Source organism: Sus scrofa, chromosome 10 (assembly GCF_054392235.1).
Source record: "Sus scrofa isolate SSC_HxYL_T2T_F1_AM1 chromosome 10, Sscrofa_HxYL_maternal_Yorkshire_Landrace_v2.0, whole genome shotgun sequence".
NCBI classification, from domain to species: Eukaryota; Metazoa; Chordata; class Mammalia; order Artiodactyla; family Suidae; genus Sus; species Sus scrofa.
Window position 1 is genome coordinate 28,571,058 of NC_139392.1, and position 144,179 is coordinate 28,715,236.

Here is a 144,179-nt window from a genome sequence, read left to right on the forward strand (position 1 = left end):
CAGCTGGTCTTTCCCTCTCTTTCTTTGTTGTTTCAGGTGCAACCCTGATCATGCAGAACCCAGAGTCCTACAAGGCAGGGAGAGCAGAGCACGACGATGCGTGGACAATGGAAAGGTGTGACAACGCATTCTGGGGAGGGGAAAAGTGTTAACCTTGGGATTCACTCTCAGATTTTGGAATAGAGAAAATACTCTTGCCACCCAATTCTGCAGCACCACATCTTCCTTCTGTGGACAAAGAAATGTTTCTCTTGGCCTTTGCCGAAAAATCTGCACGTTCATGCCTTCTCTCATGTTTCCTATCTCTGCCTTCCATACTTGGGTATGCCATTCTTTATCCTCCCAAGGGATCCATTAACAAAAAACACACTTGCTTTGCAATCAAAGTGTACTTTATTAAAATTACTTTTACAGTTTTTATCTGTGTCTCATTCGGTGTCACTCTACATGTTTTAAAAATACCAACTCCAGGCATGGGATATAAAGAAACATGTCAGAGACATGAGGAGGGAAAAGGTGAGATATGGATGTTCCAGCAGCCAGGGTCTGGGCATGCAAGGCTCGGCCAACCATGTCATCCTGAAAGAGGGAGCGTGACAGAGTTCCCATGGTCAAAGGTACAAACCGACATGAGGCCACAGAATCCTTGGAAAGAAACTGGCTTGAGGGCAGTTGGTCAGGACTAAATCCACAGTCCCCTTCTTCAGTCAGGACTGATGCGGGTGACAGGACAGGGGGTGGACACTAGGGTGACTGCCTGACTCCAGTGCATTAAGTTCTACCTCTGCTTAAGGGGGCTTTCCTATACCTGTGTTTATTTTATCGAAAACTAGTTTTAAAAAAAGCAAATGGATAGGTAACAATTATTTAATACACAATCTTACATTCTACCAAAATCTTATATACCAAGTAGTAAACATGTATCAGAACTTAATACTAAATCTAGACAATAAAGAACTAAGCTTATACTAAAGTTGGCTCGTAATAGATGAAGAGTGAGGTCAATCTTGTATCCTGGTCAAGATGGAAACTTTTGGACTCTTCCAGTCCCAGGCTGAGGCTTCAAGGTGTCCCAGAGGAGTCTGCAACACAAACACAGGGATGCCATCACCGAGGAGGTGCAGAGTCAGATGGAAGGAGGGCTCCCCTGGGTGGATGTGTGGGTCCGTCAGGCTCCTCAGGGCCTGGAACTCCCCAGGGCTCAGATCCCCGTGGCACTGCCGTCTATGCTGTGCTTAGCTGAGGAGGTTTTCTGTTAGCAAAGAGGGAATACAATTGTCCTCCAGGAGTGAGTTCCCTGTGCATTGGGCTGGGCAGCCTTCAAGGGACTGATCCCTGCACAGTGAAACAGATGCAGCGGAAAGGGGAGGCTCCAGGAGACAAGGATGTAGTCCCTCCCAGTGGGGCCCTGGGAGGAGCAGGACATCTGATAACCCAAGGGAAGGGGTAACCAGCCCCTGCAGCCCATGCTTTATACCACTAACCATGAGACCTGCGTGGCAGAAATGGACAGAGGCCTGAAGACCTCCTTTTACCCTGAGAATGCTTTCTACCTCCTGGCCATTCTCGCTTGTGCTTTTCAAGGGGGGGGAAGAAGTGGAGAAATCAGTCTTCCTGTATTCAGACTATACTACAAAGCTACAGTCATTCAACTCTATGATCCTGGCGAAAAAGCAGCAACACTGATCAGTCAGAAAGCCCAGAAATAAACCCAAGCACCAAGGGTCAACTGCTCTATGGCAAAGGAGGCAAGAACATACACTGGAGGAAAGACATTGTCTTCCATCAGTAGGTACCTGTCCGGGAAAACCGGACAGGTACCTGTCAAAAGTGCAGTGAGAACATTCACTAACACCATACACAGAAATAAACTCCAAATGGCTGGGCGACCTCCATGTAAGGCCAGATACTAGAAAACCCCTAGAGAACAACAGGCAGAATGCTCTTGGACATAAATCGCATCAAGATCTTGTTTGATATGCCTCCTAGAATAATGACAATAAAAACACAACTAAATCAGTAGGAACTAATTAAGCTCAAAAGCGTTTGCACAGCAAAGGAGACCTTTTTTTAAAAAAGAAAAACTCCACAGAATGGGAGAGAATATTTGTTTTTTTTTTTTTATTTTCCCACTGTACAGCAAGGGGGTCAGGTTATCCTTACATATATACATTGCAATTACAGTTTTTCCCCCACCCTTTCTTCTGTTGCAACATGAGTATCTAGACATAGTTCTCAATGCTATTCAGCAGGATCTCCTTGTAAATCTATTCTAGGAGAGAATATTTGTACATGATTCACCCACCAATGGCTTTACCTTCAAAATAGAGAAACAACACATACAACTCATCCACCACCACAAAAACCAAACAACTCAATGCAAAAAGAGCCGGAAGACCTAAAGAGACATTTCTCCAGATGAGGCTTAGGGATGGCCAATAGGCACATGAAGAGATGCTCAACCTTGCTTGGTACGAGGGGACTACACATCAAAACTGCAGCGAGGGACCACCCCACACCTGTTAGAATGGCCGTCATTAAGTTGATAGATAACAAATGCTGGAGGGGGTGTGGAGAAAGGGGAACCCTCCTACACTGTTGGTGGCAGTGGAAATCAGTGTGACCACTCTGGAAAAGAGTATGGGGGTTCCTCAGAAAACTCACTACAGTACTACCCTATATGATCCAGCGATCCCACACCTGGGCATCTACCCAGACAAAACTTTCACTCAAAAAGACACATGCTCCTGTGGAGTTCCCATCGTGGCTCAGTGGTTAACGAATCCAACTAGGAAACATGAGGTTGCGGGTTCAATCCCTGGCCTTGCTCAGTGGGTTAAGGATCCGGCGTTGCCATGAGCTGTGGTGTAGTTTGCAGACACAGCTCGGATCCTGCATTGCTGTGGCTGTGGTGTAGGCCAGCAGCTCCAGCTCCGATTTGACCCCTAGCCTGGGAACCTCCATATTCCACGGGAGCGGCCCAAGAAATGGTAAAAACCCAAAAAAATGAAAAACAAAAAAAACCCCAAACCCCCCTCAAAAAACACATGCCCCTGTATGTTCATGGCACAATTCACAAGAGCCAAGGCATGGAAGCAATCTAAATGTCCACCAACAGATGGATGGATGAAGACGATGGGGTACACATATACAATGTCGTACCACTCAGCTGTGTACAAGAAAGAAACAATGCCACTGGCAGCAACAGCGATGCCACTAAAGTTATCATGGTATGTGGCACAAGTCAGAAAGACAATGACAAATACCACATGACATCACTTCCATGCAGAAGCCAAGATAGGGCACAAAGGAACATATCTCCAGAACAGAAACAGACTCACAGATCTAGAGGACAGACGTGTGGGGAGCCAAGGGGGAGGGGAGAGGAAGTGGGATGGACTGGGAATTTGGGGTTGGTCGATGCAAACGCTTACATTTAGGATGGATAAGCAATGAGGCCCTACGCTGTAGCACAGGGAACTGTATTCAGTCTCTTTGGAGAGAACACAATGGAACATAAGAAGAGAAAAATAATGTATAAATAGGTGTGACTGGGTCCCTTCGCTGTACAGCAGAAATAGGTACAAAAATACCTCACTTCTTCAAAAAATACTTCATGTATATATATAGGAGTCACACTCAGCCATAAGAAAGAATGAAGCCATGCAATTTGCAGCAACATGGACAGACCTAGAGATTATCATACTACGTGAAGTAAGTTAGACAAAGATGAAAGTTCTAACACTTCTATGCTGAATCTGAAACATGACTACAATCCAGCTTTTTTACAAAACTGAAACAACGCACAGACATGGGAAGCAAACTTCCATTAGCAAAGGGGAAAGGGAAAGGAAGGGAAGGGATCAATTGGGAGTGTGAGATTAATAGAGAAGCAACAAGGATTCACTGTGTAGCACATGGAACTCTATGCAATATCTTCTCATAACCTGTAAAGAAAAAGAATTTGAAGCTGTACACCTGAAACTAACACAATACAGTAAATAATCTATAGCAAAAGAAATTCAATAAATATTTTTCAGTATTAAGAGTTTCAAAAAATCATGAAGATGTGGTAGTAGAAATATAAATTTATCTTTTTATTCTATTGCTGCATGAAAAGTATATAGAAGAAAGGTATTCTCTTTTTCTTTTTTCAGCCACACCTGCAGCATATGGACGTTCATGGGCTAGGGGTCAGGGACAAGCTGCCTCTGCAGGCCTAAAACAGATGCCACAAGGTGGGATTTGAATCGCCTTTGCAATGTATGCCACAGCTTGCAGCAATGCCAGATTCTTCAACTGACTGAGCGAGGCCAGGGATTGAACCTGCATCTTCATGGACACCATGTCGTGTTTTTAACCCACTGAGCCACAGCAGGAACTCTGAGAAGACAATGCTTTTGAAAGTGTACTAAAACAAGTTACATTCATGTTATTAGATGACACAGTGAAAAGTCACTGAAAGGAATACAACAAATTTGAATCCTAGCCTTTCACTTTTCCCAAGAGAAGACAGAACTGAATTGCCTCAGGGGTTGCTGCATTTGAACTTGTCATCTATGTCAAAGAATTTACAGAAGTTCCAACCTCAGTTTGAGAATGGGTGGCATGGGATGGCCCAGGCCATCCCTGGGCCTTACAGAGACTGAGGGAAGACCCAGACCCTGGAAATTCCCACTCAGGTTGGGATCCTGCCATGTCTTCTGTGTGATGCCAGGAGCACTAAGCATCCACAAGGATGCAGGGCTGGGCCAGGTGAGCCACTCTTCGTACATGAGCACTGAGGGATAGATGCCTTCATCTTGATTGTTTTCTGGAGCCCCGACATGAGGGAGGCCTTAGAGAGGCTGACACAAACTCAGAGGGAAAGGACCCTGTGTCACTTCTCTCAGGCTGAGATTGGTTCAGTACAGACCCGATGTGAATGCTCACCACCTGCCACCATTTGGCCTGAGCCTCGGGGACCTGGGAGGGAGGAGACCAGGGCCAGGCTAGGAAGGGACACAGGGTCAACATGACTGGGATTTGGGGATCAGGGGATAGCAGTCTGATGGGAAGAGGGGGATCCAACAGGAGCTGTGACCACCTGGTCCTGCTGCCAGAGGCTCTGTCTGGGACATGGTCAATCCCAGGAGATGAGGTCACAGGGCCAGGAGAGAAAGGGTCTGAAGCAAGGCCAGCAGCTCCTTCACACAGTCCCCCAAATTCCTGCTGGCCAGGGGTGGTCTCTTTGGGCAGCTGGACATGGACCTCTCCCAGAGGGGAGGAGAGTCATGACAGCAGCCTGGGGTCAGCTGTGCAGGTGGACAGGACTCAAGGGTACTGGATCCTATGCAGCAACCCCAGATGACTTCTCCTTTATTTTATTTTATACTATTTTTGTCTTTTTCTTTATTCTAGGGCAACTCTGACAGGATATGGAGGTTCCCAGGCTAGGGACAAAATGGGAGCTGCACCTGCCAGTCGAAACCACAGCCACGAAATACAGGATGCAAGCTGTATCTGCGACAAACACCATAGCTCACAAAAATGCTGGATATTTAAGACACCGAGTGAGGCAAGGGATCGAACCCGCAATCTCATGGTTCCTAGTTGGATTCCTTAACCACTGGAACTCCAAGTATGCCTCCTTTAACTCATCCAACTCTGCGAACATCCCTTCCCTCAGGACACACCGTGAGGACACAATAGGACAGGGAGGCCAGAAATCCCAAACATGCAGAGCCAGAGAGCTGCCTTCTCACCCACCACCTGACACTCACTCGACCAACTTGGTCTCCAGGGTCAAGGTGCCACCACTTCAGGTGCCACCACTTCAGGTCCCTCAAGGCCAATAAAGGAAACCAAGTCAACAGCTCTTGTGCACTGGGCCCTCACGGTGCCAATCACAAAGCAAACTTGCACAACGGGCAGAGACCAAAGCAGGAAGGAGCAGCTTTGGGAGGGAAAATCGATTCTCCCTCTCAAAGAAAAGGAGAGAGGAATACAAACACAGCACAACAAAGACCAGGGACCCAAGTCTTCTTCGTGGTATCCATTTCACAGGGGAAAACACCACAGCAGAGTGCCACTCATTAGGCCACCCACCCACCCACCCGCCAAGTCCTATCCCCCACTTCCTCCCTCTCCCGGCAGCAGGCGGAACCCAGGTGCTCCCAGGAACCCTCTCCCACTGGATCCCAGCTGCGTGCTCTTCCCTACCTGCAGCCTCCTCATCCTGGCGGCTGCTCAGGCTCTCCACCACTGAGTCTGTAGAAACACACCATCAGGGGAATCAAGGAGTTAGAAAGAGTGGCCCTCCCGTTTCTCCGGCTTCCCTGAGGTGACTACGGGTACAGAGCATCACCCTGGTTTTTCCTCCAGGTGCCCAGACCTTCCCTCTGCTCCATGGACTGAGACCCTTCCACACAAGGTGAGCACAGATGCCAACATTCAGGCATCTCATATCTGCTCCCTCTCCTTATTAAAGTAGGCGGTGAACATCTTTACATCAATTTCTTTCTGTTTTTAAGTTTCAGACTCACCTGCCCCACACTCCAAGCAGCAGGCGTCACCCAAGTGTCCCGGGATCCCTCTCCCATTGGCTCCTACCTGAGAGCTGTTCTTACCTGTATCACTTTCATCATGGTTGCTGTCACTCAGACTCTCCATGAAACATACTGCAGAGACACAGACATAAGGAATCAAGGTGTTAGAGCCTGTCCCCCACACGTATCCCCTACTTAGGGTTGTTTGCGGCCACACAGCACCACCCTGGCTTGTCCTCCGTGTGCTCAGAACTTCCCTCTGCTCTACGGCCTCAGAAGCTTCCATAAAACATTGGCCACAGTGGCAAACCTTCAGAGATCGTGGGCTGCTGAGGGATGGAGCCTTACACATCTCCCTTCTACGAGTCCATCTGGAGGCCTCAGCTCCAGGGTGACACACCTGAAATTCCAGCTGCATGGACACACTTGTGTGGTGGCCCCTGGGAGTGAACCATAGGCTGCTTTATTCTGTTCACTGCAAGAGGCAGACCTAACTACTGACTGAACTCAATTAAGCAGAAATGGCTCCTTCTGGCCAGTGGCTGGCACACTGTGGACAGCAGCTCTACAGAAGCACTGAGGAGAAAGGGACCACTGCCCGTGAGGTTCACCTCCAAAACATATATAAAGAAAACTCATACACCTCCACAACAACAACAGCAAAGAAACCACCCAGGAGTTCCCGTCAGGGCACAGCGGAAACGAATCCGACTAGGAACCACGAGCTTGCGGGGTTGATCCCTGGCCTCGCTGAGGGGGTTAAGGATCCAGCGTTGCCGAGAGCTCTGGTGTCGGTCGCAGATACGGGTGGAGAAAAGGCTCCCCCGCCCCAGCATTGCCGATGCGAACGTACACTGGTACAACCACTATGGAAGACACCATGGAGGGTCCTGCGAAAACTGAACACAGCAGGGCATGCGACCTAGCAAGCCGAGCACCCTGGGAAATATCAGGACAAATGTATCCAGGAAAAAGACATATGCCCCTCTATGTTTATGGCAGCACTGTTCACAACAGCCAAGACAGGGAAGCCACCTCATGTCCACAGACAGATGAATGGCTCATGACGATGTGGTCCACATAGCTGATGGAATTCACGACTCAGCCAGAAAATCGAAGAAGAAACCAATGCCACTCAAAACAATAGGGATGGATCGGGAGATTCTCGTGCAAAGTGAAGTACGTGACAAAGAGAAAGACGGATACCACCTGATCTCACTTAGAGGTGGAATCTAAAGCACGGCACAAAGGAACCTGTCCACAGAACCCACGGATGCAGAGAACAGACTTGTGGTTGTGAAGGGCACGGACTGGGAGTTTGGGGGCAGTTGATGCCAACTACGGCATTGAGAATGGAGAGACAACAAGGTCCTCCTGTTGCAGCACACGGAGAACGAGATCCAATCTCCTGTAATCGACCTGATCTCAGACGGCAATAATATCAAAAAAGGAACATACGTTAATGGACACACACGACTGGGGAACGTTGCTCCACAGCAGAGAGTGAAACAACACTGTACCTCCATTAAAATAGAAACAAACAGAAAGGACAGTGTCTAACAATCCACTGAATGGAAAGACAACCTACAGAAGAGGATATTTGTAAATCTTGTATTTGAAACAGGGGCTCATATTTGGAATATATGGGAAACAACTACAAATCAATTGAATCAAAAGGCAAATGCCTCAGTTGTAGATGAGTGGAAGCCTGGGAGAGACCCACCGTCCAAGAAGACCACAGAGAGCAGCACACAGAGGGCATGTTTCCCAAAGTCGCCTATCACAATGGAAAGGCAAAGCAAAGGCACCACGAGGTATCACCTCCCACCTGGTAGGACACGGAGTGTTTTCAAACCTGAACAGATGTTTGGGAAGATGTGACTGCCTGGGACTTCTGGACACTGTAGCAGGGAATGTCAACGGGGCCAGCCAGGACGGGAAACACCACGGCAGGACCCTGCAATCCCACTGCTGCATGGACATGTAAAGGAAGATCCATCAGTGTCGGGTAAAGAGACCTGCCATCCCAGGATCACGGCAGCGCCATACACAAGAGCCCAACAGAAACAGAGCCCCAGTGTCCACGGGCACACAGACTGAGAAAGACAACGGGGTGGATACAGACCATAGCAAGGTATTCCGTTGTCACAGAAGAAGGAAACCCTACCCATTGCAGCAATGCACAGAGAACTCCAGGACATTATTGACTGATTCACTTTTGGGCTTGAGGGCTGCCCCCGCAGCAGATGGAAATTCCCAGGCGAGGCGGCAAATCAGAGCTGTGGCCACCGGCCGACACCACAGCCACAGCCAAGCTGGATACCAGCCGCGTCTGGGACCTCTGCCGCAGCTCACCGCAATGCGGGATTCTTCACCCACTGAGCAAGGCCAAGGGTCGAACCCGTGTCCTCATAGGTACTGGTCAGGTTCATGAGCTCTGAGCCTCAACAGGAACTCGCTGGAGGACATCACTTCAAGTGAAGCCAGTCAGACACAGAAGGACAAAGACTCTCTGATGTCATGCACATGAGGTGTCTGAAAGACCACTCCTGAGCAGAGGCTGGAAGGGTGGCTGCCCCGAGTGGGCAGGAGGTGCGGGGGGAGCACAGCGTTCACAACACTCCTCGGGACACTTACAACCTCAAGAGGCTCGAGTTCATGGCACATGTTTGAAACAACAGCATGAAAGTCTGCACCAAGCAGAGGGGGAAGAAAAGAGGAAACGAAAGACCAACAGAGGAAGGAAAGCCTTTTCCCCAAACCTTGCTCCCAGCGGGTGCAGGGAGAATGAAGGAATGGACAGTTAGCCTGCGGTCATCATGAGACTGTTCAACGAGAAACTGGACAGCTATGTGGTGCTAAGGCACAAGTGACTCCCCACAAAACACACCCACTCACACTGGTTCACAATCACACCAACAGGCCCTCACACGCACACCCCCCAATGTTCCCGGACACCTACCCCCACCATACAAAGAGCCTCCTTTCCTCCAGGGACCCGAGGACTTGGGATGGCCCTTTTGTGGGAAGTCAGTCTCTTTCACCCCATCCTTCACCCCCTTTCCCAGGAGGAACCCAGAATCAGGGTGTCTCTGCAACCAAAGGGGCAGGAAAGCACCCCCCGCCCTTCCTCAACACCTGGACTTCTCCTCAGCAGAGCCGGGTTCCAGAATACTTACGGCTTTCATCGTCCATCCCGTCCACCTGTGATGAGAGAAAAGAAAACACTGTGAGTGTCACAGCATCCTCTGCACTGTGGCCACAGGTCTTCCTGTGGTTGCGGACCGCAGGCACACAGACAGAAGGCAGAGTTGAGTCTGTTTCCCCAAAAGAAGACAGCAAAGACACCTGTGGAAAAGGCACCAGCTTTTCATGGAAGACCTCCCAAGTCCACGTTCATTTAAAAAACATTCAGGCTTCTTTGGAGTTCCCGTCGTGGCGCAGTGGTTAACGAATCCGACCAGGAACCATGAGGTTGCGGGTTCGATCCCTGGCCTTGCTCAGTGGGTTAAGGATCCGGCATTGCCGTGAGCTGAGGTGTAGGTTGCAGACGTTGCTCGGATCCCGCGTTGCTGTGGCTCTGGCGCAGGCCGGTGGCTACAGCTCTGGTTTGACCCTGAGCCTGGGAACCTCCATATGCCACAGGAGTGGCCCTAGAAAAGGCAAAAAGACAACAAAACAAAACATTCAGGCTTCTTCAAAGACAAATGCTCCCTATGTACACTTGGGAACTGATGTGGTCCCTTTTGCCAATGCCCCTTGGAAGGAGTTATTGGTTGGTACCAAACTTTGACTCAACATTCCTCCACAGAGGAATGTGCATATATCCTCTATAATGGACTTGCTCAGATTTCCTTTTCTGAAGTAGGCACATCCAAGAAGAAAGGAGGCACCTTTTTAAATCTCCGATCAAGAAAGGTGAGCTTACCTTGGGGGCAAGCTGGTCTTCCTGCTCAACCAGGTCGCTGGCTGGGGACTCCTCGTCATTTTCAAGGGATGGGCCTGCCTCCTCCTCTGCCTCGTCAATGCAGGCAGCCTCCTCCTGCACCTTCTCAGTTCCCGGCCCCACCTCCTCCTCATTTGCCCCAGCCAGGGCCTCTTCCTCCGTCTTCTCACTCCCGCCGGCCTCCACAACATCATCGAGGGTTGCTAGGGGGACACACAGTCACTGTCAGCAAGGCGGTGGTGCTGCTCGGGAGGTACTCTGGGCACCTCACCTGACTGGACATGGGCTGAGAGTCAAGGGGTGGGGGTGGGATGAAGCACGGATGGAGCTTCTCTTGGCCCATCCTCCCGGGTAAACGTTTTGAAGGACGGCAGAGAGCACCTTGAAAGACCTGAGAAAGGGAGCCTCTGCCTCTCTTGCTAAAGGGAACCTCTCCGTGGCATATTCTCCATCTGAGAAATGGCCAACACGAGCATGCAGGCTCTGCTGCCATGACAGAGTCTCGTGAATCCTCCTGCCCATTTTCCTCTCCAGCCACATTCCTCCATCTTCTGAAATGGCAGGAGATCTTTTCAGCTTCCCTACTCTTCCCACAGGGTGCTCCTGTGTTCACACGCCATCCTCTGGGATGTTTCGCCTCTTTTCTTTTCTTAGATACATAATGCTTCTCTTTGGAATACTTTGGCAATAGGAAACTCACGGGGAGAGCAGGCCTTCCCAATGCTATGTACTTTGCACCACTGTCCATAACAACTTTTCTCATCATAACTCATAGGACCTCTGCACCCATTCAGGAATGACTCCCCCTTCAGCCCTGCTGCCAGGTCTTGGCCATTTCTACTTTCCATCTCTGACACTCTGCCGAGTCTGGTTACCGCCTATATGTTGAGTTGCACGATATTTCCTTCTCTGTGCTGCCTGATTTCTCTATTTTTTTTTTCTATTGATACTTGTTGCTTTTTAGGGCCACACACATGCCATATGGAGGTTCCCAGGCTAGGGGTCTAATAGGAGCCGTAGCTGCCATTTTATGTCAGAGCCACAGCAAGGCAGGATCCCAGCTGCATCTGCCACCTACACCACAGCTCACGGCATTACTGGATCCTTAACTCACTGAGTGAGGCCAGCGATCGAACCCGCAATCTCATGGTTCCTAGTTGGATTCCTTAACCACTGGAACTCCAAGTATGCCTCCTTTAACTCATCCAACTCTGCGAACATCCCTTCCCTCAGGACACACCGTGAGGACACAATAGGACAGGGAGGCCAGAAATCCCAAACATGCAGAGCCAGAGAGCTGCCTTCTCACCCACCACCTGACACTCACTCGACCAACTTGGTCTCCAGGGTCAAGGTGCCACCACTTCAGGTGCCACCACTTCAGGTCCCTCAAGGCCAATAAAGGAAACCAAGTCAACAGCTCTTGTGCACTGGGCCCTCACGGTGCCAATCACAAAGCAAACTTGCACAACGGGCAGAGACCAAAGCAGGAAGGAGCAGCTTTGGGAGGGAAAATCGATTCTCCCTCTCAAAGAAAAGGAGAGAGGAATACAAACACAGCACAACAAAGACCAGGGACCCAAGTCTTCTTCGTGGTATCCATTTCACAGGGGAAAACACCACAGCAGAGTGCCACTCATTAGGCCACCCACCCACCCACCCGCCAAGTCCTATCCCCCACTTCCTCCCTCTCCCGGCAGCAGGCGGAACCCAGGTGCTCCCAGGAACCCTCTCCCACTGGATCCCAGCTGCGTGCTCTTCCCTACCTGCAGCCTCCTCATCCTGGCGGCTGCTCAGGCTCTCCACCACTGAGTCTGTAGAAACACACCATCAGGGGAATCAAGGAGTTAGAAAGAGTGGCCCTCCCGTTTCTCCGGCTTCCCTGAGGTGACTACGGGTACAGAGCATCACCCTGGTTTTTCCTCCAGGTGCCCAGACCTTCCCTCTGCTCCATGGACTGAGACCCTTCCACACAAGGTGAGCACAGATGCCAACATTCAGGCATCTCATATCTGCTCCCTCTCCTTATTAAAGTAGGCGGTGAACATCTTTACATCAATTTCTTTCTGTTTTTAAGTTTCAGACTCACCTGCCCCACACTCCAAGCAGCAGGCGTCACCCAAGTGTCCCGGGATCCCTCTCCCATTGGCTCCTACCTGAGAGCTGTTCTTACCTGTATCACTTTCATCATGGTTGCTGTCACTCAGACTCTCCATGAAACATACTGCAGAGACACAGACATAAGGAATCAAGGTGTTAGAGCCTGTCCCCCACACGTATCCCCTACTTAGGGTTGTTTGCGGCCACACAGCACCACCCTGGCTTGTCCTCCGTGTGCTCAGAACTTCCCTCTGCTCTACGGCCTCAGAAGCTTCCATAAAACATTGGCCACAGTGGCAAACCTTCAGAGATCGTGGGCTGCTGAGGGATGGAGCCTTACACATCTCCCTTCTACGAGTCCATCTGGAGGCCTCAGCTCCAGGGTGACACACCTGAAATTCCAGCTGCATGGACACACTTGTGTGGTGGCCCCTGGGAGTGAACCATAGGCTGCTTTATTCTGTTCACTGCAAGAGGCAGACCTAACTACTGACTGAACTCAATTAAGCAGAAATGGCTCCTTCTGGCCAGTGGCTGGCACACTGTGGACAGCAGCTCTACAGAAGCACTGAGGAGAAAGGGACCACTGCCCGTGAGGTTCACCTCCAAAACATATATAAAGAAAACTCATACACCTCCACAACAACAACAGCAAAGAAACCACCCAGGAGTTCCCGTCAGGGCACAGCGGAAACGAATCCGACTAGGAACCACGAGCTTGCGGGGTTGATCCCTGGCCTCGCTGAGGGGGTTAAGGATCCAGCGTTGCCGAGAGCTCTGGTGTCGGTCGCAGATACGGGTGGAGAAAAGGCTCCCCCGCCCCAGCATTGCCGATGCGAACGTACACTGGTACAACCACTATGGAAGACACCATGGAGGGTCCTGCGAAAACTGAACACAGCAGGGCATGCGACCTAGCAAGCCGAGCACCCTGGGAAATATCAGGACAAATGTATCCAGGAAAAAGACATATGCCCCTCTATGTTTATGGCAGCACTGTTCACAACAGCCAAGACAGGGAAGCCACCTCATGTCCACAGACAGATGAATGGCTCATGACGATGTGGTCCACATAGATGATGGAATTCACGACTCAGCCAGAAAATCGAAGAAGAAACCAATGCCACTCAAAACAATAGGGATGGATCGGGAGATTCTCGTGCAAAGTGAAGTACGTGACAAAGAGAAAGACGGATACCACCTGATCTCACTTAGAGGTGGAATCTAAAGCACGGCACAAAGGAACCTGTCCACAGAACCCACGGACGCAGAGAACAGACTTGTGGTTGTGAAGGGCACGGACTGGGAGTTTGGGGGCAGTTGATGCCAACTACGGCATTGAGAATGGAGAGACAACAAGGTCCTCCTGTTGCAGCACACGGAGAACGAGATCCAATCTCCTGTAATCGACCTGATCTCAGACGGCAATAATATCAAAAAAGGAACATACGTTAATGGACACACACGACTGGGGAACGTTGCTCCACAGCAGAGAGTGAAACAACACTGTACCTCCATTAAAATAGAAACAAACAGAAAGGACAGTGTCTAACAATCCACTGAATGGAAAGACAACCTACAGAAGAGGATATTTGTAAATCTTGTATTTGAAACAGGGGCTCATATTTGGAATATATGGGAAACAACTACAAATCAATTGAATCAAAAGGCAAATGCCTCAGTTGTAGATGAGTGGAAGCCTGGGAGAGACCCACCGTCCAAGAAGACCACAGAGAGCAGCACACAGAGGGCATGTTTCCCAAAGTCGCCTATCACAATGGAAAGGCAAAGCAAAGGCACCACGAGGTATCACCTCCCACCTGGTAGGACACGGAGTGTTTTCAAACCTGAACAGATGTTTGGGAAGATGTGACTGCCTGGGACTTCTGGACACTGTAGCAGGGAATGTCAACGGGGCCAGCCAGGACGGGAAACACCACGGCAGGACCCTGCAATCCCACTGCTGCATGGACATGTAAAGGAAGATCCATCAGTGTCGGGTAAAGAGACCTGCCATCCCAGGATCACGGCAGCGCCATACACAAGAGCCCAACAGAAACAGAGCCCCAGTGTCCACGGGCACACAGACTGAGAAAGACAACGGGGTGGATACAGACCATAGCAAGGTATTCCGTTGTCACAGAAGAAGGAAACCCTACCCATTGCAGCAATGCACAGAGAACTCCAGGACATTATTGACTGATTCACTTTTGGGCTTGAGGGCTGCCCCCGCAGCAGATGGAAATTCCCAGGCGAGGCGGCAAATCAGAGCTGTGGCCACCGGCCGACACCACAGCCACAGCCAAGCTGGATACCAGCCGCGTCTGGGACCTCTGCCGCAGCTCACCGCAATGCGGGATTCTTCACCCACTGAGCAAGGCCAAGGGTCGAACCCGTGTCCTCATAGGTACTGGTCAGGTTCATGAGCTCTGAGCCTCAACAGGAACTCGCTGGAGGACATCACTTCAAGTGAAGCCAGTCAGACACAGAAGGACAAAGACTCTCTGATGTCATGCACATGAGGTGTCTGAAAGACCACTCCTGAGCAGAGGCTGGAAGGGTGGCTGCCCCGAGTGGGCAGGAGGTGCGGGGGGAGCACAGCGTTCACAACACTCCTCGGGACACTTACAACCTCAAGAGGCTCGAGTTCATGGCACATGTTTGAAACAACAGCATGAAAGTCTGCACCAAGCAGAGGGGGAAGAAAAGAGGAAACGAAAGACCAACAGAGGAAGGAAAGCCTTTTCCCCAAACCTTGCTCCCAGCGGGTGCAGGGAGAATGAGGGAATGGACAGTTAGCCTGTGGTCATCATGAGACTGTTCAACGAGAAACTGGACAGCTATGTGGTGCTAAGGCACAAGTGACTCCCCACAAAACACACCCACTCACACTGGTTCACAATCACACCAACAGGCCCTCACACGCACACCCCCCAATGTTCCCGGACACCTACCCCCACCATACAAAGAGCCTCCTTTCCTCCAGGGACCCGAGGACTTGGGATGGCCCTTTTGTGGGAAGTCAGTCTCTTTCACCCCATCCTTCACCCCCTTTCCCAGGAGGAACCCAGAATCAGGGTGTCTCTGCAACCAAAGGGGCAGGAAAGCACCCCCCGCCCTTCCTCAACACCTGGACTTCTCCTCAGCAGAGCCGGGTTCCAGAATACTTACGGCTTTCATCGTCCATCCCGTCCACCTGTGATGAGAGAAAAGAAAACACTGTGAGTGTCACAGCATCCTCTGCACTGTGGCCACAGGTCTTCCTGTGGTTGCGGACCGCAGGCACACAGACAGAAGGCAGAGTTGAGTCTGTTTCCCCAAAAGAAGACAGCAAAGACACCTGTGGAAAAGGCACCAGCTTTTCATGGAAGACCTCCCAAGTCCACGTTCATTTAAAAAACATTCAGGCTTCTTTGGAGTTCCCGTCGTGGCGCAGTGGTTAACGAATCCGACCAGGAACCATGAGGTTGCGGGTTCGATCCCTGGCCTTGCTCAGTGGGTTAAGGATCCGGCATTGCCGTGAGCTGAGGTGTAGGTTGCAGACGTTGCTCGGATCCCGCGTTGCTGTGGCTCTGGCGCAGGCCGGTGGCTACAGCTCTGGTTTGACCCTGAGCCTGGGAACCTCCATATGCCACAGGAGTGGCCCTAGAAAAGGCAAAAAGACAACAAAACAAAACATTCAGGCTTCTTCAAAGACAAATGCTCCCTATGTACACTTGGGAACTGATGTGGTCCCTTTTGCCAATGCCCCTTGGAAGGAGTTATTGGTTGGTACCAAACTTTGACTCAACATTCCTCCACAGAGGAATGTGCATATATCCTCTATAATGGACTTGCTCAGATTTCCTTTTCTGAAGTAGGCACATCCAAGAAGAAAGGAGGCACCTTTTTAAATCTCCGATCAAGAAAGGTGAGCTTACCTTGGGGGCAAGCTGGTCTTCCTGCTCAACCAGGTCGCTGGCTGGGGACTCCTCGTCATTTTCAAGGGATGGGCCTGCCTCCTCCTCTGCCTCGTCAATGCAGGCAGCCTCCTCCTGCACCTTCTCAGTTCCCGGCCCCACCTCCTCCTCATTTGCCCCAGCCAGGGCCTCTTCCTCCGTCTTCTCACTCCCGCCGGCCTCCACAACATCATCGAGGGTTGCTAGGGGGACACACAGTCACTGTCAGCAAGGCGGTGGTGCTGCTCGGGAGGTACTCTGGGCACCTCACCTGACTGGACATGGGCTGAGAGTCAAGGGGTGGGGGTGGGATGAAGCACGGATGGAGCTTCTCTTGGCCCATCCTCCCGGGTAAACGTTTTGAAGGACGGCAGAGAGCACCTTGAAAGACCTGAGAAAGGGAGCCTCTGCCTCTCTTGCTAAAGGGAACCTCTCCGTGGCATATTCTCCATCTGAGAAATGGCCAACACGAGCATGCAGGCTCTGCTGCCATGACAGAGTCTCGTGAATCCTCCTGCCCATTTTCCTCTCCAGCCACATTCCTCCATCTTCTGAAATGGCAGGAGATCTTTTCAGCTTCCCTACTCTTCCCACAGGGTGCTCCTGTGTTCACACGCCATCCTCTGGGATGTTTCGCCTCTTTTCTTTTCTTAGATACATAATGCTTCTCTTTGGAATACTTTGGCAATAGGAAACTCACGGGGAGAGCAGGCCTTCCCAATGCTATGTACTTTGCACCACTGTCCATAACAACTTTTCTCATCATAACTCATAGGACCTCTGCACCCATTCAGGAATGACTCCCCCTTCAGCCCTGCTGCCAGGTCTTGGCCATTTCTACTTTCCATCTCTGACACTCTGCCGAGTCTGGTTACCGCCTATATGTTGAGTTGCACGATATTTCCTTCTCTGTGCTGCCTGATTTCTCTATTTTTTTTTTCTATTGATACTTGTTGCTTTTTAGGGCCACACACATGCCATATGGAGGTTCCCAGGCTAGGGGTCTAATAGGAGCCGTAGCTGCCATTTTATGTCAGAGCCACAGCAAGGCAGGATCCCAGCTGCATCTGCCACCTACACCACAGCTCACGGCATTACTGGATCCTTAACTCACTGAGTGAGGCCAGCGATCGAACCCGCAATCTCATGGTTCCTAGTTGGATTCCTTAACCACTGGAACTCCAAGTATGCCTCCTTTAACTCATCCAACTCTGCGAACATCCCTTCCCTCAGGACACACCGTGAGGACACAATAGGACAGGGAGGCCAGAAATCCCAAACATGCAGAGCCAGAGAGCTGCCTTCTCACCCACCACCTGACACTCACTCGACCAACTTGGTCTCCAGGGTCAAGGTGCCACCACTTCAGGTGCCACCACTTCAGGTCCCTCAAGGCCAATAAAGGAAACCAAGTCAACAGCTCTTGTGCACTGGGCCCTCACGGTGCCAATCACAAAGCAAACTTGCACAACGGGCAGAGACCAAAGCAGGAAGGAGCAGCTTTGGGAGGGAAAATCGATTCTCCCTCTCAAAGAAAAGGAGAGAGGAATACAAACACAGCACAACAAAGACCAGGGACCCAAGTCTTCTTCGTGGTATCCATTTCACAGGGGAAAACACCACAGCAGAGTGCCACTCATTAGGCCACCCACCCACCCACCCGCCAAGTCCTATCCCCCACTTCCTCCCTCTCCCGGCAGCAGGCGGAACCCAGGTGCTCCCAGGAACCCTCTCCCACTGGATCCCAGCTGCGTGCTCTTCCCTACCTGCAGCCTCCTCATCCTGGCGGCTGCTCAGGCTCTCCACCACTGAGTCTGTAGAAACACACCATCAGGGGAATCAAGGAGTTAGAAAGAGTGGCCCTCCCGTTTCTCCGGCTTCCCTGAGGTGACTACGGGTACAGAGCATCACCCTGGTTTTTCCTCCAGGTGCCCAGACCTTCCCTCTGCTCCATGGACTGAGACCCTTCCACACAAGGTGAGCACAGATGCCAACATTCAGGCATCTCATATCTGCTCCCTCTCCTTATTAAAGTAGGCGGTGAACATCTTTACATCAATTTCTTTCTGTTTTTAAGCTTCAGACTCACCTGCCCCACACTCCAAGCAGCAGGCGTCACCCAAGTGTCCCGGGATCCCTCTCCCATTGGCTCCTACCTGAGAGCTGTTCTTACCTGTATCACTTTCATCATGGTTGCTGTCACTCAGACTCTCCATGAAACATACTGCAGAGACACAGACATAAGGAATCAAGGTGTTAGAGCCTGTCCCCCACACGTATCCCCTACTTAGGGTTGTTTGCGGCCACACAGCACCACCCTGGCTTGTCCTCCGTGTGCTCAGAACTTCCCTCTGCTCTACGGCCTCAGAAGCTTCCATAAAACATTGGCCACAGTGGCAAACCTTCAGAGATCGTGGGCTGCTGAGGGATGGAGCCTTACACATCTCCCTTCTACGAGTCCATCTGGAGGCCTCAGCTCCAGGGTGACACACCTGAAATTCCAGCTGCATGGACACACTTGTGTGGTGGCCCCTGGGAGTGAACCATAGGCTGCTTTATTCTGTTCACTGCAAGAGGCAGACCTAACTACTGACTGAACTCAATTAAGCAGAAATGGCTCCTTCTGGCCAGTGGCTGGCACACTGTGGACAGCAGCTCTACAGAAGCACTGAGGAGAAAGGGACCACTGCCCGTGAGGTTCACCTCCAAAACATATATAAAGAAAACTCATACACCTCCACAACAACAACAGCAAAGAAACCACCCAGGAGTTCCCGTCAGGGCACAGCGGAAACGAATCCGACTAGGAACCACGAGCTTGCGGGGTTGATCCCTGGCCTCGCTGAGGGGGTTAAGGATCCAGCGTTGCCGAGAGCTCTGGTGTCGGTCGCAGATACGGGTGGAGAAAAGGCTCCCCCGCCCCAGCATTGCCGATGCGAACGTACACTGGTACAACCACTATGGAAGACACCATGGAGGGTCCTGCGAAAACTGAACACAGCAGGGCATGCGACCTAGCAAGCCGAGCACCCTGGGAAATATCAGGACAAATGTATCCAGGAAAAAGACATATGCCCCTCTATGTTTATGGCAGCACTGTTCACAACAGCCAAGACAGGGAAGCCACCTCATGTCCACAGACAGATGAATGGCTCATGACGATGTGGTCCACATAGATGATGGAATTCACGACTCAGCCAGAAAATCGAAGAAGAAACCAATGCCACTCAAAACAATAGGGATGGATCGGGAGATTCTCGTGCAAAGTGAAGTACGTGACAAAGAGAAAGACGGATACCACCTGATCTCACTTAGAGGTGGAATCTAAAGCACGGCACAAAGGAACCTGTCCACAGAACCCACGGACGCAGAGAACAGACTTGTGGTTGTGAAGGGCACGGACTGGGAGTTTGGGGGCAGTTGATGCCAACTACGGCATTGAGAATGGAGAGACAACAAGGTCCTCCTGTTGCAGCACACGGAGAACGAGATCCAATCTCCTGTAATCGACCTGATCTCAGACGGCAATAATATCAAAAAAGGAACATACGTTAATGGACACACACGACTGGGGAACGTTGCTCCACAGCAGAGAGTGAAACAACACTGTACCTCCATTAAAATAGAAACAAACAGAAAGGACAGTGTCTAACAATCCACTGAATGGAAAGACAACCTACAGAAGAGGATATTTGTAAATCTTGTATTTGAAACAGGGGCTCATATTTGGAATATATGGGAAACAACTACAAATCAATTGAATCAAAAGGCAAATGCCTCAGTTGTAGATGAGTGGAAGCCTGGGAGAGACCCACCGTCCAAGAAGACCACAGAGAGCAGCACACAGAGGGCATGTTTCCCAAAGTCGCCTATCACAATGGAAAGGCAAAGCAAAGGCACCACGAGGTATCACCTCCCACCTGGTAGGACACGGAGTGTTTTCAAACCTGAACAGATGTTTGGGAAGATGTGACTGCCTGGGACTTCTGGACACTGTAGCAGGGAATGTCAACGGGGCCAGCCAGGACGGGAAACACCACGGCAGGACCCTGCAATCCCACTGCTGCATGGACATGTAAAGGAAGATCCATCAGTGTCGGGTAAAGAGACCTGCCATCCCAGGATCACGGCAGCGCCATACACAAGAGCCCAACAGAAACAGAGCCCCAGTGTCCACGGGCACACAGACTGAGAAAGACAACGGGGTGGATACAGACCATAGCAAGGTATTCCGTTGTCACAGAAGAAGGAAACCCTACCCATTGCAGCAATGCACAGAGAACTCCAGGACATTATTGACTGATTCACTTTTGGGCTTGAGGGCTGCCCCCGCAGCAGATGGAAATTCCCAGGCGAGGCGGCAAATCAGAGCTGTGGCCACCGGCCGACACCACAGCCACAGCCAAGCTGGATACCAGCCGCGTCTGGGACCTCTGCCGCAGCTCACCGCAATGCGGGATTCTTCACCCACTGAGCAAGGCCAAGGGTCGAACCCGTGTCCTCATAGGTACTGGTCAGGTTCATGAGCTCTGAGCCTCAACAGGAACTCGCTGGAGGACATCACTTCAAGTGAAGCCAGTCAGACACAGAAGGACAAAGACTCTCTGATGTCATGCACATGAGGTGTCTGAAAGACCACTCCTGAGCAGAGGCTGGAAGGGTGGCTGCCCCGAGTGGGCAGGAGGTGCGGGGGGAGCACAGCGTTCACAACACTCCTCGGGACACTTACAACCTCAAGAGGCTCGAGTTCACGGCACATGTTTGAAACAACAGCATGAAAGTCTGCACCAAGCAGAGGGGGAAGAAAAGAGGAAACGAAAGACCAACAGAGGAAGGAAAGCCTTTTCCCCAAACCTTGCTCCCAGCGGGTGCAGGGAGAATGAGGGAATGGACAGTTAGCCTGCGGTCATCATGAGACTGTTCAACGAGAAACTGGACAGCTATGTGGTGCTAAGGCACAAGTGACTCCCCACAAAACACACCCACTCACACTGGTTCACAATCACACCAACAGGCCCTCACACGCACACCCCCCAATGTTCCCGGACACCTACCCCCACCATACAAAGAGCCTCCTTTCCTCCAGGGACCCGAGGACTTGGGATGGCCCTTTTGTGGGAAGTCAGTCTCTTTCACCCCATCCTTCACCCCCTTTCCCAGGAGGAACCCAGAATCAGGGTGTCTCTGCAACCAAAGGGGCAGGAAAGCACCCCCCGCCCTTCCTCAACACCTGGACTTCTCCTCAGCAGAGCCGGGTTCCAGAATACTTACGGCTTTCATCGTCCATCCCGTCCACCTGTGATGAGAGAAAAGAAAACACTGTGAGTGTCACAGCATCCTCTGCACTGTGGCCACAGGTCTTCCTGTGGTTGCGGACCGCAGGCACACAGACAGAAGGCAGAGTTGAGTCTGTTTCCCCAAAAGAAGACAGCAAAGACACCTGTGGAAAAGGCACCAGCTTTTCATGGAAGACCTCCCAAGTCCACGTTCATTTAAAAAACATTCAGGCTTCTTTGGAGTTCCCGTCGTGGCGCAGTGGTTAACGAATCCGACCAGGAACCATGAGGTTGCGGGTTCGATCCCTGGCCTTGCTCAGTGGGTTAAGGATCCGGCATTGCCGTGAGCTGAGGTGTAGGTTGCAGACGTTGCTCGGATCCCGCGTTGCTGTGGCTCTGGCGCAGGCCGGTGGCTACAGCTCTGGTTTGACCCTGAGCCTGGGAACCTCCATATGCCACAGGAGTGGCCCTAGAAAAGGCAAAAAGACAACAAAACAAAACATTCAGGCTTCTTCAAAGACAAATGCTCCCTATGTACACTTGGGAACTGATGTGGTCCCTTTTGCCAATGCCCCTTGGAAGGAGTTATTGGTTGGTACCAAACTTTGACTCAACATTCCTCCACAGAGGAATGTGCATATATCCTCTATAATGGACTTGCTCAGATTTCCTTTTCTGAAGTAGGCACATCCAAGAAGAAAGGAGGCACCTTTTTAAATCTCCGATCAAGAAAGGTGAGCTTACCTTGGGGGCAAGCTGGTCTTCCTGCTCAACCAGGTCGCTGGCTGGGGACTCCTCGTCATTTTCAAGGGATGGGCCTGCCTCCTCCTCTGCCTCGTCAATGCAGGCAGCCTCCTCCTGCACCTTCTCAGTTCCCGGCCCCACCTCCTCCTCATTTGCCCCAGCCAGGGCCTCTTCCTCCGTCTTCTCACTCCCGCCGGCCTCCACAACATCATCGAGGGTTGCTAGGGGGACACACAGTCACTGTCAGCAAGGCGGTGGTGCTGCTCGGGAGGTACTCTGGGCACCTCACCTGACTGGACATGGGCTGAGAGTCAAGGGGTGGGGGTGGGATGAAGCACGGATGGAGCTTCTCTTGGCCCATCCTCCCGGGTAAACGTTTTGAAGGACGGCAGAGAGCACCTTGAAAGACCTGAGAAAGGGAGCCTCTGCCTCTCTTGCTAAAGGGAACCTCTCCGTGGCATATTCTCCATCTGAGAAATGGCCAACACGAGCATGCAGGCTCTGCTGCCATGACAGAGTCTCGTGAATCCTCCTGCCCATTTTCCTCTCCAGCCACATTCCTCCATCTTCTGAAATGGCAGGAGATCTTTTCAGCTTCCCTACTCTTCCCACAGGGTGCTCCTGTGTTCACACGCCATCCTCTGGGATGTTTCGCCTCTTTTCTTTTCTTAGATACATAATGCTTCTCTTTGGAATACTTTGGCAATAGGAAACTCACGGGGAGAGCAGGCCTTCCCAATGCTATGTACTTTGCACCACTGTCCATAACAACTTTTCTCATCATAACTCATAGGACCTCTGCACCCATTCAGGAATGACTCCCCCTTCAGCCCTGCTGCCAGGTCTTGGCCATTTCTACTTTCCATCTCTGACACTCTGCCGAGTCTGGTTACCGCCTATATGTTGAGTTGCACGATATTTCCTTCTCTGTGCTGCCTGATTTCTCTATTTTTTTTTTCTATTGATACTTGTTGCTTTTTAGGGCCACACACATGCCATATGGAGGTTCCCAGGCTAGGGGTCTAATAGGAGCCGTAGCTGCCATTTTATGTCAGAGCCACAGCAAGGCAGGATCCCAGCTGCATCTGCCACCTACACCACAGCTCACGGCATTACTGGATCCTTAACTCACTGAGTGAGGCCAGCGATCGAACCCGCAATCTCATGGTTCCTAGTTGGATTCCTTAACCACTGGAACTCCAAGTATGCCTCCTTTAACTCATCCAACTCTGCGAACATCCCTTCCCTCAGGACACACCGTGAGGACACAATAGGACAGGGAGGCCAGAAATCCCAAACATGCAGAGCCAGAGAGCTGCCTTCTCACCCACCACCTGACACTCACTCGACCAACTTGGTCTCCAGGGTCAAGGTGCCACCACTTCAGGTGCCACCACTTCAGGTCCCTCAAGGCCAATAAAGGAAACCAAGTCAACAGCTCTTGTGCACTGGGCCCTCACGGTGCCAATCACAAAGCAAACTTGCACAACGGGCAGAGACCAAAGCAGGAAGGAGCAGCTTTGGGAGGGAAAATCGATTCTCCCTCTCAAAGAAAAGGAGAGAGGAATACAAACACAGCACAACAAAGACCAGGGACCCAAGTCTTCTTCGTGGTATCCATTTCACAGGGGAAAACACCACAGCAGAGTGCCACTCATTAGGCCACCCACCCACCCACCCGCCAAGTCCTATCCCCCACTTCCTCCCTCTCCCGGCAGCAGGCGGAACCCAGGTGCTCCCAGGAACCCTCTCCCACTGGATCCCAGCTGCGTGCTCTTCCCTACCTGCAGCCTCCTCATCCTGGCGGCTGCTCAGGCTCTCCACCACTGAGTCTGTAGAAACACACCATCAGGGGAATCAAGGAGTTAGAAAGAGTGGCCCTCCCGTTTCTCCGGCTTCCCTGAGGTGACTACGGGTACAGAGCATCACCCTGGTTTTTCCTCCAGGTGCCCAGACCTTCCCTCTGCTCCATGGACTGAGACCCTTCCACACAAGGTGAGCACAGATGCCAACATTCAGGCATCTCATATCTGCTCCCTCTCCTTATTAAAGTAGGCGGTGAACATCTTTACATCAATTTCTTTCTGTTTTTAAGTTTCAGACTCACCTGCCCCACACTCCAAGCAGCAGGCGTCACCCAAGTGTCCCGGGATCCCTCTCCCATTGGCTCCTACCTGAGAGCTGTTCTTACCTGTATCACTTTCATCATGGTTGCTGTCACTCAGACTCTCCATGAAACATACTGCAGAGACACAGACATAAGGAATCAAGGTGTTAGAGCCTGTCCCCCACACGTATCCCCTACTTAGGGTTGTTTGCGGCCACACAGCACCACCCTGGCTTGTCCTCCGTGTGCTCAGAACTTCCCTCTGCTCTACGGCCTCAGAAGCTTCCATAAAACATTGGCCACAGTGGCAAACCTTCAGAGATCGTGGGCTGCTGAGGGATGGAGCCTTACACATCTCCCTTCTACGAGTCCATCTGGAGGCCTCAGCTCCAGGGTGACACACCTGAAATTCCAGCTGCATGGACACACTTGTGTGGTGGCCCCTGGGAGTGAACCATAGGCTGCTTTATTCTGTTCACTGCAAGAGGCAGACCTAACTACTGACTGAACTCAATTAAGCAGAAATGGCTCCTTCTGGCCAGTGGCTGGCACACTGTGGACAGCAGCTCTACAGAAGCACTGAGGAGAAAGGGACCACTGCCCGTGAGGTTCACCTCCAAAACATATATAAAGAAAACTCATACACCTCCACAACAACAACAGCAAAGAAACCACCCAGGAGTTCCCGTCAGGGCACAGCGGAAACGAATCCGACTAGGAACCACGAGCTTGCGGGGTTGATCCCTGGCCTCGCTGAGGGGGTTAAGGATCCAGCGTTGCCGAGAGCTCTGGTGTCGGTCGCAGATACGGGTGGAGAAAGGGCTCCCCCGCCCCAGCATTGCCGATGCGAACGTACACTGGTACAACCACTATGGAAGACACCATGGAGGGTCCTGCGAAAACTGAACACAGCAGGGCATGCGACCTAGCAAGCCGAGCACCCTGGGAAATATCAGGACAAATGTATCCAGGAAAAAGACATATGCCCCTCTATGTTTATGGCAGCACTGTTCACAACAGCCAAGACAGGGAAGCCACCTCATGTCCACAGACAGATGAATGGCTCATGACGATGTGGTCCACATAGATGATGGAATTCACGACTCAGCCAGAAAATCGAAGAAGAAACCAATGCCACTCAAAACAATAGGGATGGATCGGGAGATTCTCGTGCAAAGTGAAGTACGTGACAAAGAGAAAGACGGATACCACCTGATCTCACTTAGAGGTGGAATCTAAAGCACGGCACAAAGGAACCTGTCCACAGAACCCACGGACGCAGAGAACAGACTTGTGGTTGTGAAGGGCACGGACTGGGAGTTTGGGGGCAGTTGATGCCAACTACGGCATTGAGAATGGAGAGACAACAAGGTCCTCCTGTTGCAGCACACGGAGAACGAGATCCAATCTCCTGTAATCGACCTGATCTCAGACGGCAATAATATCAAAAAAGGAACATACGTTAATGGACACACACGACTGGGGAACGTTGCTCCACAGCAGAGAGTGAAACAACACTGTACCTCCATTAAAATAGAAACAAACAGAAAGGACAGTGTCTAACAATCCACTGAATGGAAAGACAACCTACAGAAGAGGATATTTGTAAATCTTGTATTTGAAACAGGGGCTCATATTTGGAATATATGGGAAACAACTACAAATCAATTGAATCAAAAGGCAAATGCCTCAGTTGTAGATGAGTGGAAGCCTGGGAGAGACCCACCGTCCAAGAAGACCACAGAGAGCAGCACACAGAGGGCATGTTTCCCAAAGTCGCCTATCACAATGGAAAGGCAAAGCAAAGGCACCACGAGGTATCACCTCCCACCTGGTAGGACACGGAGTGTTTTCAAACCTGAACAGATGTTTGGGAAGATGTGACTGCCTGGGACTTCTGGACACTGTAGCAGGGAATGTCAACGGGGCCAGCCAGGACGGGAAACACCACGGCAGGACCCTGCAATCCCACTGCTGCATGGACATGTAAAGGAAGATCCATCAGTGTCGGGTAAAGAGACCTGCCATCCCAGGATCACGGCAGCGCCATACACAAGAGCCCAACAGAAACAGAGCCCCAGTGTCCACGGGCACACAGACTGAGAAAGACAACGGGGTGGATACAGACCATAGCAAGGTATTCCGTTGTCACAGAAGAAGGAAACCCTACCCATTGCAGCAATGCACAGAGAACTCCAGGACATTATTGACTGATTCACTTTTGGGCTTGAGGGCTGCCCCCGCAGCAGATGGAAATTCCCAGGCGAGGCGGCAAATCAGAGCTGTGGCCACCGGCCGACACCACAGCCACAGCCAAGCTGGATACCAGCCGCGTCTGGGACCTCTGCCGCAGCTCACCGCAATGCGGGATTCTTCACCCACTGAGCAAGGCCAAGGGTCGAACCCGTGTCCTCATAGGTACTGGTCAGGTTCATGAGCTCTGAGCCTCAACAGGAACTCGCTGGAGGACATCACTTCAAGTGAAGCCAGTCAGACACAGAAGGACAAAGACTCTCTGATGTCATGCACATGAGGTGTCTGAAAGACCACTCCTGAGCAGAGGCTGGAAGGGTGGCTGCCCCGAGTGGGCAGGAGGTGCGGGGGGAGCACAGCGTTCACAACACTCCTCGGGACACTTACAACCTCAAGAGGCTCGAGTTCACGGCACATGTTTGAAACAACAGCATGAAAGTCTGCACCAAGCAGAGGGGGAAGAAAAGAGGAAACGAAAGACCAACAGAGGAAGGAAAGCCTTTTCCCCAAACCTTGCTCCCAGCGGGTGCAGGGAGAATGAGGGAATGGACAGTTAGCCTGCGGTCATCATGAGACTGTTCAACGAGAAACTGGACAGCTATGTGGTGCTAAGGCACAAGTGACTCCCCACAAAACACACCCACTCACACTGGTTCACAATCACACCAACAGGCCCTCACACGCACACCCCCCAATGTTCCCGGACACCTACCCCCACCATACAAAGAGCCTCCTTTCCTCCAGGGACCCGAGGACTTGGGATGGCCCTTTTGTGGGAAGTCAGTCTCTTTCACCCCATCCTTCACCCCCTTTCCCAGGAGGAACCCAGAATCAGGGTGTCTCTGCAACCAAAGGGGCAGGAAAGCACCCCCCGCCCTTCCTCAACACCTGGACTTCTCCTCAGCAGAGCCGGGTTCCAGAATACTTACGGCTTTCATCGTCCATCCCGTCCACCTGTGATGAGAGAAAAGAAAACACTGTGAGTGTCACAGCATCCTCTGCACTGTGGCCACAGGTCTTCCTGTGGTTGCGGACCGCAGGCACACAGACAGAAGGCAGAGTTGAGTCTGTTTCCCCAAAAGAAGACAGCAAAGACACCTGTGGAAAAGGCACCAGCTTTTCATGGAAGACCTCCCAAGTCCACGTTCATTTAAAAAACATTCAGGCTTCTTTGGAGTTCCCGTCGTGGCGCAGTGGTTAACGAATCCGACCAGGAACCATGAGGTTGCGGGTTCGATCCCTGGCCTTGCTCAGTGGGTTAAGGATCCGGCATTGCCGTGAGCTGAGGTGTAGGTTGCAGACGTTGCTCGGATCCCGCGTTGCTGTGGCTCTGGCGCAGGCCGGTGGCTACAGCTCTGGTTTGACCCTGAGCCTGGGAACCTCCATATGCCACAGGAGTGGCCCTAGAAAAGGCAAAAAGACAACAAAACAAAACATTCAGGCTTCTTCAAAGACAAATGCTCCCTATGTACACTTGGGAACTGATGTGGTCCCTTTTGCCAATGCCCCTTGGAAGGAGTTATTGGTTGGTACCAAACTTTGACTCAACATTCCTCCACAGAGGAATGTGCATATATCCTCTATAATGGACTTGCTCAGATTTCCTTTTCTGAAGTAGGCACATCCAAGAAGAAAGGAGGCACCTTTTTAAATCTCCGATCAAGAAAGGTGAGCTTACCTTGGGGGCAAGCTGGTCTTCCTGCTCAACCAGGTCGCTGGCTGGGGACTCCTCGTCATTTTCAAGGGATGGGCCTGCCTCCTCCTCTGCCTCGTCAATGCAGGCAGCCTCCTCCTGCACCTTCTCAGTTCCCGGCCCCACCTCCTCCTCATTTGCCCCAGCCAGGGCCTCTTCCTCCGTCTTCTCACTCCCGCCGGCCTCCACAACATCATCGAGGGTTGCTAGGGGGACACACAGTCACTGTCAGCAAGGCGGTGGTGCTGCTCGGGAGGTACTCTGGGCACCTCACCTGACTGGACATGGGCTGAGAGTCAAGGGGTGGGGGTGGGATGAAGCATGGATGGAGCTTCTCTTGGCCCATCCTCCCGGGTAAACGTTTTGAAGGACGGCAGAGAGCACCTTGAAAGACCTGAGAAAGGGAGCCTCTGCCTCTCTTGCTAAAGGGAACCTCTCCGTGGCATATTCTCCATCTGAGAAATGGCCAACACGAGCATGCAGGCTCTGCTGCCATGACAGAGTCTCGTGAATCCTCCTGCCCATTTTCCTCTCCAGCCACATTCCTCCATCTTCTGAAATGGCAGGAGATCATTTCAGCTTCCCTACTCTTCCCACAGGGTGCTCCTGTGTTCACACGCCATCCTCTGGGATGTTTCGCCTCTTTTCTTTTCTTAGATACATAATGCTTCTCTTTGGAATACTTTGGCAATAGGAAACTCACGGGGAGAGCAGGCCTTCCCAATGCTATGTACTTTGCACCACTGTCCATAACAACTTTTCTCATCATAACTCATAGGACCTCTGCACCCATTCAGGAATGACTCCCCCTTCAGCCCTGCTGCCAGGTCTTGGCCATTTCTACTTTCCATCTCTGACACTCTGCCGAGTCTGGTTACCGCCTATATGTTGAGTTGCACGATATTTCCTTCTCTGTGCTGCCTGATTTCTCTATTTTTTTTTTCTATTGATACTTGTTGCTTCTTAGGACCACACGCATGGCATATGGAGGTTCCCAGGCTAGGGGTCTAATAGGAGCCGTAGCTGCCATTTTATGTCAGAGCCACAGCAAGGCAGGATCCCAGCTGCATCTGCCACCTACACCACAGCTCACGGCATCACCAGATCCTTATCCCCCTGATTGTGGCCAGGGGTCAAACTCACAATCTCATGCTTCCTAATCGGTTTCACTGCTGGCACGCCATGATGGGAACTCCTCAGTTTTGGTCAAACAGTACTTAGTTTTTTTTTTTTTGGATCATCCTCTTGGTATCCTATTTAAAATTTTACTTTTGTTTCCGGTAGAATACTGTTCTCTTCTGTTCACATATCGCATTTGATCTCTCTCCTGATCTCTTGTCATTTGTGATTGGTTTCATCTCTTTGCTGTTGGGAATAACGTCCTTCTACAGATGGGAGTGTACACGTTCTCTATGGTAACATACTGGGGCCTCCAAATATTTTGCATGTGTCCAACCTCAACTACTGGCACAGCCCAAAAACTGAATGTGAATGTAAATGGGGAACTTTTCATTAATTAAAATTATAGGAATCTTTTGCTGCTCAGTGTACCATGAGTTCCCCATTCAGTGCTGGACGTTGTCATTGGTGGAAATTGGAGGAATGGGTTAGAGGAGCTTTCTGTAATATCCACCATTTCTTGTTAATATAATCTTGTTCTAAATCATTTCTAGTATTGTTTTCAAATTGGGAAATGTGGTTCCATGCAGGGATCTATTACAACTGGAAATGTTAAATATCAGCAAATGTCATAAAATGAGTGAGGTCACCTTTGCTATTAACCAGGAACCAAATGTCGATTTTAAATGAATCATTATTTCCATAGTTGGGAAATTACCAACTGAGTTATTCAATTTGTTTTTTGCTTTTTTTGTCATTTTGCCTTTTCTAGGCCTGCTTCCCTCAGCATATGGAGATTCCCAGGATACGGGTCTAATCAGAGTTGTAGTGGCCTACAGTGACCACTGCCACTGCAACTCAGGATCCGAGCCACATCTTCAACCTACACCATGGCTCACGGCAACCCTGGATCCTTAACCCACTGAGCAAGGCCAGAGATCAAACTCACAACCTCATGGTTCCTAGTCGGATTTATTAACCACTGCGCCACGATGGGAACTCCGAGTTAGTTCGTTTGAATTTGCATCATGGAATAAAAGAAAGATGTGGCGTAGCATTTGTAGAGTTTGTTCTGAAATTTGGAACACGGAATGAACTAGAATCATTGTTCAGGCCTGGATGTATTGAGTCAGGTTCCACAGTACCTTCATCTGGCTCATTGGCAGGGTGCACCCTGTTGTGTGGCCACCATGGGATTATTCCAGCCAAGGTGGTAAAGAACAAAATTGCCCTCAGACTCCTGAAGCAAGATCCTAGGTTTCCAAAGCAAGATTCTGGAAAATACATGACAACAGAGAGAACGAGTGACATCCTGATTGCAGAAGATAACAGGGAAATGACTAATAATTGACTCCCAGGCCAAGCCCTCAAAGCCCATAACACCCGGCCGCCCAGAAGAGCCTTCAGAATCCAAGTTCTACTTAGAAAGATCTTGCTCTTTGGGGTGCACTTCAAAACATTACCTCCCCACACAGGTTTCGTGTGAAAATGCCTCTGGGTAGCGGAGACAACCTAGATAATGACCATGCAGAATGGTCTGATGTCAATCCCATTGGTTGACTGATTGATTGTCACCACTCCCAGGGGATGCAGTGGTTCCCAACCCAGGCACTTGATTCTGCACCACGGAAGGGATCGAACACTCGATCTTTAGCCTCTAGGACACTAGGGAACTCCTCACATCCCCTGTAGAAGAAACACATGCCACAAAAGGAGATGTAGATCTGTCTGTGCCTCAGTTCCCTGTTCTGGGCATCCAACTCTGGGAACGCCCCTTCCCTCAGGACACACCGTGAGGACACAATAGGACAGGGAGGTCAGAAATCCCGAACATGCAGAGCCAGAGAGCTGCCTTCTCACCCACCACCTGACACTCACTCAACCAACTTGGTCTCCAGGGTCAAGGGCCTAGGAGAGCTTTGGGTGCCACCACTTCAGGTCCCTCAAGGCCAATAAAGGAAACCAAGTCAACAGCCCTTGTGCACTGGGCCCTCACGGTGCCAATCACAAAGCAAACTTGCACAACGGGCAGAGACCAAAGCAGGAAGGAGCAGCTTTGGGAAGGAAAATCGATTCTCCCTCTCAAAGAAAAGGAGAGAGGAATACAAACACAGCACAACAAAGACCAGGGACCCAAGTCTTCTTCGTGGTATCCATTTCACAGGGGAAAACACCACAGCAGAGTGCCACTCATTAGGCCACCCACCCACCCACCCGCCAAGTCCTATCCCCCACTTCCTCCCTCTCCCGGCAGCAGGCGGAACCCAGGTGCTCCCAGGAACCCTCTCCCACTGGATCCCAGCTGCGTGCTCTTCCCTACCTGCAGCCTCCTCATCCTGGCGGCTGCTCATGCTCTCCACCACTGACTCTGTAGAAATACACCACGCGGGGAATTGAGTTAGAAAGAGTGACCCTCCCATTCCTCCTGCTTCCCTGAGGTGACTGCAGGTTACAGAGCATCACCCTGGGTTTTCCTCCAGGCGCCCAGACCTTCCCTCTGCTCCATGGACTGAGACCCTTCCACACAAGGTGAGCACAGATGCCAACATTCGAAGGACAGCAACGTGCTGAAGGAATGACCTTTCAACTTCTTCCTTCTATGGCCCTTTATAGCTCCTACCTCTAAACTGACACACCTGAAATTCCACCTCTACACACACTGAAAAGGGGATAGCTGAGTAAGCAATTGAACGGTGCTGTGTTTTATATGAATGGATTGCACTATTTATTACAGAATTCCATGAAGTATAAAGAGGTGATCTGCCAGTGACTGCCACATCAGGCATCGTGTTCAGGGTGGAGATTCAAAGATGAGCAAGATATGACCTCCCCTCCCCGGACATGCTTTACTGCAGACCAGTTGGCTGGTCTGACCTGATCATTCATCTGTATGTATCTCCTGTGCTCATGAACCTGTGCCAGGAATTCTGGGAGGCCCTGCAGACCCCCAAAGAGAGATGGCAACGGTGACATTCTAGACCGATTCCTAGCAGAACCCACGGGTAAGCAGAGGTGCTGTGTATGGCCCACAACACCTGTGCTGCCATAATCAGAGCTCAGTGCAGAGGCAGTGAGGGACACGCCAATGTTTTCACGAGCCCGTCCTTCTCATGGTGCTGCTGGAGTAGCTGGAAAGCAGGCTCAGGGCTCTAAGAAAGGAAACAACTTTTACACTGAAAACTACAAAACATTGCTGAAAGAATTGAATAAGTCACAAAGAATTCAAATGACATTCCATGTTCACAGAGGGGAAGGAGGAGTGCCCATTGTGGCTCATCAGGAATGAACCCAACTAATATCCATGATGAAGCAGGTTCAATCCCTGGCTTCACTCAGTGGGTTAAGGGTCCAGTGTTGATTTGAGCTGTGGTGTAGGTCACAGACGTGTGTTGTAGGTGTGGATGTGGCTCTGGTGTAGTTTGGCATAAATAGCTCAGATTTGACCCCTCACCTGGGAACTTCATTATGTCATGAGCAAGGCCTGAAAAATACAGAAAAATAAAAAAAATAGATTGGAAGACGGAATATCATTGACATTTCATACTACATGAAAAAACAGCAGGTACACTACAACACATATCAAAATCTCAATATCATTTCTTTTGGTCTTTTTAGGGCCTCGCTTGAGGCATTTGGAGGTTCCTAGGCTAGGAGCTGAATCAGAGCTACAGCTGCTTGCCTATGCTACAGCAACAGCAACTTGGGATCTGAGCCATGTCTGCAACCTACACCGTGGCTCAGGGAAAAGTCAGATCCTTAACCCACTGAGCAAGGCCAAGGGTCGAACCCGTGTCCTCATAGGTACTGGTCAGGTTCATGAGCTCTGAGCCTCAACAGGAACTCGCTGGAGGACATCACTTCAAGTGAAGCCAGTCAGACACAGAAGGACAAAGACTCTCTGATGTCATGCACATGAGGTGTCTGAAAGACCACTCCTGAGCAGAGGCTGGAAGGGTGGCTGCCCCGAGTGGGCAGGAGGTGCGGGGGGAGCACAGCGTTCACAACACTCCTCGGGACACTTACAACCTCAAGAGGCTCGAGTTCACGGCACATGTTTGAAACAACAGCATGAAAGTCTGCACCAAGCAGAGGGGGAAGAAAAGAGGAAACGAAAGACCAACAGAGGAAGGAAAGCCTTTTCCCCAAACCTTGCTCCCAGCGGGTGCAGGGAGAATGAGGGAATGGACAGTTAGCCTGCGGTCATCATGAGACTGTTCAACGAGAAACTGGACAGCTATGTGGTGCTAAGGCACAAGTGACTCCCCACAAAACACACCCACTCACACTGGTTCACAATCACACCAACAGGCCCTCACACGCACACCCCCCAATGTTCCCGGACACCTACCCCCACCATACAAAGAGCCTCCTTTCCTCCAGGGACCCGAGGACTTGGGATGGCCCTTTTGTGGGAAGTCAGTCTCTTTCACCCCATCCTTCACCCCCTTTCCCAGGAGGAACCCAGAATCAGGGTGTCTCTGCAACCAAAGGGGAAGGAAAGCACCCCCCGCCCTTCCTCAACACCTGGACTTCTCCTCAGCAGAGCCGGGTTCCAGAATACTTACGGCTTTCATCATCCATCCCGTCCACCTGTGATGAGAGAAAAGAAAACACTGTGAGTGTCACAGCATCCTCCCCACTGTGGCCACAGGTCTTCCTGTTGTTGCGGACCGCAGGCACACAGACAGAAGGCAGAGTTGAGTCTGTTTCCCCAAAAGAAGACAGCAAAGACACCTTTGGAAAAGGCACCAGCTTTTCAAGGAAGATCTCTCAAGGCCATGTTCATTTAAGAAAATTTTGGTCTTCTTCAAAGAAAAATGCTCCCTACCATACACTGCAGAACTGATAGGGTCACTTTTGCCAATGCCCCTTGCAAGGAGTTATTGGTTGGTACCAAACTTTGACTCAACATCCCTTCAAAGAGGAATCTGCATATATCCTCTATAATGGACTTCCTCCGATTTCCATTTCTGAAGTAGGCACATCCAAGAAGAAAGGAGGCACCTTTTTAAATCTCAGATCATGAAAAGTGAGCTTACCTTGGGGGCAGTCTGGGCTTCTTGCTCGGCCCTGTCGCTGGCTGGGGACTCCTCCTCGTTATTTCCACTTGTTGTGGCCTCCTCCTCCACCTTGTTATTGGGCGAGCCTTCCTCCTCCTCATTTTCCCCGGCTGGGGCCTCCTCTTCGGTCTTCTCACTCCCACTGGCCTCCACAACATTGTCGTGTGTTTCTAGGGGGACACACAGTCACTGTCAGCAAGGCAGTGATGCTGATCAGGAGGTACTCTGGGTGCCACACCTGACTGGACATGGGCTGGGAGTCAAGGGGTGGGGGTGGGATGAAGCATGGATGGAGCTTCTCTTGGCCCATCCTCCCGGGTAAACGTTTTGAAGGACGGCAGAGAGCACCTTGAAAGACCTGAGAAAGGGAGCCTCTGCCTCTCTTGCTAAAGGGAACCTCTCCGTGGCATATTCTCCATCTGAGAAATGGCCAACACGAGCATGCAGGCTCTGCTGCCATGACAGAGTCTCGTGAATCCTCCTGCCCATTTTCCTCTCCAGCCACATTCCTCCATCTTCTGAAATGGCAGGAGATCATTTCAGCTTCCCTACTCTTCCCACAGGGTGCTCCTGTGTTCACACGCCATCCTCTGGGATGTTTCGCCTCTTTTCTTTTCTTAGATACATAATGCTTCTCTTTGGAATACTTTGGCAATTGGAAATTCAGGGGTCGGGCATGCCTTCACAAGCCATGTACTTTGCACCACTGTCCGTAACAACCTTTCTCATCATAACTTATAGGACCTCTGCACCCATTCAGCAATGACTCCCCCTTCAGCCCTGTTGCCAAGTCTTAGCCCTCTCTACTTTCCACCTTTGACAATCTGCCTAATCTACTTACCGCCTATATGTTGAATTGTTCAATATTTCTTTTCCTGTGTCTGTCTGACTTCACTATTGTTAAAAGTGTGTTTCATTTTGGATCATCCATGTAGCAACATATTTAACATAATTACAATTTTTTCTCCAGTAGAATTTTATTCCTATGTGGATTCATACTGCCTTTGGTTTATCCACGGATCTCTTGTTAACATTTGGGATTGGTTTCATTGAATGACTACCTGCATAAGCTTGAGTCTTGGGGCTGGTTGGATCAAAAGAGGGGGTTTGAATAGCTCCACAGCAAGAGAGTATGGAAGAACATCATGGGAAGGAAGCTTTCCAGGTCATGTAGCGTCTCTCTCATCATCTCCTCTCATCCCCAAGTTGGCCCGGTTGCAGGCGAAGGGGGTGCAACCCAGAGAGTGTAAGCCTGATTTGACAGTAGAGGGCATTGAACTTTAGACTAACTTGCCAAGAATCACGGCAATGTTGAAGGATGGATGTGGGCCAAGAATGTAGTTGGTTCCTTGAGGACAGAAATCCCTGAACCCTGAAGGCCGGACACCTGCTCAGGGCCAAGACCATGCCCTGGACCCTTGAATCAAGAGATCTTCTCACTCTCCCACAAGTCCTCCCATCCCAAGGTTTTAGTGGGCAAGCTCTGATGCCTTCCCTGCAGGAGATGCTGAACCAAGACATCAGTCCAAACCCTTATCCAGCCCTTTGTCTCCATGCTTTAATCCCTGATCTGAATCCAACATTTTCCTCCAAACAAAGCCCCTCTGAAGGACCGAGGCTTTGCCCTGGCTCCGTGGATACTCCAACCCAGGCATTCTCCCCCAAATCTTCATGTCATCCACTGCATCACATTACACTTTCATGACAACCAGCTGACAACCTCCAGCGACTAGGGGTCTGTTTCACTCCCAAGATGGCTCAGAGCTTAGAACAGTCTCGACTGAATGCCAAGAATGAGCTTCCCTTCAGCTAATCATGCCTGGATAAGAGGTTCCTGGGAATTCACTCGGGAGAAGACCATCTGGGCCAGTGCTCTGACTGTCAATGTCTCACACAATTTTCTTTAAAAAATTGTTGTGATGAAAATACTGTTGACTGACAATGTTGTACCCCTTGCTGCTGTACAGCAATAGGAGTCTGAGCTCCTCCTCTGCAGCCTGGACCAAGGTCTGGCTGAGAATGAGCAGGAGCTCAAGTCATTCTTCACCCAAACCCAATCTGTACCCTGGAAACTCCTCATCCTTCTTCAGACCCTGCAGTGGCAGGGATAGTCTTCTATCCTCTAAAAGGGACCCTTTAGAGACTCTCAGCTTGAAGACCTGACCCTAAGTCTCCCTCTGTGGATCACCAGTCGGACCCTCCTTCCCTCAGTTACCAAATGGTCACCCCACGAACCTACCAGCACTGTGTGTTCTCAGCACACTACCAGCGAATAGCCAACTACCCAGGGAGCTTATCATCATCAACCCATGGAAATCCTACTTGAAAATCCAAGTTTCACTCCTTACAATCAATTTCTACATTTAAAATGCAATTATTGGGAGTTCCCGTTGTTGAGCAGTGGTTAACGAATCCAAATAGGAACCATGAGGTTGCAGGTTCGGTCCCTGCCCTTGCTCAGTGGGTTAAAGATCCGGCATTGCTCTGAGCTGTGGTGTAGGTTGCAGATATGGATTGGATCCCGAGTTGCTGTGGCTCTGGTGTAGGCTGGCGGCTACAGCTCCGATTCGACCCCTAGCCTGGGAACCTCCATATGCCGTGGCAGCAGCCCAAGAAATAGCAAAAGGGACAAAAAAAAATTGCAATTATGTGGCTTCAGACGTTGATATGTGCATTCAGAAGAGTGGAGCTATAAATGCCCATTTCCATCATGTGTATTGAAGAATGGAATCAGGGTCCCTCTGCACTGAATAAAGGCAGAGTAGGGTATTACCAGGGTTAGTGTGATGGGAGAAGGTTTGTACATGGGAAATAGGAAGGAGTATTGTATAAATTAAGAAAAAAATTGAGGCGCCCAACCAGGAAGAAATAATTAAAAATCTTAAGAGTAATACAAAATGGCTGTATAAGAGATTTACATCTCTGTACACAAATTGAAGTGGTGGAAATGAAAAAAAAAAATCAGAGAACATTTTCCATCAGGGTAAACTATGCCATCTGATGGAACAGCCTTTAGATCAGTATCAACATACCTCCCCAACAACAGCTCAGGTTGCCCATCGTCCAACTCTTGAGGGGTGAAGGGGAGAGCCTCCCAGTTGTGGCCCAACACACACCTCTCCACTCACAGAGTGGCAGTTGGACCGCAGGACCCCGTGGGTATCATCCTATTGCTGTGGCAACCAGTCAAGGCCTGGAACTTTCAGAGGGAAGGCAACTCTGCCCCCTCTGGGCCCACCTGCTCTGTCTAGACTAATGTGTCTTTCTACGGACAGGGATGGCAGTGCAGGGTCAACATGTTGTCTCAAAAAATGCATCCCAGAACCACACAGTGTTACTCTCTGCTTGAGAACACAAGACAGGTGAGAGAAAAAGACCCACATTCCAAATAGACCAGATACAGACAATAATTAAAGAGTGAGGAAGAACCAAACAGGAGAAGGCCTTTCCATGGGAAGGGGGCTTTATGGCTCAGGGAGAATGTCTCCTGTCACGTTCCCTGATCTGCACATCATGCCACTTTAGAGGAAGAGGGTTCAAAACAGGGGCTCGAACCCCTATCTTCCAGTGGACAGCACTGAAACTTAGAGCATCTTCTCAAGAGTCGCGCCAATCATGTGTGAGCAGATCTGGGACAAGAGTGCAGTTGGTTCCCTCAGGTCACACATCCCCCTGAACCACTGAAGCCTGCTTGGCGCTGAGATCATGCCCTGGACTCTTGCTTGAATCCAGAACTCCACTTTCTCTCTCTCTCTCTCTCTCTCTCTGTTGAATCCTGCTGCCCCCAAGATGTCCTGGGGTGATCCTGGAGAACATATCAGAGCCAGGAGAGCAGTCCAATTCTTTACCCAACATTTTGCCTCTATCTTCTGACCCACAACCCAAAATACAAACATTCATCCAAAAAGAGCTCCTCTGGAGGACTAGACAAACCCCAACTCGGCCCATCTTCCCCCAATCTTCCCTTGGCAGCCCTTCACAGTGACCAGCTGACCACCTCATGTGAACAGCGGTCTGCTTGGATCCCCAATTTGACTCAGGGATCAAAACACCTTCAAGTTCACATGACGGCTCTAGCAAGAATCAGCTTTCCTGCGGCAGACCACACCTGGATGATCAAGTCCTGTGGACTCACTGGGGAGGTGGCCATCCGGATGAGTGCCTGCTGGGGGGCGGGGTTAGGAAAGGAAATCTGTGACTCTCCAGGTCTCACTGACGTTGCATCAGAGCACCAGTCTGAGCAACCTTGACGAAGGTCTGGCTGACAATGGGCCAGAGTGCAAGTCTTCTGTCACCCAAACCCACTCTATACTCTGGACACTCCTCATCCTTCTCTAGACCTGAGAGTGGCAGGGACAGTGCTCCTCCTAGAGAGACCCCCTCCAGACCTCAGCTTGAAGACCCCACCCTGGGTCTCTCTGAGGATCACCAGAGAGACCTTCCTTCCTTTCCTTACCCAATGTTCACCCCACTAACCTGCTGGCACTGGCCCTTGTCACCACACTACCAGCTAACACCCAAAGAGCCAGTGGGCTAGTCCTCATCAACCCGGGGAAATCCAACCTGAAAAATCCCCGTTTCTTGCTCCATCGAAATTCCTCTGCCTTTGGACTGCTAGCATGTGCATTAAGACATCGACATGTACACTGAGAAGAGTGGCGCTGTAACGTCCCTCTTTTGAATGTCTACTGCAGGGCTGACAGCGAGGGCCTCGTGCTTCGAAAAAGGCAGAGGGGCATGTTTGCCGTCTCTGTGCTCTGGGAGAACGTGTTTCAAACTGCCACGAGACACGAGTCTTTTCTCACATTTAGGAAAATACTTGAGGCAGTTGGCTCACTCGGAGCATTAAGATATACCTTAGTCATACAGCAAGCCTGTATAACAGACCTATGGCTTGAGAGACTGATGAGACTGGTGGCAATGGAGATAAAGATGGAGATAATATGTTTAGTCAAAATGAACCACCCATCTGAGGAAACAGCCTTTAGAACAGTAGCAACATACCTCCGCAACAACAGCTAAGGTTGCCCATCGTCTGACACTTGAGCAGTGAAGGGGAGAGCCTCCCAGCTGTGGCCAACACACACGTCTCTTCTCACAGACTGGCAGTTGAACCACAAGGCTCCGTGGGCAGCATTCCATTGCCGTGGAAACTGGTCAGAGGCCTGGAACTTTCAGAGGGAAGGCAACTCTGCCCCCTCTGGGTCCACCTGCTCTATATAGCCTAGTGGCCGTTTCCCTGGACAGGGTCAACATTTTATTTCAAAAACTGCATCCTACAATCAAACAGTATTACTCTCTGTTTTGAAAAGACATTACTGGAGAGAAAAAGACCTCCCCAAATATAATGGGTCTTCAACGTTTAGGGGAATTGCAAAATCCTACCATGGTGAGATTTAAAAGGGCTCCCATTTTTTGATGGAAATACCATTTCCACTCATTTCTGGTAGTTGAGGCACCAGACATTTTTACACTCCATAGGTAACATTTGTCCAGAAGAAAAGGAGTAGTTATAGAAATTAAATTGTAAAATGCCACACACTAAGCATATGTTCATCAAGTTGCAAAAGTCTTCACTCAATGACCGTGTGTAGAATTTTTCTCTGGATGCAACAATCTGTACACTTCATTATCTTTCCACTGGTTCTTCATTAACAGTGTCCCTGTCATTGTATACGTACAAAACTTACTATGCCTTGAACAGTTAGGAAACAAGGACTCACCCTACTTTCAACAGTGGGTTGCCTTAAAACACATATCTCATAATTTTCTAAGCAACAAACTTTAGCTAACTCAAAGTTCTAGGATGAAATGTATTCTTCTCAAAATTCAACCCCTCATCACACCAGTGCCTGGGACAGTGTCATGAAATCTGGCTCGAGAGCAAACTGAGCACCAGCCCACATGGAACATGAGACAATTCCTGGAGAAAACTGAGAGCACTGCAATATTTCAAGCCAAGCAGGGAGGGTGTAAGGTATGGGAGGCTGTGAGAGACAACTCTGCCATGGCTGATTCCCCCCAAGTATCTAAAATTGAGAGACCAAATGCATCGCTCTTCTGATAGGACAACAAGGGAGATGGGAGTCCTCTTTTCCTCCCTGTATCTATGAGTCTGTTACTCTTTGGTGTGTTTGATCATTGGTTTTGGGTATTAGACTGCACAAATCAGGGACATCACATAGTATCCTGATTTGTCTGACTGTGGCCTTCAGCATAATACTTTCTAGGCTCACCCAAGGTGCAGCAAATGGCAAGAGGCCACTCTCTTTTCTGGCCGAATACCACTGCACTGCATATGGACACCACATCTTCTTGACTCATCCCTCAGTGGACACAGGCTGCTGCCATGACCTGGCTGGTCTACACATTATCACTCGCTGTTGTGAAAAGAAGTTATGTGAGAGAAAAAGTCTAAGGGACACTTCAGTGGACAGAGCTGCTCCTATCTTTTCAAATTAGGATGTTCGTTTTCATCAGAAGCCCTAGCAATGGATTTGCTGAATCTTATGAGAGTTTTGGTTCCGTTTTTTTTGGATGAAATTCCACAATTAAGATACACTACTGAGGTTCTCATCAAACAATACATCCTACCTCATTTTACCTCATGTGGTAGTTCATGGCGGTATTCCTTTTCTTTTCTTTACTACTGGATTCTATACAGGTAGAAAAATTCTCAGGGAACATGTTTTTAAACATGACCCTTAGGCATACTTTGCTGTAAGTAGGAATGAATTCTTCAAAGGGACACATATTTAACTTAAATTTATTTAAAAAGCAAACTTCAGGAGTTCCCGTCATGGCTCAGTGGTTAACAAATCCGACTAGGAACCATGAGGTTGTGGGTATGGTCCCTGGCCTTGCTCAGTGGGTTAATGATCTGGCGTTGTCATGAGCTGTGGTGTAGGTTGCAGATGTGCCTCGGATCCCGTGCTGCTGTGGCTCTGGCGTAGGCCAGGGGCTACAGCTCTGATGAGACCCCTAGCCTGTGAACCTCCATATGCTGTGGGAGTGGCCCAAAGAAATAGCATAAAGACAAAAAAAGAAATCCTACTTTTCACCTTCATATTCAGTCCCACAGAGGAAAACATGAACACACAGCCCCCTGACTCTCTGAGAAAAGGAAGCTGACCTGCTCAGCACTGGAGCTCATTCGCGGGTGCATCTCCATGGCTAGGAGGGAAATGGGCTCTGAGAAACAGCCTCCCCTTCCTGCTGACTGAGAGGAACCCCATTCCCACACTTCTGCTTGGCAAGGGCTGGTGTGTGTATAAGTATGGCAGTTGTGGACATGCTGCTCAGCTGTGGCTGTAGCAACACTGTCTGAAGCAAGGGAAAGGGAAGAAAGCAACCCAGAGAGGCTGCAAAGCCTTCCTGAGGACCAGGGCCCTAGATCGCCCCCCTTAGTCCACATGGGAGAAAAGCCAGCTCTGGAACAATGGAGGAACTATGTTCGAAATTAAACATCAGGACACAAGGGCTTTCAAGCAGAGAGAACATGAAAAAATCAGGGCTTCGCACCCACCGCAGCTAGGCACCTTGTGTCCCAGACCGGTGCTTCCCCACTTCCCAGCAAAGAGAATCACAGCTGGGCCCCCACCACAACAGGAGGGTTCACACAGACCACAGAGGAGACACTCCTTGAGTGCCTGGCTCTTGTGGCCAAGTGGGATGGCGCCTCTGGGCCCTACAGGACAGCTCCCAAGTATATCCTCTCCTTCAAGACTGGGAGAGATGGCAAATGGACCTAATGCATGGAAACACACACAGAAAATTAGGCAAAATGAAACACAGGGATATCTTTCTAAAAAAAAAACAAAACAAACACAAGGCAAAATCACAGAATAAGAACAAAATGAAGTGGAAATAAGCCATCGACCTGAGAAAGAGTCAGAAGTCATGGACATAAAGATGCTTACTGAACTCAGAAGAAGGAATGAACACAAAGAGATCTTCAATGAAGAGACAGGAAGCAGAGGAAAGAACCAAAGAGAAGTTATTAATGAACTGAAAAACACACTCGAGGGCTTTGACAGCAGACTGGATGAAGGAGAATTAATCAGAGACCTGCCTGACAAAACAATGGAACTCAATCAGATAGAGAGGCAAAATGAAAAAAGAATTTTTAAAAAATTAGGCTACTTTAAAGGACCTATGGGATACCATCAAGCAGAATAACATTTGCATTACAGGGGTGGTTCCAGAAGAAGAGAAAGAGAACAGAACAGAAAAATTAATGGAAGAAATAATGCCTAAAATCTTCCATCATCTGGGAAGGGAAACAGAACTTGCTTGGCTGTGGTGTAGGCCTGCAGCTCTAGCTCTGATTAGACCCCTAACCTGGGAACCTCTGTATGATGTGGGTGCATTCCTAAAACTAAAACCGAAAAACAAAAAGGGTAAAAACCATATGATTATTTCCATAGATGCAAAGAAACCCATGAGATAAACTTCTACATCCACTTATGTTAAAGTCTCAACAAAGCAAGTATAAAGGGAATGGACCTCAACTTAATAAAGGCCATCAACTGCAAACCTACAGCTAACATTCCACTCAACTGTGACAAGCTGAACGCTTTTTCTCCTCTAAGATGATGAACAAGAGAAGGATGCCCACTCTTGCCCCTTTTATTCCACATAGGATTTGAAGTCCTACTAACAATTAGACAAGAAAAAGAAATAAAAGGAATCTGAATCATAAATGAAAAAAGTAAAAGTGTCCTTTTTGCCGATTACATGATACTATAATAGAAAATCCTACATACTCTAGCAAAAAACTGTTTGAATGAATACATTCAGTTATGTTTCAGTTTACATAATCAACGTACATATCAGTGGCATTTCTATACAATAATAACAAAACATCAAAAAGAGAAACAGGCGTTTCTGTCATGGTTCAATGGTTAAAAAACACAACAGTACCCATGAGGACACAGGTTCAATCCCTGGCCTTGCTCAGTGGGTGAAGGATCCTGTGTTGCCTTGAGCTGTGGTGTAGTTGCAGATGCAGCTCAGACCCCATGTGGCTGTGGTGTAGGCTGGTAGCTACAGCTCTGATTCAACCCCTAACCTGGAAACTTGTACATGCTGCAAGTGCAGCCCTAAAAACAAACAAAACAAAACAAAACCCCAAGAAGAGAAACAGACACGGAGTTCCTGTTGTGGCTCAGTGGTTAACGCATCTGACTAGGGACCATGCTGTTGTGGGTTCGATCCCTAGCCTCGCTCAGTGGGTTGAGGATCCTGAATTGCTGTGGCTCTGGTGTAGGCCCACAGCTACAGCTCTGATTAGACCCCTAGCCTGGGAACCTCCACAGAACAGATAAAAAGACAAAAAAAAAAAAAAAGAAAGAAAGAAATAGACAAGATGGCAGAGTAGGAGGACTCAAGCTCCCCTCCTCTCATGAAAACACCAAAATTACAACTATGTGCTGAATGACCATCAACAAAATAGACTGGAAACTACCAAGAACAAGATATCCTACACCCAAAGGCAATAAGGAGCCACACTGAGACAGCAGGAGGTGCTCATTCATGGTAGAAGTAATCCCATACCCCCTGCATGGGCAGCCCACAAACTGGAAAAGAACTCTATTTCAGAGGCTTTCCCACAGGAGACTTCTGAACCCCACAGCAGGTGCCTAAGCCAGGGAGTCTGGCACGGGAAGGAGGAGCCTCTGGGACACATGACATTGAAGGCCAGTGAGGCTTGTGTGCAAGAGCTCCACAGGACTGGGGGAGACAGAAACTCCACTCCTGGAGGGTGCACACAGGCTTTCATGTGCACTGGGTCCCAGGGCTAAGCAGGCACTCAAGAAGAATCTGGGTCAGAATGACCTGGCCAATCATGGAGGGTCTCCTGGGAAAGGAGGGGGTGACTGGGAAACACTGTAGGGCAGGACAGTCTAGGCAGAGGTCCCAGGAATAGTTGTTGGCATGAGCTCCCCTGGAGGTGGCCCTTTTGGAACAATCTGGTCCCACAAGTTAGGGCTGAGAAGCCCCAGGCCAAACAACAAACAGGCTGGGAACACAGACCCACTGATCAACAAACAGGTACCTAAAGTGCTCCACATCACACCCACAGACAAAGGTCCACCCCCTAGAGGGACAAGGCTCAGCTCCACCTACCAGTGGGCAGGCACCTGTCCCTCCCATCAGGAAGCTGGCCATAAACGCCTCTATTTTACCTACAAGAAGGCAGACACTAGAAGCAAGACAGGCTACACACCTCTAACCTACAAAAAGGAGATCATGCAAAAAGCATACAAAATGAGAAGGCAGAGAAATATGAACCAGATGAAGGAACAAGACAACCCCCACACCCACCTCCATGCAAAATGACTTTAGAATAATGATTGTGAAGAGGATCCAAGAGCTCAGACAAAAACTGGAGGCAAAGATCAACACATTACAAGAAAGACTAAACAAAGACATAGAAGATTTAAAACAGAAACAAACCAAAAAATCGTATTTATGATTGCATCAAAAATAAAGTACCTAGGAGTTCCCGTCAAGGCCCAGTGGTTAAGGAATCTGACTAGGAACCATGAGGTTGCAGGTTTGGTCCCTGCCCTTGCTCAGTGGGTTAACGATCTGGCGTTGCCATGAGCTGTGGTGTAGATTGCAGCCGCGGCTCAAATCCCGCATTGCTGTGGCTCTGGCATAGGCCGGTGGCTACAGTTCCGATTCGACCCCTAGCCTGGGAACCTCCATATGCCGTGGGAGCCGCCCAAAGAGATAGCAAAAAAAAAAATAATAATAATAAAATAAAATAAATAAATAAATAGATAAAAATAAATAAAACGAAAGTAAAAGAAAAAACTAAAGTACCTAGAGATAAATTTAACCAGGCAAGGTAAAGACTTGTACACTCTAAACTATATGCTGTTGAGGAAAGAAATTAAAGGCACAAATTAATGGAAAGATATTTCATGTTTATGAGTGAATTCACATCATTCAAATGTCCAGATTACCAAAAGCAACAGAGACTCAATGCACTCTCCACCAAAATCCCAACTGCACATTGCACAGACCTAGGAGAAACCCTTCTAAAATTTGTATGGAACCACAATAGATCCCCATCAGCTACAACCATCTTGAGAAAGAGCAGCAAAGCTGGAAGGATTACATTTCCTGATTTCAAACTACACTACAAAGCTATAGATAGCAAAACAGATCAGGACTGGCACAAAAACAAAACAGACAGACCAGTGAAACAACACTGACAGCCCAGAAGGAAAACCAACACAGACACAGACAAGTCATTTCCAACAAAGGACCACAGAGCATACAATGGACAAGGGACAGTTTCTTCAATCAATGGTGCTGGAAGAACTGCACAGGCACATGCAAGGAATGGAACGAGACCCCTACCTTACAACACATCCCCAAATTAAAATGGACTAAAGACTCAAATGGAAGAAATGAAACCATACAATGTCTAGGAGAAAACATAGGTGGTAAGCACATGGACATCTGTCTGCTTACACTTGGCTCTGACCTCAAAGGCAAGTGATAGAAAGGGAAAATTAAACCAGCGGAATGGAGTTCCCATTGTGGCGCAGTGGTTAACGGATCTGACTAGGAACCATGAGGTCGTGGGTTTGATCCCTGGCCTTGCTCAGTGGGTTAAGGATCTGGCGTTGCTGTGAGCTGTGGTGTAGGTCGCAGACACGGCTCAGATCTGGCATTGCTGTGGCTGTGGTGTGGGCCAGCGGCTAGAGCTCCGATTCAACCCCTAGCCTGGGAACTTCCATATGCCCCAAGAGCGGCCCAAGAACGTGGCAAAAATACAAAAAATCTGCTATTGTTACTACGGTGCCATGGGGCGCTGCTGGTTCCGTCCCTTACCTGGGAACTTCTGTGTGCCTTGGGTGTGGCACAAAACAAACAAAAAACAAACAAACAAAAAACTGGGGCAGAGGATCTGAATAGACATTTTCCAAAGAAAACAGAAAATGGCCAACAGGCTTATGACAAGAGGTTAAACCACACTAATGGAACTACAAACCAAAACCACAATAATGTTTCAACCTCATCCCTTAGAGAATGGTTATTATAAACACACACACACACAAGCAATAAATGTTGGAGAGCATGTGGAGAAAAAGGAACATTACTGGTGCAGCCACAGTGGAAAACAGCATGAGATTGCTCAAAAAATTAAAATCAGAACTACAGTGTGACCCAGCAATTCCACTTCTGGCAATTTATCGAAAACACTCGCTTGATGATCATACGCACCTCTATTTCATCACAACAGAGTTACAATCACCAGGACAAGAAAACAACCCAAGCATCTACAGAAGGATGAGCCAAGAAAGATGTGGTATATATCCATCTGCATTTCAGGGAAACATGGAATACTTTTGAGTAGGTCTCAAATATTGCATGAGGCATCCGTATACTTAAAATATATCTGTTGTTTATCTGAAATGCCAATGTAACTGGGCCTATCTTGTTCTTCTCTCTTAAACCTGGGGACAGTCCAATGAACGTGAATGAGAATGGTCAGGGCAGAGATCATCACAGGGTGTCTGGGCTGCTGTGAGGAAAGACTTCAGAGAGCTGGGAAGACAACTGAGTCTTAAGCCGAGAACTCTGTGGGCTCTTCCACTCCTTGCAGAAATTCACAACACACCATCATTACTTGTGACTTACCTTTTGGATGGATCCATGTTTTGTCTGCAGAATAGATCCTAGGTTGCTTGAAGACAGGAACGAGGTGTGTGTTCCCCACTCCACCTAGGACCAACAGGCACACCAAAGGCATGTTAGTAAATCACCGCAGGAACTGAGTCAAAGGGTTTTATCTTCCCAAAGAGTAAAACCATTCTGTTTGGGAAATCACTGTTAACGGCTATTTTCTTTCTTTCAACAATGCAGCCAAGAATCCAGTCTGGAGTTTTTGCAGGCAAATTAGTAATACAGACATGCATTGTCTGTGGTGCAGTAAGTGTCCATGGTAGTGATGTCATGGGCACATTTCAGGTTTTTGAAAGTTGGATGTAGGAGATGGGATTAAGATGGCGGAAGAGGACTGGAGCTCAACTTCTCTCCTAAAAACAACAGAAGTCACGACTAAAGGCTGAGCAATCTTCACCCAAATGGACCAGAAACCTTCAAAAAGACATCCTACTCCGGAAGAGAAAGAGGAGGCCACATCAAGAGGTAGGAGGGATGATTTTGTGATACAAAGAACCCCATACCTCCCAGGTGGGAAGCCCCCCAGACTGGAAACTAACTGGTTCACAGAGACCTACAGGAGTGAGAGTTCTGAGCCCCACATCAAATCCTCACATGCAGGGATCTGGCACTGGGAGAAAGAGCCCCAGAGCATCTGGCATTGAAGGCCAGTGGGGCATGTGTGCAGGAACTCCACGGGACTGGGGGAAAAGGAGACCCCACTCTTAAAAGGCGCACACAGACTTTCACGTGCACCGAGTCCCAGGGCAAAGCAAAGTCTCCATAGGAATCTGGTCAAAACTGAATGCAGTTCTTGGAGAACATCCTGGGAAAACAGGGGTGAATGTGGCTTGTTGCGAGGGAGGGACATTGGGAACAAAGCTCTCAGGAATATTCAGCAGCATGCCTTTCTCTGGAGGGTGGCCATTTTGGCAAAATCTGGCCCCACCAGTCAGTGCTGAGAAGCCCCAGGGCAAACAGCAATCCAGGTAGGATCACAGCCCCATCCCTCAGTAAACAAGCTGCCTAAAGAACCCTCAGGCACACAGACACCTCTAATCCCATCCAGAGACAAAGCCCCACCCACTAGAGGGAGGAGAATCAGAATCAGCCCCACGAACCGGTGGGCAGGCATCAGCCCTTCCCATCAGGAAGCCTACAGCAAGGCTCCATACCAACCTCAGCCACAAGGGGGGCAGACACCAGAAGGAACAGAGGCTACAATTCTATTCCCTGTCAAAAGGTCACTGCACCAAAAACCTATAAAAATGAAAAGACAGAGAACTATAACTCTGATGAGGGAGAAAGGAAAACCCCCAGAATATCAGCTAAGTGATGAGGAGAGTCTCAGCCTCTAGGAAAAAACTTTAGACTGTTGATGCTGAAGATGATGCAAGACATTGGAAATAAACTGGAGGCAAAGATGGGTAGTTAACAGGAAACACTGAGCAAAGAGATACAAGATATAAAACTCAAACAAGAAGAGATGCAAAATACAACAACTGAAATAAAAAATTCACGAGGAGCAGCTAACAGCAGGATACAGGAGGCAGAAGAATGAATAAACGAGGTGGAGGACAGATTAGTAGAAATTATGGGGGAGAGAGGACAAGATGGCAGAGGAGTAGGGGGACACGCTCACCCTTTCCCACAAACACAACAAAAAAAGCACATCTACAGAATAAATGACTTGCACAGAACAGCAACCAATCGCTGGCAGAGGAACCTAAACTCCAGTAACGGCAAGAAGTTCGTGACATTACTGGGCAGATCGGGAGAAAAGAGGAGAGTGAGAGAAGGTGAATCCGAGCGGGATGGGCGCTCCCGAAAGGGAACTGAGGAGGAGAAAGGGATCCCGCACGCTGGAAAGTCACCTCCACGGGGGGAAGATCAAACGAACCAGAGAAATCTCCAGATGCAGAGAAGAGAATAGCAGTAAGTTGGAGTACGGAAAAACCCATCAAGAACCCAACGGACAATCTGAACTATGGGCACAGTCACCAAAAATTGAGATGCCTGGGTGGGGGCTGGGCACCAAGACCTCGGCTCCAGAGGTTAGTCCCAGGGCTGGGGGGGCAGGGCGGAGCGGAAACTGCTTGGAAGTCTAGAAACTTTTTGACCGGGCAGAGACTGCCTGGGAGACTAGAAAACAAAACTGTGGCAGAGGGAGGGAGCAATACTCTAGGGGCGGGGAAGTGGAAAGCTGCATCAGAGGGAACCTGGGAGAAGAGCCTGGTCTGCGCCCGTGCTGGGGAGGGGAGAAAAGAAGGGGTGGGTCCCCATAGAATACCCCCCACACCACAGCAAGCTTACAGGCCCACTAGCTAGCAGAAAGCTGCGCTTCCCAGTGCTTCCCCCCCACCCCCACCACCCCCTATGCTCTCGCTGGACCTGGGGCTACCTGCCATCCAGGAGGGCTGGCCTCAACAATTGCCTGAAGCCTACCACCACAGGGGCTGTCCCTGCACAGGCCTGCTTGCCCTTTGGAGGGGCTACACTTCCGCAGAGCAGCACCAATCACCACCAGCCCCCGAGAAAAGGCCTGCAGCCCAGAAAAGCTAGAACAAGCCTAGCCAGGCTGTGAATAAGTCTGCCTAATTCTCAGATGGTTTTTCTGAGACGGGCTGCCCTGGGGAGGAGCCTCTTGGATTTCCAGCGGCCCTGCTACCCGCCCAAGGCCCCAGGGGGTGCCAAGCTCTAGAGGATCAGCTGCATACCATCACCAGCCCTCAGAAAATATTCCACGGCAGTGACAAGGCAAACACTGCCCGGCCACTGAGGGTACAACTCCACCAGGAAAAAGAAAACAACAAGCAAGATGAAGAAGCTGAGAAACCACCCCCAGTCAAACCAACAGGAGAACTCACCTCAAACAGTCAACAATGAAACAGATCTCTGCAGACTGACAGACCTGGAGTTCAAAAGAGAAATAGGGAAAATACTGAAGGAATTAAGAGAAGATATGAACAGTAACGCAGATACCCTCAGAAAGGAACTAGAAAATATAAGGAGGAGCCATGAGAAACTAGAACATTCATTTGCAGAGACGCAAACTGAACTAATGGCAGTAAAAACCAGAATGAATAATGCAGAAGAACAAATCAGTGATATGGAAGATAGAATAATGGAAATCACTCAATCCGGTCAACAGACAGAAAACCGAATCAAAAAACTGGAAAGCAATATAAGAGACCTATGGGATAATAGAAAGCTGGCCAATCTACGCATAATAGGAATTCCAGAAGGAGTAGAAAATGATAAGGGGATGGAAAATATATTTGAAGAAATTATCGATGGAAACTTCCCAAATCTAAAGGATACTGGGTCCAAGATACAAGAAGCACAGAGGGCCCCAAACAAACTGAACCCAAACAGACCCACACCAACACACATCATAATAAAGATGGCAAAAGTTAGTGATAAAGAGAGGATCCTAAAGGCAGCAAGAGAAAAACAGAATGTTACCCACAAGGGAACCCCCATAAGAATATCAGCTGATATCTCTACAGAAACACTACAGGCCAGGAGGGAATGGCAAGAGATATTTAAAGTGCTAAAAGGAAAAAATATGCAATCTAGAATACTCTATCCAGCAAGAATATCATTTAAAATAGAAGGGGAAATAAAAATTTTTCCCAACAAACGAAAACTTAAAGAATACAGCAACACAAAACCCAGGTTAAAGGAAATTTTGAAAGAGCTTCTCTAAACCAAAAAGAAAGGAAGGAAAGGGAAGAAAAAAGAAGAGAAAAAAAAAAGAAGAAGAGAAAGAACTAGGACTGAGGAAAACGCAATCAGAGAGCCGTCACTCAAATAAGGCAGCATACAGATTATATAAGAAAAAAGAAAGCTTTATAGTTCTATGCCAAACTTCACAAAGAAAATATGTGTCATTGTGTGGCACATATTATATGGTAACAGTACTCACGTACCTTTCTGTAAATTTGGGAGAAGTAAGCTATGGAAATGTAGTTGTGTCATTTGTGAACAATGAAATTATAATTAAAAAATACATTCCTATTTTCCATCCAAAGTTTATTTATATTTCATTGGCTAATTCTAAACTTGGCGTGTAAGCTGTTCCAGGGTGAAACAGAAAAACGTAATGAAAGATGAGCCCAAGTCTCACAAAAATAGAAGAGTTTTACTTGATAACATTCCAAAAGATATGAATTCTAATTTGGTTTAGTATTGCAACCACTGTCCAAATCAAATAGTAGTAGTCCAAGACCTCTATGAAGTGCATTTATTAAAAACTGAATGTTAGTGTATTATTACTCTGAAGTTGTGACAACCCATTATCCTTGGAAGTCACTGAAACATGCATCAAAGATACAAACAGGCTTCTTAGAAGAAGGAGTTAAGGCATTTTTGGCTGAACACTCAGCACAGAAGATATTTCCACATTGTCTGCAGTGATGCTGTAAACAACAACAACAAAAAAAAAACATTTTCAAGCATAAAAACTATACCAAAATTATGAGACTACAAGAATAGGCCAACTGCACTTTGAAAGTATACTATTTCAAGGTTTATTTAATAACAAATCTCAATGCTGATTTAATCCTTTGATTAATTTGAATGCTTACTAGTTATATACTACACTAAAAATTTCAATATGAGATTGATCTTAGAATTTTCAAAAAACCATGCGAGGTATTTTTAAAGTGTTAATAAAACAGTCCTATCAGGTGAAAAACTATTTCTACTTGCCAAATATTTCAGGCATCATTTCTACAATCAGAATATAAATTTGAAACATCACATGATGGTATTATTTAAAATGATTTTTTTAATCTCTGCTTTTTCTTCCTTTAAAATAACTCAATGATGATAAAATGTATGAGTTTAATAATGATGCTGTGGTTCAGAAAATGATTATTCTAGAAAGTGAATCAGTAGGAAGGCAACAAATGAATTTAAAGTTAAAATATATGCTAATCAGAAACTAGACTGCATAAATTTAATTGTTCTACGTAGTTATAAGTTAAAGTTAATAAATGGCAAAACTTTTAAAGTCTATCAAATGCAGGACAATTCTGATGGTTAAAACAGTCAACTGTGGAATAAAATCCCATCTCACTGTGACTGAAAAGCCTTTCCCACAGGTGCTTCAGCTCTGTACTTCATTGTCGTTAGCCCACTTTCTATTCAGTGTTTGTGTAGGTCTGATCTATTTTAAAAAGTTTCAGCACATTATAATATTCCACACTTTTAAGAATGATTGGTGCCCAAGTTTTCAAATGGATAACATTTTGAAAATCAGAAATAATTTGGTCATCTTCCATTATCAAAAAGTGCTACAATCTTAAGTCTGAATGACAATAAAGCAAAGCAAATTTTATCTCTCAAAAGCACTGGAAATTTCTAACCTTTGGTAATTTCCCATTTATTCTAACCCTAGGGAGCAATCCTTCCTTGAGACTCCAAGCATATATATTCAGATCACTTCTTTAACACACAGCAACTCATTCATGCCTTTGTGTTCTTGACTTCTCCTAATACTGACAATTCATGAATGACATGTCTCTATAATCCTTGGAATCCCTGAAGTCTTTAAATCTTGTATTTAATTACCTATAACACCTACAATATTATTACACAGACAGCAGCCATTTAAAAGTATGTATATATGAGATTTTTTAATGTTCAAAATATGCTTTTTACTAAGAGGTAAATTCTAGACTAAAAAACTGCTGCACATCACCAGGCGACTTACCTGAAGGGACTGATTCTCTTTGCCCAGCTCCTGCACTGCTGCAGTTTTATTATCCAGCTTTCTTTGCAACTCTAGTACTTTGGTTTGAAGCTTTTCTATTTTACCTTCTCCTTTAAGACACCTAGAACAAATCACAAAAACATTAAAAAAATAATTAAAGACCCCCCAACACAGATAATGAACTACTTTAGCAGTCTGAAGCATAATACATGAATTTCAACCATCTGTTGTAATGAGTAGTTTCTAAATGGCTACTTAAATACCTGTTGGAGCACTATTCTCAAGACTTCAGTTTTTTTCAATGTGCAATATGTAAGTCTTTATCACTTAGAATGGAAATAAATTATTTTTATTAGACATCAGTCACCTTTCTGGTAGTGCCCTTCTTTCATCATGATTATTCTGAACTGTTGCTTCCAATACCATGATTTTTCCCTGTAAGTCATCCATCTGCTTTTTTTTTTTTTTTTTCTTTTCTAGAGCCACACCTCGCAGCATATGGAGGGCCAAAGCCACAGCAACGGGGGATCCCAGCTGCATTTGCGGCCTACACCACAGCTCATGGCAACGCCGGATGCTTAACCCACTGAGCAAGGCCAGGGATCGAACCCACAACCTCATGGTTCCTAGTCAGATTCGTTAACCACTGAGCCACGACGGGAACTCCCCCATCTGCTTCTTGAGCTCACTGACTCACTGCTGACTGGACTGCCACTCCTTCTTTACAGTGCCCAGGTTTTCATTTAATGCAGCTATCTGCATGGTATGTTTAGCCTAGTTTTCCTCATGCTTCTGCACTGCTACTTCTTTTTCTTTTCTTTCAGAATGCTGAGAATAGGAAAAACGGTGAGTAAAAAAAATCTATTACAAAAATAAAGTAAAAAAAATAAATTTGTCGAATTTAAAATACCAGCTGCATAACTACTACTACTTCTTTGGGAAAGAAGACACTAGTAGAATGGATTCCACAAATATCTGTGTATTTTGAACTGGCTTAAAGGCCACAATGCTGAAATGATGTTCAGCAGGTTTCTTATAAAATCAAGCTGAAGTAAATCAATTTAAGATTTTCCTTTTTTCCACTACAGCAGAAGAATAACCATAATCAGGGATAGCAAGGTGCCCTGGAGATAAAGCTCGACTTTTCTTATGTCTTAAATTACACATGCATCCCTTGGTCTCCATCAACATGCCAAAAACACAATACTTCAAATCACTGTGTGAACCTGAAATTGCAATTCAATGAAAACATTCCACAGTCAAGTTATCTGGGGCTATTTGGACCTCATTCACTAGAGGAAAGCCAGATGCTTCCCATTTGGCACACGCAAGTTAGGGAGGGGAAAGTAGACTTTTGGTCACACAATTGGTCATCACAATTCCCAACTGAAATCTCCACTTCCCCTTATCAGCATTCACTGTGACCAAAAAAATGAGTTCAATATAACTAACGTTCATGCCATCTACCGCAGACTACATAGTTAGAGGTTAGTTTGTTTTACTGGCACTAAAAGGTTTTGTTTTTTTTTTAATTATGTTCTACTGAACTTTCACTTACATAAGCCAAAAATTATATTTCCTATCACATGTCAGCTATTTAAGTCAATCAGATCAGTCTTAAATTGAACAGTAAAGTGTCAGTTGAGCACTTGAATTATAACTTTTAAGTAGAAAAATCCTCTCTCACTGAATTAATTTACAAAATCAATTACAAAACCTCCCATTGTACTGTACAGCAAAGGGAACTATATCTAATCTTGGGATAGAACATGATGGATGATACTACAGGAAGAGGAATGTGTATATATGGATGACTGGGTCACTTTGCTGTACAGCAGCAATTGGCACATGATTAGGAATGAACTGTACCTTAAAAAAAAAATAAAAAAACACACCTCCCACCATTAACTTACTGACCAGTTTAGCTCCCTTCTCCATAAATTCTTTCCTCAGTTCAACTTCTTCCTTTTTCATCTGCTTTTTTTCCCACTGTACAGCAAGGGGATCAAGTTATCCTTACATGTATACATTACAATTACATTTTTCCCCACCCTTTCTTCTGTGGCAACATGAGTATCTAGACAAAGTTCTCAATGCTATTCAGCAGGATCTCCTTGTAAATCTGTTCTAAGTTGTGTCTGATAAGCCCAAGCTCCCGATCCCTTCCACTCCGTCCCCCTCCCATCAGGCAGCCACAAGTCCCTTCTCCAAGTCCATGATTTTCTTTTCTGAGGAGATGTTCATTTGTGCTGGATATTCGATTCCAGTTATAAGTGATGTCATATGGTATTTGTCTTTGTCTTTCTGGCTCACTTCACTCAGGATGAGATTCTCTAGTTCCATCCATGTTGCTGCCAATGGCATTATGTCGTTCATTTTTATGGCTGAGTAGTATTCCATTGTGTATATATACCACCTAAATTCCACCTTCAGTGAAATGGTTCTTTGGGGCACTACTACACAATCTTCTCAGTCCTAACAAATTTGCTACTCCTTGCCCCAAACAAAAAAAAAAAGAGATTTAAGTATTTTAGGAAGAAAAACAATTATAAAAACAGAATCTCTTAAAATCTTAATTCTAAACTTAGATATTTTGAAGTTTGCTATCTATAACTCTTTTATTTTTTGTCTTTTTGCCTTTTCTAAGGCCACTCCTGCAGCATATGGAGGTTCCCAGGCCAGGGGTCTAATCAGAGCTGTAGCCACCCACCTGCACCACAGCCACAGCAACACAGGATCTGAGCCACATCTGTGACCTACACCACAGCTCACGGCAATGACGGATCGAGGCCAGGGATTGAACCCACAAACTCGTGGTTCCTAGTTGGATTTGTTAACCACTGAGCAATGATGGGAACGCACATAATTCTTTTAATTGATAGCTTTCTTGATTAGCATCTCAATAAAATCTAAATTTTTAGGGTTACTTCTCATTATTTAGTCATCTGAAAACAGAAGTAACAGTTTCAATATATGTATAGATATTCTGCAACACAAAAGCACTGAGAGCAAGAATATTTGTCAAAAATAACAAAACAATGGTTCCTGGCATAAAGTATGTTTTTTTTTTCTTTTTATGGCTGCACCCACATCATATGGAAGTTCCCAGGCCAGGGATTGAATCTGAGCTGCAGTTGTGACCTAAGCCAAGGCAATTCCCACTGCTCTTGGAATCAAACCTGACACCTCTGCAGCAACCCGAGCCATTGCAGTTTGATTCCTAACCCACTGGGCTATGGTGGGGACTCCCACAAAGTATGTTCTTAATAAATAAATGTGTGTGTGTGTATATATATACACTTTTTTTTAACAAGCACTAAAAAATACAGAGGAAAAACAATGATTATCTTCACATATCTTTATGCTTTCTTGCTTGTGAGACTTAGGTTCTTCACTCAATTTAGCAATTTATTTTTCTTGTCCACATTTAATTTCCTCAATCTCTGCCAATTTAGATTTTTCATTTACTAGTTCTTTTTCAGTGACTATAGAAAAATAACTTATTAAAAAAATAATTTTAACTACTTAACTGAAAATTAACAAAAATGACTGCTACTGTTTATGACTGTCTCTGCCCCTTTAACCTAAGTTAACTTGAGCAAATTACCTACCTTCTCTTGTTCCTGTGTCCTTGTTTATACAATATGAACAATAATAATGTTATAAGGACTAAATAGTTAATACTATAAAGTAAATAGTGTCTGGCCAAACTTGAGCTAAAACACCTTCTTATGCTTATTAATATTATTACTCTCACTATCTTTACATAAGGCACCTAAAGAGGAGAACTATATGTCTAATCTAATCTCTATACCACATAGCTCCTTTTAATCCTCATTTTATAGGTAAAGGGACAAAGGCTTAGAAAAGTTCAATAATCTATTAGAAGTAGAACCAAAACTAAAACAAGAGCTGCATGATCTCATGCCCTTGTAATTAAAGGCCTGTAAACTATAGTTCTGTCAGAATTTTCTAAACTTGTGGCATAAGTCATAAATTTCATTCCAGCTTCACCGGTCCCATCCCCACAAAAACATCCCCCTAGTTTTTAGTTGAAGATAATTTCCAGGAACTGCACAATTAACAGATATACATACAAGTGCGCACACACACACACACACACACACACACACAAATATCTTCATAAATTGTACACTTAAGAATATTCTATCCACTGATGGAAATACATGATCTCAGTTATGAAACCAAAAATCAAATGTTTCTTAGAATCTGCATTTATCTTTTATATAGAAATATAACTGATCATTATGTGTACTGGTCATATAACCAGTACTTTCAACTTTATAACTTAGCATCATTTATATAAAATAAACCCACACTTCCTCTTAGAAAAAAGCTGGTTATTAATATTAAGAATTCTTAACACACTCAATTATTCCTAGACCTTTCATACCTGATTTCTATATCCAGAGGATAACATGTTATATGAGAAATAATTGAGGAGCTATAGTATCTTTTTTTGAATAACCAAGGGTCTATGATATAAAAAAACAGACTCCTTTGTATAACTAAAAAGAGCAATAAGAAATGGCAAGGAAGCTGTAAAGAATAACCTCCTAGGATTAGAATTACAGTCACCAAGAGTCTCTTATTTATAACCTTGATGCCCATCTTAGCTGTTGAATATAAGGTGATGCCTTTACTGGTTAAGAGGTTTGACTAGATGATCTCTATGGCCATTGTAACTCTGAAGATTCTAGATTTAGTTAGAAAATAAAATACCTTTTCTTTCTGAACATCTTGTAGTGGTTTCTACTGCTCCTTCAACTGCTCTTCTTTCTTGGCTGAATCTTGCTCCAAAGAAGTCCTGGCAGTCTTCAGTTCTCGAATCAGTTTATTTTGGTTTCCAATTTGATTCCTGTTTGAAATCAAGCCCTCCTATGCTAGAGAAAGCGTCTCTTTCACAGACTTATAAAAAAATTTCCCCAGATTATTATATGTCATTGTTTAGTAAATTTCTATAGAAACATAACAGTTAACATATGCACAGTAGAAAGCAGTACACTCTAAAAAGATAGTATGTTATGCCCTTGAGCAAGATAATATACAAACTCCAAAATGCCTGTGGTTTAAATAGCTGCCTATAACATTGTAAACTCTCACAAAAACCTAATGACTAAATCTTTTAAAATCAAGCTCAAAATCTGTGCTACTATTTTCTGAAGATGCCAAGACATACTCTTCGACTTTGCCTCTAAATATTCATTTGTGTCATTCAGCAATACACTGCTATATATTCCTTTTCCTGGCTGCAGGCCAGGATATTTTCATCTGCTCAGGATCTTTTTACATTGGAGAACTCCTTCTCTCATTTAGTGGTTTTACTGGGGCTACTTTAACCCACTGACTCCCACCAGAATAAGCAAATTCCTGAGTAGAACAAATACCAAACCTGATCCTGGAATACCCTAAACACATAGTAGTGTAGCCACAAAGGAATTTCTGCATTATTCTGTGGTAGCTTTTTTTGGTCCAAAAATTTTTCTTTTTTCAAAATAAAATTTTAGAAATTTTAGTTGTTACTTATTCTTGATATCTGATGAAATGATATAAGGAATAGTATTAGGCTAACAAGGTTTATATTTAATTTTAAACTTACTATCCTAGAATTCTCACTTCATTCACGGTACAAAATCTATAGTTAAATTCCATTTCTATGAACTTTCTTGACAAGAAAGAATAACCTACAGCATGGCCAATTTGGAATACCCAGTCACAAACTTTAGTATTTCATTAATAATCCAGCAGATGGGGCTAAAGGCGTAGATCAAGCCAGCCGGACTTGCATTTCACTGGTGTCCAGATACACCACATGCCCACAGATGGCACCCCTGACTTGGGTGTCATGTTACATGGTTCTGAACTTCTTCCTTTTCTCTCTTGTACACAAGATTATTTAACAAATACGATGCTGTGTGGGAGAAATTGACAGAACACTAAACCAACTATAATGGAAAAAATAAGAATCATAAAATTGAAAAAATCACGGAAGCAAAAGAATGGCCAATAACCATCCTTTATTCTGACCTATAAATTTGATTTGAATGTTCCTAGGAATTCCTTTTATTAAGTAGTTCAGATAACTTCTCACTTTGGAAGGAATTAAATGTCAATACTTCTATTAAAAAAAAATTTAGTGAAATGATGGTAAAAGAATCATGAATCAGAAGAGCTGAGATCCAGTCACAGTTCTGTTATTGTGCAAACATTAGGCCTGTCACCAGCCAAGCAGGGCTTCAGTCTCACAGGCAGAAGGAAGCTTTGGAAGAAAGATCTATTCATGGCCTCTCAGCAGTTGTAAAACTCCATGGCAGCCTTAGCCCTCTGTCTTTCTCTTCTTCCCATATTTACATTTGCATTCTTTCAGGTATAAAATTAGAACAAGACATAGCATTTTAGACAAAAATAGTTGGCTTAATGAAAAAATACTGATTTAAAAGATCTAAGACTTGTTGTTATTCTCATGCGTAAATAACATACATATGAAGAAAAAGTGTGATTTCTGTAGATCTTTTACAGTCAGTCTTTAGATATCATCTTCTCTGTCACCAAATAGTCCTTCCAGTTCATCTGCATTTCCCATCCTTCCTCCTACCAGCTCAAGCCACCATCATCTTCACTTGGACTATGGCACAGTCTCCTCTGTCTCATCCCCACATTCACCCAGGTTCCCCTACAATCCATCCTTATCCTGCTGCCAGTTATTGGCCTAAATAAAATACAAATCCTTGCAAATCCTCCTTCTTTTAGGATAAAGTCCAAACTCTTCCACCAACCCTCCCCAACTTTCAATAGTGTTCTAAAGGGAAAAAAAATAGTAATTTAAAGCTACTTAGAGAATACAGCAAGTAAGATGCTTTCTAAATGTCGAGGTGGTATTTTTTTCCTTAAAACAACTTGTTGATTTTGAACTTGATATATATAAAATATCTAATTGTTGGCCCTATGAAAATTCTTTTACCCAATCTCCTGTTTCTTTGTCAGATCATTAGTCACCAACAATTCCTTCACCTCCTCTCTACCTATATGTTATTCATCCTTTTTGTTTCATTGTCTCTCTCCCATTAATCTCTTCTGTTCCAACCTTTTTAACCCCAGTCATAATCAATTCACACCTAGACTGCTGGAGTTTATGGAGGAGGAAGGGAGACAGCCTCTTTAATCTCCATGGCACTAATTTACCTCAGGTCCAAACTAAGCTGTCTTTAAACAACTTCCAGGTTAAGTTGCCTACAAATTTTTTTTTTTTCATTTTATTCCTCTGCTTAGATGACTCTTCTCCTCTCCCCCAAATATAAACTCCAGTCATCCCTGCTAGGCATCTAAGATACTTCACAATTTGAACCCAACCTTTTAAACTTCCAGACACCAACCATCACTCTGGCAAGACAATTATGTTGACTCCCAGCTTTGCTGGTTCCTGCTGCAGCGCCTTTTCTCAAATGTGCCCCTGAGTGAACGGATCTCTCTCAGGACTCTGGGTATTCAAATTCTTAGATCCTTCAGGACCTGGTCAAGTCCTACCTCCTTCATAAAGCCTTCCCTAAAACAGCTTATGAATAAAACATAGTATATTTATGTATATTATAAATATTCTGTGATTTGACAAAATTTGTCAATAAGGCACTTTATACAAAGAAACAAACAAACAAAAAACCATACACATTAAAGGATCAAAAAGCATAATATTTCACCACGACAAAAAAGAGGACTGGCTAAGTCTTCTTTGAGAGAATAGAAATGTTCCATCTCCTGTAGAGAACTGATAACTTAATGCTACATAAAAATTATTTACCTTTTTTGTATATCATTCATTTTAATGATACTTTATCTAATCAAATAGTATTGCCAAGGACAAGGTATCCAGATATGTTTAGATAATTAAGGTTAAATTTACTTTGAGTTATAATCTCCCGATTTTAACCATTATGCATTCCAATAGTCTTGGGAAGTTAACAAATCCATAAAATTAAAGTCAGTCTTTCTTGAGAAGCAACAATAAAATTGCTTCCATTTTCACAAGTGGTTTACATTGAAAACTCCTTGGATTTTCTAACAGCAGTCCTTTATAAGTTATTGTTTTTACATAGGCAGCAAAGTCCTTTGATAAGCTAATACGACAGTTAACATATTTCCAAATTGTTTCACTATTAAAAGATACATTTGTATGGGGTTTTGTGGTTGTTTTTAAATGGCCACACCCATGGCATATGGAAGGTCCCAAGCCAGGGATTGAATCTGAGTGGCAGCTGTCCTTGAACCCCCTGCTCCAGGCCAGGGATCAAACCCATGCCTCCCCAAGGCACTGCAGTAGAATTCTTTTTCTTTTCTCTTTTCCTTTCTTCCTTCCTTTTCTTCCTTGCCTTTTTAGGGCTGCACCCATGGATATGGAAGTTCACAGGCTAAGGGACAAATCAGGGCTACAGTTGCCAGCCTACACCACAGCAACACGGGACCCAAGCTGCATCTGCGACCTACACCACAGCTCATGGCAACACTGGAACCTTAACCCACTAAGAAAGGCCAGGGATCAAAACCTCACCTTCATGGATACTAGTTGGGTTTGTTACCACTGAGCCACGACACGAATTCCCACAACTTATTTTTTAAAAAGCATATTTCTCCAAAAATAATTCAAAAGAAAACAAGTATGATATTCCACAAATACTAACATTCCCTGCCCATCTGGGTTCAGATCAATCATTTAATATTTATCAATAACATAGTGAGTTTTTATGATACCTTGAGATCTTGCTTGTGGCAAGAAGTTCAGATTCCTTCCCATAGAAATCAGACTGAAGCTGCTTTAGATTTTCCTGATTTTTTTCATAGGCATTTTGTAACACTGATATTTTCTCTTTCTCTGCTGCAAGTTCCTGTGCTGCTTGTGTTGACTGCTGCTGTAGTTTATTCTCAAGTTCTATCTGAAACATACAAGTTATTTAAAACAGTATGCATACAAAAATCCAGTTACAAATACAGAATGAAATCCAATAACTAAGATTCCTGAGAACAAACTAAAGTTATGTCTTAAAATTCTACTGTAATAAAGAGTATCTTACTTAGAAATACAAAATTAAAGAATTACAAAATCTGACAAGTCCCAATTAAAAAAAGAATTAAGTAAAGAAAAAAATATTTTCACTGGTAAGTGTCAAGTACCAAGGTCTCAGGAGACTGAGAGTAACAACTACTTTCCGATGGAAGATAGAGTGCTATGCATGCTTTAGAAGATGCTGAAAGTTAAGGTTGAACTAGAGGAATTTTCTGCATGAAAGAATTTCAAAGCCATTACTGAGCTCAAGTGTATTGTTTCTGCTCCCTAAAATTCAAGAATGACCCAAGAAATTTCTAAGGGCATGTTCATTAACATCAAGGCAGAAAAAGAAATGAAAATCCTGCAAAGGTCCAACTCCTCTAAACTTGTTTTCAGTCTTTAAGAAGATTCAAGAGATGTGCACAAATTATGATGTAATTAGAAGATATGTATGTATAGTATGAGAAGAAGCACTTGGCTTTTAAAATAAACTTACTACTTCCATGAACCTGCTGTTGAATTTATCAGCAACCTTTTTGTTCCACAATCCAATATTCATGTTCTTGTCCACATCTTACTGAACATTCCAGCAGTCCTTAAAATAGCTGATGATGGTCCCTGCTAGAAACATTTCTTGAACCTGGTTTCCAAAACATCTTGTGTTTTAGGTTAACCTATTACCTCACTGGTTATTCTTCCTTCCTAAAATCTCTTACTACTGCCTTTGATCGCTCTGTAGTACAAGACCCCAGGGTTCCATCCCTAGGCTGCTTTTATTCTATAAACAGTCTCTCTTTAGAATATCCTAACTAGACTCATAGCTTTAAGTACTTTATTTACAGTTGACTTCTGAATTTAAGTCTCTAGCTCCAACCTCTGCCTGAACTTTGAGCTCATTATATCAAAGGACTTCCCAGACATCTTCCCTTGACTGACTGATAGATATCTACCTCAAGCAGAATTCTTGACTCCTGACAACAATCCTCCTCCTCAAAAAGCTACTATTTCCCCCAATAAATATGGCCATCCATCCACCTTCACAAGCCAGAAACCTAGAGTTATTCCTGACTCTTCTTTCCAGCATCTCTCACCATCCAATCTATCAGCAAGCCCTGATGATTTAACTTCCAAAAGACACTTCCAAATCATTCACTTGTAACATGTTAGTTCATGCCATCATCATGGACTTTCTGGACTACTGCAATAGTTTTTCAGTGCCCTCCTTGCTTGCTCCTTTATCTCCCTTCAGTCATATCCCATCATTTTCTGCTCAAAATTTCCTAATTGATTCTAATTGTCCTTCAAATAAAATATATCATTCTGTTATAATCTACAAGTTTGCATGTTTATGCTTTGTCTGCTTCGCTGAGCTCAGCTCATATGACTCTTCCTCTCTCCTACTATACTTGTTTTTAGAAACTACCATGCTTGCTGTAGCCAAAGATCTCTGTACTTGTTCTCCTGAGCACTGTATGTATGGCTCGTGTATTTCATGTACCAGCTCAAACCTCTTCAGAGAAGCTTCTTTGATCACCCAGCCTTTTAGCAGGGCTAAATCCATCACTGTCTTTTGTGAAGCCTCTTCCCCCCTCAAGAAGGTGTAAATCCATGAGAACAGGTTACTTGTATGCTCACAGCCACATCTCCAACACCCAGAAATGTGCCCATGGCATAAAATACATACCTAGTAATATTTCTTGAATGAGTGAATGACAAATAGATGGGAAGTGGACAAATAGAGCCCAAAACTCCACTAAGAGGATCTTATAATAGTCCATATAAGACAAAACCTGGACAAAGATTATGGAAGTTGGGAAATAAGAAAAGGAGATAGAGGAGTCCCACTGTGGTGCTGTGGGTGAAGCAATCTCGCATGGCTACAGCTGTGGCATAGGCTGCAGCTGCAGCTCAGATTCAGTGCCTGGCCCAGGAACTTCTGAGTGCCATGGGTGCAGCCAAAAAAAAAAAAAATAAAAAGAGACAGGTGCAACTGAGTTAGGAAGCAGATTGCTGGGAGATGGTGGGGAAGGGGATGCCTAAGGGGGGGAAGGGCATTGATCACCCATACATTATCAGATAATACCCCATATCCCCTCCAATGATTCTTCATTATGACATTATTTTTCATGTTGAAGACTATACTGCATTTTTTTTTTTGGTAGACTACTACTTTAACATCACCCCCCCACAAATCCAGATTTCTTTCTCTTTATTCACCAAAGTACTCTACAAAGTCTTAACAATGATCATCATTGCCCTCTGGGGCTTATATTTGGACCTTCATTTTATCAACTCCAAATGACAGGCTCATTCATTGATTCATCCATTCATTCTTTTTAAATCACTGATAGCTTATTTGTTAGAAAACACAGTTCTCTGATTTTGGAAATTCAAATTTATTAGTGGGTAGGTTAAAAAAAACAACAGGTCAATGTAACAGTTTGATAATTATTTTAATGGAATTAAATCCAACATTCCAAAGGAGAATACAGGAGGGTCCGTCATTTGCAATTTACCCTTCACACAGTGATCAGTTTTTGTACTAAAACAGGTCTGATCACATTTCCCCCTTCTTAAAAACCTTTAACCTTCCAATATCAAGTATTTAATGTAGAAACAGTTATCCATCTACTCTGATCTTACTTCACCCAATTCTGTAGCCTTATCTCCCCTCACTTCTCCACTTACCATGTATTCCAATAGCGAACCTCCTATAATGACATCTTTTTAAGTTTCAAAAACTTTGCTAGTATTGCTTCCTCCTTGAAATATCTGCTTTCTTCATTTATTTAGGGCAGAACCCATGGCATATAGAAGTTCCCAGGCTAGGGGACAATTCGGAGCTGAGGCTGCCAGCCTACACCACAGGCATGGCAACACCAGATTCAAGCCGCATCTGTGCCACAGCTTCTGGCAATGCTGGATCCTTAACCCACTGAGCAGGGCCAGGGATCAAACCCGAATTCTCATGGGTACTGGTCAGGTGCGTTACCACTTAGCCACAATGGGAACTCCTTCTTCCTTTTTTTTAACTTTTCAAAATTATAATCATCTTTAAAGATCCAGTTGAAATGCCAGCTCCTCTAAAAAGCCAGCCAAAACTTCTACTGAGCTCTATTTTTTTCTCTTTTTTATTACAATTTTCTTTGTCCTTACGTACCAGCTTCCTCATTTAATTATAAGCTACTTAAGAATAGGGGCCATATCCTATTCAATCTGTATTCCCACATTAGGTTTCAAATAAAGTTGCTGTAGGAACCGATAACTTACAGCCGTGCTGGATCCTTGTTCAGTGGTTCCCAAACAATCACATTAAAAAAAAGGAAGTATATGCATGTGTGTCTTATATATAGTGTATGTACACATACACATCTATACCCTAAACTTTATCCCTGTTTTTCCTATTTCCCTGTGGCCCACTAATAAGTTTCCACAGACCATCACTGTGTGGTTTGCCGTGCGCACTGACAGTCTTGGATCACAGCTTGCCTACTTCCATATACTATCCCACAACTATTTTGTTTGCAACATGACACTGGCAGAGTAGACAACAACTCTATGACCCCATTATATTAATTCAGAAAGATGAATCACTTCCCTGTGACCATAAACCTAATAATACGTATAACATGAAATTTAAATTCAGATCTGCCTGACTCTAAAATTTACCTTCTTTCCAGGATATTATGCTGCTCCTCAATAAAGCCAAACTACTCTTGCCTCTCAATGATTCTCTAGTTACTCCAAATTCCAAAACTAATTTAGAGACTGGATATCCACCCAGCACTCCCTCAGGGTTAAAAATTGTGTCCCTTTTTCTGGCATCCATGCACTAGCATAAGTGAACTACTTACTGTGAATGAATGTCTCCAAAATGCACGTTTAAGCCTAGATCCCCAATGTAATGGTATGTAGAAGTGGATCTTTGGGAGATCATTAGATGATGGGGGTGGAATCCTTGTGAATGGGATTAGTGCCCTTCTAAGAAGGAATGAGATAACTGGTCTCAGTCATATCAGGATACAGCTGTCTACAAGCCAGAGTGGACCCTCATCAGACACTAGCTATGCCAAGTACCTTTATTCTAAGTTTCCCAGTCTCCAGAACTCTGAGAAATCAATGCTTATTGTGTTAAGCCACCTAGTCTATGGTATATTTGTTTTAACAGACCCATGTAAGACAACTACTGATAACAACACTTCCTCTAAATCTCATAATTCTTAAGGTGGTATCTAGTAAAGCCATGCAAAGTAGAAGAAATATACATTAACCATAAATCTGGAAGAAATCTTGTTGTAGCTAGTAATTTAAAAAAAAGAAAATGTGCTAATAGTTGTTAAGACTTTTTACTTATTAAATCAGGTGCTATAAAAATGATCTAAGGAATACTTTAATATGAGACTAATGGATTTCTTTGGTTTGTTTGTTTTTGTCTTTTTCTAGCACTGCACCCAAGGCATATTGAGGTTCCCAGACTAGGGGTCTAATTGGAGCTGCAACTGCCAGCCTATGCCACAGCCACAGCCATGCCAGATCTGAGCCTCGTCTACAACCTACACCATAGCTCACCACAACTGCCAGATCCTTAACCCACTGAGAAAGGCCAGGGATCGAACTTGAAACCTCATGGTTCCTAGTCAGATTCTTTAACCCCTGAGCCACAATGGGAACTCTTGAGGCTAATGGATTTTGAAAAAACAAATGAACTCAAGATATCAAATCATAAACCAAAATACATATTGTGATAATTATATCCTGACTTCTGATTACATATGATAACACACAAAAAAAGAATAAAGGGTCATTAGAAAATTACTCTTTTGTAAAGCAGCCATAATAATGGTTGTAAAACAGAGGTCCACATAAAAGAATGTATTTGTGGGGTTATTTTTTTTCCTCTAGTAATATGACAAGCCAGCTCTTAATGCTATGAAGTATTTGGTTCTACATATTAAGGATTTTATATCTCCCTTCTCCCTGCATGAATTAACATAGAACAACCATGAGGAAAACCTCATTTTGTTCAAACACTAAGTTCATTCCACTTTTATCAACTCTTGGTCTGGACAAATATTAAAACATATTTAAGAATGAAGAACAGATGCTTAATAATAACTTATCATAGGTTTGGAAATAAAAACCATTATGATTTAACTTAAAAGTATCAAACAATTATAACCATATGAAACCTACATTATATACGTTATAGTAGATATAAATATATCTCACATTGTGATTTTTTATCTTGATTATTTCCCTTAATAAGGATAATTTATTGCTAAATTCCTTTAAAATTTTCTAATACACTAGAGATGTTTATACATTTTTCTCAATGTTGTTGTATCTTATTTTACAAAAAGTTTTGTCTATCAAACAAATGATTAGTGTTATAAGAATTATCGAACAACATGATTACAGTGAATGGAAATCCAGACTTAGTCAATCATAGAAGTACAGTTGTGTATTTTAACTTCAAAAAATTTGAGCATGTATAAATTTTTCTTTGTTGCACCTCATCTGTGTTAATTATCATGTTACTATTTTCAATGCACAATTTTGCTTCCCATAAAAAGAAAACAAATATCACTATCTTCCCATAAAAAGAAAACAAATATCACTACCTTTTAATCTCTCCTTGGAGTGCTTCAATTTGCTTTTTCTTCTGTTCAGTCAGTTGCTTTAACTCATTTCTGTTACCCTGAAGTCGTTGTTCTTCTTTTTCCTTTTGTTTTAAACTCTTCTGGGCCTGCATTAGTTGTCCCTGCATTGAATTGCACTCCAATTTCAACTGATGAGAAGTCTAAAAGAAAATAAAAATCTGTTTAGCATTCTTTTATCCATTCACCCTACTTCAAGCTAAGCACTACTCTAAGTAGAAACTACTGGGTCTGATGGCCATAAACAATCCACTAGTAAACCACAAAAGAAAAATCCCTGTCCTCACAGAGCTTTCATGACTGACACTATACACTATTAGATGGCATGCTGAATTAATCTTCAATATTTGTTTAATCCTCCTTTCCTTTTTAACTTATATATTTGGATAGAGCTTGGAAATGGACTATTCCTTTACATCATAACATAGGGAAAAACAGCATTCATCTCTAGATTGCTGAAATGTCTACTGCCTTTCAAGGATATGCAAATGCTACCTGAGCCTGTTAGCCACCATCAGAAAGGATAGCTTCATATTAACTGCAATAAAACCAAAATAATTTTGGCAAATATGTTTAGTATTTGATGAAACTAAACTATACCGCACACAATTTGTCATTTAGAGATCTGAGGAATATTTTGTTAATACCTTCTTTTTACAATCTACTAGGATATAGTTCTGTTCAAAATTAGACATCATATAGAAGCTAAGAGAGGTTCCTCTGTGGCCAAGGAGAACTACACATTCTCCGACATTTCTAGCTAAGGTCATGTTTCATGTTTTATGCATATTTCACTATGAACATAATTTGAGCAATTTGACCGTATTCTGAGTAACTTTTGAAAAAAATTCAGTGCTTCAGCTTATCTCCAACACAAAGGGAAATATTTTGTGCAAAGCAGGAATCAGGTAGTATAACAATAATGATTAACAAGTACCACTGGTTATGATAACCAATGACAAAGTAATAGCTAACATTTGACCATTTATTTTGTTAAGCTGGTTTTCTAAGCACTTTGAAATATATTAACCAATTTATTTCTCAAAATAATTCTATAGTGAACATTCTCTTATTAGCCTTATCTTCTACTGAGAAAACTGGAACACAGAGAGATCAAGTTGTCAGCCTAACACAAGGCAAGACAGTACAGCTATTAAGTGGCACAACCAGGATATAAATCTGGACAATCTGGATTCAGAACTTATACACTAAACCACCATAATTTTGCCAGTTACATGTTGGCATCTAAAACACAGGTGTCTTCTTTCAAGCAACAACCAGAACACAACACTACAGATGTGTCAGGACCAGGTTTCACTACTTTATCAAATCAGATCTCTAGAAAGCTACATGCCTGGACTCTGGCTGCTGGAGGTATGCCTTCAGAAAAAATAGCAACATATTACTATACTCGCTTAATGTATATTATACTCTTGCTTCTTTTGATGGAGAACAACAGAAGTATTAACCACAGAAAATCTTTTTTTTTTTTTTTTTTTTGTCTTTTTAGGGCCGCACTTGTGGCACATGGAGATTCCCAGGCTAGGGGTCAAATCGGAGCTGTAAATGCCTGTCTCCACCACAGCTACAGCAACAGCAGATCCAAGCTGTATCTGCAACCTACACCACAGCTCATGGCAACGCTGGATCCTTAACCCACGAAGCGAGGCCAGGGATCAAACCTGCATCCTCATAGACACTAGTCGGGTTTGTTAACCATTGAGCCATGACAGGAACGCCAACAAATCTCTTCATTGTTAAACAACCATTATCAAATATATTAATATCAATGTCCATGAAATTGCCCTTAAAATTTCATTTCTACGGAAAGCCTATCAAGACTTTTTTTTATCCATAGTAGTCTGCCTTAATCTAAATTATCTAATTATAACTCTATAGTTAGATTACTCAATTTTCCATCTTTAATTAACTACTTTTATTTTAGGCCTCTTATCAAAAACTAGGTTAAATCTTTTTAGTAGTGGGTAGAACACAAATGAAATAAACCTTCTTTTGACCTAATTATCACTGAAAATATTTTGAAAATATAAATACCTTATTATGCTATAACATATTTTGTTACAGAAAAAGAAAATCTTAGCTCCTCTTTTTCAAGTGAGTTTTTCAGTTCATTCTGTTCCTTATGTGCGCATTCTATCTGTACTTCAAGGTGATGCTTTAAATCTTTGCAGGTTTTCTCCTAAAAAAATGGAAACTATATTATGCCGAAAATATCTGTAGTAAAATAAGACTTTTGGTTTACAAGCTTATAAGGTCCTTAGAAGGAAATAAACCAGAATTGCTGATCATTGAAGATGGGACAAAATAATCCCATTTCATTAATAAAAACAGGCAAGTATTATAGCAGTAAGGAAGGAGGAACAGGAAAAGGCTAAGTGTTTCAATCATCAACCAAGAGTCACAATAAATAATTTAGATAGTATTTGGGCAAGATTTTAGAAAACTTTGGTTTGGAAGCCACATTTTTTGTCACAGAATTAATTAAATTAAATAACTTATGTGGTTGTGGATATGGTTTGGTTTTTTTGATCACATCTGTGGTGTGCAAAAGTTCTCTGGCCAGGGATCAAACCCATGCACACCACGGCAATGACCCAAGCCACAGCAATGACAATGCTGGATCCTTAACTTCCTGAGCCACCAGGTAATTCCAAATTATGCTATTTTAAACGTAGAATAATATGCTTCAAAAAAAAGGAAGCAAGGAAATTCTTAAAAAGAAAGTGTTGAAATGATAAATAAAAATAATCACATATACTTTAAGAGGGAATGTGTACAGATAGATGTTTTCTCCAAACAGAAAGGAACATAAAAGTAACATGAAAATCTTTTTTTTAGGAGTTTCCATTGTGGCTTGGCAGAAATGAATCCAACTAGTAACCATGACGGTACGGGTTTGATCCCTGGCCTTTGCCTCACCCAGTGGGTTAAGGATCTGGCATTGCCATGAGCTGTTGTGTAGGTCACAGATGCAGCTCAGATCCCACATTGCTGTGGCTGTGTTGTAGGCCTGCAGCTGTGGCTCCAATCCAACCCCTCCTGTGGGAATTTTCACATGCCATGGGTGTGGCCCTATAAAGCAAAAAAGAAAATGTCAAATATGAATTAGGCAGAAGAATCAGTACATTTTAAATATTATCACTTCTGCTTAAAAAAAAAGTAAATATAAACAACTAACCATATCTAATATAGCAGCTTTTCCCTTCTGACTTTCCTTTTCAAATTCACTTCTGGAGTTCTTCAAAGAATCAGAAACTTTTGATAATTCCTCTTTTGCTCCAGAAAGCTCTGTTACTAGAGTTTCTTTCTCCATCTTCACTTTGTGTAGTTCTGTCACTGCTGCTTGAATTTTGTTATTCAATTCTTCCTGCTGCATTTTTGCATTTTGACTTAAATTTTCTATTTTCTTGTTTAAGGATTTTTTTTTCCTTCTTCTTGCTTGGTAAGCACTTGCTTAATATTTTCAAGTGCTTCAGATTTCTTCTGTAGATCCAACTTTGTACTGGATATGCTATTTAAGAAAAAATTTAATAATGCATAATTTATCACCTCTAATTTACCATTCAAAATAAATTATTACTTTTTTAAACTTTTTTGTATCCTTAAGAAGTAAAAATAATAATTTAATGTATCAAGCCAGTACCACCTCACACCAGTCAGAATGGCCATCATTAGTAAGTCTACAAATAGCAAAGGCTGGAGAGGGTGTGGAGAAAAGGGCACCTTCCTACACTGTTGGTGAGAATGTAAATTGGTACAACCACCATGGAGGTTCAATAATATGGAGATTCCTCAGAAAACTAAATACAGAACTACCATATGACCCAGCAGTCCTATTCCTGGCCATATATCGAGACAAAACTTTCATTCAAAAAGATAAATGCACTCCCATGTTCACTGCAGCACTATTCACGATAGCCATGACATGGAAACAACTTAAATGTCCATCTACAGATTAATGGATTAAGAAGATATGGTACATATATACAATGGAATACTACTCAGCCATAAAAATGAATGAAGTAATGCCATTTGTAGCAACACATATGGAACAAGAGATTCTCATACCAAGTGAAATTAAGAAAAAAGAGGAAGACAAATACCCTATTTCATTTAAACGCAGAATCTGAAATACGGCACAGGAGTTCCCACTGTGGCGCAATGGAATTGGTAGGATGCAGGTTCAATCCTTGGCCCAGCACAGTGGGTTAAAGGATCCAGCATTGGTGCAGCTGAGGCATAGGTCTCAGCTGCAGCTTAAATCTGATCTCTGGCCCAGGAGCTCCATGGGCAGCCCCTCCCCCCTCAAAAAAATGGCACAAAATGAACCTATCTACAAAAGAGTAACAGACTCCCAGACTTACAGATTTGTGGTTGCCAAGGGGAAATGGGACAGACTGGGAGTTTGAGGTTAGTAGAAGCAAACTATTACATTTAGAATGGATAAGCAATGAGGTCCTATTGTATAACACAGGAACTATATCAAGTCTCAGGGAACTATATCTTGGAAGATAATATAAGAAAAGTAATATGTATATATGTGTGTGTGTGTATGTATATATACATGTATATGACTGGGTCACTTTTCTGTACAGCAGAAGTTGGTACAACATTATAAATTAACTGTAATTTTTTTTTAAAAAAAGCAAAAAAAATTTAGTCAAAAAATAATAAAACCACACAACCAAAAAAATGCCGTAGAATATCTGTTCTGACTATTTAACAGATAAAGAAGATTTACCTCAAGTAAATAAATTAGTGGTAAAGTCAAGACCATCTAACGCCCCTGACTTAATCCCCAAAGAAAACTGTGCATAGAGCAAACCTAGCCTACGACAGCCAGAAAAGTTTTCCCTGTACTCTAAAGAACCTATTAACCCCTGAACATACAGAAATTTGCCTCCTTCCTTGAAAACATAAAACACATTATATCTTTGAAACGACTTAAACTTCAAAACACATAAGGTAAGTAGGAAAAAAATAGAAGAATATCTCATTTCAGATAGAGGAAGGACAAAAGATTTATTGTAATCTTAGAACCTAGCAGATTATGTAAGAGATTTGTTATTATTTGCCCCTTAAAAAATGCTTTCTGTAGCTAAATCAGTAAAAATTTATAAGAATAAGGAAATGCACATATTGCTGTAAGAGTTAAAGACTTCTCTTTTCATAAAATGAATACAATTATGTTTATATGCATATCAAAGGAAAAGCACATATTAAAGATCAACAAGTTTCTAAAGAGAAAATAAAACCAGATGCAAAGTAGTATTTCTAGAATGTATCCTCTTTCTAGTGTATTTTACCATCAATGTACTTACTATAAATTGAACAATATGTTAAAGAGAGATTATTAAAAGCTATATCAGCCACATAATTGAAGTTAGGTATTAATACAATACCAGAGCTGCACATATACCTTGAAAATTTCGAACTTTTAGTCCCAGAAACTTACTTTTACTTTCTAAAAAGTAGCTAGAAAAGTGAACTACATTCATAGGATCCTGTACCGCACTGATTTTTAAAGGTCTAAACAGAAAAGTCATTGTACTAATTATTACTTTACCATTTTAATATAATTAAAATCCATGTCAAGCAACCTTGAAATTAGGACTTGATATATTTATTCACTATGCTATTTAACTTTCCCACAAATAATTATTATAAAATCATATGACTATGTGAATCAAAGACAGCAATAGAAATAAAGGCCTTCATAGTGACTGCAAAACTTAGCTGTTTTTTTAAAGTCACTTAGTAATAAAAAAACAAAACAAATCAAAATGAAAAAAAAAAAACCACACATGATCTGGGAAACCTTAACACTCCGTTCTCAGAAACTGATAGAAATGACCAGAAGGGAAAAAATGGCAAGGATATGGAAGATTAGAACAATATTATCAACTACCTCAACCTAATTGATATTTATGGAATACTTTACCCAACAACACATATGTGTACCCATGGAAAATTAACCAAGATAAGCCATATACTGGGCCCTAAATAAAACAGTTTGAAAAGTCTGAGTATGTTCTCTGACCTCAGTGGAATTAAATGAGAAACCAGTAACAGTAAGATATCTACAAGAATCCCAAATATTTGACAAGTAAACAAAATACTTCTAACTAACCATGATCAAAGAAGAAAACACAAAAGATATTTGAAAATATATTAAACTGCAGAGGAATGAAAATATAAGATGGAAGTTGGTGGGCTTGAATAGCATCAGTGGCCCTTGAGAAAGGGGGGCCCTGTGCCCTGTTATGTGGGCTGAGCCTTTCAACCAAGGTTGAGGGTTTAGTCAAACTCTAGATATGTTTACCTAGCTTGCCTTTCTTAGGTAGTACTCTAGAAAGGCAGGACCCAACATAGGAAATGTTCGCATAAAGTATAAAGGGAAAAAACAAAAAAACAAACAAAAAAAACCTTAGTAGAAGTGGAAAGAACCACTGATCCCATAAGTGTCCTTGGGAAAGAGAACAAGAAGCAACTCAGAGGTCACCTTCAAAGACACATGACTGGCTTCCAGAGGTGACAACCAAGTTAGTGGGTGATACAAAGGATCAGGTGTACTCTCCAAACGTCAGCACTGGAAACTATGATGTTATCAGTGAGAAGAAATGCCATTTGCACCTGTATATCCTCAAATTCACAGTATCAGGACCCAATGTACTAGATATGAGAACAAAAAAATTTTGTCATCCCTCCCAAAACAAGGATGCAACCATGAAGGTGTAAAACAACTTAATTATTGATGGGTTTTATTTCATTTCTCTGAAAGGTAACTTTCCCACGCACCCAACTTCCATCTTTACTACTGAGAGTCAAAAATCTTCATGCTCTTGCCACAGATCAAGTCCGTCAACACAGTCGGAATGGAATATTTGGCATTTAAAGACAAAGTCTGCTGAAATGTGACTGGTAACAAGCCCTCCTATTTAACCATATTATATGGATTTATTTTTATTCATGTTAATATAAGCAGTTTATAGAATCAAGTAAATCCTTAAAGATGTGATGATAAAATTGAAATCTTAAAAATATGTTAATTCTTAGTTTACAATGCTCCCCCTTAAGTCATTAAGCTTATGTTTCTTTCTCCACTTCAACTTGTTTACTCAATTCTGTAGCTCTAAGCTCTAAATCTGTGTTCAGTTGTCTTTGCTGTTGTAGATCCTGCAAAGCTTGCTCCTTGCTTGCTTTAACTTCAAGTGAATCAGCTTCCAATTTCTATTGAAGAAATATAATAACAACTTTAATGTCAATTATCTACTATAACATTATACCACTTTTGTTTACATTCAAACTGGTGTTGACATAACACACAAAAATAGCCAAAAATATCTGTTATAATAAAAAATACACTCTGAAGCTTTCACTGAATAAAGCTGCCATTTATCATGGAATATTTAAGAAAACCTAGCAGCAGGCTTCCTATAGGAGAAGCAGTCACTGAGTTTTTAATTTTCAAAATTAACTCTAAGAGAAAAACTTAAAATAATTATATTTGTTACCTGCGTAAAATTTATGAACTAAAGTCCGAAAAAACTAAGTAACAGGTTCACACATGGGCCCACTTAAAATATGTACTCCTTTATAATCACAGTTAATAATACTGAGATAATTAGAACTATTCACAACTAAAATGCAGTTGTCATGTCATCCTTCTCATTAACACCTATTGACCCTAAACATAAAACCAATTAAACTTCTGATTTTGCTTCTTCAATCTCTTCATCTAGAGATCATTGTTCTTCACAGTGTGATTTTTGTGTCATTCATGTAGATATAACTGTGGGCACTTTTACAAATTCACAAAAGTCAGGAGTTCCCTAATGGCTCAGCAGATTAAGGATCCGGCATTGTCACTGCTGCAGCTCAGGTTGCTGCGGTGGTGCAAGTTTGATCCCTGGCTGAGGCCCTTCCACATTCCATAGGTGAAGCCAAAAAAAAGTCAAACTGTTAAGTACATAGTTCAAAAATCTATGAGCAAGGCATTTTCTTGTATAGCAGTAAAAAATTTTGTGCCCTAAATATTTTATAAGCCAATCTAGGTACCTGTAGTTCTTACTCAATGCTTATATTTGACACTCAATGTAACTATGTTAATTCTACGTAACAGATGGAATACGTCCTAAAACAATGATTAGAAAAAATATCTAATATCCAATGTTGTGATAGGTTACAATAAATATTATTGGTTCTAAATAACTATTTTTAAAAGATACTTAAATAGACTTCTCATGAGACGGCTTCATCTAAAAAATTAGTTTTTTGTTTTTTTCAACCATTATGTCGAGTAATTTGTCATGCCATGTTATTGACCATAAAGAAAATAAAAAAAGGAATGCAGAGAAGATCTGAAAATGTAATTTTCTTCTTCCACGTTATACTGATGTGGATGTGGATGTATACAAATTCAAAGCCCAGGATTCTACAGTTGTACAGAAGTGCTTTATCTGACAGTGGAGGTATAACTTATATATATAGTAACTTGAGAAATTTTTAACTTACAGCAGTTTTAATTTAAAGGACAAGGGACTCAGGTCAAATCCTTCTCTCATATGTGTAGCCACTTAATCTCTTTAGCTCCAAACTTTCATCTGGAGTTGTATTAAAGAAAGAAGTTTACCATAGTGTAAATTATAATAAATTTAAATGATATTAAATTAGAAACAAAACCCAAAGAGTATAAATGTAAAGTTTAAAATAGGAAGAAATATGCCATCCCTGAATATTATACTGGAATAAAGAGGGAAAGAGACAGGAATGATATAGCAAAACAAAAAATAAGTTCCTCATAATTACAGAGTAGATCCCTGGTTGGCTGTCTCTTTGAAATATTTACACATACCATGGAACCAGTATATATGTTAACTGCTATTTGCAAAAGCCCTCCTTTAACAAAGAAGTTAAAAGTAAAGATGGAATTCAAAAATCAAACAAGAAAAAGCACAGGTAATTTTTTTTGGTTCCCAGGCTAGGGGTCAAATCAGAGCTATAGCCTACACCTAGCAATGTCACAGCCTACAGCAACATCAAATCCAAGCCAAATCTGCAACCTACGCCACAGCTCATGGCAACGCCAGATCCTTAACCCACTGAGCAAGGCCAGGGATTGAACCTGAAACTTCATAGTTCCTAGTTGGACTCATTTCTGCTGCGCCACGATGGGAACTCCATTTATATATTTATTTATTTATTTATTTATTTATTTATTTAATTTATTTTTGTCTCTTTGCTATTTCTTGGGCAGCTCCCGTGGCATATGGAGGTTCCCACGCTAGGGGTCTGATCGGAGCTGTAGCTGCTGGCCTACGTACGCCAGAGCCACAGCAGCATGGAATCCGAGCTGCATCTGCGACCTACACCACAACTCATGGCAACGCCGGATCCTTAACCCACTGAGCAAGGGCAGGGACCGAACCCGCAACCTCTTGGTTCCTCGTCGGATTTGTTAACCCCTGCACCATGATGAGAAATCTTTCTTTTTTTTTTAATTTTTAAAACTTTTACATCACAGCTTAACCTTTGTTTGAAAGTTTGAAATCTTAGATTCCATCTGAGTCATCAATTACATTGCTACAGGAACAGAAAATATGGCGAAATTCAGTTTCTTTTATACAAACCCTAATTTGACCTTCTAATTCTTCAGTTTTCTGTTCTAAAGAGAGATGTTTCTCTTTATATTCTTTAAGATGACTTTTCACCTGACTGCCATATTCTTGCTTATCCTGCAAATGTGTAGTGACCTGAGCCAGTTGAGTAGTGACTTTATTCAACTCCTTTTAGAAAAGTAAAATTAAAGATAACTTCAGTAAGGATTACTTTACTCTAGTTCCCAAATGATCGGTTAAAGTAAAATAGAAAATTCTAATTTTATTGAAGAAACTACTTTGAGTAAGACAATAGATAAGTCTATCAAAGGTTAAATTTACCCACCAATATAAAGGACCTGAACTGAAGTTATACACAGCCTGAGATACTAAGTTTACATACCTAACAGCTCAATTAACTTTCTCAAGGAAGAGTTACTTTAGGAGCCAAAAGATACAGTAGAATATTAAATAAGCTAACAGTAAAATAACACTGTCACAAATAAATATTATCAATGTTCAAGGCAGCATTTTTTAATAATTTATTAATTATAATGATAACATAATGTTCATTTGGAATATCTAGTTGCACAGGGAAAACAAAACAAAAAAAATACTAGGAAATCCACTACCCATAGATAATCACTATTAATATTTTGATAAATTTCTTTCTAGTCTTCTCTGTATGCTAGCCTCTATTTTCTGATTTGTATGTTTAAAATAACAGGTCTTGCTTTACATAGTGTTTTATTGTAACCTTTGTTTTTCCATAACAATGCATCATGAACCTGACATTATTTTCTAAAATATCATTATACATCACTACATAAATTTCCGTTTTATTGATACAGACCATTTTTTAGCCAAAGTCTTATTTTACAGTCTTAGGTTGCTACAAAACTTTCTGCAGAGATGCAAAGTATGATTATTCCTTAGGGTAAAGGACTAAAGGTGAGCTAAAGAATAAGAAAAATCCGATACGGGAGGACAAGATGGCGGAGGAGTAGGGGGACACGCTCGCCCTCTCACACAAACACAACAAAAAAAGCACATCTACAGAAGAAATGACTCACACAGAACAGCAACCAATCGCTGGCAGAGGAACCTAAACTCCAATAACGGCAAGAAGTTCGTGAAATTATTGGGCAGAACGGGAGAAAAGAGGAGAGTGAGAGAAGGTGAATCCGAGTGGGATGGGCGCTCCCGAAAGGGAACTGCGGAGGAGAAAGGGATCCCGCACCCTGGAAAGTCACCTACACGGGGGAAAGATCAAACGAACCGGAGGAATCTCCAGATGCAGAGAAGAGTGTAGCAGTCAGTAAGTTGGAGTACGGAAAAACCCATCAAGAACCCAACGGACCATCTGAACTACGGGCAAAGTCACCAAAAATTGAGACGCCTGGTTGGGGGCTGGGCACCGAGACCTTGCCTCTGAAGGTTAGTCCCCGAGAGGAGGCCGGGGGACGCCTGGGTGGGGGCTGGGTACCAAGACCTTGGCTCCAGAGATTAGTCCCCGGGCTAGGGGGCGGGGCAGAGCGGAAACTGCTTGGGAGGTCTCTAAACCATTTGAAGGGGCAGAGACTGCCTGGGAGACTAGAAAACAAAGCTGTCGCAGAGGAAGGGAGCAATACTCTAAGGGCGGGGAAGTGGAAAGCCGCCTTAGAGGGAACCTGGGAGAAGAGCCTGGTCTGCACCCGTGCTGGGGAGGGGAGAGAAGAAGGGGTGGGTCCCCATAGAATACCCCCCACACCACAGCAAGCTTACAGGTCCGCTAGCTAGCAGAAAGCTGCGCTTCCCAGTGCATCCCCCCCGCCCCCACCACCCCCTATGCTCTCGCGGAGGAGCCTCTTGGGTCTCCAAGGGCCTTGCTACCCGCCCAGGCCCCCAGGGGGTGCTGAGAGCTAGTGGACCAGCTGCATAGGACTGCCAGCTCCAGGCAGGACCCCCTGCAGCCCAGAAAAGCTGCAACAAGCCTGGCCGAGTTGGGAAAAGATCTCAGACGGTTTTTCTGAGTCGGGCTGCCCTGGGGAGGAGCCTCTTGGGTCTCCAAGGGCCCTGCTACCCGCCCAAGCCCCCAGGGGGTGCTGAGACCTAGTGGACCAGCTGCATAGGACTGCCAGCTCCAGGCAGCACCCCGTGCAGCACAGAAAAGCTGCAACAAGCCTGGCCGAGTTGGGAAAAGATCTCAGACGGTTTTTCTGAGTCGGGCTGCCCTGGGGAGGAGCCTCTTGGGTCTCCAAGGGCCCTGCTACCCGCCCAAGCTCCCAGGGGATGCCCCACTCCCGTGAAATAACTGCTCAGCACCACCAGCCCCCTGGAAGGGCCCCTGCGGCCCAGAAAAGCTGCAACAAGCTCAGCCAGACTGTGAAAAGATTCACCTACATTCTCAGGCTGTCCTTCTGAGTTGGGCTGCCCTAGGGAAGAGCCTCTCAGGTTCTCAGTGACCCAGATAGCTTCTCCAGCCCCCAGGGGGTGATGCACCCCTGAAGAGCAGCTGCCCAACACCGCCAACTCCCTGCAAGAACCCCACAGCCTAAAAACACCAGAGCAAGCTCTGCATGACCAAGTGAAATCTGCTACCATCGTGGGGTGGACCTCCCAGTCCTGTCTGCCCTCAGGAAGTCCTCCATTGCTTCAAAGAAACACTGTTAGCCCCATCAACACTCCAGAAAAGCCACACTGCCTTAAAAAAGATTGACCAACAACGCCAGCCCTCAGGAAATATTCCACGGTAGTGACAAGGCAAACACTACCCGATCACGGAGAGTACAACTCCAAAAGGAGAAAGAAAACAACAAGCAAGATGAAGAAGCTGAGAAACCACCCCCAGTCAAACCAACAGGAGAACTCACCTCAAACAGTCAACAATGAAACAGATCTCTGCAGTCTGACAGACCTGGAGTTCAAAAGAGAAATAGGGAAAATACTGAAGGAATTAAGAGAAGATATGAACAGTAACGCAGATACCCTCAGAAAGGAACTAGAAAATATAAGGAGGAGCCAAGAGAAACTAGAACATTCATTTGCAGAGACGCAAACTGAACTAACGGCAGTAAAAACCAGAATGAATAATGCAGAACAACACATCAGTGATATGGAAGATAGAATAATGGAAATCACTCAATCTGGTCAGCAGAGAGAAAACCGAATCAAAAAACTGGAAAGCAATATAAGAGACCTATGGGATAATATAAAGCGGGCCAATCTACGCATAATAGGAATTCCAGAAGGAGTAGAAAATGATAAGGGAATGGAAAATATATTTGAAGAAATTATCGATGGAAACTTCCCAAATCTAAAGGATACTGGGTTCAAGATACAAGAAGCACAGAGGGCCCCAAACAAACTGAACCCAAACAGACCCACACCAACACACATCATAATAAAGATGGCAAAAGTTAGTGATAAAGAGAGGATCCTAAAGGCAGCAAGAGAAAAACAGAATGTTACCTACAAGGGAACCCCCATAAGAATATCAGCTGATTTCTCTACAGAAACACTACAGGCCAGGAGGGAATGGCAAGAGATATTTAAAGTGCTACAAGGAAAACATATGCAACCCAGAATACTTTATCCAGCAAGAATATCATTTAAAATAGAAGGGGAAATAAAAATTTTTCCCAACAAACAAAAACTTAAAGAATACAGCAACACAAAACCCAGGTTAAAGGAAATTTTGAAAGAGCTTCTCTAAACCAAAAAGGAAGGAAAGGGAAGAAAAAAGAAAAGAAAAAAAAAAGAAGAAGAAGAAGAGGAAGAACTAGGACTGAGGAAATTGCAATCAGAGAGCAGTCACTCAAATAAGCCAGCATACAGATTTAATCATGAACATACTTCAAACAAAATAAAATTAAAAAGAAAAAAATAAAAGAGTCATCAAAACCACAAAATGTGGGCAAGGGATGTTAGGAGGTAAATAACCCTTTTTGTTTGTATGTATGTCTCTCTTCTTAATTTTTAATATAGTAATGAAGTGTTTGAACTTACAGGACCATCAGGCTAAAACACACAATTATGGGAAGGGGTTAGCATACTTAAAAAACAGGGCAACCACAAGCCAAAACCAAATATTGCATTTACAAAAAATGAAAAAAAAAAATACACTCAAGCAGATAATAACAGGAGACCATCCAACAAAAAAAAAAAAAAAAAAAAAAAAAGAAAGGAAGAATGGAGAACCATAGAATCAACTGGAACACGAGGTTCAAATGGCAATAAATAATCATCTATCAATTATCACCTTAAATGTCAATGGACTGAATGCCCCAATCAAAAGACACAGAGTGGCTGAGTGGATAAAAAGGCAAAAACCTTCAATATGCTGCCTACAAGAAACTCACCTTAGGACAAAAGATACATATAGATTGAAAGTGAAAGGGTGGGGAAAAGTATTTCACGTCAATAGACATGACAGAAAAGTAGGAGTCGCAACGCTCATATCAGACAAAATAGACTTTAAAACAAAAGACATAAAGAAAGACAAAGAAGGACACTACTTAATGATTAAGGGATCCATCCAAGGAGAGGATGTTACTATCATCAACATATATGCCCCAAACATAGGAGCACCCAGATACATACAACAAATATTAACAGACATAAAGGGAGATATTGATGAGAATACAATCATAGTAGGAGACCTAAACACCCCCCTCACATCAATGGACAGATCCTCTAGACAGAAAACCAATAAAGCAACAGAGATCCTAAAGGAAACAATAGAAAAGTTAGACTTCATTGATATCTTCAGGACACTACATCCAAAAAAATCAGAATACACATTCTTTTCAAATGCTCATGGAACATTCTCAAGAATCGATCACATATTGGGACATAAAGCGAATCTCAATAAATTTAGGAGCATAGAAATTATCTCAAGTATCTTCTCTGACCACAATGCCATGAACTTAGAAATCAACCATGGGAAAAGCAAAGAGAAAAAACCTACTCCATGGACACTAAACAACATGCTACTTAAAAACCAATGGGTCAATGAAGAAATCAAGAAGGAAATTAAAAACTACCTTGAAACAAATGATAATGAAGACACAACCTCTCAAAATCTATGGGATGCTGCGAAAGCAGTGCTCAGAGGGAAATTTATAGCAATACAGGCCTTTCTCAAAAAAGAAGAAAGATCCCAAATGGACAACTTAACCCTCCACCTAAACGAATTAGAAAAAGAAGAACAAAAAAGTCCTAAAGTCAGCAGAAGGAAGGAAATTATAAAGATCAATGAAGAAATCAATAAAATAGAGATTCAAAAAACAATAGAGAAAATTAATAAAACCAAGAGCTGGTTCTTTGAAACGGTGAACAAAATTGACAAACCCCTGGCCAGACTCACTAAAAAGAGGAGAGAAAGAACCCAAATCACCAAAATTATAAATGAAAAAGGAGAAATCACAACGGATACTGCAGAAATACAAAAAACCATAAGAGAATACTATGAACAACTATATGGCAACAAGTTTGACAATCTGGAAGAAATGGACAATTTTCTAGAATCTTACAGCCTGCCAAAACTGAATCAAGAAGAAACAGACCAACTGAACAGACCCATCACTAGAAATGAAATGGAAGAGGTCATAAAATCACTCCCTACAAATAAAAGTCCAGGACCAGATGGATTCACAGGCGAATTTTATCAAACATATAAAGAGGAATTGGTGCCCATCCTCCTTAAACGCTTTCAAAAGGTTGAAGAAGAACGAATACTGCCAAAGACATTCTATGATGCCACCATCACCCTCATTCCAAAACCAGACAGAGATACCACCAAAAAAGAAAACTATCAGCCAATATCATTGATGAGTATAGATGCAAAAATTCTCAACCAAATCTTAGCCAACCGAATCCAACAACATATCAAAAAAATTATACACCATGACCAGGTAGGGTTCATCCCAGGTTCACAAGGATGGTTCAACATACGCAAATCAATCAGCATCATACACCACATTCACAAAAAAAAAAGTCAAAAATCATATGATCATCTCAATAGATGCAGAAAAAGCATTTGACAAAGTTCAACATCCATTCATGATCAAGACCCTCGCCAAAGTGGGTATAGAGGGAACATTCCTGAATATAATCAAAGCCATTTATGATAAACCCACAATGAATATAATACTCAAGGGGGAAAAACTGAAAGCCTTCTCCCTCAAATCTGGAACAAGACAGGGATGCCCACTCTCACCACTGCTCTTCAACATTGTTTTGGAAGTCTTAGCCACAGCAATGAGACAAACAAAAGAAGTAAAGGCATCCATATAGGAAGAGCAGAGATCAAACTGTCACTGTATGCAGATGACATGATACTATACCTAGAAAACCCTAAGGACTCAACCCCAAAACCCCTTGAACTGATTAATAAATTCAGCAAAGTGGCAGGATATAAGAGTAACATTCAGAAGTCAGTTGCATTTCTGTATACCAGCAATGAAACATTAGAAAAGGAATACAAAAGTATGATACCTTTTAAAATTGCACCAAACAAAATCAAATACCTCGGAATACACCTGACCAAGGAGGTAAAGGACCTATATGCCGAGAACAATAAAACTTTCATCAAAGAAATCAAAGAAGATATAAAGAAATGGAAAGATGTTCCAATTTCCTGGATTGGGAAAATCAATATTGTAAAAATGGCCATACTACCCATAGCAATCTACAGATTCATTGCAATCCCGATCAAATTACCCATGACATTTTTCACAGAACTAGAACAAACAATCCAAAATTTTATATGGAACCACAAAAGACCCAGAATCGCCAAAGCAATCCTGAGAAACAAAAACCAAGCAGGAGGCATAACTCTCCCAGACTTCAAGAAATACTACAAAGCCACAGTCATCAAAACAGTGTGGTACTGGTATCAAAACAGACAGACAGACCAATGGAACAGAATAGAGAATCCGGAAATAAACCCTAACACCTATGGTCAATTAATCTTTGACAAGGGAGGCAAGAACATAAAATGGGAAAAGGAAAGTCTATTCAGCATGCATTGATGGGAAACCTAGACAGCTGCATTCAAAGCAATGAAACTAGAACACACCCTCATACCATGCACAAAAATAAAATCAAAATGGCTGAAAGACAAATATACGACAGGACACCATCAAACTCCTAGAAGAAAACATAGGCAAAACACTCTCTGACATCAACATCATGAATGTTTTCTCAGGTCAGTCTCCCAAAGCAATAGAAATTAGAGCAAAAATAAACCCATGGGACCTAATCAAACTGAAAAGATTTTGAACAGCAAAGGAAACCCAAAACAAAAAGACAACTTACAGAATGGGAGAAGATAGTTTCAAATGATGCAACTGACAAGGGCTTAATCTCTAGAATATATAAGCAACTTATACAACCCAACAGCAAAAAAACCAATCAATCAATGGAAAAATGGGAAAAAGACCTGAATACACATTTCTCCGAAGAAGATACACAGACGGCCAACAAACACATGAAAAAATGCTCAACATCGTTGATTATAAGAGAAATACAAATCAAAACAACCATGATATATCACCTCACACCAGTCAGAATGACCATTAATAAAACCACAAAGAACAAGTGCTGGAAGGGCTGTGGAGAAAAGGGAACCCTCCTGCACTGCTGGTGGGAATGTAAACTGGTACAGCCACTATGGACAAGAGTCTGGAGATACCTTAGAAATCTATACATAGCTGGGAATCCGCTGCCATCCTCACCTCCCGCCCCCACGCTCGCGGTGGCCCTCCCCATTCCCTCTGAGCTCCCTTCCCCTCCACGCAGCTAACCCTCCTGCACTCAACCCCCATACCTGCCCTGCACTGAAGCCGGTCCCTCCCCAACCACGCACCTTTCCCCCAAACACTTCCTGGGACCTTCCCTCCCCTTTTCCCAAGCATCCTAGGCACCCTCTTCCCTTCTCAAAAAGATAAACACAAACCTACCTTGGACCTGCCCGCTGCAGCCCTGCTCACGCCCTCAGCTCCTTCACCCATGCTCGCTCGCCGCGGTGTCCCTCAGCAGTCGCTCCTGGGGCTCCCTTCCCCGGCACGCACGCAACCCCCACGCACGCCACGGCACGCACGCAACCCCCACGCAGGCGCTCTGCACAACCGCGTCCCCGCCCCCCTCGCCCCTCTCTGCCCCCACCCACACCCCCCCGCTTCCTGGAAACTTTCCCCATCAGCTCAAAGGCATCCAACCTACCCACCCCTCTACCCCCTTCTCAAACAAACAATCAAACGAACAAACACACACAGCAAGCCAAAAACCACAACAAAAAACACCTCACTTGAACCTGTCTGCTGGAACTCCACGGACAGCCTTACCTCAGTCCCCCCCTGCTCCCCTGGCCCTCAGCACTCCCTTCAGCTCTCCCTTCCCCTCTGTTCAGGCACTACCCACAAGCCCCTCCCAGCTGCCCTGGCCCATTCCCACAGGAACCCCTCTGGGCTCCTTTCCTGACATCCTTCCGCTCCCATGTGCTAAGGGATCCTCATCCTCCACCCCCTTCCCTCTTCACAACAACCAACCAAAAACCAAAAACCAGCAACAAAAACCACCACCACCAACCACCACCACCGCAGCAGCCACCAAAACCTACCTTGAACCTATCCCCTAGAATGCCCCTCACAACCTCCCCGCAGGGCCCCAGGTTCTCCGTGTCCCTCTCCACTCCCTCCGGCCTCCCTTCCCCTGCACCCACGCAACCCCCACGCACGCTCGGGGGGCAAGGGGTGCCTGCCCGCCTCCACGCTCCCCGCACTCGCACAGGCCCAACCCTTCCTAGGACCTCGCCTCCACTTTTCCAAGGGATCCCATCCACCCTCTTCCTGCCTCTCAAAACTAACCCTAACTTCAACCTCTCAGCTGGGGCTCCGCTGCCATCCTCACCTCCCTCCCCCATGCTCGCGGTGGCCCTCCCCATTCCCTCTGAGCTCCCTTCCCCTCCACGCAGCTAACCCTCCTGCACTCAACCCCCATACCTGCCCTGCACTGAAGCCGGTCCCTCCCCAACCACGCACCTTTCCCCCAAACACTTCCTGGGACCTTCCCTCCCCTTTTCCCAAGCATCCTAGGCACCCTCTTCCCTTCTCAAAAAGATAAACACAAACCTACCTTGGACCTGCCCGCTGCAGCCCTGCTCACGCCCTCAGCTCCTTCACCCATGCTCGCTCGCCGCGGTGTCCCTCAGCAGTCGCTCCGGGGACTCCCTTCCCCGGCACGCACGCAACCCCCACGCACGCCACGGCACGCACGCAACCCCCACGCACGCGCTCTGCACAACCGCGTCCCCGCCCCCCTCGCCCCTCTCTGCCCCCACCCACACCCCCCCCCTTCCTGGAAACTTTCCCCATCAGCTCAAAGGCATCCAACCTACCCACCCCTCTACCCCCTTCTCAAACAAACAATCAAACGAACAAACACACACAGCAAGCCAAAAACCAAAACAAAAAACACCTCACTTGAACCTGTCTGCTGGAACACCCCCCCTGCTCCCCTGGCCCTCAGCACTCCCTTCAGCTCTCCCTTCCCCTCTGTTCAGGCACTACCCACAAGCCCCTCCCAGCTGCCCTGGCCCATTCCCACACGAACCCCTCTGGGCTCCTTTCCTGACATCCTTCCGCTCCCATGTGCTAAGGGGTCCTCATCCTCCACCCTCTTCCCCCTTCACAACAACCAACCAAAAACCAAAAACCAACAACAAAAACCACCACCACCGCAGCAGCCACCAAAACCTACCTTGAACCTATCCCCTAGAATGCCCCTCACAACCTCCCCGCAGGGCCCCAGGCTCTCCGTGTCCCTCTCCATTCCCTCTGGCCTCCCTTCCCCTGCACCCACGCAACCCCCACGCACGCTCGGGGGGCAAGGGGTGCCTGCCCGCCTCCACGCTCCCCGCACTCGCACAGGCCCAACCCTTCCTAGGACCTCGCCTCCACTTTTCCAAGGGATCCCATCCACCCTCTTCCTGCCTCTCAAAACTAACCCTAACTTCAACCTCTCAGCTGGGGCTCCGCTGCCATCCTCACCTCCCTCCCCCACGCTCGCGGTGGCCCTCCCCATTCCCTCTGAGCTCCCTTCCCCTCCACGCAGCTAACCCTCCTGCACTCAACCCCCATACCTGCCCTGCACTGAAGCCGGTCCCTCCCCAACCACGCACCTTTCCCCCAAACACTTCCTGGGACCTTCCCTCCCCTTTTCCCAAGCATCCTAGGCACCCTCTTCCCTTCTCAAAAAGATAAACACAAACCTACCTTGGACCTGCCCGCTGCAGCCCTGCTCACGCCCTCAGCTCCTTCACCCATGCTCGCTCGCCGCGGTGTCCCTCAGCAGTCGCTCCGGGGGCTCCCTTCCCCGGCACGCACGCAACCCCCACGCACGCCACGGCACGCACGCAACCCCTTCGCACGCCACGGCACGCACGCAACCCCCACGCAGGCGCTCTGCACAACCGCGTCCCCGCCCCCCTCGCCCCTCTCTGCCCCCACCCACACGCCCCCCCTTCCTGGAAACTTTCCCCATCAGCTCAAAGGCATCCAACCTACCCACCCCTCTACCCCCTTCTCAAACAAACAATCAAACGAACAAACACACACAGCAAGCCAAAAACCACAACAAAAAACACCTCACTTGAACCTGTCTGCTGGAACTCCACTGACAGCCTTACCTCAGTCCCCCCCTGCTCCCCTGGCCCTCAGCACTCCCTTCAGCTCTCCCTTCCCCTCTGTTCAGGCACTACCCACAAGCCCCTCCCAACTGCCCTGGCCCATTCCCACAGGAACCCCTCTGGGCTCCTTTCCTGACATCCTTCCGCTCCCATTTGCTAAGGGGTCCTCATCCTCCACCCTCTTCCCCCTTCACAACAACCAACCAAAAACCAAAAACCAACAACAAAAACCACCACCACCGCAGCAGCCACCAAAACCTACCTTGAACCTATCCCCTAGAATGCCCCTCACAACCTCCCCGCAGGGCCCCAGGCTCTCCGTGTCCCTCTCCATTCCCTCCGGCCTCCCTTCCCCTGCACCCACGCAACCCCCACGCACGCTCGGGGGGCAAGGGGTGCCTGCCCGCCTCCACGCTCCCCGCACTCGCACAGGCCCAACCCTTCCTAGGACCTCGCCTCCACTTTTCCAAGGGATCCCATCCACCCTCTTCCTGCCTCTCAAAACTAACCCTAACTTCAACCTCTCAGCTGGGGCTCCGCTGCCATCCTCACCTCCCTCCCCCACGCTCGCGGTGGCCCTCCCCATTCCCTCTGAGCTCCCTTCCCCTCCACGCAGCTAACCCTCCTGCACTCAACCCCCATACCTGCCCTGCACTGAAGCCGGTCCCTCCCCAAACACGCACCTTTCCCCCAAACACTTCCTGGGACCTTCCCTCCCCTTTTCCCAAGCATCCTAGGCACCCTCTTCCCTTCTCAAAAAGATAAACACAAACCTACCTTGGACCTGCCCGCTGCAGCCCTGCTAACACCCTCAGCTCCTTCACCCATGCTTGCTCGCCCTGGTGTCCCTCAGCAGTCGCTCCGGGGGCTCCCTTCCCCGGCACGCACGCAACCCCCACGCACGCCATGGCACGCACGCAACCCCCACGCAGGCGCTCTGAACAACCGCGTCCCCGCCCCCCTCGCCCCTCTCTGCCCCCACCCACACCCCCCCCCCTTCCTGGAAACTTTCCCCATCAGCTCAAAGGCATCCAACCTACCCACCCCTCTACCCCCTTCTCAAACAAACAATCAAACGAACAAACACACACAGCAAGCCAAAAACCACAACAAAAAACACCTCACTTGAACCTGTCTGCTGGAACTCCACTGACAGCCTTACCTCAGTCCCCCCCTGCTCGCCCTGGCCCTCAGCACTCCCTTCAGCTCTCCCTTCCCCTCTGTTCAGGCACTACCCACAAGCCCCTCCCAGCTGCCCTGGCCCATTCCCACAGGAACCCCTCTGGGCTCCTTTCCTGACATCCTTCCGCTCCCATTTGCTAAGGGATCCTCATCCTCCACCCTCTTCCCCCTTCACAACAACCAACCAAAAACCAAAAAGCAACAACAAAAACCACCACCACAGCAGCAGCCACCAAATCCTACCTTGAACCTATCCCCTAGAATGCCCCTCACAACCTCCCCGCAGGGCCCCAGGCTCTGCGTGTCCCTCTCCATTCCCTCCGGCCTCCCTTCCCCTGCACCCACGCAACCCCCACGCACGCTCGGGGGGCAAGGGGTGCCTGCCCGCCTCCACGCTCCCCGCACTCGCACAGGCCCAACACTTCCTAGGACCTTGCCTCCACTTTTCCAAGGGATCCCATCCACCCTCTTCCTGCCTCTCAAAACTAACCCTAACTTCAACCTCTCAGCTGGGGCTCCGCTGCCATCCTCACCTCCCTCCCCCACGCTCGCGGTGGCCCTCCCCATTCCCTCTGAGCTCCCTTCCCCTCCACGCAGCTAACCCTCCTGCACTCAACCCCCATACCTGCCCTGCACTGAAGCCAGTCCCTCCCCAACCACGCACCTTTCCCCCAAACACTTCCTGGGACCTTCCCTCCCCTTTTCCCAAGCATCCTAGGCACCCTCTTCCCTTCTCAAAAAGATAAACACAAACCTACCTTGGACCTGCCCGCTGCAGCCCTGCTCACGCCCTCAGCTCCTTCACCCATGCTTGCTCGCCGAGGTGTCCCTCAGCAGTCGCTCCGGGGGCTCCCTTCCCCGGCACGCACGCAACCCCCACGCACGCCACGGCACGCACGCAACCCCCTCGCACGCCACGGCACGCACGCAACCCCCACGCAGGCGCTCTGCACAACCGCGTCCCCGCCCCCCTCGCCCCTCTCTGCCCCCACCCACACCCCCCCCCTTCCTGGAAACTTTCCCCATCAGCTCAAAGGCATCCAACCTACCCACCCCTCTACCCCCTTCTCAAACAAACAATCAAACGAACAAACACACACAGCAAGCCAAAAACCAAAACAAAAAACACCTCACTTGAACCTGTCTGCTGGAACTCCACTGACAGCCTTACCTCAGTCCCCCCCTGCTCCCCTGGCCCTCAGCACTCCCTTCAGCTCTCCCTTCCCCTCTGTTCAGGCACTACCCACAAGCCCCTCCCAGCTGCCCTGGCCCATTCCCACAGGAACCCCTCTGGGCTCCTTTCCTGACATCCTTCTGCTCCCATGTGCTAAGGGGTCCTCATCCTCCACCCTCTTCCCCCTTCACAACAACCAACCAAAAACCAAAAACCAACAACAAAAACCACCACCGCAGCAGCCACCAAAACCTACCTTGAACCTATCCCCTAGAATGCCCCTCACAACCTCCCCGCAGGGCCCCAGGCTCTGCGTGTCCCTCTCCATTCCCTCCGGCCTCCCTTCCCCTGCACCCACGCAACCCCCACGCACGCTCGGGGGGCAAGGGGTGCCTGCCCGCCTCCACGCTCCCCGCACTCGCACAGGCCCAACCCTTCCTAGGACCTCGCCTCCACTTTTCCAAGGGATCCCATCCACCCTCTTCCTGCCTCTCAAAACTAACCCTAACTTCAACCTCTCAGCTGGGGCTCCGCTGCCATCCTCACCTCCCTCCCCCACGCTCGCGGTGGCCCTCCCCATTCCCTCTGAGCTCCCTTCCCCTCCACGCAGCTAACCCTCCTGCACTCAACCCCCATACCTGCCCTGCACTGAAGCAGGTCCCTCCCCAAACACGCACCTTTCCCCCAAACACTTCCTGGGACCTTCCCTCCCCTTTTCCCAAGCATCCTAGGCACCCTCTTCCCTTCTCAAAAAGATAAACACAAACCTACCTTGGACCTGCCTGCTGCAGCCCTGCTCACACCCTCAGCTCCTTCACCCATGCTCGCTTGCCGCGGTGTCCCTCAGCAGTCGCTCCGGGGGCTCCCTTCCCAGGCACGCAGGCAACCCCCACGCAGGCGCTCTGCACAACCGCGTCCCCGCCCCCCTCGCCCCTCTCTGCCCCCACCCACACCCCCCCCCTTCCTGGAAACTTTCCCCATCAGCTCAAAGGCATCCAACCTACCCACCCCTCTACCCCCTTCTCAAACAAACAATCAAAGGAACAAACACACACAGCAAGCCAAAAACCAAAACAAAAAACACCTCACTTGAACCTGTCTGCTGGAACTCCACTGACAGCCTTACCTCAGTCCCCCCCTGCTCCCCTGGCCCTCAGCACTCCCTTCAGCTCTCCCTTCCCCTCTGTTCAGGCACTACCCACAAGCCCCTCCCAACTGCCCTGGCCCATTCCCACAGGAACCCCTCTGGGCTCCTTTCCTGACATCCTTCTGCTCCCATTTGCTAAGGGGTCCTCATCCTCCACCCTCTTCCCCCTTCACAACAACCAACCAAAAACCAAAAACCAGCAACAAAAACCAACACCACCACCGCAGCAGCCACCAAAACCTACCTTGAACCTATCCCCTAGAATGCCCCTCACAACCTCCCCGCAGGGCCCCAGGCTCTCCGTGTCCCTCTCCATTCCCTCCGGCCTCCCTTCCCCTGCACCCACGCAACCCCCACGCACGCTCGGGGGGCAAGGTGTGCCTGCCCGCCTCCACGCTCCCCGCACTCGCACAGGCCCAACCCTTCCTAGGACCTCGCCTCCACTTTTCCAAGGGATCCCATCCACCCTCTTCCTGCCTCTCAAAACTAACCCTAACTTCAACCTCTCAGCTGGGGCTCCGCTGCCATCCTCACCTCCCTCCCCCACGCTCGCGGTGGCCCTCCCCATTCCCTCTGAGCTCCCTTCCCCTCCACGCAGCTAACCCTCCTGCACTCAACCCCCATACCTGCCCTGCACTGAAGCCGTTCCCTCCCCAACCACGCACCTTTCCCCCAAACACTTCCTGGGACCTTCCATCCCCCTTTTCCCAAGCGTCCTAGGCACCCTCTTCCCTTCTCACAAAGATAAACACAAACCTACCTTGGACCTGCCCGCTGCAGCCCTGCTCACACCCTCAGCTCCTTCACCCACGCTCGCTCGCCGCGGTGGCCCTCAGCAGTCGCTCCGGGGACTCCCTTCCCCGGCACGCACGCAACCCCCACGCACGCCACGGCACGCACGCAACCCCCACGCACGCGCTCTGCACAACCGCGTCCCCGCCCCCCTCGCCCTCCCTGCCCCCACCCACACCCCCCCCCCTTCCTGGGAACTTTCCCCATCACTTCAAAGGCATCCAATCTACCCACCCCTCTACCCCCTTCTCAAACAAACAATCAAACTCACACACACACACCAAGCCAAAAACCAAAACCAAAACATCCTCACTTGAACCTGTCTGCTGGAACTCCGCTGACAGCCTTACCTCAGTCCCCCCCTGCTCGCCCTGGCCCTCAGCACTCCCTTCAGCTCTCCCTTCCCCTCTGTTCAGGCACTACCCACAAGCCCCTCCCAGCTGCCCTGGCCCATTCCCACACGAACCCCTCTGGGCTCCTTTCCTGACATCCTTCCGCTCCCATTCGCTAAGGGGTCCTCATCCTCCGCCCTCTTCCCCCTTCACAACAACCAAACAAAAGCCAAAAACCCACAACAAAAACCACCACCGCCACCCACCACCACCACCACCGCAGCAGCCACAAAAACCTACCTTGAACCTATCCCCTAGAATGCCCCTCACAACAGCACCGCAGGGCCCCAGGCTCTCCGTGTCCCTCTCCATTCCCTCCGGCCTCCCTTCCCCTGCACCCACGCAACCCCCACGCACGCTCGGGGGGCAAAGGGTGCCTGCCCGCCTCCACGCTCCCCGCACTCGCACAGGCCCAACCCTTCCTAGGACCTCGCCTCCACTTTTCCAAGGGATCCCATCCACCCTCTTCCTGCCTCTCAAAACTAACCCTAACTTCAACCTCTCAGCTGGGGCTCCGCTGCCATCCTCACCTCCCTCCCCTACGCTCGCGGTGGCCCTCCCCATTCCCTCTGAGCTCCCTTCCCCTCCACGCAGCTAACCCTCCTGCACTCAACCCCCATACCTGCCCTGCACTGAAGCCGGTCCCTCCCCAAACACGCACCTTTCCCCCAAACACTTCCTGGGACCTTCCCTCCCCTTTTCCCAAGCATCCTAGGCACCCTCTTCCCTTCTCAAAAAGATAAACACAAACCTACCTTGGACCTGCCCGCTGCAGCCCTGCTCACACCCTCAGCTCCTTCACCCATGCTCGCTCGCCACGGTGTCCCTCAGCAGTCGCTCCGGGGGCTGCCTTCCCCGGCACGCACGCAACCCCCACGCACGCCATGGCATGCACGCAACCCCCACGCAGGCGCTCGGCACAACCGCGTCCCCGCCCCCCTCGCCCCTCCCTGCCCCCACCCACCTACACCCCCCCCTTCCTGGGAACTTTCCCCATCACTTCAAAGGCATCCAACCTATCCACCCCTCTACCCCCTTCTCAAACAAACAATCAAACGAACAAACACACACAGCAAGCCAAAAACCAAAACAAAAAACACCTCACTTGAACCTGTCTGCTGGAACTCCACTGACAGCCTTACCTCAGTCCCCCCCTGCTCGCCCTGGCCCTCAGCACTCCCTTCAGCTCTCCCTTCCCCTCTGTTCAGGCACTACCCACAAGCCCCTCCCAGCTGCCCTGGCCCATTCCCACAGGAACCCCTCTGGGCTCCTTTCCTGACATCCTTCCGCTCCCATTCGCTAAGGGGTCCTCATCCTCCGCCCTCTTCCCCCTTCACAACAACCAAACAAAAGCCAAAAACCCACAACAAAAACCACCACCGCCACCCACCACCACCACCACCGCAGCAGCCACAAAAACCTACCTTGAACCTATCCCCTAGAATGCCCCTCACAACCGCACCGCAAGGCCCCAGGCTCTCCGTGTCCCTCTCCATTCCCTCCGGCCTCCCTTCCCCTGCACCCACGCAACCCCCACGCACGCTCTGGGGGCAAGGGGTGCCCGCCCGCCTCCACGCTCCCCGCACCCGCACAGGCCCAACCCTTCCTAGGACCTCTCCTAGACCTCGCCTCCACTTTTCCAAGGGATCCCATTCACCCTCTTCCTGCCTCTCAAAAGGAACCCTAACTTCAACCTCTCAGCTGGGGCTCCGCTGCCATCCTCACCTCCCTCCCCCACGCTCGCGGTGGCCCTCCACAGTCCCTGCGCGCTCCCTTCCCCTGCACGCACCCAACCCCCACGCCTGCGAGGCCCCCAAGCCGCTCCCAGCTCCCCCAGTCCCGCCCCAAACACGCACCTTTCCCCCAAACACTTCCTGGGACCTTCCATCCCCCTTTTCCCAAGCGTCCTAGGCACCCTCTTCCCTTCTCACAAAGATAAACACAAACCTACCTTGGACCTGCCCGCCGCAGCCCTGCTCACACCCTCAGCTCCTTCACCCACGCTCGCTCGCCGCGGTGGCCCTCAGCAGTCGCTCCGGGGACTCCCTTCCCCGGCACGCACGCAACCCCCACGCACGCCACGGCACGCACGCAACCCCCACGCACGCGCTCTGCACAACCGCGTCCCCGCCCCCCTCGCCCCTCCCTTCCCCCCACCCACACCCCCCCCCCTTCCTGGGAACTTTCCCCATCACTTCAAAGGCATCCAACCTACCCACCCCTCTACCCCCTTCTCAAACAAACAATCAAACTCACACACACACACCAAGCCAAAAACCAAAACCAAAACATCCTCACTTGAACCTGTCTGCTGGAACTCCACTGACAGCCTTACCTCAGTCCCCCCCTGCTCGCCCTGGCCCTCAGCACTCCCTTCAGCTCTCCCTTCCCCTCTGTTCAGGCACTACCCACAAGCCCCTCCCAGCTGCCCTGGCCCATTCCCACAGGAACCCCTCTGGGCTCCTTTCCTGACATCCTTCCGCTCCCATTCGCTAAGGGGTCCTCATCCTCCGCCCTCTTCCCCCTTCACAACAACCAAACAAAAGCCAAAAACCCACAACAAAAACCACCACCGCCACCCACCACCACCACCACCGCAGCAGCCACAAAAACCTACCTTGAACCTATCCCCTAGAATGCCCCTCACAACCGCACCGCAGGGCCCCAGGCTCTCCGTGTCCCTCTCCATTCCCTCCGGCCTCCCTTCCCCTGCACCCACGCAACCCCCACGCACGCTCTGGGGGCAAGGGGTGCCCGCCCGCCTCCACGCTCCCCGCACCCGCACAGGCCCAACCCTTCCTAGGACCTCTCCTAGACCTCGCCTCCACTTTTCCAAGGGATCCCATCCACCCTCTTCCTGCCTCTCAAAACGAACCCTAACTTCAACCTCTCAGCTGGGGCTCCGCTGCCATCCTCACCTTCTGCCCCCACGCTCGCGGTGGCCCTCCACAGTCCCTGCGCGCTCCCTTCCCCTGCACGCACCCAACCCCCACGCCTGCGCGGCCCCCAAGACGCTCCCCGCCCCCCTCGTCCCGCCCCAAACACGCACCTTTCCCCCAAACACTTCCTGGGACCTTCCATCCCCCTTTTCCCAAGCGTCCTAGGCACCCTCTTCCCTTCTCACAAAGATAAACACAAACCTACCTTGGACCTGCCCGCCGCAGCCCTGCTCACACCCTCAGCTCCTTCACCCACGCTCGCTCGCCGCGGTGGCCCTCAGCAGTCGCTCCGGGGACTCCCTTCCCCGGCACGCACGCAACCCCCACGCACGCCACGGCACGCACGCAACCCCCACGCACGCGCTCTGCACAACCGCGTCCCCGCCCCCCTCGCCCTCCCTGCCCCCACCCACACCCCCACCCCCTTCCTGGGAACTTTCCCCATCACTTCAAAGGCATCCAATCTACCCACCCCTCTACCCCCTTCTCAAACAAACAATCAAACTCACACACACACACCAAGCCAAAAACCAAAACCAAAACATCCTCACTTGAACCTGTCTGCTGGAACTCCGCTGACAGCCTTACCTCAGTCCCCCCCTGCTCGCCCTGGCCCTCAGCACTCCCTTCAGCTCTCCCTTCCCCTCTGTTCAGGCACTACCCACAAGCCCCTCCCAGCTGCCCTGGCCCATTCCCACACGAACCCCTCTGGGCTCCTTTCCTGACATCCTTCCGCTCCCATTCGCTAAGGGGTCCTCATCCTCTGCCCTCTTCCCCCTTCACAACAACCAAACAAAAGCCAAAAACCCACAACAAAAACCACCACCGCAACCCACCACCACCACCACCTCAGCAGCCACAAAAACCTACCTTGAACCTATCCCCTAGAATGCCCCTCACAACAGCACCGCAGGGCCCCAGGCTCTCCGTGTCCCTCTCCATTCCCTCAGGCCTCCCTTCCCCTGCACCCACGCAACCCCCACGCACGCTCGGGGGGCAAAGGGTGCCTGCCCGCCTCCACGCTCCCCGCACTCGCACAGGCCCAACCCTTCCTAGGACCTCGCCTCCACTTTTCCAAGGGATCCCATCCACCCTCTTCCTGCCTCTCAAAACTAACCCTAACTTCAACCTCTCAGCTGGGGCTCCGCTGCCATCCTCACCTCCCTCCCCCACGCTCGCGGTGGCCCTCCCCATTCCCTCTGAGCTCCCTTCCCCTCCACGCAGCTAACCCTCCTGCACTCAACCCCCATACCTGCCCTGCACTGAAGCCGGTCCCTCCCCAAACACGCACCTTTCCCCCAAACACTTCCTGGGACCTTCCCTCCCCTTTTCCCAAGCATCCTAGGCACCCTCTTCCCTTCTCAAAAAGATAAACACAAACCTACCTTGGACCTGCCCGCTGCAGCCCTGCTCACGCCCTCAGCTCCTTCACCCATGCTCGCTCTCCGCGGTGTCCCTCAGCAGTCGCTCAGGGGGCTCCCTTCCCCGGCACGCACGCAACCCAAACGCACGCCACGGCACTCACGCAACCCCCTCGCACGCCACGGCACGCACGCAACCCCCACGCAGGCGCTCTGCACAACCGCGTCCCCGCCCCCCTCGCCCCTCTCTGCCCCCACCCACACCCCCCCGCTTCCTGGAAACTTTCCCCATCAGCTCAAAGGCATCCAACCTACCCACCCCTCTACCCCCTTCTCAAACAAACAATCAAATGAACAAACACACACAGCAAGCCAAAAACCACAACAAAAAACACCTCACTTGAACCTGTCTGCTGGAACTCCACTGACAGCCTTACCTCAGTCCCCCCTGCTCCCCTGGCCCTCAGCACTCCCTTCAGCTCTCCCTTCCCCTCTGTTCAGGCACTACCCACAAGCCCCTCCCAGCTGCCCTGGCCCATTCCCACAGGAACCCCTCTGGGCTCCTTTCCTGACATCCTTCCGCTCCCATGTGCTAAGGGATCCTCATCCTCCACCCTCTTCCCCCTTCACAACAACCAACCAAAAATCAAAAACCAACAACAAAAACCACCACCGCAGCAGCCACCAAAACCTACCTTGAACCTATCCCCTAGAATGCCCCTCACAACCTCCCCGCAGGGCCCCAGGCTCTCCGTGTCCCTCTCCATTCCCTCCGGCCTCCCTTCCCCTGCACCCACGCAACCCCCACGCACGCTCGGGGGGCAAGGGGTGCCTGCCCGCCTCCACGCTCCCCGCACTCGCACAGGCCCAACCCTTCCTAGGACCTCGCCTCCACTTTTCCAAGGGATCCCATCCACCCTCTTCCTGCCTCTCAAAACTAACCCTAACTTCAACCTCTCAGCTGGGGCTCCGCTGCCATCCTCACCTCCCTCCCCCACGCTCGCGGTGGCCCTCCCCATTCCCTCTGAGCTCCCTTCCCCTCCACGCAGCTAACCCTCCTGCACTCAACCCCCATACCTGCCCTGCACTGAAGCCGGTCCCTCCCCAACCACGCACCTTTCCCCCAAACACTTCCTGGGACCTTCCCTCCCCTTTTCCCAAGCATCCTAGGCACCCTCTTCCCTTCTCAAAAAGATAAACACAAACCTACCTTGGACCTGCCCGCTGCAGCCCTGCTCACACCCTCAGCTCCTTCACCCATGCTCGCTCGCCGCGGTGTCCCTCAGCAGTCGCTCCGGGGGCTCCCTTCCCCTGCACGCACGCAACCCCCACGCACGCCACGGCACGCACGCAACCCCCACGCAGGCGCTCTGCACAACCGCGTCCCCGCCCCCCTCGCCCCTCTCTGCCCCCACCCACACCCCCCCCCTTCCTGGAAACTTTCCCCATCAGCTCAAAGGCATCCAACCTACCCACCCCTCTACCCCCTTCTCAAACAAACAATCAAACGAACAAACACACACAGCAAGCCAAAAACCACAACAAAAAACACCTCACTTGAACCTGTCTGCTGGAACTCCACTGACAGCCTTACCTCAGTCCCCCCCTGCTCGCCCTGGCCCTCAGCACTCCCTTCAGCTCTCCCTTCCCCTCTGTTCAGGCACTACCCACAAGCCCCTCCCAGCTGCCCTGGCCCATTCCCACAGGAACCCCTCTGGGCTCCTTTCCTGACATCCTTCCGCTCCCATTTGCTAAGGGGTCCTCATCCTCCACCCTCTTCCCCCTTCACAACAACCAACCAAAAACCAAAAACCCACAACAAAAACCACCACCGCCACCCACCACCACCACCACCGCAGCAGCCACCAAAACCTACCTTGAACCTATCCCCTAGAATGCCCCTCACAACCTCCCCGCAGGGCCCCAGGCTCTCCGTGTCCCTCTCCATTCCCTCCGGCCTCCCTTCCCCTGCACCCACGCAACCCCCACGCACGCTCTGCGGGCAAGGGGTGCCCGCCCGCCTCCACGCTCCCCGCACCCGCACAGGCCCAACCCTTCCTAGGACCTCTCCTAGACCTCGCCTCCACTTTTCCAAGGGATCCCATCCACCCTCTTCCTGCCTCTCAAAAGGAACCCTAACTTCAACCTCTCAGCTGGGGCTCCGCTGCCATCCTCACCTCCCGCCCCCACGCTCGCGGTGGCCCTCCACAGTCCCTGCGCGCTCCCTTCCCCTGCACGCACCCAACCCCCACGCCTGCGAGGCCCCCAAGACGCTCCCCGCCCCCCTCGTCCCGCCCCAAACACGCACCTTTCCCCCAAACACTTCCTGGGACCTTCCATCCCCCTTTTCCCAAGCGTCCTAGGCACCCTCTTCCCTTCTCACAAAGATAAACACAAACCTACCTTGGACCTGCCCGCTGCAGCCCTGCTCACACCCTCAGCTCCTTCACCCACGCTCGCTCGCCGCGGTGGCCCTCAGCAGTCGCTCCGGGGACTCCCTTCCCCGGCACGCACGCAACCCCCACGCACGCCACGGCACGCACGCAACCCCCACGCACGCGCTCTGCACAACCGCGTCCCCGCCCCCCTCGCCCTCCCTGCCCCCACCCACACCCCCCCCCCTTCCTGGGAACTTTCCCCATCACTTCAAAGGCATCCAATCTACCCACCCCTCTACCCCCTTCTCAAACAAACAATCAAACTCACACACACACAGCAAGCCAAAAACCACAACAAAAAACACCTCACTTGAACCTGTCTGCTGGAACTCCACTGACAGCCTTACCTCAGTCCCCCCCTGCTCGCCCTGGCCCTCAGCACTCCCTTCAGCTCTCCCTTCCCCTCTGTTCAGGCACTACCCACAAGCCCCTCCCAGCTGCCCTGGCCCATTCCCACACGAACCCCTCTGGGCTCCTTTCCTGACATCCTTCCGCTCCCATTCGCTAAGGGGTCCTCATCCTCCGCCCTCTTCCCCCTTCACAACAACCAAACAAAAGCCAAAAACCCACAACAAAAACCACCACCGCCACCCACCACCACCACCACCGCAGCAGCCACAAAAACCTACCTTGAACCTATCCCCTAGAATGCCCCTCACAACCGCACCGCAGGGCCCCAGGCTCTCCGTGTCCCTCTCCATTCCCTCCGGCCTCCCTTCCCCTGCACCCACGCAACCCCCACGCACGCTCGGGGGGCAAGGGGTGCCTGCCCGCCTCCACGCTCCCCGCACTCGCACAGGCCCGACCCTAGCTAGGACCTCGCCTCCACTTTTCCAAGGGATCCCATCCACCCTCTTCCTGCCTCTCAAAACTAACCCTAACTTCAACCTCTCAGCTGGGGCTCCGCTGCCATCCTCACCTCCCTCCCCCACGCTCGCGGTGGCCCTCCCCATTCCCTCTGAGCTCCCTTCCCCTCCACGCAGCTAACCCTCCTGCACTCAACCCCCATACCTGCCCTGCACTGAAGCCAGTCCCTCCCCAAACACGCACCTTTCCCCCAAACACTTCCTGGGACCTTCCCTCCCCTTTTCCCAAGCATCCTAGGCACCCTCTTCCCTTCTCAAAAAGATAAACACAAACCTACCTTGGACCTGCCCGCTGCAGCCCTGCTCACACCCTCAGCTCCTTCACCCATGCTCGCTCGCCGCGGTGTCCCTCAGCAGTCGCTCAGGGGGCTCCCTTCCCCTGCACGCACGCAACCCCCACGCACGCCACGGCACGCACGCAACCCCCACGCAGGCGCTCTGCACAACCGCGTCCCCGCCCCCCTCGCCCCTCTCTGCCCCCACCCACACCCCCCCCCTTCCTGGAAACTTTCCCCATCAGCTCAAAGGCATCCAACCTACCCACCCCTCTACCCCCTTCTCAAACCAACAATCAAACGAACAAACACACACAGCAAGCCAAAAACCACAACAAAAAACACCTCACTTGAACCTGTCTGCTGGAACTCCACTGACAGCCTTACCTCAGTCCCCCCCTGCTCCCCTGGCCCTCAGCACTCCCTTCAGCTCTCCCTTCCCCTCTGTTTAGGCACTACCCGCAAGCCCCTCCCAGCTGCCCTGGCCCATTCCCACAGGAACCCCTCTGGGCTCCTTTCCTGACATCCTTCCGCTCCCATTTGCTAAGGGGCCCTCATCCTCCACCCTCTTCCCCCTTCACAACAACCAACCAAAAACCAAAAACCAACAACAAAAACCACCACCACCGCAGCAGCCACCAAATCCTACCTTGAACCTATCCCCTAGAATGCCCCTCACAACCTCCCCGCAGGGCCCCAGGCTCTGCGTGTCCCTCTCCATTCCCTCCGGCCTCCCTTCCCCTGCACCCACGCACGCTCGGGGGGCAAGGGGTGCCTGCCCGCCTCCACGCTCCCCGCACTCGCACAGGCCCAACCCTTCCTAGGACCTCGCCTCCACTTTTCCAAGGGATCCCATCCACCCTCTTCCTGCCTCTCAAAACTAACCCTAACTTCAACCTCTCAGCTGGGGCTCCGCTGCCATCCTCACCTCCCTCCCCCACGCTCGCGGTGGCCCTCCCCATTCCCTCTGAGCTCCCTTCCCCTCCACGCAGCTAACCCTCCTGCACTCAACCCCCATACCTGCCCTGCACTGAAGCCGGTCCCTCCCCAAACAGGCACCTTTCCCCCAAACACTTCCTGGGACCTTCCCTCCCCTTTTCCCAAGCATCCTAGGCACCCTCTTCCCTTCTCAAAAAGATAAACCCAAACCTACCTTGGACCTGCCCGCTGCAGCCCTGCTCACACCCTCAGCTCCTTCACCAATGCTCGCTCGCCGCGTTGGCCCTCAGCAGTCGCTCCGGGGACTCCCTTCCCCGGCACGCACGCAACCCCCACGCACGCCACGGCACGCACGCAACCCCCACTCACGCGCTCTGCACAACCGCGTCCCCGCCCCCCTCGCCCCTCCCTGCCCCCACCCACACCCCCCCCCCTTCCTGGGAACTTTCCCCATCACTTCAAAGGCATCCAACCTACCCACCCCTCTACCCCCTTCTCAAACAAACAATCAAACGAACAAACACACACAGCAAGCCAAAAACCACAACAAAAAACACCTCACTTGAACCTGTCTGCTGGAACTCCACTGACAGCCTTACCTCAGTCCCCCCCTGCTCCCCTGGCCCTCAGCACTCCCTTCAGCTCTCCCTTCCCCTCTGTTCAGGCACTACCCACAAGCCCCTCCCAACTGCCCTGGCCCATTCCCACAGGAACCCCTCTGGGCTCCTTTCCTGACATCCTTCTGCTCCCATTTGCTAAGGGGTCCTCATCCTCCACCCTCTTCCCCCTTCACAACAACCAACCAAAAACCAAAAACCAACAACAAAAACCACCACCGCAGCAGCCACCAAAACCTACCTTGAACCTATCCCCTAGAATGCCCCTCACAACCTCCCCGCAGGGCCCCAGGCTCTCCGTGTCCCTCTCCATTCCCTCCGGCCTCCCTTCCCCTGCACCCACGCAACCCCCACGCACGCTCGGGGGGCAAGGGGTGCCTGCCCGCCTTCACGCTCCCCGCACTCGCACAGGCCCAACCCTTCCTAGGACCTCGCCTCCACTTTTCCAAGGGATCCCATCCACCCTCTTCCTGCCTCTCAAAACTAACCCTAACTTCAACCTCTCAGCTGGGGCTCCGCTGCCATCCTCACCTCCCTCCCCCACGCTCGCGGTGGCCCTCCCCATTCCCTCTGAGCTCCCTTCCCCTCCACGCAGCTAACCCTCCTGCACTCAACCCCCATACCTGCCCTGCACTGAAGCCAGTCCCTCCCCAAACACGCACCTTTCCCCCAAACACTTCCTGGGACCTTCCCTCCCCTTTTCCCAAGCATCCTAGGCACCCTCTTCCCTTCTCAAAAAGATAAACACAAACCTACCTTGGACCTGCCCGCTGCAGCCCTGCTCACACCCTCAGCTCCTTCACCCATGCTCGCTCGCCGCGGTGTCCCTCAGCAGTCGCTCCGGGGGCTCCCTTCCCCGGCACGCACGCAACCCCCACGCAGGCGCTCTGCACAACCGCGTCCCCGCCCCCCTCGCCCCTCTCTGCCCCCACCCACCCCCCTCCTTCCTGGAAACTTTCCCCATCAGCTCAAAGGCATCCAACCTACCCACCCCTCTACCCCCTTCTCAAACAAACAATCAAAGGAACAAACACACACAGCAAGCCAAAAACCACAACAAAAAACACCTCACTTGAACCTGTCTGCTGGAACTCCACTGACAGCCTTACCTCAGTCCCCCCCTGCTCGCCCTGGCCCTCAGCACTCCCTTCAGCTCTCCCTTCCCCTCTGTTCAGGCACTACCCACAAGCCCCTCCCAGCTGCCCTGGCCCATTCCCACAGGAACCCCTCTGGGCTCCTTTCCTGACATCCTTCCGCTCCCATTTGCTAAGGGGTCCTCATCCTCCACCCTCTTCCCCCTTCACAACAACCAACCAAAAACCAAAAACCAACAACAAAAACCACCACCACCGCAGCAGCCACCAAAACCTACCTTGAACCTATCCCCTAGAATGCCCCTCACAACCTCCCCGCAGGGCCCCAGGCTCTGCGTGTCCCTCTCCATTCCCTCCGGCCTCCCTTCCCCTGCACCCACGCAACCCCCACGCACGCTCGGGGGGCAAGGGGTGCCTGCCCGCCTCCACGCTCCCCGCACTCGCACAGGCCCAACCCTTCCTAGGACCTCGCCTCCACTTTTCCAAGGGATCCCATCCACCCTCTTCCTGCCTCTCAAAACTAACCCTAACTTCAACCTCTCAGTTGGGGCTCCGCTGCCATCCTCACCTCCCTCCCCTACGCTCGCGGTGGCCCTCCCCATTCCCTCTGAGCTCCCTTCCCCTCCACGCAGCTAACCCTCCTGCACTCAACCCCATACCTGCCCTGCACTGAAGCCGGTCCCTCCCCAAACACGCACCTTTCCCCCAAACACTTCCTGGGACCTTCCCTCCCCTTTGCCCAAGCATCCTAGGCACCCTCTTCCCTTCTCAAAAAGATAAACACAAACCTACCTTGGACCTGCCCGCTGCAGCCCTGCTCACACCCTCAGCTCCTTCACCCACGCTCGCTCGCCGCGGTGGCCCTCAGCAGTCGCTCCGGGGACTCCCTTCCCCGGCACGCACGCAACCCCCACGCACGCCACGGCACGCACGCAACCCCCACGCAGGCGCTCTGCACAACCGCGTCCCCGCCCCCCTCGCCCCTCTCTGCCCCCACCCACACCCCCCCCCTTCCTGGAAACTTTCCCCATCAGCTCAAAGGCATCCAACCTACCCACCCCTCTACCCCCTTCTCAAACAAACAATCAAACGAACAAACACACACAGCAAGCCAAAAACCACAACAAAAAACACCTCACTTGAACCTGTCTGCTGGAACTCCACTGACAGCCTTACCTCAGTCCCCCCCTGCTCCCCTGGCCCTCAGCACTCCCTTCAGCTCTCCCTTCCCCTCTGTTTAGGCACTACCCACAAGCCCCTCCCAGCTGCCCTGGCCCATTCCCACAGGAACCCCTCTGGGCTCCTTTCCTGACATCCTTCCGCTCCCATTTGCTAAGGGGTCCTCATCCTCCACCCTCTTCCCCCTTCACAACAACCAACCAAAAACCAAAAACCAACAACAAAAACCACCACCACCGCAGCAGCCACCAAATCCTACCTTGAACCTATCCCCTAGAATGCCCCTCACAACCTCCCCGCAGGGCCCCAGGCTCTCCGTGTCCCTCTCCATTCCCTCCGGCCTCCCTTCCCCTGCACCCACGCAACCCCCACGCACGCTCGGGGGGCAAGGGGTGCCTGCCCGCCTCCACGCTCCCCGCACTCGCACAGGCCCAACCCTTCCTAGGACCTCGCCTCCACTTTTCCAAGGGATCCCATCCACCCTCTTCCTGCCTCTCAAAACTAACCCTAACTTCAACCTCTCAGCTGGGGCTCCGCTGCCATCCTCACCTCCCTCCCCCACGCTCCCGGTGGCCCTCCCCATTCCCTCTGAGCTCCCTTCCCCTCCACGCAGCTAACCCTCCTGCACTCAACCCCCATACCTGCCCTGCACTGAAGCAGGTCCCTCCCCAAACACGCACCTTTCCCCCAAACACTTCCTGGGACCTTCCCTCCCCTTTTACCAAGCATCCTAGGCACCCTCTTCCCTTCTCAAAAAGATAAACACAAACCTACATTGGCCCTGCCCGCTGCAGCCCTGCTCACACCCTCAGCTCCTTCACCCATGCTCGCTCGCCGCGGTGTCCCTCAGCAGTCGCTCCGGGGGCTCCCTTCCCCGGCACGCACGCAACCCCCACGCACGCCACGGCACGCACGCAACCCCCACGCAGGCGCTCTGCACAACCGCGTCCCCGCCCCCCTCGCCCCTCTCTGCCCCCACCCACCCCCCTCCTTCCTGGAAACTTTCCCCATCAGCTCAAAGGCATCCAACCTACCCACCCCTCTACCCCCTTCTCAAACAAACAATCAAAGGAACAAACACACACAGCAAGCCAAAAACCACAACAAAAAACACCTCACTTGAACCTGTCTGCTGGAACTCCGCTGACAGCCTTACCTCAGTCCCCCCCTGCTCGCCCTGGCCCTCAGCACTCCCTTCAGCTCTCCCTTCCCCTCTGTTCAGGCACTACCCACAAGCCCCTCCCAGCTGCCCTGGCCCATTCCCACAGGAACCCCTCTGGGCTCCTTTCCTGACATCCTTCCGCTCCCATGTGCTAAGGGGTCCTCATCCTCCACCCTCTTCCCCCTTCACAACAACCAACCAAAAACCAAAAACCAACAACAAAAACCACCACCACCGCAGCAGCCACCAAAACCTACCTTGAACCTATCCCCTAGAATGCCCCTCACAACCTCCCCGCAGGGCCCCAGGCTCTCCGTGTCCCTCTCCATTCCCTCCGGCCTCCCTTCCCCTGCACCCACGCAACCCCCACGCACGCTCGGGGGGCAAGGGGTGCCTGCCCGCCTCCACGCTCCCCGCACTCGCACAGGCCCAACCCTTCCTAGGACCTCGCCTCCACTTTTCCAAGGGATCCCATCCACCCTCTTCCTGCCTCTCAAAACTAACCCTAACTTCAACCTCTCAGTTGGGGCTCCGCTGCCATCCTCACCTCCCTCCCCTACGCTCGCGGTGGCCCTCCCCATTCCCTCTGAGCTCCCTTCCCCTCCACGCAGCTGACCCTCCTGCACTCAACCCCCATACCTGCCCTGCACTGAAGCCGGTCCCTCCCCAACCACGCACCTTTCCCCCAAACACTTCCTGGGAGCTTCCATCCCCCTTTTCCCAAGCGTCCTAGGCACCCTCTTCCCTTCTCACAAAGATAAACACAAACCTACCTTGGACCTGCCCGCCGCAGCCCTGCTCACACCCTCAGCTCCTTCACCCATGCTCGCTCGCCGCGTTGGCCCTCAGCAGTCGCTCCGGGGCCTCCCTTCCCCGGCACGCACGCAACCCCCACGCACGCCACGGCACGCACGCAACCCCCACTCACGCGCTCTGCACAACCGCGTCCCCGCCCCCCTCGCCCCTCCCTGCCCCCGCCCACACCCCCCCCCTTCCTGGGAACTTTCCCCATCACTTCAAAGGCATCCAACCTTCCCACCCCTCTACCCCCTTCTCAAACAAACAATCAAACTCACACACACACACCAAGCCAAAAACCAAAACCAAAACATCCTCACTTGAACCTGTCTGCTGGAACTCCGCTGACAGCCTTACCTCAGTCCCCCCCTGCTCGCCCTGGCCCTCAGCACTCCCTTCAGCTCTCCCTTCCCCTCTGTTCAGGCACTACCCACAAGCCCCTCCCAGCTGCCCTGGCCCATTCCCACACGAACCCCTCTGGGCTCCTTTCCTGACATCCTTCCGCTCCCATTCGCTAAGGGGTCCTCATCCTCCGCCCTCTTCCCCCTTCACAACAACCAAACAAAAGCCAAAAACCAACAACAAAAACCACCACCGCCACCCACCACCACCACCACCGCAGCAGCCACAAAAACCTACCTTGAACCTATCCCCTAGAATGCCCCTCACAACCGCACCGCAGGGCCCCAGGCTCTCCGTGTCCCTCTCCATTCCCTCCGGCCTCCCTTCCCCTGCACCCACGCAACCCCCACGCACGCTCTGGGGGCAAGGGGTGCCCGCCCGCCTCCACGCTCCCCGCACCCGCACAGGCCCAACCCTTCCTAGGACCTCTCCTAGACCTCGCCTCCACTTTTCCAAGGGATCCCATCCACCCTCTTCCTGCCTCTCAAAACGAACCCTAACTTCAACCTCTCAGCTGGGGCTCCGCTGCCATCCTCACCTCCCGCCCCCACGCTCGCGGTGGCCCTCCACAGTCCCTGCGCGCTCCCTTCCCCTGCACGCACCCAACCCCCACGCCTGCGCGGCCCCCAAGACGCTCCCCGCCCCCCTCGTCCCGCCCCAAACACGCACCTTTCCCCCAAACACTTCCTGGGACCTTCCATCCCCCTTTTCCCAAGCGTCCTAGGCACCCTCTTCCCTTCTCACAAAGATAAACACAAACCTACCTTGGACCTGCCCGCCGCAGCCCTGCTCACACCCTCAGCTCCTTCACCCACGCTCGCTCGCCGCGGTGGCCCTCAGCAGTCGCTCCGGGGACTCCCTTCCCCGGCACGCACGCAACCCCCACGCACGCCACGGCACGCACGCAACCCCCACGCACGCGCTCTGCACAACCGCGTCCCCGCCCACCTCGCCCCTCCCTGCCCCCACCCACACCCCCCCCCCCTTCCTGGGAACTTTCCCCATCAGCTCAAAGGCATCCAACCTACCCACCCCTCTACCCCCTTCTCAAACAAACAATCAAACTCACACACACACACCAAGCCAAAAACCAAAACCAAAACATCCTCACTTGAACCTGTCTGCTGGAACTCCGCTGACAGCCTTACCTCAGTCCCCCCCTGCTCGCCCTGGCCCTCAGCACTCCCTTCAGCTCTCCCTTCCCCTCTGTTCAGGCACTACCCACAAGCCCCTCCCAGCTGCCCTGGCCCATTCCCACACGAACCCCTCTGGGCTCCTTTCCTGACATCCTTCCGCTCCCATTCGCTAAGGGGTCCTCATCCTCCGCCCTCTTCCCCCTTCACAACAACCAAACAAAAGCCAAAAACCCACAACAAAAACCACCACCGCCACCCACCACCACCACCACCGCAGCAGCCACAAAAACCTACCTTGAACCTATCCCCTAGAATGCCCCTCACAACCGCACCGCAGGGCCCCAGGCTCTCCGTGTCCCTCTCCATTCCCTCCGGCCTCCCTTCCCCTGCACCCACGCAACCCCCACGCACGCTCTGCGGGCAAGGGGTGCCCGCCCGCCTCCACGCTCCCCGCACCCGCACAGGCCCAACCCTTCCTAGGACCTCTCCTAGACCTCGCCTCCACTTTTCCAAGGGATCCCATCCACCCTCTTCCTGCCTCTCAAAAGGAACCCTAACTTCAACCTCTCAGCTGGGGCTCCGCTGCCATCCTCACCTCCCGCCCCCACGCTCGCGGTGGCCCTCCACAGTCCCTGCGCGCTCCCTTCCCCTGCACGCACCCAACCCCCACGCCTGCACGGCCCCCAAGACGCTCCCCGCTCCCCTCGTCCCGCCCCAAACACGCACCTTTCCCCCAAACACTTCCTGGGACCTTCCATCCCCCTTTTCCCAAGCGTCCTAGGCACCCTCTTCCCTTCTCACAAAGATAAACACAAACCTACCTTGGACCTGCCCGCCGCAGCCCTGCTCACACCCTCAGCTCCTTCACCCACGCTCGCTCGCCGCGGTGGCCCTCAGCAGTCGCTCCGGGGACTCCCTTCCCCGGCACGCACGCAACCCCCACTCACGCGCTCTGCACAACCGCGTCCCCGCCCCCCTCGCCCCTCCCTGCCCCACCCACACCCCCCCCCCTTCCTGGGAACTTTCCCCATCACTTCAAAGGCATCCAACCTACCCACCCCTCTACCCCCTTCTCAAACAAACAATCAAACTCACACACACACACCAAGCCAAAAACCAAAACCAAAACATCCTCACTTGAACCTGTCTGCTGGAACTCCGCTGACAGCCTTACCTCAGTCCCCCCCTGCTCGCCCTGGCCCTCAGCACTCCCTTCAGCTCTCCCTTCCCCTCTGTTCAGGCACTACCCACAAGCCCCTCCCAGCTGCCCTGGCCCATTCCCACACGAACCCCTCTGGGCTCCTTTCCTGACATCCTTCCACTCCCATTTGCTAAGGGGTCCTCATCCTCCACCCTCTTCCCCCTTCACAACAACCAACCAAAAACCAAAAACCCACAACAAAAACCACCACCGCCACCCACCACCACCACCACCGCAGCAGCCACAAAAACCTACCTTGAACCTATCCCCTAGAATGCCCCTCACAACCGCACCGCAGGGCCCCAGGCTCTCCGTGTCCCTCTCCATTCCCTCCGGCCTCCCTTCCCCTGCACCCACGCAACCCCCACGCACGCTCGGGGGGCAAGGGGTGCCCGCCCGCCTCCACCCTCCCCGCACCCGCACAGGCCCAACCCTTCCTAGGACCTCTCCTAGACCTCGCCTCCACTTTTCCAAGGGATCCCATCCACCCTCTTCCTGCCTCTCAAAAGGAACCCTAACTTCAACCTCTCAGCTGGGGCTCCGCTGCCATCCTCACCTCCTGCCCCCACGCTCGCGGTGGCCCTCCACAGTCCCTGCGCGCTCCCTTCCCCTGCACGCACCCAACCCCCACGCCTGCGAGGCCCCCAAGACGCTCCCCGCCCCCCTCGTCCCGCCCCAAACACGCACCTTTCCCCCAAACACTTCCTGGGACCTTCCATCCCCCTTTTCCCAAGCGTCCTAGGCACCCTCTTCCCTTCTCACAAAGATAAACACAAACCTACCTTGGACCTGCCCGCTGCAGCCCTGCTCACACCCTCAGCTCCTTCACCCACGCTCGCTCGCCGCGGTGGCCCTCAGGAGTCGCTCTGGGGACTCCCTTCCCCGGCACGCACGCAACCCCCACGCACGCCACGGCACGCACGCAACCCCCACGCAGGCGCTCTGCACAACCGCGTCCCCGCCCCCCTCGCCCCTCCCTGCCCCCACCCACACCCCCCCCCCTTCCTGGGAACTTTCCCCATCACTTCAAAGGCATCCAACCTACCCACCCCTCTACCCCCTTCTCAAACAAACAATCAAACGAACAAACACACACAGCAAGCCAAAAACCACAACAAAAAACACCTCACTTGAACCTGTCTGCTGGAACTCCACTGACAGCCTTACCTCAGTCCCCCCCTGCTCCCCTGGCCCTCAGCACTCCCTTCAGCTCTCCCTTCCCCTCTGTTCAGGCACTACCCACAAGCCCCTCCCAACTGCCCTGGCCCATTCCCACAGGAACCCCTCTGGGCTCCTTTCCTGACATCCTTCTGCTCCCATTTGCTAAGGGGTCCTCATCCTCCACCCTCTTCCCCCTTCACAACAACCAACCAAAAACCAAAAACCCACAACAAAAACCACCACCGCCACCCACCACCACCACCACCGCAGCAGCCACCAAAACCTACCTTGAACCTATCCCCTAGAATGCCCCTCACAACCTCCCCGCAGGGCCCCAGGCTCTCCGTGTCCCTCTCCATTCCCTCCGGCCTCCCTTCCCCTGCACCCACGCAACCCCCACGCACGCTCGGGGGGCAAGGGGTGCCTGCCCGCCTCCACGCTCCCCGCACTCGCACAGGCCCAACCCTTCCTAGGACCTCGCCTCCACTTTTCCAAGGGATCCCATCCACCCTCTTCCTGCCTCTCAAAACTAACCCTAACTTCAACCTCTCAGTTGGGGCTCTGCTGCCATCCTCACCTCCCTCCCCTACGCTCGCGGTGGCCCTCCCCATTCCCTCTGAGCTCCCTTCCCCTCCACGCAGCTAACCCTCCTGCACTCAACCCCCATACCTGCCCTGCACTGAAGCCGGTCCCTCCCCAACCACGCACCTTTCCCCCAAATACTTCCTGGGACCTTCCATCCCCCTTTTCCCAAGCGTCCTAGGCACCCTCTTCCCTTCTCACAAAGATAAACACAAACCTACCTTGGACCTGCCCGCCGCAGCCCTGCTCACACCCTCAGCTCCTTCACCCACGCTCCCTCGCCGCGTTGGCCCTCAGCAGTGGCTCCGGGGACTCCCTTCCCCGGCACGCACGCAACCCCCACGCACGCCACGGCACGCACGCAACCCCCACTCACGCGCTCTGCACAACCGCGTCCCCGCCCCCCTCGCCCCTCCCTGCCCCCACCCACACCCCCCCCCCTTCCTGGGAACTTTCCCCATCACTTCAAAGGCATCCAACCTACCCACCCCTCTACCCCCTTCTCAAACAAACAATCAAACTCACACACACACAGCAAGCCAAAAACCACAACAAAAAACACCTCACTTGAACCTGTCTGCTGGAACTCCACTGACAGCCTTACCTCAGTCCCCCCCTGCTCCCCTGGCCCTCAGCACTCCCTTCAGCTCTCCCTTCCCCTCTGTTCAGGCACTACCCACAAGCCCCTCCCAACTGCCCTGGCCCATTCCCACAGGAACCCCTCTGGGCTCCTTTCCTGACATCCTTCTGCTCCCATTTGCTAAGGGGTCCTCATCCTCCACCCTCTTCCCCCTTCACAACAACCAACCAAAAACCAAAAACCAACAACAAAAACCACCACCGCAGCAGCCACCAAAACCTACCTTGAACCTATCCCCTAGAATGCCCCTCACAACCTCCCCGCAGGGCCCCAGGCTCTCCGTGTCCCTCTCCATTCCCTCCGGCCTCCCTTCCCCTGCACCCACGCAACCCCCACGCACGCTCGGGGGGCAAGGGGTGCCTGCCCGCCTCCACGCTCCCCGCACTCGCACAGGCCCAACCCTTCCTAGGACCTCGCCTCCACTTTTCCAAGGGATCCCATCCACCCTCTTCCTGCCTCTCAAAACTAACCCTAACTTCAACCTCTCAGCTGGGGCTCCGCTGCCATCCTCACCTCCCTCCCCCCCGCTCGCGGTGGCCCTCCCCATTCCCTCTGAGCTCCCTTCCCCTCCACGCAGCTAACCCTCCTGCACTCAACCCCCATACCTGCCCTGCACTGAAGCCAGTCCCTCCCCAAACACGCACCTTTCCCCCAAACACTTCCTGGGACCTTCCCTCCCCTTTTCCCAAGCATCCTAGGCACCCTCTTCCCTTCTCAAAAAGATAAACACAAACCTACCTTGGACCTGCCCGCTGCAGCCCTGCTCACACCCTCAGCTCCTTCACCCATGCTCGCTCGCCGCGGTGTCCCTCAGCAGTCGCTCCGGGGCCTCCCTTCCCCGGCACGCACGCAACCCCCACGCACGCCACGGCACCCACGCAACCCCCACGCAGGCGCTCTGCACAACCGCGTCCCCGCCCCCCTCGCCCCTCTCTGCCCCCACCCACCCCCCTCCTTCCTGGAAACTTTCCCCATCATCTCAAAGGCATCCAACCTACCCACCCCTCTACCCCCTTCTCAAACAAACAATCAAAGGAACAAACACACACAGCAAGCCAAAAACCACAACAAAAAACACCTCACTTGAACCTGTCTGCTGGAACTCCGCTGACAGCCTTACCTCAGTCCCCCCCTGCTCTCCCTGGCCCTCAGCACTCCCTTCAGCTCTCCCTTCCCCTCTGTTCAGGCACTACCCACAAGCCCCTCCCAGCTGCCTTGGCCCATTCCCACAGGAACCCCTCTGGGCTCCTTTCCTGACATCCTTCCGCTCCCATTTGCTAAGGGGTCCTCATCCTCCACCCTCTTCCCCCTTCACAACAACCAACCAAAAACCAAAAACCAACAACAAAAACCACCACCACCGCAGCAGCCACCAAAACCTACCTTGAACCTATCCCCTAGAATGCCCCTCACAACCTCCCCGCAGGGCCCCAGGCTCTCCGTGTCCCTCTCCATTCCCTCCGGCCTCCCTTCCCCTGCACCCACGCAACCCCCACGCACGCTCGGGGGGCAAGGGGTGCCTGCCCGCCTCCACGCTCCCCGCACTCGCACAGGCCCAACCCTTCCTAGGACCTCGCCTCCACTTTTCCAAGGGATCCCATCCACCCTCTTCCTGCCTCTCAAAACTAACCCTAACTTCAACCTCTCAGTTGGGGCTCCGCTGCCATCCTCACCTCCCTCCCCTACGCTCGCGGTGGCCCTCCCCATTCCCTCTGAGCTCCCTTCCCCTCCACGCAGCTGACCCTCCTGCACTCAACCCCCATACCTGCCCTGCACTGAAGCCGGTCCCTCCCCAACCACGCACCTTTCCCCCAAACACTTCCTGGGACCTTCCATCCCCCTTTTCCCAAGCGTCCTAGGCACCCTCTTCCCTTCTCACAAAGATAAACACAAACCTACCTTGGACCTGCCCGCCGCAGCCCTGCTCACACCCTCAGCTCCTTCACCCACGCTCGCTCGCCGCGGTGGCCCTCAGCAGTCGCTCCGGGGACTCCCTTCCCCGGCACGCACGCAACCCCCACGCACGCCACGGCACGCACGCAACCCCCACGCACGCGCTCTGCACAACCGCGTCCCCGCCCCCCTCGCCCCGCCCTGCCCCCACCCACACCCCCCCGCTTCCTGGAAACTTTCCCCATCAGCTCAAAGGCATCCAACCTACCCACCCCTCTACCCCCTTCTCAAACAAACAATCAAACTCACACACACACACCAAGCCAAAAACCAAAACCAAAACATCCTCACTTGAACCTGTCTGCTGGAACTCCGCTGACAGCCTTACCTCAGTCCCCCCCTGCTCGCCCTGGCCCTCAGCACTCCCTTCAGCTCTCCCTTCCCCTCTGTTCAGGCACTACCCACAAGCCCCTCCCAGCTGCCCTGGCCCATTCCCACACGAACCCCTCTGGGCTCCTTTCCTGACATCCTTCCGCTCCCATTCGCTAAGGGGTCCTCATCCTCCGCCCTCTTCCCCCTTCACAACAACCAAACAAAAGCCAAAAACCAACAACAAAAACCACCACCACCGCAGCAGCCACCAAAACCTACCTTGAACCTATCCCCTAGAATGCCCCTCACAACCTCCCCGCAGGGTCCCAGGCTCTCCGTGTCCCTCTCCATTCCCTCCGGCCTCCCTTCCCCTGCACCCACGCAACCCCCACGCACGCTCGGGGGGGGCAAGGGGTGCCCGCCCGCCTCCACGCTCCCTGCACTCGCACAGGCCCAACCCTTCCTAGGACCTCGCCTCCACTTTTCCAAGGGATCCCATCCACCCTCTTCCTGCCTCTCAAAACTAACCCTAACTTCAACCTCTCAGCTGGGGCTCCGCTGCCATCCTCACCTCCCTCCCCCACGCTCGCGGTGGCCCTCCCCATTCCCTCTGAGCTCCCTTCCCCTCCACGCAGCTAACCCTCCTGCACTCAACCCCCATACCTGCCCTGCACTGAAGCCGGTCCCTCCCCAAACACGCACCATTCCCCCAAACACTTCCTGGGACCTTCCATCCCCCTTTTCACAAGCATCCTAGGCACCCTCTTCCCTTGTCAAAAAGATAAACACAAACCTACCTTGGACCTGCCCGCTGCAGCCCTGCTCAAACCCTCAGCTCCTTCACCCATGCTCACTCGCCGTGGTGTCCCTCAGCAGTCGCTCCGGGGGCTCCCTTCCCCGGCACGCATGCAACCCCCACGCACGCCACGGCACGCACGCAACCCCCTCGCACGCCAAGGCACGCTCGCAACCCGCACGCAGGCGCTCTGCACAACCGGGTCCCCGCCCCCCTCGCCCCTCCCTGCCCCCACCCACCTACACCCCCCCCTCCTGGGAACTTTCCCCATCACTTCAAAGGCATCCAACCTAAACACCCCTCTACCCCCTTCTCAAACAAACAATCGAACTCACACACACACACACACACACACACCAAGCCAAAAACCAAAACCAAAACCTCCTCACTTGAACCTGTCTGCTGGAACTCCACTGACAGCCTTACCTCAGTCCCCCCCTGCTCGCCCTGGCCCTCAGCACTCCCTTCAGCTCTCCCTTCCCCTCTGTTCAGGCACTACCCACAAACCCCTCCCAGCTGCCCTGGCCCATTCCCACATGAACCCCTCTGGGCTCCTTTCCTGACATCCTTCCGCTCCCATTCGCTAAGGGGTCCTCTTCCTCCGCCCTCTTCCCCCTTCACAACAACCAAACAAAAGCCAAAAACCAACAACAAAAACCACCAACACCCACCACCACCACCACCACCACCGCAGCAGCCACAAAATCCTACCTTGAACCTATCCCCTAGAATGCCCCTTACAACCGCACCGCAGGGCCCCAGGCTCTCCGTGTCCCTCTCCATTCCCTCCGGCCTCCCTTCCCCTGCACCCACGCAACCCCCACGCACGCTCGGGGGGGCAAGGGGTGCCCGCCCGCCTCCACGCTCCCCGCACTCGCACAGGCCCAACCCTTCCTAGGACCTCGCCTCCACTTTTCCAAGGGATCCCATCCACCCTCTTCCTGCCTCTCAAAACTAACCCTCACTTCAACCTCTCAGCTGGGGCTCCGCTGCCATCCTCACCTCCCTCCCCCACGCTCGCGGTGGCCCTCCCCATTCCCTCTGAGCTCCCTTCCCCTCCACGCAGCTAACCCTCCTGCACTCAACCCTCATACCTGCCCTGCACTGAAGCCGGTCCCTCCCCAACCAAGCACCTTTCCCCCAAACACTTCCTGGGACCTTCCATCCCCCTTTTCCCAAGCATCCTAGGCACCCTCTTCCCTTCTCACAAAGATAAACACAAACCTACCTTGGACCTGCCCGCTGCAGCCCTGCTCAAACCCTCAGCTCCTTCACCCATGCTCGCTCGCCACGGTGTCCCTCAGCAGTCGCTCCGGGGGCTCCCTTCCCCGGCACGCATGCAACCCCCACGCACGCCACGGCACGAACGCAGCCCCCTCGCACGCCAAGGCACGCTCGCAACCCCCACGCAGGCGCTCTGCACAACCGCGTCCCCGCCCCCCTCGCCCCTCCCTGCCCCCACCCACCTACACCCCCCCCTTCCTGGGAACTTTCCCCATCACTTCAAAGGCATCCAACCTACCCACCCCTCTACCCCCTTCTCAAACAAACAATCAAACGAACAAACACACACAGCAAGCCAAAAACCAGAACAAAAAACACCTCACTTGAACCTGTCTGCTGGAACTCCACTGACAGCCTTACCTCAGTCCCCCCCTGCTCGCCCTGGCCCTCAGCACTCCCTTCAGCTCTCCCTTCCCCTCTGTTCAGGCACTACCCACAAACCCCTCCCAGCTGCCCTGGCCCATTCCCACATGAACCCCTCTGGGCTCCTTTCCTGACATCCTTCCGCTCCCATTCGCTAAGGGGTCCTCATCCTCCGCCCTCTTCCCCCTTCACAACAACCAACCAAAACCCAAAAACCAGCAACAAAAACCACCACCACCCACCACCACCACCACCACCACAGCAGCAGCCACCAAAACCTACCTTGAACCTAGCCCCTAGAATGCCCCTCACAACCTCACCACAGGGTCCCAGGCTCTCCGTGTCCCTCTCCATTCCCTCCGGCCTCCCTTCCCCTGCACCCACGCAACCCCCACGCACGCTCTGGGGGCAAGGGGTGCCCGCCCGCCTCCACGCTCCCCGCACTCGCACAGGCCCAACCCTTCCTAGGACCTCGCCTCCACTTTTCCAAGGGATCCCATCCACCCTCTTCCTGCCTCTCAAAACGAACCCTAACTTCAACCTCTCAGCTGGGGCGCCGCTGCCATCCTCACCTCCCTCCCCCACGCTCGCGGTGGCCCTCCCCATTCCCTCTGAGCTCCCTTCCCCTCCACGCACCCAACCTCCACGCCTGCGTTGCCCTGAAGCCGCTCCCCGCCCCCCTCGTCCCTCCCCAAACACGCACCTTTCCCCCAAACACTTCCTGGGACCTTCCATCCATTTTTCCCAAGCATCCTAGGCACTGTCTTCCCTTCTCAAAAAGAAAAAAAATCCTACCTTGAACCTGTTCGCTGGAGCCCTGCTCACATCCTCACCTCAGTCCTTCAAGCTCGCTGCGGTGTCCCTCAGCATTGGATCTGGTCTCCCTTCCCAGGCACGCAGGCATCCCCCTCCCAGGCCTGGGCAGGCATCCAACCCCCACACAGGCGCTCTACACAACAGGGTCCCTGTCTCCCTCGCCCCTATCTGCCCCCCCACCTGCACCCCCCTCATTACCGTTATCACCAAGCCAAGTGCCTACTCCCTGCTTGAACCTTCAACCTGATGCTACCTGACAGCTGTTTCTGGATAATTTACAGCTCAGGAAAGGATTTCCCAAGTGCTAATATATTTTGACTGGAAACAAATTTGTGTCAATGCATCTTTATAATTTTAAAGGAAGAAGTCTTTAAGAAATGTATTTTATCCAGTGTAAAACATAAATTCCACTAGCAGAGTCATCTTATAACAAAAATCTTATAACAAAAATCTGGTCCAGTTTTAAAAAGTTAGTCCTTATTTATGTAATTAGACACTTTATAAAAGTGGGCACATAGTTTCAGTAAATCTGTAGAGAGACAGTAGTGATGTTAGTTAATTCTTCCCATGCCTATCTTTTCCATGATTTTCCTCCTATGTAACGATCTTATTCATATATCATGTGCTTTTATTTATTTATTCATTTATTTAGTCTTTTAGGGCTCTACTCACAGCATATGGAGGTTCCCAGGCTACGGGTCCAACTGGAGCTCTAGTCCTTGGCCTACACCACAGCCACACTCAATCCTAGCCGTTTCTACAACCTAAAGCACAGTTTACAGCAATGCTGGATCCTTAATCCACTGAGCAAGGCTAGGGATTGAACCTGAATCCTTAAGAATACTCATCAGATTCATTTCCACTGAGCTCCAGTGGGATTTTCCATGTGATTTTATATATAATGAATTCTGATGGAGATCTGTGAAATGATATTCAAATTTCAGATAATCTTATATTGATTCACTTACGTATGCAACATACCTTATGAAGTTAGACAATCCCCTCCCACACCAGTTATTCCACAGTTTATTAGAAGAACACAATACTCAAGTGAAAAAAATGTAGTTTGGTTTTAGTCTAATTACCCAATAAAATTAAATTAGCAAACCTTAACAAGGGAGAGATCTGGAAAAAAAACTGTAGGTGTGATACAAAACAGTATCTCTCCATCTTAAATAAGAAGTGCTATGTAGCTATCAAATAACACAAAGAAACTGACATGGCTCCTTAATATCACAAAGTTTAGAATTCTGAATTTCTAAATTCTAATTCCCAAAGTCTTTTAAAAATAAACTTTATAAGCACTGTAAAGGCAAGAAACCATTACAATGTTAGAGATCATAACAATATTAAGAACAAAAAATTACCAAATAATAAAGTACTACACTGAGTATGAAGTATCAGGCTGTACAGGTGAAGGAAAAGACTGTTGTTTGCATAAATGTGCAGTAGGTTAATTAAGGAATAAAATTATGTAATATATTATACTTTCAAACTGCGTATATTATATATTTACTTAGTAAAATCTCTATTGGAAGTCTGACTATCTTTGATAATTCCATAAAATCATTTTAACAAACACCTACCTCCCTCTATCCAATGCGTTGTTCAGTGGCTGGAGTACATGTGTGCATACACACACCATAGCTTTCAATCAGGCTAATTTCCCACAGCTTGTCAGTATCTATTAAGTCATCCTTTTAGAGATAATTCCCATCCTGGCACTGGGTAAAGGAATGCACCAAGGAGAAATAGGGGATCTCTGCTTCTTTTTCTCCAGTTTTCTGTTATAGGAGCAGTGACATAACTGGGGAGATCTGGTGCAAAGTAAAAATGCAGGGACCCCACTTTGAAATTATTAAGAGTTTTGAGATGGCGACAGCAGAGCGGTCAGCCAAATGCAGGGCCCTTCTGCCTGCTGGGCCCTGTGTGGTCATGACCTCCTTCCATCCCCGCCCCCAGTCTACTGTTAGACTTGCCTCCTCTCAAGTCAGCCCCCCTCCCTCACCTGTCTAGGCACCACATCCACATCAACTCCTTCGGCTGCCACCATCTTTGGACTGAAATGAGGAGGGGAGAAGGGCACAAGGGAAAGGCCACAGTTTAACAAAACACATCCCAAAGTTCTCTGAGTGATCTGAATTGTAACCTACACTTTACAGAATAAGAACAGGATATAAGAGATGCATTAAAAGATCACCTTGCTGGACAAACTACAAACACAAAGTGCAAAGTAATACAGGAAAGCAAGCAGATGAAAACTTAAAATGCAAGCAAATACATTCTTTTTTTTCCTACAAAGGTAAATCTCTCAAGTTGAGGTATGCATTTTGTTTTTAACCAGAGTGTTACTCAGTTAACAAGATCTAAGAAAATATGTTCAAGGCCACAAAGTTGGTAACTTTTTTATTAAGTTAATAATTGCATAGATAAGTGCTCCACATAGGCAAAGAAAAAATGTGTAAAGTCAGAGAAGCGGAAGCCTATATTTACACAGCAGTGAGAGAGGCAATGATCAACTGATTTAAGATACAGTTTTCAACTATAACTGCAATAAAAATGAATTTGTTACCTCAAACTGTTCCTCCTCTTAGAAAGAATGTGATTTACTCTTTGTACATGCCCCAAAGGATAATATACTGAATCTTTTATAACTCAGGTGGAAATTTAATACACTAAATACGGATCAATCTGTTGACAGTCAACACATTGTTTATCTCTTAAATATTAGGTCAATTTTCAGCAGTACTTTGCCTTTCATATTTCTGCATCTATTTTATTTTATTTTTATTTTTGTCTTTTTGCCTTTTTCTAGGGCCACACCTGCGGCATATGGAGGTTCCCAGGCTAGGGGTCTAATTGGAGCTATAGCCGCCAGCCTACACCAAAGCCACAGCATTGCCAGATCTGAGCCACAACAGGAACTCCTCTCCATCTATGTTAAAAGCTACTTTTATTGCTTTAGAAAATAAAATATGATTTCTGCAGAAACATGAGTTTTACCATTACTATATCATTAGCATTATCAATCTGTTTCTAATTAAAGCACAAGCATAAAATATATTAAGAAGTATCTAGTTTTAAAGTATTTTTAAAATCTTAAAATAAATTTCATAAAAACAAAGTTGAAAATGTAATATAAGTAATATACTAGCAAACAATCTTTAATACCCACAATATTACCTTTTAAAGGAAGTAGTGTAAGTAAGATTCTATAGCACTGTTGTTTATCTCATTTTGTCAGATCTAGGAGATTACTAGTCTGTTCTTACTTTTATTTTATTTATTATTTTTTAAAATTTATTTATTTGTTTTTTTGTTTTTGTCTTTTTGCCTTTTCTAGGGCCACTCCTGTGGCATATGGAGATTCCCATGCTAGGGGTCTAATCAGAGCTGTAGCCACCGGCCTACACCAGAGCCACAGAAACATGGGATCTGAGCTGTGTCTGTGACCTACACCACAGCTCACGGCACCCCCGGATCCTTAATCCACTGAGCAAGGCCAGGGGTCGAACCCGAAACCTCATGGCTCCTAGTCGGATTCGTTAACCACTGTGCCACGACGGGAACTCCTGTTCTTACTTTTCAAAATGATTTTTTATATTAGTCTCAGAAAGAATGCTACTTAAAAATATAAGGGGATGGAGTTCCTGTTGTGGCACAGTGGTTAATGAATCTGACTAGGAACCATGTGGTTGTGGGTTCGATCCCTGGCCTTGCTCAGTGGGTTAATGATCTGGTGTTGCCATGAGCTGTGGTGTAGGTTGCAGATGCAGCTCAGATCCTAAGTTGCTGTGGCTCTGGCACAGGCCAGTGGCTACAGCTCCGATTCGACCCCTAGCCTGGGAACCTCCATATGCCACGGGAGCAGCCCTAGAAAAGGCAAAAAGACAAAAAAAAAAAATAAAGGGAATTATTTTACACAAATAACTCCTCTCTAATTTACAAAAGAGTTATTTCATTGTTTAAATAACAGAAGAAATTAGTTCCAACTATGCAGAACATATGGTATATAACCTGGTTACAAAAGAGTCATAAACGTACCCTTAATGCATGTAATTCAAACATCATTAATTTTTGATTGTTTGGAGGATGAAGTAAAACCCTTCTGTTATTAGCTAAGGGTAGTGGTTCTCAAAGTACAATCCCTAGAACACCAGCATAAGTACCACCCTAGACCTGTTGGAAGTTTCTTGGAAATTCTGGGGACCCACCTCAGAGCTTCTAAGTCAGAAATGATGGGGGAAGGGTCCATTAGTCCTTGTTTAATCAAGCCCTCTGGGTGATTCTGATACAGCTCAAGTTTAAGAACCAGTGGTTGAGTTTGTCTTTAAAATGTATCATAAAGTATTTGAAATAAAACTGTCCAAATTTCATCATTTTTAATGGATGAGGTGTCCCTGGACCAAATGAACACTTTAAGTGCAACTTAGAAGAAACAAGAAATCAATTTTACAAATACAGAAAACCTACTCTTTTTAGCAATAATGTAATCAAACCATAAGGGAGAGCAATTATGATTGAATGTAATGTCTTGGTTAGTGACAGGACGTTTTAAAAAATATACTGAAAATGCTTTAGGTAACAAGTGACTAACATATGTTATGAACTGAGAAATTCTAAGTGCAGACTTCTACTGTGCTATTACCAGGTACAAAATGCAAGAGAGGAGACAAAGCCGTATACCTGCTTCTCAAGGACCCAGAATGAAAGGCATTCATCAGAAAACATAGTTATCTTACTAGGGTTTGAATCAATTCCAGCATACAATGGGTCCTCTGATAGCACATCATTTGGCATCAATAACATTTCCATTTTTTAAATATTCAAAATGTATTTGCTCTTGACAATAACAAATCTTCTTCTCCTATTACAAAATACATATCCTAGAAGGGAGCATAGGCAAAATACTCTCTGACATCAACATCATGAATATTTTCTCAGGTCAGTCTCCCAAGGCAATAGAAATAAGAGCAAAAATAAACCCATGGGACCTAATCAAACTGAAAAGCTTTTGCACAGCAAAGGAAACCCAAAAGAAAACAAAAAGACAACTTGCAGAATGGGAGAAAATAGTTTCAAATGATGCAACCGACAAGGGCTTAATCTCTAGAATATATAAGCAACCTATACAACTCAACAGAAAGAAAGCCAATAACCCAATGGAAAAATGGGCAAAAGACCTGAATAGACTGTTCTCCAAAGAAGATATATAGATGGCCAGCAAACACATGACAAAATGCTCAACATCGTTGATTATAAGAGAAATGCAAATCCAAACTACCATGAGATACCACCTCACACCAGTCAGAATGGCCATCATTAAGAAGTCCACAAATAACAAGTGCTGGAGGGGTTGTTATATATATATATATGTGTATATGTATATACATGTATATGTATATGTATATGTATATATATGTATATATATATATGCACACATGGTTGGGTCACATTGTTGTGCATCAAAAATTGACAGAACATTGTAAATCAACTACAACAAATAAAATAAATAAAAAACAAAATACATATTCAAAGTATTGGTCTTAAAATTTTGCTTCTGATTTTTCATCTTTTCCTGTTTTGCCTTCCTGATGAACGTCTTTCTTGATAAACAAAAAAGTCATTTTCATCCATATTTTCTTCTTAGCTTTGAAACTGGCGATATGTCTATGTGGTCACTGTTCCCTCTACAAGTATTTGAATAAAGAACTTTCTAGGCCTTCTTTAAAAAGTACTAGTCAGGTCAACAATGTATATTTACTTTCTTTAGCTCTCCAAACCAAAAATTTCCCCAAAGAGGCCACTGAAGATGATAAGCACCTTCCTCCAGTTAAATACCCAGGGAAACTCTTCTAGCTTGGGCAATAGAAAGTGATAAATGTGTATACAGTATGAAAAATATAATGTTAACATTATAAAACATAATCAATAATCTTTAAGGAGAAGAAAATTAGCTTTCTTGATTCCCATCACAAAACATTTTACATAATATGACAAACTCTCCTAAAAAATGTACTTCTAGTAATTTTTTCCCTTTTATTCATGGCCACACTTGCAGCATATGGAAGTTCCCGGGCCAGGGGTTGAATTGGAGCTGCAGCTGCAGGCCTATGCCACAGCCACAGCCACAGTCAAACCCATCTGAGCCACATCTCTGATCTATGCTGTAGCTTTCGGCAATGCCAGATCCTTAACCCACTGAGCTAAGCCAGAGATCGAACCCACATCCTCAGGGACACCATCCCAGGTTCTTAACCTGCTGAGCCCCTGGGAACTTCACTCCTACTTCTAGTAAATTTATTGAACTACTGTCTGAATATAACAAATGTTTTTACAAGAGCGGCACAAGACAGGCATTTATAGGGAAGAAACATGTCTTTAAACATTATTCCATCTGAGACTTGAATATGCTTAAGCTCTACAGTAAGAATTTTAAAAATAATTTTTTAAGTTTTGCCAAATCATTTAAGCTGCCAAAAAGTTAAAACTTCCATGGTGTCCCTCTCCCTCTCTTTCTCTCTTTCCATCTTTCTCTCTCTCTCTCTCTCTCACACACACACTCCTAATTATAGGACAGGAATATAAAGTAAGTATTTAACAGAGGCAAGCTTTTGAAAAAGTATTAACTAAGTATATATTATGACAACAATAAGTATTAATTAAAACTGATAAAGGTTAGTGTTCACTATCAGGCTGTGTATTTAGTACTTTACATTCTCTAATCTTTATGACAACTCTGCCATCTCAGTATTACTGTTCCAATTTTACATAGAAAGAAAGTAAATCATACTCCAAATTCAAGCTTTTCATTTTAATTTGCCTAAAGTTACACAGCTAATAGAGCAGTGAAAGTGATAAGTGAACACAAACTAATTCCAAAGCCTGCTCTTTTTTCTATAGGATATCACCTCCCCCAGATTATATTTATCACATTTATTTTACGTATATACTGATATGACATTACTGTATTTGTATTGCATTGTGTTTTTTTTTTTTTCCAAATGATTTTCTGGGATTTCTGGTAGCTAGTAGTAACACTAAGACCCAAAAGTGTATTAAAGAAAATTCCGAAGTGCTTTTTCAAAGTTTGGCCTTAAATCCAATCTTCTTTGTTCTAAATTTTGGTCTATAAGAAGTTGCTTCTGGCCGAGAAAGAGAAAATGAAAGGGCAGCTCTGCATGTCCTATGTCAAATGTCTCAGTATTAAAGAAAGTTTAATATCCCATTAATTCAGGACTGGGAATTTTAGCCTCTCTTCATTTTTAGGAAACCAAAGTCTTTATAAAATGTTGCTAGAAAACAGCCAGAAGAAATAGTAATGGAGTTCAAATGAAACAAAAGACACAGCAATTGTCTCAAAGTTGGGAGTGACCCTGCAACTGTCTATCGGTCCAAAACTTTCATCAAAATGAGGATGCTGAGTGGGGTCGGGGGGAGTGGCTGTGCCAGGTCCCTGTGATCAACCCAAATCTCAGGACACAGGCCAGTGTCTGCTCAGGGAGGCTTCCCCTAAAACTAAACCCAGCATTTCAAGAGGACCCCTCCTTCCAACAGAAAGTCCTCTTCCTGATCCTCTGTTTTCTTCCTTGGATCCCTACTCTCTACAGCCACTGAGGATAATACTTCAGAGCAATCTTGGACAAATACTTACTTTCCATCCTTTTTATCCTACACTTACAGGAAGGTAAATCCTTCTGCTTACACTTGTATTTTCTTTTCCATTCTTAACTGCTATTGTACTGGACAGCAACCAGCAACAGGAGGAGAAGAGTTTATTAACACTGTACATCAGCAATGTGGTCTATGATTAGTCATTTAAAAAAACAGTGGTGGAGACTCTAATGAAACAAGTAAACATGGGTAACATAATTTAGAAACAAAATGAAATGCACATTATGACTACGGTTATTTAAAATAGTTATGCATGTAGTCACGACAGTAAATAAATACAGAAATTTGAAAAGTTATTTCATGGTTTTAGGGTGGTTACTAAAAATAGTGAGAGGAGTTCCCACTGTGGTATAGTGGGTTAAGGATCTGGTGTTGCCACAGCTGTGGCCTGGATTTGATCCCTGGCCTGGGAACTTCGATATGCTGCAGGTACAGAAAAAAAATTATTAGAAAAAACAATAACCTTAAAAAAGCTATTATTAGGAGGCTGACTTAGTATCCATGTTGTGCTTTTTGAGGCTTATAAACTTATAAAACAAGGATCATGAAGGGGAGAGTAGGTACAATCTTTGTAACTCTTCTACAAATCTAAATTATTTCAAAATAAGTAGTTTTAAAAACAACAAAAAAGAAAATTTCTACTTTGTATTAAGTGACCAACATTTTTATTTTTTTAAATTATTTTTATTTATTTATTTATTTCTTATTTTCCCACTGTACAGCAAGGGGATCAAGTTATCCTTACATGTATACATTACAATTACATTTTTTCCCCACACTTTCTTCTGTTGCAACATGAGTATCTAGACAAAGTTCTCAATGTTACTCAGCAGGATCTCCTTGTAAATCTATTCTAAGTTGTGTCTGATAAGCCCAAGTTCCCGATCCCTCCCACTCCCTCCCTCTCCCATTGGGCAGCAATATGTCTTTTCTCCAAGTCCATGAGTTTCTTTTCTGAGGAGATGATCATTTGTGCTGGATATTAGATTCCAGTTATAAGTGATATCATATGGTATTTGTCTTTGTCTTTCTGGCTCATTTCACTCAGGATGAGATTCTCTGGTTCCATCCATGTTGCTGCCAATGGCATTATGTATATATACCACATCTTCCAAATCCAATCCTTTGTCGATGGACATTTGGGTTGTTTCCATGTCCTGGCTATTGTGAAGAGTGCTGCAATGAACATGTGGGTGCAGGTGTCTCTTTTAAGTAGAGTTTTGTCTGGATATATGCCCAAGAGTGGGATTGTGGGGTCATATGGAAGTTCTATGTATAGATTTCTAGGGTATCTCCAAAAGGTTCTCCATAGTGGCTGTTCCAGTTTCCATTCCCACCAACAGTGCAAGAGGGTTGCCTTTTCTCCACAGCCCCTCCAGCACTTGTTCTTTGTGGATTTATTAATGATGGCCATTCTGACTGGTGTGAGGTGGTATCTCACGGTAGCTTGGATTTGCATTTCTCTTATCATCAACGATGTTGAGCATGTTTTCATGTGTTTGCTGGCTATCTGTATATCTTCTTTGGAGAACAGTCTATTCAGGTCTTTTGCCCATTTTTCCATTGATTGATTGGCTTTGTTGCTGTTGGGCTGTATAAGTTGCTTATATATTCTAGAGATTAAGCCCTTGTCGGTTGCATCATTTGAAACTATTTTCTCCCATTCTGCAAGTTGTCTTTTTGTTTTCTTTTGGGTTTCCTTTGCTGTGCAAAAGCTTTTCAGTTTGATGAGGTCCCATGGGTTTATTTTTGCTCTTGTTTCTATTGCTTTGGGAGACTGACCTGAGAAAATATTCATGATGTTGATGTCAGGGAGTGTTTTTCCTATGTTTTCTTCTAGGAGTTTGATGGTGTCCTGTCATATATTTAAGTCTTTCAGCCATTTGGAGTTTACTTTTGTGCATGGTATGAGGGTGTGGTCTAGTCTCATTGCTTTGCATGCAGCCGTCCAGGTTTCCCAGCAATGCTTGCTGAATAGACTTTCTTTTTCCCATTTTATATTCTTGCCTCCCTTGTCAAAGATTAATTGACCATAGGTGTCAGGGTTTATTTCCGGGTTCTCTATTCTGTTCCATTGGTCTGTCTGTCTGTTTTGATACCAGTACCACACTGTTTTGATGACTGTGGCTTTGTAGTATTTCTTGAAGTCTGGGAGGGTTATGCCTCCCGCTTGGTTTTTGTTTCTCAGGATTGCTTTGGTGATTCTGGGTCTTTTGTGGTTCCATATAAATGTTTGGATTGTTTGTTCTAGTTCTGTGAAAAATGTCATGGGTAATTTGATAGGGATTGCATAGAATCTGTAGATTGCTTTGGGTAGTAAGGCCATTTTTACAATATTGATTTTTCCAATCCAGGATCTTGGACTATCTTTCCATTTCTTTCCATCTTCTTTGATTTCTTTGATTAAAGTTTTATAGTTCTCGGCATATAGGTGACCAACATTTTTAATGACAAAAAATATTCTTTAAAAATTCATGTTATTACATACTCAAATAATGATCATATATGATTTCAAGTATTATTTTTCAGTATTCTACACTTATAAAATTTAGTAAAAAGGAGTACCCATCATGGCTCAGTGGTAATGAACCTGAGTAGTATCATGAGGATGTGGGTTTGATCCCTAGCCTCACTCAGTGGGTTTAGCACCTGGCATTGCCATGAGCTGCAGTGTAGGTCACAGATGCAGCTTGGATCTGGTGTTGCTGTCAATGTGGTGTAGGCCCACAACTGTGCCTCCAATTTGACCCCCAGTCTAGGAACTTCCAGATGCCATGGTAATGGCACTAAAGAGACAAGAACAAAAATTGAGGATATGGTCAAAACCAAGCATTTCCTCAAAGAAGCAAGTTCTACATGTGCTGTAATTTCACTATATATTGTCATATTTCTAGTCTTTTAGTTCCATGTAGGTTATTTATTGAAATATTTGAGTGTTTGTTACGTGATCTGAGGGTGCTCAGAATCTCTGAACTACTTTTAATCTGGGGACTATTTTTTAAGCTGACTTGTTCATTCAGTAAATATTGACTGAGTGTATAACAAGAACCAGCTGCTCCACTTCTATGTGCTGAGTACAGAGCAGTGAACAAGGGAAACAGAACCCTTGCCTTTACATTCTAGTGGAAGATAGCAGAAAATAAACAGAAGAGTGAAATGCATGGGATGGGAAATGGTAACAGGGCTCACAAGGAAAGAATCATGAAGGAGAAAGAACTGGGATGGAGTGGGGAGAGCTGCAGTTTTAGACTCAGTGACTCCAGAAAGCCTAAGCTGACACCTGAGTGAGGTCCCAAACTGACGAGGGAATGAACCTCACAGGTAACAGGGAAAGAGTTGTGCAGGCAGAGAGAACAGCAGAAGCCCGGGAAGCAAGAACTTGCCTACACAATGCAAGAACAGCAAAGAGCCAGGATCTATCAGTACATATCAAGAGGGAGTGAGGGGAGAGTAGCCCAGGACAGGAACAGGGTCCAGGGGATGAATCTAGTGGGCCATTTCTTGGGATTTAGCTTTTATCCTGATTGAGATGAAAAGTCAGTGGAGGATGTTCATCCAGAATGTGATACAGTATGACCTCTATTTTGATATAAACAGTCTGTTTGCAGAATTAAGAATGATGGAATTAGGAGTTCCTGTCGTGGCGCAGTGGTTAACGAATCCGACTAGGAACCATGAGGTTGCGGGTTCGATCCCTGGCCTTGCTCAGTGGGTTAAGGATCCGGCATTGCCGTGAGCTGTGGTGTAGGTTGCAGACGCGGCTCGGATCCTGCGTTGCTGTGGCTCTGGTGTAGGCCGGTGAGTACAGCCCCGATTCGACCCCTAGCCTGGGAATCTCCATATGCCACAGGAGCGGCCCAAGAAATGGGAAAAAGACAAAATAAATAAATAAATAAATAAAAGAATGATGGAATTAAATCACAGGCAGTAACGGGAAGATCTCTCACTGGAGGCTTTTGCAATAATACAGGATAGATGCAAAGGGGACTTGGGATTGGAGCTGCAGCAGTGGAAATGGTCTCTGTGATTAGATTTTGGATATTTTTTAATGGTACACACAGGCGAATATGGTGACAGGGATGTGGGGAATTATAAGATGTGGGATGAAGGAAAGCTAGGGATCAAGGCTGATAGCAAGGCTCATCCATGGGGTAAACTCAGGAGGGAGCTTTGGTGGGGAAGACGGGGAGGCTGGATGACTACATTACATTCTAAGAACTGACAACAGCTTCTGCTCATCAGCAAGCAGGTGGTCACCTACTGGCATGGGACTAGATGAGGTCACTAGGGCAGTAAGTGCAGAGGGAAAAGAGGTCCAAATCCCAGATGCTGGTGCATTCCCAGTTTAGAGGTTGGAGATGAGAGAAGGACTCAGCAAAGAAGACAGAGTAGAAGGCAGAGAGGTGAGAGGGAAGCTAGCCAAGGGCAGTGCCTGAGAGCCGGACAGAGACAGCCACCCATGCCACAGCCAGCCTGGGACACAAGAAGGGAGACACCACCCCCACAGGGACATCAAGATGGGAGATTCTGCTGGGTGGCAGAAGCCATGATCACTCAAAGCTCAGTCACCTCTTAAGGAGAGGTGAGCTATACATGGGACGACACTGGCTGGTGACTGGAAATGAAGCTGGGAGCAAGAACTTTTATTTAGTATGTTAGAAAAAAGGACAGCATTATTTGTACATTGATGGAAAAGATCTACCAGTGAAGAAAAAGTTAATGGTGTGGGAGACAAAAGTCAGATGTTTGATTAAAAATATTCTAAGTCAGGAGAGCAAGAGCTGCATTATTAATGTCTCTTGGGTTGTCAGACCCTTCAAGACTCTAATGAAGTCAGTGAGTCTTCCTCTAGATGAGAAAGATGTCTCAAGTTTGAATTTCAGAGAGATCCAGACCCACTGAAGCTGACCCTCTTATCTCCGGGGAAAACTCCCAGCACCTTAAAAAGCACAATCACTTTGTTCCTCCAGGTATTTCATACACATTTCCAAAGAGATGAAAATTTGAATAATTATCATATGTAACAAAGAAATGCTAAATAATTACCGCATAATGGCAAGTGAAACTATATTTACAGTTAATCTAAACATCAATAAGCTGTGCTCTACTTTCTGCTGACTTACCTTCTTGCAAGGTGGTAAAACATTTCTCTCCTCCACACCCAGCCTAGACTTCCTGTTGCCCACTCCCCCACTGCCCAGCACCCCCACATTTCTGCATTTTGAGCTTCCTGGTCCTCTTGTGTTCCCCTCACCTGCACTTCTCCAGCTCCACATACTCAAATATTACTCTACCCAAGACCCAGACAGAATTCTAACACCTCTATTGTTTCTTCTCTGATATCACAGCCCATCATCTCCTTCCCTGGGACTCAGTGCTTCTTCAATACCACTCAAGCAGTTAATTCTGTGTTAATTTGCATCAACACAGTGTTTCTGCACTTTCTGAATTTCCCCAATACAGTGCTAGGAACAAAAGACAGAAATACTCTTTGCATCATCACCTTCAGCTAGAACGCCATTACAAATGTGGCATATATTACACAAGTGTATCTTAAATAAACTAATTAACCTCAGTAGCTTCTGAAAGGACTGGTTTGATTTTACTATGTCAATGCCAATTATAGGCAAAATTTCAAAAAAAAAAAAAACCACGAAATGAAATGGAATTTTAATTCTGAAAATTGTACCATCTAAGAAGTGATAGAGCCCAATGCTGAGTAAAACTCTTATTACCAAAAATTGTGATCATGATTGATTAGTTTTTTTTTTTTTTCATGGACATAACAAACTGCCTTGATTTTACTTAAAACTGAATCATAACTGATTGGGGCTAAATAGCCAACTCTACTTGGGATTCCACTGTACCCTAGCATTTGTTTTACTCAGTTCTATACCTGTTATTCCAGCCCATAAAATCTCCCAAGGGCACAGTGGGTCCCAGGCAGCACCACCACTTGGCACAGTTCCTTGCTCACAACTCTCACCCCAACCCCGCATTCCACTAGTCCTGCCGTGACCCCACCCCCATGTCCTCCTGCAGCACCACCTTCCATGACTTGACTCAGCTCTTCCCTTCTCAAGGCCACAAGAATGGGTGGTCATACCAATCATACTCAGCAGATGATTGACACACACTCACTTTAAACCAAGCTTGTTTGAGCCAGGGTTTAAATAAAATCATGGTTCTCAGAGTTTCAGGAAAGTGATAAGTCATCCTGTTGGAATATGAAAATTAACAGCACTGTGCACAAGCTTGCACACACAGGTCAAGTACCAATGCTTTTGTTGTTCAGCAACTTTGCATCGAGTCCCAGGACAGCTAAACTTAGCCTTGAACTAAGAGGCAGGAAGCAAATCATTAACACACTGAAACATCCAAAGTTAAGAATGTGTTTGACCAGGTCTAGACATTTAGACTGTCACTGACTAATATTAAAATGGTGAGAAGTTCCTGCCTAGCCTCCTCAGACCTCAGAGCCCCCATGTGGGAATGTGAAGATGCACCATGATGGAATGTTCAGGCCTCTATCTTCCCGAGGCCCTGGGCACTGCTCATTTCTCAGCCTAGGTTCTTGTATCTAAGATGCAGCCCTGGGCTATGGTGCTGCTACCTGTGCAGGGCAGGCACCCTTTAACCTCCCACAGGCCCCCAGGTACTGCTGCTTCTCACCTGATCCTCTTTCTTCAGTCCCCAGGGCAGTGTGGTGGCTGCTTTCAGAGCCCCTCCTTTCCAAACCAAGTCTGCTATTTAAGGAGTGTTCTCCATTGGGGTTCACAGAACCTCTCCATGCTGGCCTGGGTGGCTTCCTGGTTTCCTATAACCCAGCCAGTCACAGTCCTTTCCCAATCAGTCCTGTTCTTTTCTACTGGTGACATGGAGGAGAAGGAAGCCTTCCACAGCTGGCCTACTAACAGTAAGGCACAGCTGCATTCCCAGTCATGGACAAGCACCCAGCCACTCTGGCCCACTCCCAGCCCACCATCAGATTTGCTTCATTGCCACACCTAAAGGAAAGCAAACCTGATCCACAATGGCTCTTAAAGTAGGAATCTAAGGCAACCAGCTGATAAATATCCCAAACTCTTCTTCCTTGTATGTCGAGAAAAATAGCTACAGCTTTCTACCAGGTCCCAGAGTCAGACTGCCTGGATGCAAATACCAATCACTCCTCTATTTGCTAACTGTGTGACCTAGGATGAGTTACTTAACCACTCTGTGCCTCAGTTTACCCATCTGTAAAATGGGGACAATTACAGTACCTACCTACTTCCTGGTACTGACAGTACCAGGAAATATTTTCAAGTATTAAAATGAGGTGATAGGAGTTCCCATTTTGGTACAGTGGAAACGAATCTGACTAGGAACCATGAGGTTGTGGGTTCCATCTCTGGCCTCTCTCAATGGATTAGGATCAGGCATTGCCATGAGCTGTGGTGTAGGTCCCAGAGGCAGCTCGGATCTGGTGTTTCAGTGTAGGCTGGCAACTGTAGCTCCAATTGGACACCTAGCCTGGGAACCTCCAAATGCTGTGAGTATGACCTTAACAAAAAAAGCAAAAAAAAAAAAAAAAAAAAAAAAGAAGAGATACATGTCAAGTTCTTAGAACAGTCCTTGCAGAGAGTGCTCCTGTACGGCTAGCTAGTATTGCTGTTATTATTATTATTATTCTTATTATTATTATTTGTTCAGCCCAGGGTAGGCAGGGATGTACTCAGGGTAGGCAGAGGCTTCCTCAGAAGACCCAGATATCAATTAGAACTTAGCAATGCCTGCCGACCATGCACTGTCACAAGCCCACACACCTGTGAAAGCCATTATAGTTTGTATAATATTTTTATACTCTCATTCCACTTTGTTCCTCACAGTTCTTGTGAGCTAGAAGATATATGTTATTATCCCTATTTGACAGGTGAAGAAATCAGGGTTCATAGAGGTCAAGTGCTGGCTTGGCCAAGGTCACACTGAAAGTTACCCTTAAGCCAAGTATGGCTCAACCCCTTTGACATCAGATTCCAGGCTCTCTGTTCCATGTGGGAAGGAATAGGTCCTCCTCCAACTCCAGGTCTTGGGTAAGCTCCATGCTCCCAGAGGGACCCCCAACAGACTGGAGCCCACAGAGTAGCTGACCTTTCTCCTGAGTTTGGTGATGAGTCACTCTCCATGGTGCATGGTGCAGCTTCAACAAACATTACTGAGCACAGCTCTAAATCACCAAGACCTGTCAGGCTTCCATTCCCAGAAGGTCAAAAGAGATGAATTCAGTATCACTGCTATGCTAAAGCACCCACCCCACACCCCACAGTTCTGAAGTTTGGTGCCTGGGATGTTCTGGCCTAAGACGATTTCTCTTGGGTCTTTTTAAAGTGAAATGTGCCAGTTAATAGAATCAAATTGCCTTTTCATGAAGTGATGCCAGCAAAGAGAAGGTTCTGTTTACTGTTTCGACAGAAGCATTTTAACTTTCAAAGCTCTTTCACAGCTGTTTTCTTTTATTAAAAGTTTATTGCTTTCAAATCCTTTGTGAAAGAGGTTTAAAAATAAAGTTGATCTTACCCCTTTATAACAGCAATAGACTTCACTTTCAGTTTTTTTAAAGCCTGAGTATATGTGATCATTACAGAAAATTCAGAAAAGATGGAAAAGTAGGAGGAAAATGAAAACAAATCCATGCTGCCCTCAGCCCTCTCCATGTGCCTGTCCAACCACATCAAGAAAACCAGGACTGGAGTTCCCATAGGGCTCAGTGGAAATGAATCCAACTAGTAACCATGAGGTTGTGGGTTGATCCCTGGCCTCACTCAGTGGGTCAAGGATCCAGTGTTGCCATAAGCTGTGGTGTAGGTTACAGACTTGGATCTGGCATTATTGTGGCTGTGGCATAGGGTGGCGACTATAGTTGCCATTTGAACCCTAGCCTGGGAATTTCCATATGCCATGGGTGTGGCCCTAAAAAAAAGGCAAAAAAAAAAGGCAAAAGAAAAAAGAAAACCAGGACTCATCCTGTGGTAACTTATACTCCCAGGCTTCATTCTTGGAAAAGCTTCAGTTTTCTTGCTTTTCAGAACTGTGATCACACTGCACATCCATCTTTGCACCTGATTCTTGTCTTTTAACATGATGTGAAGCCCATATTGGATAAGGTGGAATATTATTTCCATTAAGATGTAGTATCATAACGTGTGACCATTCTCTAACTGTAAAGATACAGGTTGCTTATAATTTTTCAGCATGACAAGTTATGGTCTCATCTCCTTCCAATTCTGTCATCACAATCCATATATGGCAGATGGGATGGCCCCTCTTATGCACTAGGACACCACGTGCACAGAAAATCAGCTGCATCAAGAGAAGTAAATCAATGAGACCTAGAGTTTGTCTCTTTCCCCTACACCCTGGCCTCCTTCTGATCTTGCTGAGAGGGTCATTGATAAGTTTAAAAATTGATGACCTGACTCCATGATAGAAAACACAATTAACCACCAATAACTGACCTTCATAACTAGGACAATCCCATTGGCAAATCTTCCACAAATTTCATATCAATTCCTACTGTTTCATTCTAATAACCGTAAGGGGATTTGAGGCCATTTAAATTCATAAAGCAAGAAATATTGAAGATCTAGGAAATTCTGTACCTAAAGAAAAGCAGCAACAGGAGCTTTGAGAGTTGAGTGAAAAGACAACTTACTACTGGTCTTCCCCCATGTTGAAACATTTAAATGTAATGTAAACTGCTTCCTAAGTGATAGTCCCATAATTAAGAGGCCACTGTTCCCACAACTCTATTTTTAGCTCTATTCAAGTCCTTTTCCCTTTCTGCTTAGCATTACAGCCAATTACCTCCCTCATTTGCCCAATCGCTTAACATTTATCCTGCAAATATATACTGAATGCTTTATCTGATGGTCACTGCCTTACAGAGGTTCACAAACTGCAGTCTCACTGGAAAGGTGGTCAAATATCATGGTTTATGCTGTGGGGCCTGGAGACAGAGCAGCTGGGTCCACAGCCTCACAGCCTTGTTCCAGGTGTGCAAACTTAGGCAAGTCGTGGACCTCTCTGTGCCTGTTTCCCCCTTTCTAAGTGGAAGATGGTGATAATCACTGTTTCCCAGGCTGTGTTCAGGCTTCAAGGCATTAATCCATGCAGAGTATTTGGAACATATCCTGGTGTATGTTTAACAGTCAAAATGTTACCCAATATCAAGGAGCACAAAATCCAGCTGAGAGGTTTCAGAATCATATCTTTTTTAAGTCTTATACTCCCCACGTCTGTGAGGAAATCCATTCTATCTTCGTAGGAATCATTCTCACTTCTCATGATGAACCCGCTTTCTCCAACTATAATTCTCCTAAGAGTACCTGAGGAATCCACCCAGCTTTCTTGGCACTAGGAAGACTCCCTGAACTTCTGCATTAGATTTCTCCCCTGAAGTCTGTTTATTTCCATGATCAAGACTGTGGTTTGGAACATGATTTATTCAGCACAATTGCAAAGTGAACACTTTCTTGACAAGATTCCTCACATATCTAACTGCAATGATAGCTGAGATGCTGAGAGGAGAATGCAGAGACAGAACAAGAAAGAGCTTCTCACCTATTGATCTCAAACTATTTTATTTTATTTTTCTTATTTTAGCTTCTCACCTATTGATCTCAAACTATTTTATTTTATTTTATTATTTTATTTTACTGTCTTTTGTCTCTTCAGGGCTGTACCTGTGGCATATGGAGGTTCCCAGGATAGAGGTCTAATCGGAGATACAGCTGCTGGCCTATGCCACAGCCACAGCCACAGCAACACGAGATCTGAGCCACATCTGTGACCTACACCACAGCTCACAGCAACACCAGATTCTTAACCCACTGAGCAAGACCAGGGATTGAACCTGCAACCTCACAGTTCCTTGTTGGATTCTTTTCCACTGTACCAAAATGGGAACTCCTATCTTTTTTTTTTTTTTTTTTTTGTCTTTTTGCCATTTCTTGGGCCACTCCCATGGCATATGGAGTTTCCCAGGCTAGGGGTCTAATCGGAGCAGTAGCTGCCAGCCTATGCCAGAGCCACAGCAACCCAGGATCCGAGCCATGTCTGTGACCTACACCACAGCTCACAGCAACACCAGATCATTAACCCACTGAGCAAGGGCAGGGATCGAACCCGCAACCTCATGGTTCCTAGTCGGATTCGTTAACCACTGCACCACGACAGGAATTCTGGGAACTCCTATGTTGAACTTTAAAATTAATAATTAATTAATGTATTAAAATTTGTGTATGTATTAGATGAGAATAATTTTGACAAGGAAAAATTAAGCCAGAAATGAAAAAGATAAAACAGACAAGCTAACATACCAAAAAGGAGCCACTGCTAGATATAAAAGGCACCAGGACTAGGTATATTCAGCTGAGATCTATCTCTTTTTAAAAAAGGTAATTCTAATGATATCAAACTAAGGCCTTTGAAATATGTAGAAATGTTCCCAATTTGTTTTATGAAACTAGTACTGCTTTAACACCAAAATCCAGTAAGTATATATTATAGAAGCAATGATCAAAATACGTAAATGAATACAGGGCAGCCAAATAAAAATGTGCATATATGGGAGGCTGGGAAGGATGGGGGATAACAGTGAAAAATCAAAATCTAAGTACACTCCAAGATACATTTGTGCAATTATATAAAAATTATGTATGCATATATATGATAATAAATTATGTAATGCATAAATTATAAGTAATAAAAATTTTATAAAGTTTGTGACAGTCAATACACACACCTGAGTGCAATGCACAAAACATCCATACACATTAAAGGAGAATGTAAAACTTTTCACTGCAGGAGTTCCTGTTTTGGCTCAGTGGAATAAAAACCTGACATATTACCTGTGAAGATGCAGGTTCAATGCCTAGACTTGCTCAGTGGGTTTGGACCTAAGCTATAGCGTAGGTCCCAGATACAGCTGGGATCTGGTGTTGCTATGTTGTTATGGCTGTGGCTTAGGCTGGCAGCTGCAGTTCTGATTTTATTTCTAGCCCAGGAAATGCATATGCTGTAAGTGTGGCCATAAAAAGACAACAACAACAACAACAAAAACTTTGGAGTTCCTGTCGTGGAACAGCAGAAACAAATCCAACGAGGAATCATGGGGTTGTGGGTTCAATTCCTGGCCTCAGTCAGTTGGTTAAGGATCTGGTATTTCCATGAGCTGTGGCATAGGTGGCAGATATGGCTCGGATCTGGCATTGCTGTGGCCATGGTGTAGGCTGGCAGATGTAGCTCGGAGTAGACCCCCAGCCTGGGAACCTCCATATGCAATGGGTACAGACCTAAAAAGCAAAAAAAAAAAAAAAAAGAAAGAAAAAAATTCACTGCATTTAAAACATTTAAAGACCAACTAATATGACTCTAGGCCAAAGTCTAGACTCTTAATGTTTGCAGCCCCAACTCCATACCATCTACAATGTTGTTCATGAGAACCAGAGCCCTCATTCGCTTTGCATCTCACAGGATATTTTGTTAGATGGATAAGAAAATAATCCTACAGACATCCACAGACTGATATTCTCCAAGACTGAGGAAAAGCAAAGATAACCTTGTCCAAACATCTGTTCCACTAAATACTGGTCACATGCAATGATTTGAGGGAAAGGGGTTCTGTGTTCAAAACAGTTCAGGATATTTCTCATGGGAGATTCACAGTGCAGACAAGTGCACTAAAGACTCTGAAAAGTGTGTGATAAAAAAGTTCTAGACAACACTCAAGCTAGTTGACTGACACTTTCCTTCTTTTTTGCCTCCTACCAGTTATATCCCAACTGAAGAATGTTTTGGGGGAATTCTAGCTTAGATCATTTCAGCACTTAAAGTCATTGCCCTTGACCAATTTCAAACACCCAGAAAAACCAAAGAACAGATAGATGGACTGAATCCATTATGGAATCAGAAAATATACGCTTGGTCATTATACAGCTGACAAATTCTGCTCCTGTTTGTTAGTTTCACAGTTATCAGGCTTATTCATGAGCTCTTCTGTTGATGCACATCACTGAGATAACATAAAGATGAACACTAGGAAACCTGGAAAGTGCTAGAACTAATGTAAAGGACCATCATTGTTATGCTGAGTGGCTCTTATGCCTTCTTGGGGCATTAAGTTAATTGAGGTAAAATAATACCAATAACTTGATTGTCTTCCTCCCACCCCCACTGCAGACATACAAGAAAAATGCTTGACCAGAAAAAGCTTTTTGATGCTTCACGGATACCGATATTTTTCTTACAGCTAGACACTAAAGACCTGCAAGTATCTATATAGAAGGCCAAAGAAGCAGAATAAGTTGCCAATATTAATAACAAAATATTACTACTGACTCTTAATTCATATTTACTGATGCCAGACTTAGGCATAAATTTTACTACGAAAGTCTATCTTCGTTAATATAAATACCACTATTTCAGGATTTGTAAATTCAGATTCTCATAGAAAGAATCTATTAGGACTGCATAATGATCAAATTGATTTTGATCTAAGATAAAAGATAAAAAAAAAGAAATATTTACTCTAAGTAATTTTCAAACCCCTGAGAAGCATCAAAATTCAAAAAGATAGACAATATGTTCACAGCAAATAATTTTCATGTAGTTTATGTGGCTTTACACATGTGGTCAAATCAAGATAGCATTTATTTTCAAAAATTCTACAATTTAGACATTTCTATTCTAGACAACAAGTTCTCACATTTGGTATAAAATAGTCAGATTTTTCTATCTAGTTATTTATCTATCTCTCTACATATATATTTTTGTTGTTGTTGTTTGTCTTTTTAGGGCTGCACTATATCATATGGCAGTTCCCAGGCTAGGGGTCCAATCAGAGCTATAGCTGGTGACTTATGCCACAGCCACAAGAATGCAGGATCTGAGCCACGTCTGTGACCTACACCTCAGCTCATGGCAACACTGGATCCTTAACCCCCTGTGCAAGGCCAGGGATCGAACCCACAACCTCATGGTTCCTAGTCAGATTCATTTCCACTGTGCCAAGATGGGAACTCCCAGATTTATCTATATTAAGTCTGAATTCATTCCATTAACAGAAATTCCTTTTCTACCTCCCAATGCCTTGGTTTAGTTAATCATAACAAAAACCCTTAGGCATTATTTTTCAGTATAGGTAACGGCATTTCCTTTATTCTTCTAGTCTCTAGCAACAGTCTTGGGATGTCTGACCAGAACTAGGGAGTCCCCAAGAGGGAACCAGAATGCAGGAACTCTGTGCCCTTGGCCTACCCAACACAGATCCCACTCTTCTCCAGGAGAAGGCTGGGGCTGACTGACTACACACCAAGGTGCTTGTGGCAGTTCATTTTATGTGTCAAATTGACTGGGCCACACACAGGGTGCCCAGATTACCATCATTTCTGGATAAAACAGGCACCGGAATTGGTGGACTCAGTGAAGGAGGCTGCCTACCCCATCATGGGCAGTCACCATTCAATCCCCTAGGGGCCTGGAGAAAATAAAATGTAAGAACAGGGCAAGGGAGGATTTGTTCCCTTCCTGCCTATTTGGCCTGGGGCATTGGTCTCCTGCCCTTGGATGGGGATTACATCATCATTTATCCTGGTTCTCAGGTCTTTGGGTTCAGACTAAATTACATCATGGGCTTTCCTGGGTCTCTAGCTTTCCAATTGCAAGTGGTAGAACTCACAACCTCCATAATCACGTGAACCAAATCTTCACAATAAATCCGTGTGTGTGTTTGTGTGTGTGTGTGTCCATGTGTGCATGCACACACATGTGTATAAAACCTGGGCAGCCTGGCCCCAGAATCTACATTCTCTCTCTCTTAATATTATTATTTTTTTTAGGCTGTGCCTGTGGCATGTGGACATTCCCAGGGCAGGGGTCCAACTTTTACCACAGCAGTGACCTGAGCCACTGTGTGACAACGCTGGATCCTTAACCTGCTGCACCACAAGGGAACTCCAGAGTCTATGTTCTTCATCCCCATTGTATCCTGCCTCATAAAATAAGGTCACCCCAAGGTATTCAACTTTCTTCAAGGAACTTGAAAAGGGCCCTCCTTTTAAAGATGTCACTTGAAAAAATCCAATCATTTTGCAAGAGGTATCCAAATGCTAGTCCAAACTCAAATCCAAGGCAAAGCTTTCACCCTACCAAGACAAAATAAGAAAAATAACTAACTGTGTGTGTGTGTGTGTCTGTGTGTGTGTGTTCACCAACTGCCTCTCTGGGTCTAAAGGACCATCCTCTGTTTTCAGTGTCAATATTTTCTTTCTCCTTGAAGTGCCAGTGATAGAAGGTATAGCTACTATTATGTTCATGCCCTTACCTGACAAAAGCAAAAGTTAGCAATCAAAAGTGCGCTTCCTAAATTCTTCATTTTACTAATCCATGAGTTCTCCAAGTCTGAAAATCAATGATCTGCCTTTTTTTGTTGGCTTTGTTTTGTTTGTCCTTTTAGGACTGCACCCACAGCACATGGAGGTTCCCAGGCTAGGGGTCGAATTGGAACTGTAGCTGCTGGCCTACACCACAACCACAGCAATGCCAGATCTGAGCTCATCTGGAATCTACATCACAGCTCACAGCAATGCCGGATCATTAACCCACTTGGTGAGGCCAGGGATAGAACCTGAGTCCTTATGGATACTAATAGGGTTCATTAACCACTGAGCCAGGATGGGAACTCCAAGGATCTACCTTTTTTGAAGAAGCTCTGAGGTTTCTCTCCATAGGTAATTACCACTGAGAAGGCAATTCACACCCGTTACTGCTGGTGTGGGGGAGGCAGGGAGGAAATGTGAGAGCCTGACAATGGAGACAGAGCCTCTACAGAACAGTCTTGACACTAAGGGATGGAAGGGGCTAGTGGGGATGATCATGGAAAAAACAACTGTGAAGACTTTTTAAAGGGTGGGAAACTCTCCTTGTCAGATGGCCCCTAAAGAAAGAACGGCTCTCCTGAAGCCAAGAGTTTATCCAGCTTATGATTTTTCCAGATCTCTTGCTCCAGTATAATTACATAGCCCATTAAAGTTAAAAACATATGCTATTATCCACAAGATAAACAACATATAATTCTATGTTCTAGCTTGAATTGTTAACGCAATTATTTTAAATAGAACCATTCCCAGTGAAATAGTAGCATGTTTTGTTGACTTTTTACACCAATAGCTAGAGAAATTAAATGTTTCTTGTGGCACACTGATTGGGTTGTTAATTACTTAAAATGAGCCTGAAATCCTGCCTCTTTTTGGAAACAGAAATAATCAATGATAAATATGTGTCATAAAGAAATGAACATCTCTATTATAGAGACTTCATTAAAATTGATTTTCTCTCAAACTATATTGAACTATTGAACAATTTCATCCTAAATCTATTTTGGTACAATGAACTTATTGGCTAAATTTCCTGTGTGGTCAGAATACACATTTCTATTGAGATTTCTAAAACTTTAAGTGGTTACCTTTCATGCCAATCTACATCAGATAGCTGCCATTTTCAAAACTTCCAGTCTATTTAAGAATGAATTCCATGTAAACTGGTACAGCCACTATGGAGAACCGTTTGCAGATACCCTAGAAATCTATACATAGAACTTCCATATGATCCTACAACCCCACTCTTGGGCATATATCCAGACAAAACTCTCCTTAAAAGAGACACCTGCACCCACATGTTCATTGCAGGACTATTCACAATAGCCAGGACATGGAAACAACCCAAATGTCCATTGACAGAGGATTGGATTTGGAAGATGTGGTATATATACACAATGGAATACTACTCAGCCATAAAAAGAATGACATAATGCCATTGGCAGCAACATGGATGGAACTAGAGAATCTCATCCTGAGTGAAATGAGCCAGAAAAACAAAGACAAATACCATATGATATCACTTATAACTGGAATCTAATATCCAGCACAAATGATCATCTCCTCAGAAAAGAAACTCATGGACTTGGAGAAAAGACTTGTGGCTGCCTGATGGGAGCGGGAGGGAATGGGAGGGATCTGGAGCTTGGGTTTATCGGACACAACTTAGAATAGATTTACAAGGAGATCCTGCTGAGTAGCATTGAGAACTTTGTCTAGATACTCATGTTGCAACAGAAGAAAGGGTGGGGAAAAATGTAATTGTAATGTATACATGTAAGGATAACTTGATCCCCTTGCTGTACAGTGGGAAAATAAAAACAAAAAAAAAGTAAAAAAAAAAAAATGAATTCCAGAATGTCTGCTCTGACTCAATGAGATCAGTGTCATCTTGGGAGCACTGGGACACAGGTTCAATCCCCAGCCCAGCCCAGCTTAATGTGGAGTAAGCATCTGGCATTGGTGCAGCCAAGGCTTAGGTCAAAACAGCAGCTTTGAGCTGATCCCTGGCCCAGGAACTCCATGTGCTGCGGGGTGGCCACGAAAGAATGAATCCCCTAAGAAAAACTGCTACACATGAAAAATACATCATTTAAATCAGTGCTGGAAGAAATATTAAAAAAAGAAATTTGATAATAAAAAGAAGGATTATTTAATAGCCTTAATTTCAACTTACAAGCAATTTAATAGTGCTGAATGATGGAAGTGCTTTTATGATATCCAAGCAAGTAGAACCAAAAGAATAACTTTATTCTGTGACTCCAAAATTCAGAGAATGTCACAGCTCCTGGGCTTGCTTACAGCTGCTATATAAAGGACAAATAGAGAGACAGTTTTGCTTGAAAAGCAATGAACAGAATTGATTAACACAAAGTAGTTTCCAACATGTACTCACATCTGCTGTGATTTTTATCTAGCTCAATGAATTCAAAGATAAAATTAACGTATGACAAAGATGGTACTCAGGGGAAAGTAGCAGAAACATCACACACAGGCCAGGGCATCTGGATTCTTACCATAACTCTCCCACTCGCTCCCTTTTTTTTATTCTTTTTGGGGCTACATTCATGGCATACAGAAGTTCCCAGTTTAGGGATTGAAGTGGAAAGGGGTACAACACAGCCACAGCAATGCTATATCCAAGCCAAGTCTGCAGCATTCACACAGAGCATGACAATGCTGAATCCCTAACCCAATGACTGAGGCCAGGAATTGAACCCTTATCCTCATGCATACTAGTTGTGTTTATAACCACTGAGCCACAACCGGAACTCGAACCTTTTAAACGTTAAGCAAATCACTTTGTCTGACTGGGCCCCAGGTTCCTCCTCCGTAACACAGAAAGGTCAAACTTATCATCTAAAAGAGCCCATTCATCATGGCATGATTTAAGATAGGAAATATTTTTTTTGTCTTTTTGCCTTTTCTAGGGCCACACCCTCAGCATATGAAGTTTCCCAGGCTAGGGGTCTAACTGGAGCTGTAGCCACTGGCCTATACCAGAGCCACAGCAATGTGGGATCCAAGCCACATCTGTTACCTACAACACAGCTCATGGCAATGCCAGATCCTTAACCCATTGAGCGAGGCCAGGGATCGAACCCACAACCTAATGGTTCCAAATCAGATTTGCTCACCACTGACCCATTACAGGAACTCTGGAAATTATTTTTTAAATAATTTTATCATAGATTAATCTTGCCCAGCAAAAAAATTTTTACTCTGTCTTTTAGGTCTTTTTTTAATCCCGAGATTCTTCCCTTCATTCCCTTTGTGCCCTTACAGTGTGTCACCTGGGTCCTTGAACCTGTAGAATTCCTTTGGTCTGAATTGGGCCAATTCCTATTTATGGTTCAATTCAAAATGTTCCTCTGTCCTCTGCATTTCCTGCAAATGATATGTGCCTTCAGAAATGAAAACATTTGTGCCTTCACTTTATATATATCAGTATATATAGAGTGTGTGTATGTGTGTGTGTATGTGTGTGTGTATATCTATATATATATATTTTTTTGGGGGGGGGCACACCTGAGGCATATGGAGGTTCCAAGGCTAGAAGTTGAATCAGAGCTTTAGCCACCAGCCTACCCCACAGCTACAGCAATGCCAGATCACAGCCACATCTGTGACCTACACCACAGATCATGGCAATGCTGGATCCCTAACCCACCAAGAAAGGCCAGGGTTCACACCCACATCCTCATGGATACTAGTCAGATTTGTTTCCACTGAGCCATGACAGGAACTCCAAGTCCTCACTTTGATTACCCGATAATGTGTATCCTTTTTTTTTTTCGCTACCCCAGTGGCATACAGAAATTCCCAGGCCAGGGATCAAAACCCATCCCACAACTGAAACCAGAGCCACTGCAGTGACAATGCCAGATTTTTTAATCTGCTAAGCCACAAGGGGATTCCATATCT

At 47.6% G+C, this 144,179-nt stretch overlaps 1 protein-coding gene across 38 annotated transcripts; it reads right to left on the reverse strand.

Moving 5' to 3' along the window:
* Positions 1 to 374: 374 nt before the first annotated feature.
* LOC146398891 (uncharacterized) lies at positions 375 to 112,519 on the reverse strand. Of its 38 annotated transcripts, none has more exons than XM_084979497.1 (30): positions 105,337 to 105,408; positions 71,081 to 71,413; positions 69,937 to 70,081; positions 67,846 to 68,024; positions 61,930 to 62,107; positions 57,910 to 58,045; positions 53,167 to 53,287; positions 47,424 to 47,507; positions 34,743 to 34,933; positions 34,269 to 34,293; positions 33,155 to 33,184; positions 32,024 to 32,071; positions 30,849 to 30,977; positions 28,570 to 28,790; positions 27,821 to 27,845; positions 24,723 to 24,773; positions 24,316 to 24,363; positions 22,532 to 22,752; positions 21,783 to 21,807; positions 18,685 to 18,735; positions 18,278 to 18,325; positions 16,494 to 16,714; positions 15,745 to 15,769; positions 12,647 to 12,697; positions 12,240 to 12,287; positions 10,456 to 10,676; positions 9,707 to 9,731; positions 6,609 to 6,659; positions 6,202 to 6,249; positions 375 to 1,082 (listed from the first exon to the last, which is right to left on the reverse strand). In XM_084979497.1, exons 10-30 carry the CDS (start codon positions 34,282 to 34,284, stop codon positions 1,063 to 1,065), a joined length of 1,623 nt encoding a protein of 540 aa, XP_084835623.1. In that variant the 5' UTR covers positions 34,285 to 34,293; positions 34,743 to 34,933; positions 47,424 to 47,507; positions 53,167 to 53,287; positions 57,910 to 58,045; positions 61,930 to 62,107; positions 67,846 to 68,024; positions 69,937 to 70,081; positions 71,081 to 71,413; positions 105,337 to 105,408; the 3' UTR covers positions 375 to 1,062. The 38 variants fall into 38 exon arrangements, with proteins under 38 accessions (XP_084835623.1, XP_084835624.1, XP_084835622.1 ...); XM_084979498.1 differs by lacking the exon at positions 105,337 to 105,408 and adding an exon at positions 103,046 to 103,169 and having other exon boundaries at positions 61,930 to 62,111; XM_084979496.1 differs by lacking the exon at positions 105,337 to 105,408 and adding an exon at positions 87,755 to 87,876 and having other exon boundaries at positions 61,930 to 62,111.
* Positions 112,520 to 144,179: the final 31,660 nt, after the last annotated feature.

Coding starts and splice junctions, on each gene's coding strand:
- LOC146398891 (XM_084979495.1), bottom strand. CDS start 32,123: ATGGGAGGGTCACTCTTTCTAACTCAATTCCCCGCGTGGTGTATTTCT. Junction 27,846..28,569: donor AAGACCAGCTTGCCCCCAAG/GTAAGCTCACCT, acceptor CTCTCATCACAG/GTGGACGGGATGGACGATGA. Junction 12,288..12,646: donor CCATGATGAAAGTGATACAG/GTAAGAACAGCT, acceptor GTGTTTCTACAG/ACTCAGTGGTGGAGAGCCTG.